At 41.3% G+C, this 123,399-nt stretch overlaps 13 protein-coding genes across 25 annotated transcripts; 9 read left to right on the forward strand and 4 right to left on the reverse strand.

Annotated features, from left to right (window-relative positions):
* Positions 1 to 24,377: 24,377 nt before the first annotated feature.
* Positions 24,378 to 31,899, forward strand: RB195_002555 (uncharacterized protein; the record flags this gene model as incomplete). 2 transcript variants are annotated; one of them, XM_064199868.1, is made up of 14 exons in its annotated part: positions 24,378 to 24,448; positions 26,976 to 27,027; positions 27,098 to 27,226; positions 27,302 to 27,485; positions 27,579 to 27,712; positions 27,815 to 27,958; positions 28,070 to 28,167; positions 28,222 to 28,321; positions 28,938 to 29,071; positions 29,249 to 29,417; positions 29,975 to 30,022; positions 30,085 to 30,179; positions 30,242 to 30,332; positions 31,714 to 31,899. In XM_064199868.1, 14 exons carry the CDS (start codon positions 24,378 to 24,380, stop codon positions 31,897 to 31,899), a joined length of 1,635 nt encoding a protein of 544 aa, XP_064055748.1. The 2 variants fall into 2 exon arrangements, with proteins under 2 accessions (XP_064055748.1, XP_064055749.1); XM_064199867.1 differs by lacking the exons at positions 24,378 to 24,448; positions 26,976 to 27,027 and having other exon boundaries at positions 27,173 to 27,226.
* An 8,375-nt stretch (positions 31,900 to 40,274) lies between these two features.
* On the forward strand, positions 40,275 to 42,788 carry RB195_002556 (uncharacterized protein; the record flags this gene model as incomplete). 2 transcript variants are annotated; one of them, XM_064199869.1, is made up of 6 exons in its annotated part: positions 40,275 to 40,367; positions 40,433 to 40,483; positions 40,585 to 40,700; positions 40,761 to 40,833; positions 40,935 to 41,061; positions 41,213 to 41,322. In XM_064199869.1, 6 exons carry the CDS (start codon positions 40,275 to 40,277, stop codon positions 41,320 to 41,322), a joined length of 570 nt encoding a protein of 189 aa, XP_064055751.1. The 2 variants fall into 2 exon arrangements, with proteins under 2 accessions (XP_064055751.1, XP_064055750.1); XM_064199870.1 differs by lacking the exons at positions 40,433 to 40,483; positions 41,213 to 41,322 and adding an exon at positions 42,445 to 42,788.
* Positions 42,789 to 42,923: 135 nt separating this feature from the next.
* On the forward strand, positions 42,924 to 43,613 carry RB195_002557 (uncharacterized protein; the record flags this gene model as incomplete). The annotated part of the gene is made up of 1 exon (XM_064199871.1): positions 42,924 to 43,613. The coding sequence occupies one exon, from the start codon at positions 42,924 to 42,926 to the stop codon at positions 43,611 to 43,613; it is 690 nt and encodes a 229-aa protein (XP_064055752.1).
* Positions 43,614 to 43,733: 120 nt separating this feature from the next.
* On the forward strand, positions 43,734 to 46,366 carry RB195_002558 (uncharacterized protein; the record flags this gene model as incomplete). Of its 3 annotated transcripts, XM_064199874.1 has the most annotated exons (8): positions 43,737 to 43,943; positions 44,015 to 44,078; positions 44,144 to 44,293; positions 45,594 to 45,682; positions 45,765 to 45,878; positions 45,941 to 46,042; positions 46,106 to 46,220; positions 46,278 to 46,366. In XM_064199874.1, the coding sequence occupies 8 exons, from the start codon at positions 43,737 to 43,739 to the stop codon at positions 46,364 to 46,366; spliced, it is 930 nt and encodes a 309-aa protein (XP_064055754.1). The 3 variants fall into 3 exon arrangements, with proteins under 3 accessions (XP_064055753.1, XP_064055754.1, XP_064055755.1); XM_064199873.1 differs by lacking the exons at positions 43,737 to 43,943; positions 44,015 to 44,078 and having other exon boundaries at positions 44,245 to 44,293; XM_064199872.1 differs by lacking the exons at positions 44,144 to 44,293; positions 45,594 to 45,682; positions 45,765 to 45,878; ... (1 more) ...; positions 46,106 to 46,220; positions 46,278 to 46,366 and having other exon boundaries at positions 43,734 to 43,841; positions 43,979 to 44,113.
* Positions 46,367 to 49,396: 3,030 nt separating this feature from the next.
* On the reverse strand, positions 49,397 to 58,688 carry RB195_002559 (uncharacterized protein; the record flags this gene model as incomplete). Of its 3 annotated transcripts, XM_064199877.1 has the most annotated exons (16): positions 49,397 to 49,474; positions 49,530 to 49,611; positions 49,678 to 49,874; positions 49,928 to 49,996; positions 50,909 to 51,061; positions 51,136 to 51,268; positions 51,340 to 51,448; positions 51,578 to 51,757; positions 54,036 to 54,159; positions 54,357 to 54,446; positions 54,743 to 54,835; positions 54,998 to 55,101; positions 55,459 to 55,552; positions 56,039 to 56,152; positions 58,485 to 58,598; positions 58,674 to 58,688. In XM_064199877.1, the coding sequence occupies 16 exons, from the start codon at positions 58,686 to 58,688 to the stop codon at positions 49,397 to 49,399; spliced, it is 1,749 nt and encodes a 582-aa protein (XP_064055756.1). The 3 variants fall into 3 exon arrangements, with proteins under 3 accessions (XP_064055756.1, XP_064055757.1, XP_064055758.1); XM_064199876.1 differs by lacking the exons at positions 49,397 to 49,474; positions 49,530 to 49,611; positions 49,678 to 49,874; positions 49,928 to 49,996 and adding an exon at positions 50,819 to 50,833 and having other exon boundaries at positions 55,459 to 55,618; XM_064199875.1 differs by lacking the exons at positions 50,909 to 51,061; positions 51,136 to 51,268; positions 51,340 to 51,448; ... (7 more) ...; positions 58,485 to 58,598; positions 58,674 to 58,688 and adding an exon at positions 50,691 to 50,723.
* A 413-nt stretch (positions 58,689 to 59,101) lies between these two features.
* On the forward strand, positions 59,102 to 64,052 carry RB195_002560 (uncharacterized protein; the record flags this gene model as incomplete). The annotated part of the gene is made up of 6 exons (XM_064199878.1): positions 59,102 to 59,242; positions 61,531 to 61,622; positions 63,541 to 63,553; positions 63,629 to 63,697; positions 63,759 to 63,830; positions 63,960 to 64,052. 6 exons carry the CDS (start codon positions 59,102 to 59,104, stop codon positions 64,050 to 64,052), a joined length of 480 nt encoding a protein of 159 aa, XP_064055759.1.
* A 666-nt stretch (positions 64,053 to 64,718) lies between these two features.
* RB195_002561 (uncharacterized protein) lies at positions 64,719 to 65,583 on the reverse strand (the record flags this gene model as incomplete). Of its 2 annotated transcripts, XM_064199880.1 has the most annotated exons (6): positions 64,719 to 64,722; positions 64,811 to 64,886; positions 64,952 to 65,051; positions 65,190 to 65,267; positions 65,314 to 65,400; positions 65,509 to 65,583. In XM_064199880.1, 6 exons carry the CDS (start codon positions 65,581 to 65,583, stop codon positions 64,719 to 64,721), a joined length of 420 nt encoding a protein of 139 aa, XP_064055760.1. The 2 variants fall into 2 exon arrangements, with proteins under 2 accessions (XP_064055760.1, XP_064055761.1); XM_064199879.1 differs by lacking the exon at positions 64,719 to 64,722 and having other exon boundaries at positions 64,856 to 64,886; positions 64,948 to 65,051.
* A 7,761-nt stretch (positions 65,584 to 73,344) lies between these two features.
* RB195_002562 (uncharacterized protein) lies at positions 73,345 to 77,560 on the forward strand (the record flags this gene model as incomplete). The annotated part of the gene is made up of 8 exons (XM_013449909.2): positions 73,345 to 73,378; positions 73,472 to 73,527; positions 73,586 to 73,707; positions 74,695 to 74,848; positions 74,959 to 75,102; positions 75,213 to 75,321; positions 77,245 to 77,342; positions 77,405 to 77,560. The coding sequence occupies 8 exons, from the start codon at positions 73,345 to 73,347 to the stop codon at positions 77,558 to 77,560; spliced, it is 873 nt and encodes a 290-aa protein (XP_013305363.1).
* Positions 77,561 to 79,793: 2,233 nt separating this feature from the next.
* Positions 79,794 to 84,783, reverse strand: RB195_002563 (uncharacterized protein; the record flags this gene model as incomplete). Of its 2 annotated transcripts, XM_064199882.1 has the most annotated exons (13): positions 79,794 to 79,907; positions 79,976 to 80,105; positions 81,055 to 81,149; positions 81,735 to 81,800; positions 81,874 to 81,998; positions 82,059 to 82,206; positions 82,902 to 83,024; positions 83,097 to 83,230; positions 83,355 to 83,442; positions 84,074 to 84,179; positions 84,447 to 84,535; positions 84,600 to 84,652; positions 84,750 to 84,783. In XM_064199882.1, 13 exons carry the CDS (start codon positions 84,781 to 84,783, stop codon positions 79,794 to 79,796), a joined length of 1,305 nt encoding a protein of 434 aa, XP_064055762.1. The 2 variants fall into 2 exon arrangements, with proteins under 2 accessions (XP_064055762.1, XP_064055763.1); XM_064199881.1 differs by lacking the exon at positions 84,750 to 84,783 and having other exon boundaries at positions 84,600 to 84,635.
* A 2,175-nt stretch (positions 84,784 to 86,958) lies between these two features.
* Positions 86,959 to 94,478, forward strand: RB195_002564 (uncharacterized protein; the record flags this gene model as incomplete). 2 transcript variants are annotated; one of them, XM_064199884.1, is made up of 15 exons in its annotated part: positions 86,959 to 87,007; positions 87,991 to 88,189; positions 88,790 to 88,848; positions 89,375 to 89,423; positions 90,712 to 90,827; positions 90,889 to 91,039; positions 91,161 to 91,330; positions 91,395 to 91,513; positions 91,567 to 91,674; positions 91,749 to 91,874; positions 93,097 to 93,215; positions 93,342 to 93,433; positions 93,501 to 93,595; positions 94,214 to 94,315; positions 94,368 to 94,478. In XM_064199884.1, 15 exons carry the CDS (start codon positions 86,959 to 86,961, stop codon positions 94,476 to 94,478), a joined length of 1,665 nt encoding a protein of 554 aa, XP_064055764.1. The 2 variants fall into 2 exon arrangements, with proteins under 2 accessions (XP_064055764.1, XP_064055765.1); XM_064199883.1 differs by lacking the exons at positions 86,959 to 87,007; positions 87,991 to 88,189; positions 88,790 to 88,848; positions 89,375 to 89,423 and having other exon boundaries at positions 90,713 to 90,827.
* A 2,277-nt stretch (positions 94,479 to 96,755) lies between these two features.
* Positions 96,756 to 99,720, forward strand: RB195_002565 (uncharacterized protein; the record flags this gene model as incomplete). Of its 2 annotated transcripts, XM_064199885.1 has the most annotated exons (11): positions 96,756 to 96,837; positions 97,274 to 97,377; positions 97,446 to 97,546; positions 97,729 to 97,892; positions 97,949 to 97,984; positions 98,066 to 98,117; positions 98,172 to 98,262; positions 98,347 to 98,472; positions 99,224 to 99,376; positions 99,436 to 99,510; positions 99,568 to 99,720. In XM_064199885.1, 11 exons carry the CDS (start codon positions 96,756 to 96,758, stop codon positions 99,718 to 99,720), a joined length of 1,137 nt encoding a protein of 378 aa, XP_064055766.1. The 2 variants fall into 2 exon arrangements, with proteins under 2 accessions (XP_064055766.1, XP_013305366.2); XM_013449912.2 differs by having other exon boundaries at positions 97,949 to 98,117.
* A 16-nt stretch (positions 99,721 to 99,736) lies between these two features.
* RB195_002566 (uncharacterized protein) lies at positions 99,737 to 111,457 on the forward strand (the record flags this gene model as incomplete). Of its 2 annotated transcripts, XM_064199887.1 has the most annotated exons (17): positions 99,737 to 99,751; positions 99,811 to 99,942; positions 100,078 to 100,142; positions 101,700 to 101,829; positions 101,884 to 101,958; positions 102,015 to 102,057; positions 102,123 to 102,144; positions 102,216 to 102,277; positions 103,621 to 103,691; positions 104,169 to 104,263; positions 104,972 to 105,077; positions 105,163 to 105,221; positions 106,566 to 106,687; positions 107,419 to 107,591; positions 107,654 to 107,740; positions 107,792 to 107,923; positions 111,449 to 111,457. In XM_064199887.1, 17 exons carry the CDS (start codon positions 99,737 to 99,739, stop codon positions 111,455 to 111,457), a joined length of 1,398 nt encoding a protein of 465 aa, XP_064055767.1. The 2 variants fall into 2 exon arrangements, with proteins under 2 accessions (XP_064055767.1, XP_064055768.1); XM_064199886.1 differs by lacking the exons at positions 99,737 to 99,751; positions 99,811 to 99,942; positions 103,621 to 103,691; positions 104,169 to 104,263; positions 104,972 to 105,077 and having other exon boundaries at positions 100,093 to 100,142; positions 102,015 to 102,144.
* A 173-nt stretch (positions 111,458 to 111,630) lies between these two features.
* On the reverse strand, positions 111,631 to 117,111 carry RB195_002567 (uncharacterized protein; the record flags this gene model as incomplete). Of its 2 annotated transcripts, XM_064199888.1 has the most annotated exons (11): positions 111,631 to 111,747; positions 111,801 to 111,952; positions 112,030 to 112,202; positions 113,301 to 113,448; positions 113,507 to 113,597; positions 113,650 to 113,773; positions 114,347 to 114,441; positions 116,331 to 116,414; positions 116,478 to 116,531; positions 116,588 to 116,626; positions 117,031 to 117,111. In XM_064199888.1, 11 exons carry the CDS (start codon positions 117,109 to 117,111, stop codon positions 111,631 to 111,633), a joined length of 1,158 nt encoding a protein of 385 aa, XP_064055769.1. The 2 variants fall into 2 exon arrangements, with proteins under 2 accessions (XP_064055769.1, XP_064055770.1); XM_064199889.1 differs by lacking the exons at positions 111,631 to 111,747; positions 111,801 to 111,952; positions 112,030 to 112,202 and adding an exon at positions 113,173 to 113,233.
* Positions 117,112 to 123,399: the final 6,288 nt, after the last annotated feature.

Raw genomic sequence — 123,399 nt, forward strand, 5'->3', positions numbered from 1 at the left:
CCGGCAACCTTCACTTCCATGACGTCCCATCCTAGCTTTCGCTCTACGTTCTCGAAAGTTACCGTGAATATTTTAGGTGAAGTCGTGTCACCACAACGCCTCTCTTCACTTCAATGGTGATATTTTTGTGAAATGGCAAAGTTTCGGTCGTGAAGTTACTGTACAAATGTCGAAGTACCTTTATTTACTGAACAGGGATATCTTTGTTGTCCAAGACTTCAATGACCCGAAGGCCTTTTCTAAGTCTATAGACGTGAGATATAGCGGCATCTTGTGCTCTCACGATACCTCAAGGAGTTTCGAAGCAGTGTGTATATTGTCAATCACTCTCAGTCTTTTTTGAAACTTTGCTTCCTTGCATGACGGTCCTTTATCTAACACTTTGAATTTTTTTACTTGACTTTTAAGTTGAAATTTTTAAAAACAGATTTTAAAAACTTCAAGTTATTGGCTGCTGACGTTCTTATAAACAACTATTTCGAAATCTAACGAATAATTTGTAATTTACGAAGTTTCTAATTATCTTCTTCAAAGGATAAAGTAAGTAAAATAAGTTTGGCGTTAATCACTCCGCTTGGGAGTCACCAACGCGTTCACTTCTAATCGGAATTGTTCGATGTTTACGAAGGCGTATCTAACCTATACAATTACTTGCGGGAGTTAACTGATGTACCTAATCAGTGTTCATATTCTCCTGGACAATTTGGTACCAATTTATCTATCCCGAAGGAGCGAAAGGCTTGGTTGGCGGTAGTCTGGTTTCGTACCATCGACTGATCAAGCAGTCACAGCGGAACCTCTCACTGAATGCATTTCACCGCTCTAGAATGAGTTCACTTCTCTATTCACAGCGAGCGGTTGCGATTTGTTCCATTCAAATGTGCAGAAAGGGAATCTATAAAATTATATGTTTAATACTTATAATTGATACGTCGCCTGGCTTCTGGTGTATGAGCAGTGTATTGCGCAACACCAGTATTCATAAAACCTCAGCGATTCCATACTGCAATCAAACGCGTACGATCATTTTTAGTGCTTGATTTGATACATTAGAGACTTTTTGTTTGCCAGAATCACTAACTCGCATAGTGAGCTAAGGTTTTCGGATCGTCTTGCAAACATTTTCTTCTGGACTTTCATGCATTTTGTTCATATTGCTCTTCTATGGTTTCGTCGTGTCACGTTAAAAGAAACACTATAACGTTAAATTTTAGAAATAAAAGCTGTTATCATATGTTGTATATGATACTGTGTACTTATAAATGATGAATATAGAGTTGATTTGGTTTCTGAAAATAAAAATGTTGCAGAACAGTTGTTACTATTCTTTGTGTGAAAATATAGAATGGTCGCGCAGTGATTGTCGAACCTGTATACGACTGCTTGCAACTGCCTTTTTCGCACCACATATTATCTCAGTGGCGATCCTTTGAAGGCAGCATACCACGAATCGAAGGTGGTACGGATTTCAGGTGGAGTATTGGTATGCGGAGTCGTAGATTACGGAGAGAGGGCGGCTCCGCTCATCTCTCCCTGCATCACTGCGAACACCCGCCCCCAGAATGCTATTCTGTACGACGCGCAACGCGCGTCCGTTGCGTTTATGGGATCAAACACCTAATATATGGACAGATATATGTATTTGCCGATTAACAACATTCGCCTACTCCTATTCATACATAGGGAAGGCGAAAACAACGTAAAAACGAAAGTGTAAGGACGAAAAAAAAGGGAAAAGAAGCAAGAAGAAAGCATTAGCGCCGATTAATAACAATAAACATCGTGAAAATACAATAATCAATCAAAAAGTATTGTTGCTTACTTTCAAGTGCGGCTAGAATAGAGAATATCAGAATGAAAGTGGATGGAAGCTGAAGGACGACCGTACCTGAAAAGGAACAGATGGAGGAAGGGCGAAAAGAACGAAGAAAGGAAAGGCGAAAGGAGGGTAAAGAAGCAAGAAGAAAGGATTCGCACTAATTGACAACAACAAACAAGATAAAGGAAGAAAAGAAGCGAAAAAGAACAAACAAAAAAACGCAAAAAAAACGCAGGCACGACAACGCAGGAACAGAAAAATTACAAGGGAAAGCAAAAAAACCAGAAAAACAACAAAAGAGACAAAAGAGAAGTGAAGAGGCTATAGGTTGCCCATCGGGGCGTCCGAATGGATTCTCGACGAATCGCAGGTGGAAGGGGGGGGGGGGACGGGCGGGGCGCAACTGTGGCGCGTTGCGCGTTGGCGTCGTACAGAATAGCATTCTGGAGGCGGGTGTTTGCAGTGATGCAGGGAGAGATGATCCGTGGTATGCTGCCTTTAAACACCTTCGCGCTTCGCAAGCTTGAGAGTTTTCTGCGTGAGAATATAGAGTGGGAGAGTAGAGGAGAGTGTGGTTTGCGGTACTGCACGCTCCATCGGAAGGATGATGCTAAAAGCATTACGTTAAGAAGAGGGGATTCTGAGTTCCAAAGTGGAAGAGGAGAGACGGTCCTGATTTCACCAAAGAATGTAAGATTAAATGAGCTATTCAATATCACGAGAATGTTCAGATTTCACGTGATATTGAACGATCTACAACAGTGCCCTGGGTCTGCTAGTCAGATCTCTTCAGGAAGACTTTCACAGAAAGGTTTTGTGTTTCTTGTGTCTTTTGCCAAAGGAGAGGTTTCTCGATAACTCTTACATGCGATTGGAACAAGCGAAAGAATTACTGACATTCGCTCGGACAAGTTGAACAGCAAGTTGAGTACGGAGGATGCAGATGATGGGTCCACACTATCAACTAACATCAAATGCCAACGTTAACATAATAGGCAAAATTTTTCTTCGACAGTATTAGCTTATCTGTCGTCGTAGAACTGACCATCGTAGAACTTGGAATCTCCTTGGGGAATAAAAAATGGTCTTCACTTGCAAATGAAATTAGCCACACTCATTAGCTCGATTGCTTTCGACGAACCAACTCTGCCAAAACTTCAACTCATCTTTTTCTCACTTGACTAATGTACCACAATCGATCAAATGTGCTTGATGGCATTATATTCGAAAATTTACGTGATCTTCAGCAACTTTGATCCATACATCTACAATTCCACATTTCATCGCAAGTAACGTTTTTTTTTTCAATGTGGCTCTCACTCCCAACTCATAGATATGTTTTACTGTTATTATGAATTGGTGATCAGGGTTAAGTTGCTGTTTTGATGCTTTAGATTGAAGGGGTTCGTTTTTATTGTGCAGGGTACGTGTAAGAGCATGATTGTCCTATGGTCTTGGATATTGATGATTATCAGCAGATTTCCAACGTTAGCCCTGACCACCTTTTACTTAAGTAAAGAAATAAGGTGACATCGCTCTGATAACATTTAGCATCAATCGAGTGGATCGAATGCCGGAGGAGTTCGACGAAGCACGTGGATCGGTGTTCAGCAGGATCTACAAGAGACGGTGTTCATGAGAAAGGGACGGGTCTCACAGGGGCTCAACGGAACGAGAATGCTCGAATGCACCGGACACATTTGTCTGGATCGGGAAACGAACATAAGGAACGACCCGAACCCCGAGATGGGTTTGGGAAAGCAAGCGACCACAGGAACTTATAAGAGCATCGAGCGTGTGTTTAACGATACTAAGAACATCCGACTCACCCTTTAACGCCAAAGTACGTCTTGCTTTGACGTATTCTTCAAAAACTTGCTGACTTTGCGCGAACGAAGAAATTGGGGTGAGCGACATTGAAAGTGCAATCGAAAGAGTGATTCTAGGCGCGAGTATCCAGCATTACGCAATCGAATAGGAACTCGAAGTTCCTACGTCAGCGATCAAAAAGTAGAGACACTAGCGCGTATGTCAAGGAAAGTGAAATAAGCTGGACCAGAAAAATGATGTATTTCAACAACAGTCACTTCACAGAAATGTGAGCCACAGTACTCCCTCATTATCAAACATTGCTGGAACACCTCGGAACCCGATGGTAGACCTTTTCACAAAGTCATTCTAGGAAGATAATGCTCTTCAAGACTCTCGCAAAAAGAGAAGCTATAGTACAATCCTCGCGATCGGAAGAAATGGTGGTACTCCTGATGTCTATACAAGCAAATCGACGATAAACGGGGCACAAGATACATTTGGTGATGATGCGAATGATCTCAGGTATCTCTGTTCACATCACTGCGGTGCAGCCAATGGCTATCTCTATTGCAAATCCTCTTAATAAAGTTTTCTGATTCTGATTAAAAATCGAACGCATTGCTGAATCAAAGTGATTGATCAGCACCAAGCACATTATCCTTTGTTCTTTGCGACTGTCAAATAAAACTCACAAACTATAAATGTAATAGTTTAGAGCATAGGAATTTGTCACTGAATCAGAACTTGGTAAAATCTTTATTCATGGTAACGTTTTGGCGATTTCTCAACCCGGAAGAGTGAAATCGAATGGAGTAAATCCAAAAACGTGTTTCATCTGACATCTGACCGCAGGGGATTTTTGCAATCACGGTGAGGTGACTGTCGCAATTGAACAACCGCCTTAAAGGCATCACCCCACAAATCTGAGGTGGTGTAGATTTCAGTGGAATATTCTTATAGTATTCTTATAAGGGATAGTAGATAATGAAGAGGAGGGTGATTTCATCCATTTCTCCCTAACTGCCTTAAAAAACGGCCCGGAAGATGCGGCGCCGTACAAGGCTGGCGCGCTCCAGTCGAACTCCCTGTAGAAAATAGTGCGCCAGAACGCCTGAAGCCGTATCTTCCGGGCCGTTTTTTACGGCAACTAGGAAGAAATGGACGGAATCACCCTCCTCTCCATAATCTACTATGGCGTATGCGATTACTCCACCTGAAATCCGTACCAGTTCAGATTCGCGGGATGCCTTTAAACGCTTTATAGGATTCCCACATAAATATGATGCATTTCTCCTTCCGGTTCATTTTTGGACTTATACTTATATTGCGATCGTGTAGTTCCTACCCAATCTTAGCGTAAGGCTCATACTTAACCGCAATACAATCGCATACTCTTATCCTTCTATTCTTTACTTCATTCAAGTTGTTTTTCTTACTTGCACCACATCCGAAGTGCTCGTACGAAGAACACACTGCGATTACTATATTAAATTGTTTTGCGTTCAATGTACTGTGCAAAATGTAAACTCATAGGTGGCTTCTTGAGGACACTCGTAATGAACAATGCAAGATTAGTTCATTAGAAATAGTTCGGAGCGTCTTTGTTTTTCAACCATTTTCATTCCTTTGTTGCAAGAGACCGCAGAATATAATCTACAAGGAAGCCCATTCCTTTGGTCGATTCAAGAGGGCATTGTTGAACAATTCTTCAGTAACTATGTTGATTTCTTTTGAACGTGATAAATTCTTCAAAGAAGCTTTTTTGACCAATATAAGTAGAATGAAAATTAGAAGTAATCTCGGCAGCATCGGTTTAAAATAGTCGTTTTGCAAAATCCGGTCCTGCTCTTGCTTTGACTCTACCATCTCACCATTAATGTCAATTTCTACGAATTTTCTGTTTTAACCATTAAGACACCTGTCCTGTAGATCTCTTCCGCATTTCAACTCCATTTAGCGAGGGTCGAGTCTAGTGGTGGTGTTCTGACACTTCACTGACACATCATATCCAACTTCAGACAACAATTTCGAAGCGGTAGTCGTTTGTATTATCTTGTGGTACTCTAACACAATCGTCAAATACGACTATCGCGTAGTTCTAGTTTCACCATAAACTCGTTTATAATTTATTTATCGAAGTGTTCGAGAGCTGCCACGAAAGGATATCCTGGGCGATTTTGCTTAGCGACGCCCACACTGCATTCCCTACGTCATTCGCCGTTTTGTTTTCTGCGCAGTTCAGTATAAAACATATTGCGTTAGTTGGCCCCTATAGCTACTTTTCCGCCTAAAATCGGACAATTTGTGCTGCTCAGAACTCCATTCGTACAAATTCTCAGCAATCTTTTCCGAATTTTATAAACCTTTATCGCCGGAAATAAGTCTTAAAACAGTAGCAAGAAAAAAAATGCTCTAAGAAGTATTCAAACTTTCTCGCGGGACATCTGAAAGCATAAGGTCTGGAAGAGGTTCTCAAGCAAAATCCCGGACAGTGGGATCCTCTTTCCCGTTCACCTCAAGTTATAGAGTTATAGTTATGTCATAAGAAACATTGGTTCTGTGGTGAGCTTACGAAAAATCTGAGAAATAGGCCATAGAAATTGTTTAGTTTGTCAGGTCATGTGGTAATGAGTGCTAGAGAAAAACACGGAGAAAATAGATGATCTTCTGGAAATGATGAGAAAATACTACTTTTTGTGGAAGTACTGTATCAGGGTCTCAACTTACTTACAGGCTTACTCTAGAGCATGTCTTAACATCCATGGTATCTTCCTTCCAAGTTTTGCCCTCTTATGACAACCTCTGCCTCCGGCAACCCTGACGTAAAGTTAACAAATGCCCATGTGAGAGGACGGCAAGAGTTACTTATAGTCCATAGATAATAGCAATGAATGTCGTGCGCTAATCCGAAGCAGCAAAACTTCACCTGACATCATCTCATCGTTCTGCAGTAACTGAACCATGATGCCAAAAAGCATGTTTATTAACGCGTCAGTCATTCGATACCGCTGTCAAACGCAAACAACACGCACATTCTGCCATGGGAGTTTTATTGTTTCTATTCGTTTTCCACAACTTCTACGTGGAATGTATATTTTTATATCTTTATTACGTTGAGGAAACAGCGCGTTTTGTAAATGATACTTCAGAATATTTTAGAAAAGCTGCGCACATACAAGCTATAGCATGGATGAGAGAGATAGTAGCCCCTCTCTGCTTATTCCTCTGAAAAATTCTTTAAAAAATGTTACGAACTTTATCAACATGCACTTAATTGCACTCCTAAATGTATCGATTCAATTTTTTTCTTCGAATGCTCCGTGTTTGCAGGTTCTTTTTTGTGCTAACTTCTTATTGACTTACTTGCGGAGTCTCTGAGAAAAATATCAGTTCATCATGGCTGAATTATTTTCAAGCCACTGCAGCGATATTTACCTATTTTATCTGGATTTTTTACTTTTAACAAATTTATTCTTCTTTCCTTGCTTACTCGTTTCTTCGACAATTACTGAAAACATTTCCTTGTCCATATACAGCTCGCAAAAATCGATCGGTTTGTGACAGCTACATGATTGATCATGCGGACCAAATTGTTGAGAAAGTTCCCAGTCATCATGAGTTTCTGCGTCGCTTAACAATTCGTCTATTCGCTCTATCTGACACCGACAGTCTCTCATTACTTCTCGAATCAGACTCCTTATCTGCAAGCAGCATTAACGCATCATTGAAGATAGAACCGTTTTGTGTAGTTTCTCAGTCAGATTTATCGAGTAGTCTTCTAAAACTATCCTCCAAATCGTCTAACTTAGATTCGTCCATCTTTGGCTGCGAAAACTCAATTAACTGCGTGTAATCAGAATGAATGAGAGTAAAAAAAGTCTTATAACAACATGATTACCAACAAATAATATGAAGCGCAGAAATTTATACACAGGAAAAAAAAGTGGTAACCGTGGGACAACGCAGCTCAACGTTGAGCCGCGACTGCACGGTGTTCTGAAACGTGCCTCACCCATGTGCCATACACGCAAAAAAGTACACTATCGTCAATGAGTTAAAAATTTCCCCGTCACGAATAACACTCTTCTACCACAATTGAAAAAAAGCCGCAGCTTTTATGGGATGACCTTGCACGAAGACGAATGCTTTTCCCTATTTGCACGATGAATGGAGCAGTATCTAAGTTCTCCCTGTCTTCCTTATTTCCCTGAATCAAATCAAATTTGTAGGGATATTACATGTCATCAAGGAACTATGCAGGCGAGAAGTGCTCGTGGAGGCTGCTCGTGGATATAGTTCAGCAGAAGTGGTTTTCGCGTATTGCGAAAGTTCCTTGGAACTTTAACTTGATGAGAGCCCAATTTGTGTTCAGTTCCATCCTTTTTTTATTCGGTAAGATTTGAAAGTGCAACTTCTGCGAACGTTTTGGGATAGTTGTTTAGTGTTTGCGCTCTGCAGCTACGTGTATGAACTGGTCCCAACTTCATTCAATGGCCTTCTTTAAATTTGGGTTCCGAAGGGTTTAGTCGTCTTGTGCAAGGACCCACGCATGAATTGTTGTCAGTTCTCTCACTGTATTCTTCACCATCAGCCTCTTCATCTTCATGGACTTGCGGAACCACGAACCACCACCCGTAGAGATTTCCCTGAATTCTCAAGCTAGACTTCAAGCAGTTACCACTCTCTTAGAAAGAATCTTTGATGAAAGACTGATTTTGGGGTTTTACCATGATTACTATTACAAAAAAAACTTGAATATGCGCAATCACACAAAAGATGGGACAGAAAATGAATTCCTACGAACTGAGATCTTAGGAGGTCCTATGAGCAAAAAAACGATGAAACTAATGGAAAAGAATCTCAGGAAGAATATTTAATCCTATACATGCACTATTACTCCAAAAATGGTGAGAAACTATAGAGAGCGTAGGAAAAGAGGCCCAGGAAGTCTCCCGCATGCTGCAGACAGCGCTCTCTGATGTGGAAAATTAACGCAACAACAAAAAATGGCCATTTTCACATGGCATTTGCTCTGCACAAACTCCAATTCACCTTTGGATTTCAAATCAACTTCTTCGTCTCCTCATCTCGTTCGTTCAGTTCCACTCCTTTGAAAGCATTGATTTGGCCTTTTTCGTAATCACCAATCTCTCAGTTTGCTCATTCACTAAAAGGACAAAAAAGACTTTTTAAAAAATAGTTATAAAGGAAACAAAAAGCTGGAGCCATTTTTCAGGAAAAAAAAACTACGCTGAATTTGTCGTATTGAATTAAGCAGTTTAAATTATCAGAATTCAAGATCAACTGAACAAGTTACGGCTACTGCGGAATCATGGAACTAAATAATGTTGTGGAGTGCAAACAAACCCGTGTTATCCTCAAGCATTACACGGTTTCACGGATGCACTGCGACGAGAGTAGACTGCGAACACGCTAATCCTTTATCCAGAGAAGGTTAATCACCTCGTACTCTTAATTTATGGACGACATATATATGTCGCATGCATCTAGGAATATTTTTATTCATCCACACTACTACGAAAAAAAGATAACACACATTAAAAAGGGAGAAAAGTTAAAAGCAGCATGTCACAAATCTAGGGTAGTACGGATTTTAGGTGGAGTATCCGTATACAGAGTCGTAGATTATGGAGACGGGGTAGTTCCGCTCATCTCTCCCTGAGTGACTGAAAGCAGCCGACCCCTGAATGCTGTTTTGTACGATGCCCTCTATTGCAGCGCGCCACCCTTGCACGCCAAGCGTCCCTTACTGCCTATCGGGGATTTTCGAAGAATCGCAGGGCGGAGGCGGCACAAGGGGTAGAGCGTTGCAATAGATGGCGAACAAAACAGCATTCTGGAGGCGGCCGTTTGCAGTGATGTAGGGAGGGATGAGCGGAACTACTCCCGTCTCCATAGATGGAGACGGGAGTATTAAAGGCAGCATAATACGAATCTGAGCTGGTGCGGATCTCATGTGGAGTATCCGTATACGACCCCGTATACGGATACTCCACATGAGATCCGCACCAGCTCAGATTCATATTATGCTGCCTTTAATAATGCCACTGCGTGTAAAACCGCACGTGGTTGGTCGTATGAAAGAGAAAATAACTATATAAATAAACAAAAACTAAATGAATAAAAATCAAAAGAAAACTAAAATTAAAGTGAGCGTATCAAGAAATTGAAGAAGTATGGAAACACCAAAAAGAGTTTGAGTCGTAGATTACAGAACCCAGCGGGGTTTTGCTCAACTTCCCCTTGGCGTGGTAAAAAAAACGGTGCAGGTGTTTTTTCTTACGAGTTGATTTGCAACGCAACCCTTGTGCACTTGCCGCGTCTACAAATGATCGGTGAAAGATCATTCATGCCTCCTCAGCAGCCTATCCGAGTAAAAGCAGCGAATGGGCTGTTAAAGGGACCGGAGAGTGCACAAGAGGATGCGTTCTAGCATACCTCGTAGGAACAGACGCCGTTCCCACGCCGTTTTTTATGGCGACTAGTTGAAGTTAAGAGGAACCGCGCTGGGTTCCACAATCTGCATCCCAAATTCTACGGTTCCCTGCGGTTTCCGTACCGCGTCAATTTCGTGAATTTCGCTCCCCTTAAGGATTGTAAGTACTAGGCAAGAATAAATGCAGTCTCTTCAGGAAATCTCCATATCCCAATGTTTTCCACGAATCAGTAAAATAAAAACAAAGACGAATAGAATATTATCAATGTTAAGAACATGTTTTAGATCGTTTCTACTAAAAAATAGAATTGAGGTTTCTAATTTAATATTAGATTGATTTGGTACAAGTTCAATGTCCTAAAATTCCTTATTAGCTGCCATCGTAATATCTTCATATTCACTTTACATTGTTTAATTAATTGAAGACTGAGATGGAAATCTTTCTTCAAAATGATGTTTATACTTTACCACTGCAAAAATAGTCTCATCTACTTTCATATGGCCTTCGCAAAAATTTCACCTGTAATGAATATACGCCGACACACTCTAATAATTATCCGGGTGCATACTAAGCCGAGGACTGGTTTTATTTTCCATCGCGTGGACCGTTTTGTCAAAATTGGTGCTGACAATTAGTTTCAGTCTCGCTTTATAATATTAACATAAACTATTATTGTATTACCATCTCGCTTGCAGCGACTTCAAAATTGTATTCTTTCTGATTTCTTCTTTGAAAGTTTCGAAATACACGTTTTTGGGATCGGTTGAATCAGCGGCATCAATTTTTACGGGAGTGTTCAGCTTCATTCAAAATTAATCACATATACACACAGCTGTGAGGGACCAAAATCGATTATGCATCGCAGAACCATTCGGTCTTTCTGGCCACTAAGCTTCTGTTTTTGACGAAAAGGCAGTAATCAGGTTTGAAATGGAGCGTGGCGCTCATTCCCCAGAGAGGGCCTCACACTTCTCATCGCTTGCGAGTGAATGTCCCCACGTTTTTCCGTTGTTCAACACTTCCACTTCATCGCGTCGACAATCTCTAATTTCATCAGGCTATGCCTCATTTCATTCGATTTTCGATAGCTGTTTCTGCAAACTTAACCTGCACGTAACTTCAATCTCCACTGAATCTCGATTTCCCCAATCGCTGACGAAAAAGACCTTCGCAAATATCGCCCCGCGTACAGTCCTCTATACTTCATTTATTTATTCCACTTCAACTTTCTTTCATTCCCATATTTTTTTAATCTCTTAATTTCCATATGAATGTGAATGCCCGATTATTATTCAGGAACAGCACACCGATAGAAATAGCACACGAAATAAATCCCAGGACCCTAAAATGGGTTCTTTGGACGGCGTTAGTTACTGCACACTGTGTACTAGGTGCTGCTCATTCTTTTCACAGTATTTTTTTATTTATTTCACAGTAGAGTACATAGTAATGTTCTTATTCAGAGAAATATGAGAGTCATCCGTGGTTCCAATTTCAGAAGAAATTTCCACGAAATATGACTCATAAGAGAATATGTTAGAAAAGTTAACTGAGATTAATAATTGATAAATTTTCGACATTCAACATACGATCCTTCTCCAGAAGAAATGTATGCCAAATGTTGAAAATTTATGCACGAATATTATCATATTATCCTTTTTTCACAGCTCTAGCATATAAAATTTACGACCATAAAATGTTCAGCTAAGATGTGCTTCGCAATATACTTCTTCTTCTTCAGAAGTCTTGCATCCTTCATTTCGCTCTTATAAACTACCGACACTCCTCTACTTACGAACAACTTTCACACATACGACCTCTTGCTCTACTTGCCCTGCTCTACCAGATCGAAGAGTAGCAAGTGAAACAAGAAAATGTGTGAAGTTGAGTTAGTGTGCATGCTTAGTTATGGACGTAAATTTGAATACACTGAAACGCCGGATAAAGTTCTGTTGACTAAGAAATTACGAATATTTCGAGTTACGAACGGTCTACGTCGGGTCTAACTCATTGGTGTGTCGAAAAAGGTCTGTGCCTTGATTCAATGCGTTCGGTGAGCATGAATCCAGTCGTCCAGTACTACACCAACTTCGTCAAAGCTACACGCCTTGAGCGTATAGCTCTCCGAGAATGCAGCTGAACTAATAAGTTCAAACGACACACCGGACGCGAAGTGGCGCTGCTGTGTACTGAGCATACGGGAGTACTGTATCCGCATGCCGGAAAACCTTCGAGACTGAGTTCATTGAAGGATCTTGGTGCCATATTCTGGTAAGCTGAGTCGGAAGTGAATGAGAAAAGGACATCTTCTATTACATATTTCCTACTACCGGTTAGGTACGTGAGCTGAAGAGTAAGGAAGGCCATTCCTAGAGAAAATAATGGATTTCGCGTTAAAACAATATGGGAGTGTAAGAGACCGGCAGTGACACTATTCTCATTTTGTAAATGAAAAAGAAAACCAACCAGGCTTAAGGAAGGCTAGAGGGTGCCACTGAAAAGTCTGAAAAAAATTATGTTCAATCCAAAAACCAAAAATATAAGAAATGTGTCTTTATAGTAGCCCCAGGGACGGTCACTACGATCATTTAACACGCAACATTTTAAACACAACAGAACTTTAGTTTGCGACTTTACCTCACTGCTGCAAGTGCTGGAACTTTTTTTTCTAAAATTAAAATTTCCTGTGGTCTTATAACGGATGGAAGGACTTTTATTCTCACCTCATGATTCTCACACTCATAATTCCTTCTTCTGTGCAGTTGTTGCTTTGCTCCGCGAAAGTCATTCGATACTCCTCGCTGCTCATCCTACATTGTGATTTTCGCACTGTAAACAAAATTTAAAGAAAATGTCCACTGGTACTCATCCAACTCAATGTCAACCATAGTAAAGTAAAATACCATAGTAAAGGTGTACTACAGTGGAAATCGAAGGATCCCTCCACGAAGGCACTCGAGGACTTCGATGCTCACCAGCTGGTTACTTTTTATGTGGATGTTCATTGTCCTGAAAAGTTCGCAACGCCGCCGAGTCTTAAATTATTCCGCTCGAGATGGGTTCTCACTTTTCAGCGAATTTTTTTCAAAAAAAAGTTAAAGAGCAGTAAGTCAGGGTTGGACAACGCTGTTGGAGATTAGCAAGACCCAATCATCTGGGTAGGAATATTAGCGAATTGTCGAGAATTATAGTTGAATTACATACTCATCAACAATGATAGGTTCAAATATTGGGAATGAATGCGATCACGATCACTGGGAATCCCCATCATCGAAGTCGCAAGGAAGTCACCCTTAATCAGCACCCAGTGAAGATGAAATCGCCGTCATCGGTTTTCTGCGACGTCGGCACCTATGGGATTACGAGTTCTGACACTGTGAGTTCCAACCATACATCAAATCCCATATTCGTTTCACCTACATCTGCCATACTTCATTGCCGATCTTTTGAGAAAAAAAAAACACATTCTGATGCAGACGCAGGAAACTGCGTCACCATGAGTAATTCATGCGATTGGTGGAGAGCGACGCGATTTGTGGCGTGAATGCTGCAGCATCCACTGCCATCCTGCTGTCGTTTTAACAGAAATAAGCTGCTCGTTTCATATTGCTGGTCATTGTTAGTTAATCGCTTAATTGTTCGCTAAACGCTCTTAGCAAAATATTCTTGTGTGGTAAAAAGACGCGCTTAAATACCTTTTTCCATAAATCGCACATTTACATAATATGTATTTCATTACATATTATTCGCGCCTTTTTCCTTTCTTGGCTCCTTGATCTTCTTTCCTTCAATTCATTTCTTTTGTTTCTGCTTATACTCTTCAGTTTCTAAATCCGTTCCTAACATTTTTATGGAAAATGTTCGTGACTTTTCAAAGGTTACAGTACGAACCATGCTTCACACAATTCTAATAGTGGCTTAATTTTCGGAATGGAAAATGATTCCGTGGTTGACAACTATTTATGCGCATCTAAGACTCGATGAAAACAATCCCCATCGGAATATAAATTTCAGCGGCGATAGGATCTATCAAAGACACATCCATACATCTCAAGGAGATCGTGCGAGAGAACTCCACTTTGCAAAAGTTTATGAGATTCTAAGCAGTATAAGTGCAATGCAACAAGTAGACAACTCCTCACGTTATCGATACGCCATTGTTCAAACACAAATTCCCCTGTGAATGAGCCGCGACTTTTTTTATTAACAAAAAACACCGTAGTTTACTCCCGTGCGTAATGCTTCTGACATCACTGAATTCAAATGTCTGCGAAAGTTGGAGATTTCTACAATTCTTTCTGCTCGAAAAGTTCTGAAAGTTCTGAAGTCATGGAATGTTCCCTTGTCTCGCTATCGCCTTCTCTGTCCTTACATGAACACCCAGGCTCTTATCTCTTTTTCTCGCATTATTTTTCCTGAGTTTTTGCCAGTTGTTATTCTTTATCAGTGCTGATATGCACAGTCAGGTCAAAACGACATGAAGATCGGTGCCCTTGCGTACGGCTGCGCTTAAAGCGGGGCGGGGAGCGTAGCGGTTAGCAACGAAATGGGACCTTTGCTAGTACCGCTTCAGTTCGCGATGGTCAAACTTCGATCCCAACAGTCAGCTTCTCTGTGCCGCTTCGAGCGCACCCACCTACGTAACCGCATAGAACTTCATGTCGTTTTGACCTGACCATATTTCCCACTTGCAATTTTTTTTCCGTGTGTTCATCATCATCTTGAGCACCGTTCAAGTAATACACATATTGTTAATCGAAATTTCGATGCTTACAAGAACGAAAGGCAGGTTTTTCCTCCAATGTACAAATAACTGCTTACAATCGGATAAAAACGATTAGAGCCGGGTAAGCGGCTGCACATAAAGTGGCGCAGTGAAATCCCCATTCAGCTCCGCAGTTTGATTGGTGTTGGTGAGGATTCAAGTCAAATCATTTTGATCCCACTGTGTAAGTTCATGTGAACAGAGCCGTTGTAGTTGTTTGTTGTAGCATCTGCAGCATGTTTCAACTACTCTCTTGTTGCATCTGCTTCCGGTCGTAATCGAGTGCCTGTTCCTCGTCATGACAATGGCGCTTGTATTGGTTTTCTATTGCGACATGCAGATATTGCCCTAGCTGTGCCAAACTCATATTCATTGCGATTTTTCCCCCTGCTCGATCAGAGTCGCCTTTTCGCGCTTCTTCTCCTCTATTCATCCCATTTCATAGACGCAAAAAGCGACTTTTTGAGCCGGTAAATTGGATGCTGAGTGCGGAAGCTGCCCTTCACACCTGGCATTATCGAATTCGTAACATTGACATATTTTGCTCTGCTCATATGAATTTGGTATGCATCAGAGCTTTCTCCCTTCGAATTTTTTCCATTCTTCATTTTTCGTAGGCATCGATAGGGTCTTTTTATTTCACATTTGCATTTTTAGTTTGTAATCCACCTTATTCACATTTTCTCCTTCTATTTTTTATCGTCATCTTGTTTTCTTTTCTCTTATTCTCAAGTCACAATGTGTCACTGGCGCTGAAGAGTTGAAGAGTTGAAGAATAAACTCCCCATCCGTTTTCATCCCGAGGAACTGAGCTGACATCCACATTCGCGGCTCATGCATAGAATATTTGTGGATGTGGACTTCATAATCGAAAACTCGACATATTGGATTCAACTCTATTCTACCCTGATTCTGCTAAAACATTATTCAATGCTGGGAATTTGTTTGGGGACTCTTAATGCTTAGTCCTTTTTCTCTAGAATTAGGTTAGAATTAGGTTGTTAACTGTGCAAAGAGGCAACACGTGCCTTAATCTGCATAAATACACATTCTGGAGGGTAAATTCACTAATTGCAGAAAATGTTTCCTCATTACAGCAACTAAACAATCATACCAGTGGCCGTCCGAAGCAGAGGGAATGGGACAAAAAAGGGAACGGTTTTGCTTCTTCTCCTCAGGAAAATACTTCAGAAAATCCTAGGCGATTTCGGAAATTTAGCAATGGAAAAAGCCTATTTCATAGTCAATTCTACGTGTTTTACCATGTGTTTCAATTACTTCAATATATAAACATCTAAATCTATACCAGTTGCATATTAAAAGACATGCATTTGATTCCTCTTTGTCTGCCGATTAATTATGTTCGGTCAATCCTGTTTGGAAATTCATTGTCTCTGTCCCCTGCTTCTACGAAGATTTCTGCCTATTCTTTTATCCATTACGCCCTGCAAAAAGAGTTCTTGCCGCTCTTTTGTGTATACTCAAAACTTCTCGCGACACATTTGATCATTCTGATTCGAATCGTAAACACAATGAATTTATTCCTTATTTTGAGCACGTAAGTAATTACTTTTCTGTCAAAAATCACAGTTCCACATGGTGAGTTTTATCTGCATTTGAGACGCTGTGATACATTTAGAAGTTCTCAAACTCTTTCCTGCTACCTTTCTAAAACTTTTCACGGAAGCCGAAAGATATACGATTAGAAGTTCTACCACACATAGTCGGCGTAAAACGTGTTGTAGCGGGTTGACGCGACGCCTCTTCATTGTTGACATGCACTGGGCTCTTCTACAATGTGCGAGAAACTCCACGTACTTCCTCTCTTCTACTTTTGTGCTTTTTCATTATTTTTCCGTAAAACAGTACATGAATAGGACAGCGTAGTCATAGCTAAGTCCTTTTCATTTGTGTTATCGCTTGTTGCGCTCTTAGGTCACCTCCAGATATCTAGACCACAGAAAAAAAGGAGTCAGAAATAAATCCAGGCAATGTAAGATCTTGTAGGTGTCGTAAGAGCAAAGCAAACGTCAAAAGTAATGAAAAACGAGATTGGTAAGTTTACGTACACCTTTTCATGCACTATTACGCGGAAAAAGTGATGGAAAATTGTAAAAGACAAAAAGTCAGGGGAGTTTTTCGCATACTGTAGAGTGAACTCTACACGCATTCTCAAGATGCATCGCGTCGTCACGTTACTACACGTTTTACGCCGACTGTAGCCGTCCATGGCTGATTACTGTACGAAAGGAAGCGTTATGTTTGGATTTTCACAAAAATGACCTTTGGTTCAATTGTTTTTTCTTCTTCTCTTGGATGAACAGCCAAAATTTCCGCTTTTCCTCTACGGTCCATCACTACCCTGAATCATGGGATTCGATGAAGGCCAGTGAAGGCGTTTCGAACACTTTTTGGTCAGAACAACTAAACAGCTTATCGAATATCTTCTATGCATGAACTTATTCCAATTAACAAAGATGTGGTTGTTAGTGGGGTGGGTAAAGGGACGGTCTGGTGAGGGATGCGTTGGAGGGTTACGGAGAACTTTTGAATTTTTGCGCAGAAATCCTTAAAGTGACTGCGTCGTTTCCTTCACAATTTGCCCACCAATTTTGTTCCTGTTTTTTCCGACAAAAAAAACAGACTCAAAGCATTGTCAAGAAGGTTTCTTCATTATTGGTAGGTGTGTTCAAAGAATAACAGACTCTTGGAAGTATTGGGATGCATGATAAGAGTGGAAATAGAGGTCTACAGGAAGCCTAGCGTTACAATCCTTGCATTCATGGAATGCCAACTTTTTCATTTGGTATATTGTGGTTTGGTTGCAAACAACATCCATATATCAAGCGTTTATTGTCACGAAATCCAGATATTGTTGGAGGAAATGTCTCGCACTAATGCGAACGGGCGGATTGGGATATAGCTCGACATCCCTCACTATTGCATCCCAGAAAAAATCATTCGTTTGAAATATATCTTCCCGATCATTTTTGAACACAACAAAACCAGAGACAAGTTCTCTCCATTTTGCAACCTCACTTCACTGAGGTACTTGAAAAAAAGCAGTCGCTGGCCTGTGACTTACCCTTCAACGCTCTTCAACGAACCAGTGCTTGTCTCTTCGAGTTCTTGCTGATTGTTCCGTATATTCCTTTGCCTTCGTTATGCAAAAATGTTGAAAATGCTGGACGATTGACCACTTGTTGGGAAAACGTGTGTTGCATAATTCCAACAATCTCCCATGAACGTCATAACTGTACTGGGAGACTCTTCAGTATACTTAATAAATATATCTTCTGTTGTTGAATCCGCCTTTGCAAGGAAGTCACAGGCAGAAGACTAGTTTTGTGTTGTCTAAATGAAATATCCTGTTTAGTGCTCTTTTCTACAACTTTTTAAAACATAGCTGTCTCTTCTAGTGGTCTTAGGCTCTTCATCTAGTGACCTATCTGCATGGTTGCGACAAAATTGTACAAATTTCATTTGCCGTGCTGTTTTGATTCACCTTCTATCTGTGGAGATGACGTAGATCCTTTTGTAGGTTCATTTCTTCCTAAATCACCTGAAACGTTTGGTATTCCGCTGTCGTTCTAAAGCAGATGATATCTGCACTCATTTCTTTATTTTTTTTTGTTTTGATCCTCCTTTCTAAAGTCATTTCGCAGTACTAAACACCATCAACACCAAAATCCACTCAAAAAAAAAGCTTTCAGTCTCTTCGGAACCTAAGATCACATGTGTGAAGCGTGACACTTTGAAACATGAACAGCATCTCTCAGTTGATAATTGCTTGCCACTTACTACGTCGTTCTTCTGTACGCTTGGTTAAGAGAAATCCAGAGCGCCAGGGTTTAAAGATCAAAATCTCCATCCTGAATCTCTTGTACCGCTTGTTTACCGGCAGCTATTGTAGGGGAAGACTTGTTCGAAATCCCGTAAGTACGAATCGTTCCAGTAGTTTATCGTAGAACACCCAAATTTTGGGCTTGCGACTCCTTCACAAAAACTGCAAATAAGCTTGTGAGAGCTATATCGCGAAACTGGAATAGCAGAAAGAGCTTTCTTGTGGAACATGCAATGTCATCAGCATCTCTGCTGTACAATTGCCGCATTGGAATGAGCGATTGGCTGTACAAGCTACAGTCAATCGCTCATTCCAATGCATTCTATCTTTGTGTCCTCATTGTTAGTCACGTATCCCTATATGAACAAAAAAGAATGTTGCCCTTCCTATTGATATTACGTATTCCAGTTGTAGCGTTTAGAAAGGCATATAACGATATGATGGCCTTTCAGGCCCTCTTTTCTCCCTTGCCTTGAATAAACGTTTTTCAACGGCGGTGTTGGAGAAAGACCATCAAACAATGCAAAAAAAGAAGCAAATGCAGCCCTGTTGCGAGATGGTGCTGGCTTGAGTATCCTCTGAAGTTTTACACTTAAGAACTTAACGTAATGAGGTAGACGGATGTTGCGCAGCCTCCAAGCGGTTCCGCAGTCTGTACGATCGGTCTGTGGTTCGAAACCGCCCCAGAGCCAACCAAGCCCTTCATCCCTTCGTGGTAGAAAAATTGCTGGTAGACTTGTCAGGGAAGATAAAAACACTAACTTGACACATCGGCTAGCCCAGTTATTGTATAGGTTACACATGCGTTCGTTAACCTCGAATGATTCGCAGTTGAAGCGAACGAAATGGCGCTTTCCAAGCGGAATTAAAGCCAGACACTTTATCTTTTATCCTTTAGTATAATAAGGGCTTATCATAGCACAATTACATCAATAAAAGGCAGCAAAGCCTCGCTTCCATACTTTTTGCATCAGCATGGCGTGAAGCTATTGATTGGAAGAGACACTTTTGAAAACGAGCATTTCATTACGGCGGCGTTAGAATCGTTCATGGCGCTGTCTACTACCCGGTATTGCAATGAGATCGATGTCTTTTGAGATTTTTTTCCTGTCGCAGTATGCTGAAAACCCATACGGCTCCTCCTCTACGGAGCTCTCGTCACGGTGCAGTGAGCTGAGTGAGAAAGCCTCATGTAACGTCCTTCGCTTGCGAACGAACCATCATTGACTTTGTATGTATGACTGCTTGCTCCGTTCTGCATTCCTTCACATCGCGGATGCATCTGCAGTTTACACTCCGTGATTTCTGCTGCAACTTTTAAGCACAGTGTCATAATCTACTCAAGAACTCATTGATAACACCTGTCATATCCCCTCTATTTCTCTATATCGTAAACATAAACAACGTCTGAAATGACTCTTCAGTTCAGTTCGAATGGGGTAGTATACGAGAAGGTTGTTCAAATATGTGCGGAACAAAAAATGCAAAGAACACATGCAGTCAGATGTTATTGTATTGAAAAGTGCGCTTTTTCTCTTGGCCAACGAATCCTTTTGTACGCAGATGTGGTGGCACTGTACTGTCGCATCATAAATAATTGGCGCCGAATGAGTTCAGCCGATTGAGCGCGACGCGTCTGTCGCAACACACACTTCCTCCGCTTGACACCCACTCTTTCTTTTCTTCCTCCACAAGTGGTTGAATGCATTTAGAGAGAGAGAGAGAGAGAGAGAGAGAGAGAGAGAGACAGGATATATGTTAATCAAAAGAAATGCACTACGTTTTCTTCCTTTTGAGAAAATTTTCTTTTGATCAGCTTACTTTCGGTACCGCAATTCAAAAAGGTTTGAAGAAGCCCTTCGAACTGTTCTACTTTTTCTTGCGAATCCTTCTTTTCTCAACCATCCACGTTCTTTGCTTTTCCGTCGTTGCCTGCGGGATCTGTCGTTCTGTCTCTTGTCCGCTTTCCCTCGCTGGTTCGCAACATTGCATATATAATAATGGATTTTTAGACGATATTATCACGCTTTTTTCAAAGGTTATCAACATCAAAGCAAAAGACTTGATATAGAAAGTAATAAATCATTGTAAAGCTTAAATTTAGTCGCCAAATGTGCTGCCGTTTTATAGCGCTTTGAAAAAGTAGACAAAATGGCGGAATTACATGTCGTAAAAATTTAACACTTCCGACTCGTCATTCTCTCTTACAATGGCGAGTGGTTCAGCAATAAACCTTTGCAAAGTCATTGTAGAAAGGTTCACTAACGCATTGACGTCCAAGCGGTGGACCAGAGAGACTAATGTTTTTGCGCGCCGACTGTCCGACTGCATCGATAGACGATGTCCCGAAAAACAAACTATTATACCTATAAAGATATGATTGATAGCTCTTCATAAAGTATTTTTTTATAATGCCGTCCCCCACTATCACCGGGCATTGTCCCACGAAGCAACAAAAATGTCCGACGGAATCGTCGGAGATCGTCGTCAGCATGATAACCATTTATTAACTGCCTTATATTTATATTACAGCCTCATTATAGTGACAGAGAACCACGTGCTGGAGATGTTAAGTTCTTTCAACTTTTGGTTACTGCTTTTTTATTCAAATTTTGTCCATTTTTTAGGTGCCATAAAACGGATGCGCATGTTAAAGCACAATATCCAAGCTTGGCGCTGACAAACTTCTTCTCATATGAAGCATTTTGCTCTTTCGTTCCGGCGCGCTACTTTTACAGGAGGTTTGATTGGAGCGCGCCAGCCTTGTACATGCGCCGCATCTTCTGGGCCATTTTTTTTTTACGGCAGTTAGGAAGAATTGGACGGAATCACCCCCTCTCCATGATCTACTTTGCGTTATACGAATACTCCACCTGAAATCCGTACCACCTCAGATTCGTGGGGTGATGCCTTTAAGTCGTACTTGAACAAGACGTTAGACAACTTATTTACCAACTTAGTAGTACAGCAATCGAAATTGAAAATGATTACAGGCGCTTGTGTTTATGTTTGCGTAAATTCACGCAGAAGCTACGTCGAACAGAGGACGTGTATGCCGTGGTTGCGCTCGGGTAGTGCTGACCAAATATGACTGGCGTCGAATATACAGTTGGCGCAAAACGTGTTGTGATGTGTTGACGCGACGCGTCCTCAGTGATGGCTCTACAGTGCACTCAGCTCGATCTACAGTATGCCAAAACTCCACATAGCTAGCTTCCTTTTGTTTGTTTTTTTTTTGTGATTTTTCATCATTTTTCGAATAGTGCGTTAGAAGGATTACATAGACTTAGCAAGGCCCTTTCTCATTATTTTGGTCGTTTGTTTTGCTCATAGAACGCCTCCAAGATCTTAGATTACGGGGATTGGACTTCCGTCCCACTTTTTTCTGCTTTTTTATGGGTGATTAGAGCTTGCTCCAGTCATAGTCATAGGAATACGATATACGGAAAGCATCCTGGACCTACTTCTTCCATTCTTTTTATTTACATTATTTCTACCACTTTTTTTGTGTAGTATTTTATGAATAGAATTATAAAGCCCCCTTCTCTATATTGTAGGGAAATTGATTTGAAAATTAAAAACTGCAATAAAAGTTTGCAAAATCTAGTTTAAAAAAAACTCCACGGAACATTTTGCTTGAATCTACCCTCCATAAGTTTCAAGGTTTTGTGTTGATGCACTTTTTTCTTTATCTCATGGATGAACTTTGCTGAACATTCACATCATCCTTGAGCGTTTGTATACCGAGTAGTAAAATCATTTTATTCCTTCATCCGTAAATGGAATACTGTGAGTCATGAGCTCACCCTAACTTCCAGTTTAATTGACAGCTTAGAGAATTTGGAATTTCTACTTTCAAAAAAAGGAATGACCTGTGGACCTCGATCCAGTTCTAGCTGACACAGTCTTTAACCTTCTTCAGAGTCCGCCATGTATACCTGGTTCCGGCGAATGTGTTCCATCAAACAAGCGCACACGAAGATCTCGGAATCTTTTGTCTGATACACACTTCCTCTTCCGTCCACCTTGCCCCAGTAGCGTTTGCTCAGACGAACGGGTTCGGTGGAGACTATAAACGAAGAAAACCAAAAGGAAGTGAAGTGTCAAACATTCAAATATTCCAAACTATCGATTATCCAAACAGGTGCTCTAATGCTAGAGTGAGTCGTAATTGTTGAGGTTAAAGGTTCTTACATGAGAAAACGTCTCTAATTCACATCTCTAATTTTTCGAACGACAAAAATTTGAAAGAGGATTGACGATAAATTCAAAAATTCCAAGAGAATACAATAAGAGCGTACGCAAGCTTGGAGATTAGTATAACTTCAGACTACTTTGTGGTGACTGCAGAAAAAGTAGAGAGGCAGTTCGACAATTTTATGTGCATCCGTACCTATAATAGAGAAATGTCCCCTGCAAGCTTCACTAGAACAACAGAGATGAGTAAATTCGAACCGCTCGCTTCTCCGAGCTGCTTCGAACGCTGCAGCTTGCGCAGCTACACCCATCCTCGGGTTGATTTAACCGGACTATATTACATATGCAGTGAGACTATTTTTTTTTCTTGGTTTCTCCACTTCAGATTTCCATATTCCCGAGACTGAAGGTGCTATTTTTATACTGTTGGTCGTTTGTAATTCAAGTGCTCATTCCAATGAAGGGAAATTTGCCACGTGCAACGTCTTATTGTTATCCTGCTTCCCTGTTGGACGGTCTTATTAAGGCTTAAATTAGCCTCGCCTTCAGTCAAATCCAAGGACATAGTGGCGAGTTTGTCTGAGAACGCTGTATTCCATAAAAAGAGCCATTTCTCTTCCTTGCTGGTCTAAAAGATTGATGCGAGTTCCATAATTTTCGTGAGATATAGGACTAAAGTGTTACTTTGATCTCTCTCGCATGACCACCCCTGCGTCGTACTGTCACCAGTGGCAGTATTTATGTATCAGCTTCTTTCTCTTATTTCTAGTAGTTTTCATCACCGTTTTTACATGGTGTCTCATGGATACGGTAACGAACGTAATTACGTGACTACTTTCTCACGCGACTAAATGCGTCATACCTTCCTCTCGTAAGCCGCTGCTGCTAATGGGTCAACTAGCACTGGAGCGCAGCAGTTAGGATTGTGGAGGAATTCTTGCTAGCACCCATTGCGGCAGTTCACGACGGTGCCACCCCGATTCCAACCGCTGTTTCCACCTGCTGCTTCGACCGCAGCCGGTTACGCAACGCACCGTACTTCATGTCGTTTTGAGCCGAATATACATGTCTCCAGTATTCAATAAAGAGCAGTCCAGGCTATACTCTACTAATGAATGGTTCAGCCAATCTTAAAGTGGAGTTGGTTCGCAGAAGTGAACTGGCAAAAAAAAGAAAGTGAATTTGCTGAAACACTCGGCACCGACCGCGAATAACTAAGTGAGCGGTCCATTGTGATGGTTGTGTTGTGCTTACCGAGCCAAGCAGGCGCCGAAAACCGTCGCGACCTCTCTCCGAACACCTAAAGGCGTTGTACTACTACTGTTCCAATGCAGTTGTTTACTAACACATTCACCGACGCACGCACAATCGCCGCATATACGCGCACTATTTATTACATGGGACAAAGTACAACCCGGTAAACTCTCAATTCACCCTACCCAGTTATTTCCAAGCTTGGAGAATGATAAAAGCAGTTCTCAGATGTATTCAGATTTGAGGCACGACGATCTAGTACATCGGATGTCAGAGTCGATATCGACCGCTGATCAATGGTCAAAGATCACCACACACAATTGATCTAGGCAAATGAGATCGCTTGGTGTCCGATGTGGTTACCAGTTAATTCTTCGGATTGAAATTTGAAGAGCTGAGCAGCAAGATCGCTCCTAGAATAAAAACATTTTCCAACTGTGTGGTAGGTTCCCTTCAAATGCGTGAGATGACCCCAATGGCTTGCTTATTTTTAGGATGCGATATTATATGGGGCCAAAGTACAGACTTATCAAAAAAAAAGCTTGACCATGAGTGAAAAACCTAAACTTGGATGGAAGTTTGATGAAGTTTCTGGACTCTTTTTGCAAGATTCACGATTTTCTGGTATTCTCAGCAAAACCGAGAGAAGCTGTTCTGCCGCAATGATTAGCGCAAAATGCCGACCGTAGCTTACTAAATCACGATCAGAACTCTTCCAACGGCAGAACCTGCCACCGAGCTCACCCCTTTTCGGAAGTATAGTACAGGATGGTACGTCCGTAGAATTTCTGTGTCTAGGAGCCAAATAATTTACATAATAAGAAAGCTAGCGTTAGTGTCCCCTGACATTCCACACCAACGTTGGGAACTGAAGCATTACAGTCGGCGTGGAACGTGTTGTACCGTTTTGAGGCAGAGCGTCCTCGTTGAAGGAGTACACTAAGCTTCCTCTACAGTATGGGAAAAACCGCCCAGACCTCTCTTCCTTTTGTTTTCTGTAATTCTTCATTATTTCTTCGCATGGTATGTTTTTCATAGTTTCTCATCACCTTTTTGCATAATAGAGTATGAATACGACTACATAGTCTGGCCAAAGTCCTCTCCCATTAGTTTTGTCGTTTGTGTTGCTTCTAGAAAGCCTCTGAGATCTCTGTAGGGATTAAATTTAGTCCACTTTTTTGGTCCTTTCGCGTGATTAGAATTTGTTGCAATCGCAGTCATAGGAAATCTTAAGATCCTAAAACTGAAATTGTCGGCTATATTTGACGCATAAATAAAGCAACAATGTCCACAGGCAGACCGAATCCTTTGCATATGATGCGAAAAGGAGGGAACAACATGATACCATAAACATTATAAAACATCTGTTCCGACATCGGAACAATCCACAGTTTCACAAGTGTGGCTGGAATCCAATTCCTTCAAACTGAGGTCTTTGACCTGTATAAACTGTTGAACTAGCGGAAATGCTTTCTTTGTCTCACGACTATGAAAGATAAAATCATGCAAAAATCCACATTACATGAAATGAACTCCTACAAACTAAGACCTCAGAGGCGTTCTATGTGCAGAGCAGACAAAATTCATGGGAAAGACTTTACTAAGACTATCTAATCTTACTTATTCACTTTGAACAACGAAAAAAAACCAACGAAAAGTCACCAAGCAGGACAAAAAGGAAGGAGGTTCGAGGAATTTCGCTCCTACCATAGAGAGAGCACGGTGCACACCGAGCCACATCGCGCGTCGCGTCGTCATGTTACCACTAATTTTACGCCTGCCGAATGTGACTTACGGATAAAATGGCCAGTATGCGTGAGAAAACTCATCTGAGCCGGAGCGATGAGAGGCGCTAACAGTTGTGTTGATCTTTTTGCTCGCAGAGCACGTTCGACTTTGTACAGAGCATAAAGCGCAGAAGGTTCGTGTCAAGCAAAGAAAGACCGCGGATGTAATGAACGCGTCACTGGCCTCCAGCCTAACCAACCGCATTTATGTATTTGCGTATCGTTGCTCACCTACTCCTAAAAGAACGCTGTTGGCTTGCGCTGCTTGCACAACTGCCCGTACACGATGTAATCACCCAGAAAAGCAGATTTGCTGCAGAATCCATCTCAGCCAAATACCGCGCAGTAATTCCACAAATCCTCGTTTTTCGCATTCCTCCAACTGCAATGCCTTCTTCAATAATAGCAATACAATAGTAGAATTTATTGATACGTAGAATATCTCTCAGTTAAAACATTTGTCCCGATGAGATGACGCGACGAGATAAAACGGTGTATTGTGCTTATAAGGTGAAACGGTGATAAAGCGATGTAGTTTAGTTATATGGAAGCAGCTCGATTCCGTGGTTTCCATCAATTTGGCTATTAAGAATGTTGAAGAAGGGAGAAATTTGCATTTTCTGATATTTGCAGTGTATATATCGTCGAAGGGTGAAACGCCAAAGTTTGCAGTTAGGAGGCATACTGACTAGATTTTTTTGTTCTGGGCAAATAGTGACCAAGCTGTTTGTTCAATCTCTCAAATAAGCAATTGTCCCACATGGGCGAATTTCGTAACTTTATTGTATAGATGGTATTTTTGGATAGGAAAATTATCCTTCATGAACAGGGCGCGATTTAAATGACGTTTTTCATTCGCACTAGTAATTTTCCCCTACGGAACTGTGCCCTTCATGGGTGCTGCTTTCTCACAATTCTTCTGAGACTTTAGTAATTCGACTCGATATCAGCTAGTTGCCATGCTCGTGTCCCCAACTGTTCGATTTCGACGCGAGTTGTTGCGACGTCGCGCGCGAGACATTTAGAATTTATGTTCGAGTACATCTTCCAAATCACTTTGTTGGTATGCGAACGTAGTGTTTAATCAGATTGTGAGCCGTTGTTTCCTTTTCTTCTCTCCAAAAACACTTTTTTGGCTCCGCGATTGGATTCTTATTTCAGAGGCTGAGGGGATTTTTCGGATACAGGCTGAGGTGCCACCAAGCAAACCTCTTCAATTCACGCGGATATCGTGAAATGCTCCATCGCCGTGGGCACAGGATTCTCAATATAGTCATTTCAATATGTTTGGTTCGAATTTCTTCACTTGCTTCCTTAAATCGCAACTTACCTCAGACGTTGAGCCCAATACATTCTCGATTCCAGGTTGGATTCTTTGTCGTTATTATGAAAGGGCCATCTTCGGACAGTATTCTGTTGGACACTCCTTCTTTTCCCTCAGTTCCTGATGTTCATCTGCGCGTAATAAACGATATGGAGGCGGACTTAGCTAACGACTCTAACACTGATTATGGAAGTGAGCAGGACATATCACTTTGGCCTTTCCATAGTGAGTTCATATTAAGTTTTCTTTAATACTTATTTTCGTTTTGGTTTTTAATTATTTTATTGCCACTAACATCTAGTACCACCTCATTTATAGATGCGAATACGAATTTAACTATATCCGGTCAAGATATAGTAGGATCAGTGAATTTTCTCAACGAAAATTTCGAACTTCTAAACCTCGCAAGATTTGGCCCGATCGAAAATGCGAAATTCGTAATTGTTATCCAGGTTAGTTGTTAATAATACTACGGTTGCTTGTACTTCTCTCGCTTTTCTTCCCTGTCTTTGCGCAAGACTTTAATCTTTTTAATTCTAATTATCGGAACTAAGGTTCACAACCGGCCCACCTATCTTGGGTACCTTATCGATTCACTCCGCAGCGCACAAGGTATAGAGGAGGCTTTGTTGGTGTTTAGTCATGATATAAACGTTGCTCCAGTCAATGAAATGATAAGGAATATCACCTTTGCACGAGTAAGTTCTGTCTTTGTCTTTATGTTTTATGTTTGTATTCCTTTTTTTAAACTTTGTCGTTAGTAGTCATGTTCATCGAACCAAAGCAGAATTGTTCGATGTAATGTTAAGGTCCTCCAAATATATTATCCCTATAACATGCAGTTGTTTCCACATGTTTTTCCTGGGCAGGATCCAAAAGATTGTCCCGAAAGGATAGGAAAGAAAGCGTGAGTCTCACTGCATTTTTCATAAAGGATGCATGTGTTCAATAAACATTTCAGAGCGTCGACAATTCGCTGTCAGAACTTCGAAAATCCAGACAAATATGGAAATTACCGCGTTGCGAAGATCACTCAAATCAAGCATCACTGGTGGTGGAAGGTTTGTCGTATTACTGTGCATTAAATTTACGATATTTTTATATAGAGGATAAATGCGTTGTTAACTTATTTGACTCTGAACTGAGAAGGAATTGCATCTGGTTACATTCAGAATAGAAGTAAGTTAAATTTTTCGCTTATCATGTAATGGTAATTAGACATGCAGTCTCTGCTGGGAGTTTTTTGCGTCACCCCAGTACTAGCATGTTTACGTTTCATCAAGCAAAACCTCTTTTTGGTCGGCTGCATTTTTGGTGGTTTTTTGAGATTTGCTCCAGTTTTGGATCTGGGAGAGGAAGTCCTATTTCTCTTTTTGGTCTTCTTGTTTTCACTCTCCTTCACTGAACTGTGTAACTTGATTGTCGAGAGGATGTTATTGCCTGATGGAATTGTCCGCATCTTCAAAGACATTTACCATTCAGAAACCTTGCTTTCGTCGCTCTTCCATATCCCATTTTAGAGATTCCACTTTCGGCCACGTGGCAATCTCCCTTTTAGATCTGAGAGGTCTTCTCCGTCATTCTTTATTATTGTAGCTGTGTCGTGTCTCAGAATGATTCATTGGGACGTTATAAAAGCGGCCAACTATAGAATGTCTGTATAATAATTGGTTTCAGATGAACTATGTGTTTGATGGCGTCTATGACCGTTACGATTTGTCTGATCCATGGGTTCTCCTACTAGAGGAAGATCACTACTTGGCTCCTGATGCCCTTCATGTACTCGATATAATAATACAGAACCGAAAAGAGTGAGTATCTTCTCTGTCTTTTTTTCCAATATCCTGTAATTCGAACTGGTTTTTCTTTCTTTGAAATGTTCCTGCAACATTCATCCTACAAGATCCTGCAAGATATAGTCTGTAGATCTAGGAAGTTCGTATTCTAATTCTAACACCTGTCTTTTTTTATTTCTATAAGATTTTTAGGTACTGTGATAAGTGTGAGATAATTTCACTGGGGTCCTACCTCAAATCGTTCACAAGTTATGGGACGAACATAGCTAAACTCGGTGCTCATCCATGGTACAGCTCGAAACATAATATGGGTATGGCATTTCGACGCGAAACGTGGATGAAAGTTAAAAACTGTGCTGAGGTATGGCTCTAAACCGAAATCTTGTTGTTTATTCCGTTCGTGAATTTTTATAAGCTATCTGAGCCTGAGACCACGATGCCTCCTGACTGTTCTGTTTGTCCTAGTCATCTTTGCACTATAGGCGATCGCTATAGAGGATTAGAACCAGTGCACTGTTCACAAATGTTACTACTTTGTGTTACTTTGTGTTCAAATGTTACTTTGATGCATTATATTAATTGTGCGCAAAAACTACGAAGATTGGGCTTGTAAGTCATTTCCACAACCCATCCACACAAATTGCTGCATGAAGGTGCTTAACTGCATTCCTCACATTCTATTCTTCTGAACCATTCCAAACAAGTTTTCAATCTCAATATGAACCTTTGCGTTTTTCGAAGAGATAAGCTAATGGTATGAGCTGTTTCGACCTATTTGCTTTTTCTTTTAAAATTGTTTGATCTTTTAAAAGAAATTAAATGTCTGGAATTATTCATTTAACTGTATATCTGTTTTTTTTCCAAATCATATTGCTGACATTATCCTTTTGAATTCCTTCTAACGTTTTCAATTTTTAGCTCTTCTGTAAATACGATGACTACAATTGGGACTGGTCTTTGATGCAGGTATTTTTCATATTTCCTCTTGCTTCTTACTCATCATTATTTCACTTCAAAATTCGTTGAAGGTCGTTGTCAAGTGTCTTCCTGAACGGTTTAGAGTGATTTTCACAAAGAGTCCGCGAGTGATTCATATAGGAGACTGTGGTATGCACACACACAGGTTGGAAGAATTGAAAAGTTCACTGCATTCCAACATTTGTGGTAACGACACATGTGTTTCAGGTGTAATGCTCATAATGCGTACGCTTCAGCTCGTGACATCATGACGAAACACGCAAATCTTCTTTTCCCTTCCCGACTTACTGTTACAGATGTATGTTTTCATTATTCTTTTTTCTCTTAATATATAAGGAAAGAAGAAGAGAATGACTAGCGCATATTCAAACAATTTGATTGTTTCAATTACAAGTTCCCCAAAATTTTATGCGCTAGTTGCTACAAGATTCTTTTTTATGTAGACTTCGAACTGAATATTGAAAAATGATATATCTAATATTCTAAAAAAGTACTTTGAGTCCTTTTCTTTTAAGAGTTGTAATAAGTAAAGATCAATCTAATACAAACTTCTTCCTATTCTTGTTAGAGCTAGAATGAGACCAGTTACAAAAGCTTTTTTAAGTAACATTGCGGAGAATTGGGCCTCCACTTTCTCACAAACTCTGAATGCTCCTTTTTTGACGCTATCTTCATATTTTTCCGCTTCGGAATGAATTATTAAGCAACAATAGTAAGCACCAGATTGCAAACTTAGGCATCGAAAGGTCCTATCGGCGGATTGCTGGATCATCAGCTGGGTTTGTGATGGCGTATGAAGGCGCACAGCGTTGCAAAAACTAATAATATGCGAGGGCGAAACACCCACGTGACACTTCGAGCTTAAGAATATACGATTCAAATCACCATGTTCATAATGATGATTTGATAATGTTGCTAAGAGTGTATCGTTTGTCTTCAATCTGTTTAGCACAATTTTTTGAGCGGAACATGCAATACGTAACATGTTAAAAGTTGGAAGTTCTGCCCAAACTAGAAATACTTAGTAATTCTCCTTGTTTGGGTCACGAGGATTTGATCATTCTCAATCGTTATATTTTTATTTTTATTATATTGATTATCTTTATTATTACTTTACTTATTTTACCATATTTCATTTTTTTCTTTTTGACCATATAGTAATTACTACTGAAAATCGGAAAAAGGTGCTACTATTTCTTTCTTTCGTCAACAAGTAGTTCTCATTCTTCTTTGCTTCATGATTAGCGAATACTCGGATGAACAACTTGCTAGGTAAAAGCTGACAATTTTCTGTAGATATTCAGCAAGCACTAGTGCATCGCATCAAATCCATTTTAGTGTGAATAAACTAAAGAATTTAGTGAGCTTACTTAGCCTTTGTCTGCTTATTTTGTCGTAAAACCTCTCCGCTTTATATTTGCCTGTACTAAACTCTTACATTATCTACATTTCACCAACTTGTTCGCAGCATAATCTGGTGATTTGTGACATTTGCAAGAATTAAAAATCGAAACTGACGTATTCAGCTCTCAATCACAACTACTGCATTTATCAGAAGAACAAAAACGTCGATTTGACTTTACCTCAGTAGAAAAAGGAAAACTTTTTTGAAATATTCCTCTTTTTCACATAATACATTTGCGGAACATCAGGTCAGGTTTTGCGTACCACTGCTACAGGTTTCGAGGCGCTCGCCAAAGCCTTCAAAGGAGAATGGCGGTTGGGGTGATGTCCGTGACCATGCTTTGTGCCGAGCCAACACGCACCCGTTGAACAGCACTGCTCACGCTATCCCTGAGTTGTCTAACTTGTTGAAATCTACAGTTCATATCGGCTCCAACGCAGTTCGGAAGGAAGGGCTGTGATAGTGCAGTTCAGACTTGTCGGTTATTCTTTCAATGTCGATATATACATACATATGCATATGGTACATGTACTTTTGGCCAAGATGTCTCAATGTTGCACATTTTCTCAATGTTTCAGTTACATTCTTCACTCGTTTTGAAGCTCATCTCTTGACAGACACATTTTCTTCGTAATATTTCACGAGCCCATAATAATCCTATTTGCTTAACCTCAGTTTTGAAGAGACGGGTTGCAAAACATTGAAATGCGCGAATGGACTATGTTTCTTTTGTGCTGTTTTGTGTACCTGCTTACGGCTTCAGTTCCTTGCCTGTGTCGACATTATCTCTTAAAGTATTTGTCACATGTATTCCGGTGGTTGAAATTTCTACGTACCTCATCATTCAGTGATATTTTATTACTTTCAGTTCTGCTGTTCCGTTGTGCTCGTTATTGTTATAAACACAGGGTTATGGCTTTACTTTCCTTCAGTTTGTTTGAAGATCTTTCTTATGTAGAGAAAAGCAAGCTTCTTCTCAATTGTATAGCATATGAATTTCTACGGGTGTTGATAAACATTTCGAACATATAATAAACATATAAAATAACAAAATGGTTGACGATGACTGATGGTAAACCCAAGCAGTTTTGCTTTTCTGTGATAGGGATAAGGCGGATTCGGAGGATTTTTCCCGAAATGTCCAGTGTGACTTATGTCTAGTCCATTATTACGGTCATACACTATATATAGTTTCACAGCTTGATGTTGCAGAAGTGTTTTCGTTACAGTATTTCAGTGTTCTTGGAACGTAAGGAAATACATGTTTTCGTACAGTGGGGATGGATAATTTCTGTGGATTATTTGTGTACATGTCGCATTTCTATCTAACTGTAACCCGTTCACATGACAGCACATTATTTGCCGAGAGCAAATGACCTAGAACACGAGAACGTCCATAAGTGTAGCCATTGGCACCAACAGAGAAGAAACATAACACTTCACGTTTTCCCGTTGGCACTTATAGACAAACGGTATGTGACATCAATTTTATCGATTACCGCAACTAAAATAGAAGTCAGAAACGGAACGATGGATGTTGCATGTTCTATTTCAGTCCACCTGTCAAGCACTTCTCACTTATTCTTTTAACATTCTCACTTCGTTTAGTCAATACTTCGAAATTTCAAGAATTTCAACGTGACATGATGTTGGTTTTGTTTTCTTTCTCATAAAGTTACCAACTGAGAGTACAGAATCTTGAGCTTTACAAGATTCTTATTATGCATAGCTTTTTTACTTTACTTTTTCATCTCTGGTTAAGTTCGTCAATACTCATGTAGTAGATAACAAGAGTTGTAGCTATATGCAAAATCCCTCTCGAACATTAAACGGAAAATTTCGATTGATGGTTCGCGGGATCTGATCAGGGCTTGAAGTAAGATGAGCACATGAAACCAATATTGTTGGTTCTAAGCTTTATTGACGTTGCAAATAACTCCACATTATGCACATGTGAACACTATTTCCCCTATTTTCAAAATAACACTAGCAACTGCAAAGGATTCCACATTGGACATATTAGAGTTCCGTCGTTGCGCGATGGTTTTGAATTCGTCACACTATTACAAATTTCAAAACACTGCTTCCATGAAATTCCACTCTGTCTTTTAGTAACTTTTAGATCGACGAGAAACCCATCTTGCAGCAGCACTACCTTTACAGGGGAAATTCTTGCAGCCTGTTTGAAGTGTTTATAAAAGTCAGAAGAAGAGTTATAGATCACCATTCAACGAATTATCGACATCGTCAGGAAAGGCTCAGTATTGTCGGCGAAATGAAATTGATTGATCTCAACGGGCGGCGTGAATCAATGCACCGCCACATTGTCGTAGATCAAAGGCAAAGTGGTGGAGATCGCGCATGCGATGATCGGGTGCACAGTCGGCAGTTCGGTTCGGTTCCTCTACACTACATCTGATCCATTTCTCCATCCAAACCCTGTCATCCATCTCGATTGATATGGAAATATCGCCTGATTGAGTACCCGAAGCAATCATTGCCACTCCATGCGAGGCGACTCGTACAGGACTTGCGCGGGAACTCTGACTCCGCCCCCACTGAAATGATATAAAAGGCTTCGATCAGTTGGCCTCGTTAGTTCTTCCTACGTTGTTGGCATGCTGTTCGTCAGGGGAGGTGTTCTCCATCGTGCGTTTTCTGATATTGTGCCACTGCCTGGGGATGCGTTGACGCTCCTGCTCACCGCTCCCGGGTGACTGGCTGGTCCTGGCTGAGGCTCATGACTAGACTGTTACTCGGCGTTGGTGGCAGAGAGTAACGCTCAGGGTTACTCCCTTGTCTGTTTTTTGGTTGCCCTCAAGGCGTGCCCATTGTGCAGTGCCTTAGATTGATCATTGCACATGATGTACGACCTGGAGGGCTTTGTGAATGTGCCCAAGAATATGTGTGTCGTTTTCTCCCTGCAACCCGATGTAGCTGTTATACTGCTTTTTGGCAAGTATCACAGTGTCATTGGGTCGCTGGTGGGTCGTGGTCGTGTTTTCCGTTTTTGTTGTCCACTACACCTTGGCATAGGCTACCCGTAGCATCTGTATCTCTCGTTGGAAGACATGCAGTCGCTGTGGGTGACCGACGCCGGTGTTTCGAAATAGCATGGATCACAGGTTTTTACTTGTTGACTTTGTTGTTTAGCTGTGAAAGCAAAGCCTAACCTGAATCCGTGGGAATCAGACGTTTTCCTCTGCTTCAGGTAAGATTGACGTTGTCAGCGACACTCTGAAAGATTTAGGGTTTTGCAAGTCTTCCTAACGTAGAATACAGTGTCTCGGTCTCCACATATTGGTTAGAAATCGTTTTCTTTTTTCGTTTAAAGGAATAGGGACTAACCTCACACAACTTTAACTCAGATCTTAAAGGCATCACCCCACGAATCTGAGGTGGTGCAGATTTCAGGTAGAGTATTCATATACGGGAAGGGAGACTACGGAGAGAGGGTGCAAATCCGTCCCTTTCTTCTGGGCCGTAAAAAACGGCCCAGAAGATACGCCTTCAGGCGTTCTGGCGCACTATTTTCTGCAAGCGGTTCGACTGGAGCGCGCCAGCCTTGGGACCTTGCCCCCCCCCCTCCAGCCTTTGCCGCATCTTACGGGATGTTTTTTACGGCAATTAGGAAGAAATGGACGGAATCACCCGGAAATGGAATATATATATATACATATATGTATATATATACATATATATATATATATATATATATATATATATATATATATATATATATATAGTCTTGAATGAGTATTAGTTGGTTTACATGATGTAGATACGAAATTTTCCGAAATGATATAACATTGGGATTGTTTCCAAACGCTTAATTTCTCAGAGAATCAGTTTCTGTGAACGAATTGAATCGTACCAACAGCTTCGGATATAAGTTTTTGTAGCTTTGATCACAGACGCTTCTATAGACTAAAAGTGCAATGGAAAAAAGCCGTAGTAACAATGAAGTAATACGAAATGGCGTGCGCTTCATTAAGAATCAAACTTATTAGAAGGTAGAGCCAAAGATTTTGACCGTTAAAGGTTGTTCAAGTCTCATCTGTAATTTCAATCTCTTGCATTTTATTACCAATCCCTTCAGTTTCCTTCATATACCTCAGTTGAGTTTTATGTTGCTGAATACTCACGAAACACTCCATCATTCTCACGAAATTCTGGGGAACAACTAGAAATACAAATAAATCGCCTAAACCTTCTTAACGCCTGCAGATAGTCCAGAAACGAAAACCCCAAATTCGAATCTCAGTTTGAAAAATCGTAATTCTTCACTTTCATGATGACATGATATTCACTTCAGTAAGCATGGAACTGAACAAGCAACAGGTTTTTTCACTGCCAAAAATGCCAATGTTCATATGCTCAGCAACAGGCCTATTTAGTAGGAGTGACAGCGTACCCGGAGCAGCTGTTGCAGTATTAGACATTCAAGGACGAGGGAATACTCGCATCGAGCGCTGGAAGTCATTGGTCCGCTTTTAGCAACAAGGAAGCAAGCTTTTAGCAAGGAGTGCACGATTTGAAATGACAAATGTTTACATCAGAAACTAAAATTGGGAATCAATTGAATTAAAATTAGAAATTTCATACCAATGGAGTTGCTGATGATACCTTTGCAGAAAATCGTAGCTGTTTACTATTCTATAATTGTGAATTGTATATAGCGTATTGAAAACACGCTCCACGAAGAAACGGTGTTAAAGAAAAACACCGTTTTGACCCGCAGCAGCACATGGAAAGTAGTATATTTGGGAGAGCGATAACACATTCTCGTCATTTTGCTAATGATTACATCAAACAGCTATTGATTACATCAAGCAGAAGATAGCTTGGAAGACAACGTAATTTGAGCTAATTTCGCAATCGGGCGTTCAATGTTCCTTGGATGTTCAGTCGGATGCCGTTTTTTACGGCAATTGGGAAGGAATACACAGAATTACCTTCCTCCCATAATCTACGATCCCGTATAGGCTGAAACCACCTGAAACCGGCCTTGCCAGATTCGTGGGGTGATGGCTTCAAATGGGCCAGCGTGAATGTATTTGATTGCAGCCGATTCGCGTCGCATGAGCCAGATCGGACTCGTTTGACAACGATTGTTTGCAACTTTTTTTAGAGCGTGGACATTAGTCGGATGAAAATGACTTGAGGTTTGGTGCCGTTGGGTATGCGGTTATGCTCGGACCGAAGCGGTGGCGCCAGATCCAATCGAGTTTAAATTCATCGCTAACCACTGTCACTGTCCGCTGTGACTGCTGGGCACCGCTGGTCCCACTTTGATTTTAACTGCTTCTTATTTCAACCGCAACAGCAGCAGTGTTGGGGTGTTGCGATGAGACTATAGTGATGTAGCTTGTGCATTCGTTTCTCAAAATTTTTATCCATTTCGACGCAACGTGCCTCGGGTTTTTCCGAAGGGCGTCCTTCTTCGAATTATTTGTTGAGCAAAAAACTATTGAGAAACTCGTTGTACGACCGCAAGCAAATCGGCTGGTACCCGTTTAGTCCTATTGCCAGCTTCTTTCACATGATGATGATCGAAAATATGATCTTTCTGTGAAACTTCAATGTGATAAGATCGTCAGAGCGCGAAAATTGTTGTTTGAACTTGCAGAAGTTCCAAACTCTTGCGAAATCTCTCCCAAGAAGTCTTCCTGCTTTTTTGCTCCAAGCGTTGCTCTTAAAGCCAGCGCAAAGAGGAATTTTTCGGCTTTGGATCTCTCCACTAGTGGATAGTTGTTAGGCACTGTACGCTCTTCTTTTTACATCCAGCTCTTTGCAACAGAAACATTCTGCTACAAATATATGAACGCCCTGTGATCACTTTGCAAACGCCGTTTTATGAGTAATTGCCCACCGTCGGTTGCGATCCCTTTATCCATTAGTTGTGGAGCGGTTTGAAAAGCAGCTACATAAACACTGCAATGGAGTCACGGTCCCTCTACTCATATTGAGACGTTTTATCGGAAACTGACTTTAATGGAAGCTTTAGCTTTCCAATAAGCCGCATCCATCCTATCCTTATAACGCCGTTTTGGTCCTTCTGACGATCACTGCGAACTAGCGTTGACATTTTTGGGGTAGGTCGAGGTGCTCAAGGAGGATGTGTGCGAAAATGTGGTTTCGAGGGCTACGTCAGAGTTGTGTGAAAGGCTCTCACAAGATTTGGAAGCAGCTGGTCCGAAATTGAATCTGCAATCGCACACGTCTAACACATATATCCTAGTTGAGCCGTATGTCCATCGGTAGTAGCGGAGATGCTACGACGTTGGGTGCAGTTTAGTTTATCGCTTGTCAAATATGTGGAGAGCAGTACATCAACAGTCCACTCCGCATTCGGCTTCTATAGGGAACAAAGAACATCTACAGGGCATGAAAAAGAATGTGCGATTCGGCTGGAGCGTGGAGCTCATAGCGTAGGAGACCATCCATTTGGCACAGTTGTTTCGATGTCGTTCTACAAACTGGAAATCATAAAACGTTAGGTGCGTTATGATTCGAATAACGGCCAAAACGCCAGAAATAAGTAGAAGGGAAGAGTGCATCTCCCACGACCAACGAGCTTGTCTTGTACCACGACTTTTTGCCGGTTTTGACCAACGGGAATGGATGCAAGTGGAGATGTGGGTGGCACCCTACTTATTACTAGCAGTCCAATCCTACCGCACGCTGGTATGCCAGCATCGCTGACAGTCACACGAACACTGAGGTAATGGTAATCATTTCAAATTCTCTGATCCTGTTCTTAGTCTACGGGCCTGTTGAATAGTAATTTGTGTTGTGATGATGTGTTTAGGAGGAAACATCAGAAATGTCTTTGACTTTCCTTGAAGGAGGCGGCTACTTTGAAACGTTAGTCGAAATAAAGTGCCGTTAGCGATCTCGATTTTGTGCACCACCTAATGGTAAAAGAAAGGAATCCTTGTGTCAAGATTCAAGCAAAGTCGCACTTTTGCACTACCTCCAATGTTGAAACGTTTTCCTACTAGTTGGTGTGGTTTTTTAGAAGAGCACCAAGATCGCGGGATTCCTACAAGTAAAGGAATCAGAGATCTCAGTTCACCTAACCAAGCAACCATTTAGTTTGTAATGAGGTGAACGCGTGAGAGTGGGTTTCATGTCTCGTCCTAGCGCAAGGAGTTGCTTCTTCGTATAAACTGAAGATATGAATACTCATAACACCTGTAACTCTCGAATTTGTATTAAAGTGTTTTCGTCGCTGTTACTATCGACACAACATCCCGAGTCCTGAAAAGAAAAGCAAAGCTATGACCACTTTTTTGTTCAGTGACTTATTTTAAGCTTTAGGAGGACTATTAAATATGAATAAAACATAGCACATGCACATGACATGGATCAAAAACATACACTTGTTACTGCTCACAATGGCTCTAATCGCGTGCTAAGGAGGGGTGTCACAGCTCTGCAGCGGTTGTGTGAATAATTCAGAATTACGATATGGCGCCATTTGTTCGCGCACTTACATTCGTGCTTGCACTGTGAATTGTCACGGCTCGTGAAGAATCGCAAGCGAGAAATACGGTTGATTTAGGAGCTTTAGAAGAAATGATCTCACTTACTCACCCTAAACCATTAATTAGCGTCGTACCTTCACAATGTCACCATAATACGAACGCCTGCTTAAGTACAAGCGCAATTCCCTGGTCAAGACTTATTTATTTATTTATTTATTTACTTATTTAATTATTCACATACATGAATGGTGCACCAAAAAAAAAAGAAGAAGGAAACACATTTGTCTATGTCAAAACACTCAAGGAAGAATTGGCAAACTTATTGTCAGTGGGGCCTGGCGCAGTCTTTTTCGTGGCGAATACAGTTATGCTTTGAAAAGTTTGCTCTGACCCCGCACAGGTTATATTAATTAACTGATTTATCACATCGCTTTCGTCAATTAATCTTAATCGAGCTTTGTGGCAGGAAAATTTAGTTTGCCCGTCTGTTTAGCTCTACCAATAAAAGCACAAGAGATAAAGAGCTTGGCGTCCAAATAGTTCTGTTCTGAATATCCCAACGCGTTCGACTTCAATTCAGAATCGTTGGAGGTTACTGAGTGTTTTTAGTTTAAACACTGACTTGCTCGGGTCAACACATGTATCAGATAGAGACCGTATCCTCGTGAACAGCTCAGATAAAAATCCATCAACGCTGGAGAAGTGACATTCTCGGTTGACCTTGTGCGTTTTCGACCTGACCTAGCGAAACCTCATGCCCCCGACTACAACCTTGTTAACATCACTATTAATTCCGAATGTATTGCAATTGTAATAAACTATTAAAACAAATAACTTTTGAAATCATCCCAAGCTTCATGTCGAAGCGTTTTTGCCATGTACCGAAATACAGTCATACACAGGCACATCCTCTATTAACTATCATCTTACAGTTAGAGGTGAAAGAGCGAAATTTGGCAATGGCCAAACGCACCAAAATCGACTTGCGAGCGGGATAAGAGATTCCTTCGTGCCCACCTGGGAAAACAAATGTTTGTTAGGCAACATTTCGCAGTTCCTATCTCTCGGCCAGATAAACAGCATTGGAACGTCACTAGCAGTAACTTTATTACGTTCACTCACATCGTCACATTGAGAATGAATTGAATGGACGAAGAAGTTGTCGAAAATGCAAACGACTGACAGTGTGACATTAATATTCAATGCAGACGGTGACAGATGCTCAAGCTCGCCCGCGATTCGCCGGAACCGCCCAGCGGCGCACCGCCCCCGAGGCTGAGGATTGGAGAATTCGCGTTTTTCCCGGACTACCCTTCCTGCTACTGCTACAGTACGCCTTGCGTAGATGAATTCCGAGTTCGAGTTCTCAGAGGCAAAACCACCTTTATCTGCCATGGGACATGTGGTGGAGTCTATTGGAATCGATAATGACAGCCAGGTTGGCAGTAGTTTTCATTTCAGCGTTTCCTTGAACAACCGAAGTAATCGATGAGGGGTGTTTAGGGTAAATGTCGGGTATGTTCGAATAGAATCACCGACAAGTACATGAGTAGAGTGAGTGGAACACGCTGTGTGCTTGTGGTTTTCCCTACCGCTTACATTGTCGCTTTAGTCGGGTTTTTTGGCAGGCTCTCACCTACCAGATCACATTCTAGATCGACTCAAGAGTATACCATGAGAACTGTATCCGCTGTTGTGTTTGCGATGTACAGCTGCAGGAAAAATGCTACGAAAAAGAAGGCCAACTATACTGTAGTGCTCACTACTTCAAGTAAGAATCGAACAGCACTGCTTTCTCGAATTCACTACTAATATGCATCTCTTTCAACAGGGACTGCAGCCCTTATCGATGCTCCGGTTGCAAACTTGGCGTTTCCCCCACTGATATGGTCTACAAGCTAAAAGTTGGTTTTTTTTTTCGGTACACTGGACCGTTTTTTCTATTGGTGACTCTTTGTAATGCATTGTACATGACTATGTCAAATGTCAACACGAATTCTTCCAGACAGGTATGGTGTTCCATGTGGATTGTCATGCCTGCATTCGATGTGGTCGTCGACTGTCTCCTGGTGAGCAGATTCTGGTGGACGAGGCAGCGCAAAGCGTCGCGTGCATGCAACATTTCTATACAGGTGCGTTTCATCAGTATAGAAGTCACAACTTAAAGTGTTTAGTGGATACTACCGAATAGCATTCTCTGTGCTGCTACCGCTTTGCTGTTCTTTGTGGTATTTTAAACGTACCGTACAACTTAGTTTTGCACTCTATTTCTTGTTCTTGCAGTTAGACTTAGGTCACAACCAATTAACGGAATACTGGCTTACTACGTCTTATTTACTTTTTATTGCGGACAGACATTATTCAACAAAGAATTCGCCAAAGAAGTTACTTAGGTGTAGTTTAACTTCTTCTGATGTTACAATGATTTTCAATTTTTCAACACAGGGAAACGTTCAAGTACACTGTGAATATAGAAATTTCAACACGAACGTTCTAGGAGTGACACCGGTATGAACGACTACGACTAGGCTCTCATCTTAAAACATGCTTTTGTACAGTTTACTATGTCAAATGTAATGTTCTTTTTGAGATTAGGCATGCACTGAATGCAGACAATATTCCTACAATTTCCTAGCATTTCGTGGCTTCTACTTCATCTTTTGAATCTGTTTGTTAGGTACGAGATGCGTCCAGAAAACTGAGTTACTCGGATTCTTGTTTCATTGCCTCTAGCTAGCTTCGTTTTTGGTAACGTTTTTTGTCAGTGCGACTTCGTCAGCGCTCTTTATTCTTGAACTTTTCACAGTGCTATCACAGAACGAAAGTTCCCATACTGAAGGAGTTACAAACCAACGCAACCTTAGATGTCATCCAAAAGCAAAGTCTCGTGTTCTTGTCTGCTGAATGTCCTGCATCATGTGAACCATCCCCACGAATCTACAGCAGGCTGTGCAGTGAGACCTGCTTTAATTTAGTTTATAAGTATTAAATAAATAAATAAATATTAGGTTCTCGGAAAATATTTGCTTGCATTTTCAAACTCAAAGGACTACTGAAAGGTAGTGAAGTTGCACCATGATACTAGGCAGAAGACGAAGTCAAAATATTTTCGGAACACATTACTGCCTAGAAAATACTACAAAACCATACGTTAACAAATCGCTGTTTATTGAAACTCTCATTCAGCGACTTTTTTCGTGTCGTCTCCACAAAATCCGCGAAATGCCTTTCCATACTTTTTCTTTGGTTTCTCTTTTTCCTTCCATCACCTGTTTTTTTTTACACTCACGTTGTTATCCGATTTCTTTTTTGAAAGCCTGTTGGAGAAATTAGGTTAGATTGAAATAGACCACCGGTCAACGGTTTTCTCTACCTTTTCTAAGAAGTAGACTTCCTTTGACACCAAAAGAAGAAACCACACACCTCGATGTTAGTTAATAGCATATTATGTACCGCGTATACGAGTCTGACTGCTACCTGCACGTGGTGGCCCTGCTTTAACTAAACGCAATCAGGCGTTCGAGTGTACGCATTGGGAACGTACGAGCTATATAACCTGCACTGTTATATGGCGAAAGCTTCCCATACATTGCAAAAAGGTGCTGTCGTCCAGCACACCGCCGAAGCCCATAACCTGAAAGGTCAACTGCCTGAAGGGGGCATGGAATCTTTGGCAACAACCATTCGTTTCGTCACGCTGAACTGCCGAACACTATCGAGTGAACTCCAACAAGCCGCTCTATCCAGACTTCTGCGATATCTCTGTGTGCCTTTTGCTGCACTGCAGGAAACACGCATGAGGGATCGGCCCGTCATCAGCATCGAAAATTACACCGTGTACTGCGGCGATGCTGATTAGAAAAGTAGATGGCTGCGCGATAGCTGTGAGGAACGATTACAAGAACCTGGATTACGAGCTATCATAATTCCCCTCCACAAGAAGTTATCCGTCACGGACCCCAGGAATTATCGAGGAGTCTCTTTGTTGCGTGTTATGTACAAGATACTGGAGCGCATTATCCTGGACCGACTCATTAAACATCGCGAAGAAACAACACACGACGAGCAAGCTGGCTTTCGTCCTGGCCGATCTACGATTGACCAGGTGTTCATCGTCAGGGGAGTGATCGAAATCTGGCAACGGTATTCGAAGCCAATGCAACCAGCGTTTCTAGACTTTGAAGCCGTGTTCGACTCTCCTCACCGAGGCCGTCTTCTCAACTCGCTCCGCGCCGATGAAGTACCAGGAAAGTTCGTTCGCTTGCTTGATGACATGAATCAACGAACAACTGCTGCAGTTCGAACACCAGCCGGATGTACAACACCGTTTGAAGTGGTAACTGGAGTAAGACAAGGGGCAGTGGCAGGACCTTTTCTGTTCAATTTCGCAATCGACGACATTATGCGAAGAACAGTCGACCAGTGTCCTGCCGACATTGTCTTAGCACCATCTGGGTGCCCCTTGACTGACCTCGAGTACGCCGACGATGTCCTTATATTCGCGGAAAGCAGTACGAAACTTCAACATGTTGTCAACTTTGTATGGAAGCTGGCTGCAGCCTATGGACTACGCCTACGACCTGATAAATGCGAGCAGATGTTGATCTCTTCGAGACCTCGAACGGGAATCAGGGTGGACGGACAACCGATAGAACTCGTCGATGAGTTCTGTTACCTAGGCTGAACGCTGAAGAACAATGGCAGCTACGAGAGAGATGTTCAGCAAAGATGCGCTAAGGCCACTTCTGCATTTAACTCCTTAACGAAATGCCTGCGAGTCTACCTATCCGCAATTCGCCCCATCATGATGTACGGATCGGAGACTTGGGCAGCACCATCAACGGTTATGGAGAGGCTTGACTGCACGGAACGAAAGCTGCTTAGACGGCTACTTGGCCACTTTTGGCCTAGGGTATGTCACAATGAAGATCTTTACGTAGAAATTGGTGTGGTATACCGGCGGATGACACGTGGAAAACATCAACATCTTGCACCGCCATCGAAAGTGGCTAAAGTATATCGTCTTCGCTTCTTTGGTCATATATTAAGGAGACGGGCAGATCGCCCTGTTTAACGTGTTTTGAGGAGTTTGTCGGGTTCGAGCTGGAAGAAGCCACCTGGCCGAAAACGGAAGTTCTGGACTGGGGTGGTGAAAGAGGACCTGAGGACACTCGGCGTGGATAGGCAGTTCAGGCAAGACGTAAGGTTTCGCAGAATATGGAATAGCGACGAATGGATTGATTCTGTGCAAGCTCTCGCAGAAGGTCGAGAAGGTTGGGCAGAGCTGTGTTCAAGGACGGCACACCTCGGCGAAGATGCGGGTAATCGCGTCAGGCGATGACATCAGCCCGCCGATTAAGTCAAGTAAGTCATGTACCACTTTGTTGCGCCGTCGTGTCCAGTGTTTGGCTTGGATCGAAAAATTCTGCATGGATCCTCTAGTTCCATTCAGTTTTAGCTATGCACGAAAAACAAACTGTCCAATTGGAAATTAATTGCTTTCGCTAAGAAGGTTGAACCCATCTATTTTTGAAAGGTGTACTGGCTTCGAAAATATTCTTGCTCATCCTATAATTGATCTGAACGCCGCATTTCCCGTATTCCCGTATTACTAATGATAGTGACTGATTCACCTTTAATGAAGAGCGGATGTCTTAAACGAAACGCTGATCTCTCACGATATTGAACTGCATGCGTGATTTTTATTTTGAGGTCTGAAGGCGAATTTGGAAATTATCCATACTGAAAGAGAGAGAGAAGATGATATCGCACCCACTTCTCGACCATTTCGCCCGTACTCCCCGTTGTTCACGCATTCTTTTATGCATGGAAAAAGAATGGTCAACATGCTTTATGAATCTGTTGAACGGGTGTAAGGTTTTGGAGAGAAGTGAGGAAGAAACGTACTTTGTTATACCTATTGGTAAATCTAACACACATATAAACCATGAGGAGTCCACCCTTGCTTGTTTAAAGACGAAAGTCTCCGATCTTTCGTTCTATCCGCCACTAGTTAGGGTTCAGGAGTAGTTGGCAAAGAAATCGTGAAATCGTGGTCAACTTAATAGACGAAGCAACTCTTTGCAATCGTGGTTTAGACAGAGCATAGAAAAGATTCGTGGTCCTGCAACTGTAAAAAGTGGTCTATCTAATTCTAGCTCTACTCCACTTTCCGAAGTTGCCTTCAGTCAATCCTTTGTGTGTGAAGAGATGGTTCGTTCCTTAAACTGATCAGTCGACATCTCCTTACCCGTCCGTTTTGTATATCTATAAGGATTGCTTAGTGGTTTCATTGTTTACATTCGTAGAGCACGTCCTTAACTCTATGGAGAGAAATCTCCATCAAAACTTTTGCGATTGTTGTCCTTGAACTCTGTTAATGGTCGACGAACACGAACAATCCTTTCACTAAGATATTCTGCCAAGCTTTACCGTACTCTGACGTTTGTACTTCTTATAAAAAGGCTTGCATGAGGTCAGGAATAGTGACCCGAAGCCAGAATGTCTTAGGCTAGAATAGGTTAGAAACGCATTCTAGGTTGAACGTTCTGCGCTAAACCTTACTTTTTCAATTCGCCGCGTCGTCCAAACTCCAGAAAAGGAAATTTCATCATGTGTTGTTGATTTTAATAGTTGTAGCAGGCGTTGAAATTTTTGATTTCAGAACAACAACGCCCAACAACATTTCCCAGTTGTTCAACTGAGCCAAGCGGGTACGAGACAGAACAGTTCAGCGAGTTTCAGATTAAAAAGGTATTTTTCGAACTGAGGAGTTTTGGAACACTTTAAAATTTTCAATTCATCCTTCATTGCGTGTGCAATTAAAGATTTTTAGGAAGTGGACACTTTTGGTTACGGCTTCGATTCATACTCTTTTTCTGATTTCTGTGACGAAGACAATAAATTTCTTAAGCGTAGAGGTCCTCGGACAACAATAAAACAGAATCAGGTGTGTTCACGTGTTACTGTTCATGTAACTAGAAATAAAAAAAAAACAAATGCCTGTCGTAGCTTGATGTTCTGAATCGAATTTTTTCTTCAACTCCAAAACCTTCGAAACACGCTCGAGCGAAGCTAGCCCTTGAGACTGGACTGAGTATGAGAGTTATTCAGGTGCGTTTTTAACATTATATTGCATCGGATGTGCAAAGAAGTCACACAAGTCACACATTGCAGGTTTGGTTCCAAAACCGCCGTAGTAAGGAAAGACGACTGAAACATCTCTGCAACTACCTACGACATTATGAGCAAAGAGGTCTTCTACCTCCTCCAGTCCAATTTGCTGCAGGAGGTAGGGATTTTCTAGGAGTTTAAGCAGGTTTTGAACCGTAATAGATGCTTATGCCAGAAGGAGGACGTACCCCTGAAGTGACGTCATTCAGTCAGTATCTTAGTGGAATTGAAGGGCAACTAGACGAGGACGATGAAGAAGACTGATGAGTGCAATGGATATAGAACTTATGAAGTGTGATTTCGATTCGATAAATCTTGTTTCTTTTTGTTCTCTTCACCGCATGGTTGTATAGAACCAGCATACGGGAGAAACTTCACCATTCCTGTCCAGTACTGGGGCTAGGGATGCACAGTAGGATCGCTAAGTCTTCGACAGAAGACGAAAAAGACGCGGATCCGCGTCTTTTTAGAATTAGCGATCCTACTGTACTTCGCAAATATAACGCTGAAAACACAAAATTTCTTATAAGTTCGTGAGCTAGATGGATCAGAAACACGCGAGGCTCACCCAACGATGCAACTTTTTGCACCCATAAGGTTGCCGAAAAGGAACCTCGTAAAGTAGATTTCATTACTCATGTGGTGTAAAAAGACGCTTTGTCGGGGATTTCCAAATTTCATGGATTTGAAGAGTTGCTACGTTTGATTTACAGATATCTCAGCAGCTTTTGAAGCCATTCATCATTGGCCATTTATTATTTGAGGTCACTGGATTGGTAGGACGTGCTTCGACTTTGATTTTTGCTGCAGGCTATGTCTCGAACTGTACCTGCAAAGAATCCAACATCCAGGATTTCACCAAACTTTCCTTTTTAAAAGTCACACACTTCTTTAGAACCATTACATATAACACCACCGAACCCGATAACTTCTTTTAGGGTCAGTGAATTTTATCGAAAAATCCGTAAAAAGTTCCTCAAAACACATGTCAAGTTTTCTAGCACGACAAACACGTGTGCGTAAGTTTATGAGAGTATATCTGGGGCAGAAGTATAGGGAATCAAGGAACGAGAACTCGGACACGTACATACTAGCAGTTCTGCTGGCGTGCATGTAGGCTTAGGTCATAGACCTACAGTATCCCGGGGCGCTTTATGCATCCACGTGGAGCCAGTTTTAGCAAAGAAAAGGAGGTGTGTCTCAGAAATGGTGCTTACTTTCCCTCACAACTTTATGGGTGAACCCTTTAGGTAGACATTGATTAAAGGCATCACCCCACGAATCTGAGGTGGTGCAGATTTCAGGTGGAGTATTCGTATACGGGATGGGAGACTACGGAGAGGGAGGTGATTCCGTCCATTTCTTGCTAATTGCCGTAAAAAACGGCCCGGAAGATGCGGCGCCGCACATGACTGGCGCGCTCCAATCGATACTCTTGTACAAAATGGTGCGCCAAAACGAATGGAGCCGTATCTTCCGGGCCATTTTTTACGGCAATTAGGAAGAAATGAACGGAATCACCCCTCTCTCTATAGTCTCCCATCCTGTATACGAATACTCCACCTGAAATCTGTACCACCTCAGATTCGTGGGGTGATGCCTTTAAACTGATTCGGGAATGCGCACAATTCTCAAAGACTTCGTATTTTTAACACTCCAGACATGTTTCCTTTATTTTTCACTTTGTAATTCACCCACCATCTGCTACCTATCTAATTTTGCACCCACATTTATGCCTTCACCAAACTCATTTTTCTGAAAAGTTCTTATTCGCAGCCAACAGGAGATTCCATTTAAGGTTTAGTAAAGGGTCAGAACCTTCTATTTAGAAGAAATTCTTGTCAACGTAAAAGGAGAACACTAGATGACATGAATTTGAGCCTGTCGGATCATAAATAGCTCCTCTCCTCAGGCGAACCTCCGCATACGAGATACTTCGCACAGGACTCAGTTCAAAATTGAATCGCGACTGTACCTACAGTCGTGTCGGAACGATTTTACGAGCAGTCACCTAAAGGCTACTCTCGGTGTGGGGCGATGGGTCCCTCGCTCTGCTCTGCAGAACGACCGCAGTAAGCGATGGTTCCGCTAAGAGCACAACTGTAATTGCATCCTAAATCAAGTAGTTTTGAGCAGTTGCACATTTCACCACCACGCAGGAGGGCTTTTCTTCTGAGTGAAACAATCAAACAAGTTGAAGAAAGGTTAGGCGATTCATTCCTCATGTTTTTTTTTAATTTTTACTTAATTTACTTAATAGGCGAGTTGGTCTTACTGTCTGTCGCGTTTTCCTGCACCTCCAGTACGTCTCCGTCCTTAAACGCGGCTCTGCCCAGCCTTTTCGCTCTGCAGCAAGAGCTCGCACAGGATCCATCCAGCCGTCACCTTTCTATACCCGGCGAGAATTTAGTGTCTCATATGAACTGCTCATCGACAGCGAGTGATCCGAGTTCCTCAGATCCACAATGTCCAGCAGCCCAGCGTAATGCAACGGATATATGTTACCAAGAATTGCACGTTCCCTTCGTTGTTGTTTGTTTGTGACCTATTTAGGTTGTGCTTTGCCGCGTAACGTGGATAACAGCACCTTTTTGCAGTATCTGGGTAACTTTAGACTTGTAAACTGCGAAAGATATGTAACTTTTACACCACAGAGAGATATTCAAACAGGCATCTGGTGTAAGCAGAGCCACCACGAGCTGTTAGCAGTCAGACTTGCATACACGGTTTTGGATTACACGCAAAATGTAGTACACCCCTACTTGATTTCACATCTCGATATTTGAAAATTCTTCTCTAACGGATTTCAATATTATGTGAGGAGTTAGTGTTCTGTTGCTAGAGGAGAATGTATACACTCTACTTCATAGTGGACGATACCCATGTATCGTTGTTAATGTTTCCTGAGCAAAAAAGTGCTTCAGCGACAGAAGGTTCATTCAAAAGAACATTCCTTAAAACAAGGAAGATGGCTATGTTCCTTCCACTAATTATTAAGTGGGTGCTAAAAGTAAAGTAGCATAACTTAAAAATACACACAAAGAAGAAAAACGAAATGATGCTCTTGCACTTGTATAGTTTTTAGAACGAGTTTTAAAAAATTCTAGCAGTCTCATATTTCCATTTATTCGGGTTTTCGATTCGAATTTCATTACATTCTCTGGAACAAAAGTGACAATTGCCTGAAATGCGACCGAAAGGAGGTGAAAGTTGTGTTAAACGATGAAATAAATATATACATAAAATATGCTCTCAAAAGATTTACATCGTAGACGTCTTAGCGATGGACAAAACTTATAGGAAGTTATCGCTTGTCGAGTCACCGTTGAAAAAGCGGAGATCTCTAGCCAGATAGGGACCTCCTTCCATGTCCTAAAAATTTAAAGGCTTTCCAGATTTTCGAGGAACATAATGGAGAGGTTCTCACTTTGAGATCGATTAAAAAAGAGTCAGAAAGAGACATGCGGCCACCACCACCAATATCAATCCTTGCGATTTGTCCTCCGTTACTGAAACACAACAAAGATAACTGAAGTTGACCAAAGATCAATGATTCTAGATGACATCCAACGTACGCGATAAGTTCGGGATAAAACTGTGAATCCCATTGTTTGTAGAACGAGTTTCCAACGTAGAGGCGCTTTCCATCGACGCTTAACTGAAGAAATGCTGGGCCTCCGCGGAAATTCGTACCCCGGATGGTAGTTGCTACTCTAGGAGTTCTAGGAGTGCTTTTTCCCATTTCAGGAAAGCCAAATTCTCTGGGTTGACCCTGCAGATTTGTCAGTGTTCTATGGTTGACTAGGAGGCCATAGCAAAACTTACTATTTGGAACAGTAATGGCGACTTGACAAAAGCTTCTGAAATCCCACCGAGTAAACCGCCGAGCACGACCTTGAATATTCGTGATTGACACAAAAATGCTATGGCGCAACACGAGTACAGTGAACAACAACAAGTAAACATTTCAAGAACACATTCATTCGTCGCCAAACGTATTATGTTGGCCTGACGTGTTAGAGGAGATATCACTGATAAAAGAAGACGTTGACGAAAAAAATCTTGCTATACCTAAAGTAATCTTTGAGATAAAGTGTTTGGAGTTGATCAATCCCAAAGGACGCCCGAACGCGCTCGAAAACAATTAATAGTTGTTGGTTTATGAGTCGTGGAGTCCTGCAGGAATTTATCGACTCTGAAGAGATGAAATATTTGGTTCGCGTAGGCCCAGTTTGGTAGTTGGTTTTCGAAAATGCGATTCCAATTTGTTGACCCAGGAGGGATGAAAGGCTTGGTGAGCACTAGGGCGGATTCGAACCTCTGATCGAGCATGCAGGAAGCGGAGCCTCTAACCGCTACACTACACTCGAACTTTAACGTTCAAACTTTAACTTCAAAGTAATCCTTAGCATGCATAATCCTACAAGGAAAAAATGTGCTATTTTCAAGAAGAATTCAAAAGAAAGGGTTCCGAGAAACTTATGAATGCTATCCCTGTCGACTATAGTTTTTTTCGATCCAAGTTTAACAGTGAGCGTCACTGAGAGCGGCCGAAGGTGGGAACTGTTGAAAGACGAACTGTTCGGACCTTTGCACTGTTCAACGTCAACGCTGACACCATCTATCGCTGCAGTTTGCGACGGTCCCACCTCGATTCCAGCTGGTGCCGCTCCGTTTCGAGTGCGTACGCAAATGCACCGCAACTACACTCCCCATTCATGTCGCTTTGACCTGACTATTGTCGCACCAAAAAGTGAATTTTAGATAGAATAATGTAAGAACTCCTTGACTGAAAAAGAATGCTACCTTGGTTAGAACCGAAATTCGAAACGGGTCCGAGATATCTAACTGCCATATGCATCCGTGAAGCCAACCAGCAACATAGGCAAATCTGTCTTCCATCGAGATGACGAGGTCAGTAAGCAGAGCTGGCATCTCGGGAGAAAGCCAATTTTCCACCTGAAACCTACTATGGTTCGTATGTCTTTGTGGGTCTATGTACCTTGCGTGTGACTCCAGGTGTGTGTACTAACCTGGATTGTCTTTACTTGAAATACTTTGTCCGCACTCCATTTCTCAGTAAGTGAATTCATATAAAGATGAAACACAGATGACCCAACAGCCGAACAAGCGAATGCGTGGTTACATTCTGGGTTGTGCAGAAAACTGAAAAGATTACTCTGGTAGTCTCCGCAGGAAAAAAGGGCAATTTTCTGGATTCACTATGATTTACTGACCGAACCGTGGTAATGAGACAACCGTCAAAAGGTCCGAGGTCAATGCTTTCCTTCAAAATGCCTGGTGAAATTTGCCAGACATGTAACTGACTGCCAAACGACTCCGAAACTAAAAGAAAGTTTGAACACTTGGCGAAGGCACCTAAGAAAAAGTGTGTAAATCAGTCTATCCCCGATTACTCCTTGTAAAAATGTCAAGAAATATTCAATTAAGGCCTCTGAATGGCTCTGAACCTACCGTTCTCTATTTCACTTCGCGTGAATCCATCCCGAAACAGTCTCGGATGGCCCCATTCAGAGGCAATAAGAAGGTTTCGCCTTGTTTGGAAAGAAAAGTCACCGCCAAAACCCGTGAATCCTGTTCGATTGTGACGCTCGCGAATTTCGAAAGAGTTCCTGTCGATTAATAGGAAGTCGCCTTAAATAAGAGTTTCAACATATGATATAATAATTATTCGCAAAACGTAATGCCATTCTATTTCTTGGACGCATTCGATACCTGCAGAACCGAGCAGTTCAAAAACAGTGCCTGAGTAGATTTGTGATGCGGTTTTTCGTTTACTAGGTGAGTACTGGGACGTAGTTTGTGAGTGTCAAAACACAACGCATGGACTACAAACTCCAGAATCGGGGGCTTCAGCAGTACCTGAGATGGCTGCTTATGCGAGGAAGCAACTCTTTACACCCATGGGATTGACATGAAGTCGTGGATTGCTGGTGAAGCTACCAATCCGATGAAGCAAACCAGAGCACCGGTTCCAGCAAGGAAACTAAGTTTAATTTTTTATCTCTATTTCTATGAGTGTAAACAGCTGCCCTGTTGGGTCACCTGATACCTACACCGCGCATTTTTCATACATGCATTAGCATAGTCGGATTAAAACGACAGTTACTTAAAGGCATCACCCCACGAATCTGGGGTGGTGCGGATTTCAGGTGGAGTATTCGTATACGGGATAGTAGGTTATGGAGAGGGGGGTGTCCGTCTATTTCTTCCTAATTGCCGTAAAAGACGGCCCGGAAGATGCAGCACGTGCACAAGGCTGGCGCGCTCCAATCGAACTCCTCGTAGAAAATATCGCTCCGGAACGCCCGAAGTCGTATCTTCCGGGTCTTTTTCACGGCAATTAGGAAGAAATGGACGGAATCACCCCCATCTCCCTAATCTACGATCCCGTACATGAATACTCCAACTGAAATCCGTACCACGAATGGATGCCTTTAAGGGCATCACCTCACGAATCTGGCATGGCATGGATTTTCGTTCGAAAATACCTATATCGGGACGCAGATTATGAATATGGGGTGGTTGCGCTCATCTCTTCTTGTATCACAGTAAACAGGCGGCTTCAGAATGCTTCCTTGGTTCCTTACGACATCCTTTATTGCAACGCGTTTCCCTTGTCCCACACCCCCGCCTGCGACTCGTCAAAAATCCATTCGGATGCCCCGATGGGCAATTCATTACATTCGACGAATCGCAGGCGGGGTGGGGGGGTGAAAGGGTGGCGCGTTGCAATAGAGAACGTCGTAAGAAACAGCGTACCAGAACCGCCTATTTACAGTGATGCAGGAAGAGATGAGCGGAACTACCCCTGCATTCATAATCTACGACCCGATACGGGCATACTCCAAGGAAAATTCGTACCATGCAGGATTCGTGGGGTGATGCTATAAATCGCGGTGTGCCAGGTATTTCAGCAAACTTTCCGCTGTTAACAGTGCAGTATCGCCAACCACTTTCAGTTGACGATTGGCTGAACCACTCATTATTGAGGTATAGCCTGAACTGCATTTTACTGAATATTAGAGACATATGGTCGGCTCGAAATAACATAAGGTATCGTACAGATGCGCAAGCGGCTGCGCTCAAAACGACACCGCTGAGACGACGGTTGGGATCGAGGTGGAACTACCTCGAATCGCAACGATGAGTGGCGCTAGAAAGGGTCCTCCATCGTGCCTAGCCATTACGCCCTGCCGCACCGCTTCGAGCGCAGCCACTTTCGTAACCGCATCTAGCTTCATGTCGTTTTGACCCTACTATAAGCTGTACTTTTCGGTCCTGTTGTGATACCTGCGAATTACGTCCCAAATGCTACCAAGCAGTGGAAAGAACCGAACATCGAAACTCACTACGGACGCTTCCTTATGTTTGTGTTCTCAAATAGCCGACATGTTGAAGTTCATGGAAGGCTCCTCAGCACTTAGGAAAGGAACTTTATTATCTCTTGGGGAAGGAAAGAATAGGTAGCAGCGATGTGGCCAAATACAGATATCTCTGACGTCGGGCGTAAATGCGATAGACCAGGCCTTCCTAAGGCAATCCACAGAGTTAAGAGCTGCGCGGGGCGCGGTTTGGCGGCTCTATTGTTTTGGTGGTTAATGACAATCCAAAACAGTGCGCTCAAGATCACCTGAACCGCACAGCCGCCAAATGCGCCTCCGCGCAGCTCTTAACTCTGCGCGTAGCCTAACCGCCTTAAGTTTGGAACTCGACGATAGCACTGGAGTAGAGATACATTGTCAAGTTGTAACTTCTCTCAGATATCAGTTCGAAGTGACCGTTCAAATTAAGACCTTTATATTTATATTTATATATATATATTTATTAATATAAACCCCTGGGTCGATATTTTACGAAAGGCCCCTAATAGGATAAGTACATCAGTGAAATATGAATGTGTTAAATTCACCTTTTCCATTTCCGTACGTATCACCCATGGTAGCAATGTGAACTGGAGCGCCTTTGAGCGGCAGAACGTGAACAGCGTAGGGACAAGAGATGTCATAGTGCTTCAAAAGTTCCGGACCTATTGTCTGAAATAACTGCGTTCGTTTCGAACTACGGTCCTCCTAGAGATTTAAAAAAGGTGGATCTGTGGGAACCGCAAACAATTTTAAGCAGTGAACAACCTGTATCTCTTTATTGATCGACACATTTTTAGGAAGCAATGATTGTCAATTAAAAACTGAAATGTTGTACTAGCTACATTTGAGAGATCGACCAAGATTACCTTAACGAGCTTCATTTCATTCTCATCGACTTCGACTATGTACACTCGGTTGCTGTTCATACACGGCACCACCATGTGAGTTCGAGCAGTCTGAGCATCTGAGCTTGAGAGAGAGGATGACACGAAAAGTCATGCGAAAATTTGCTCATCGTGTAGTCTGATCAAAGCGACATGACGTGTGCTGCAACTGCACAAGTGATTAGTCCTGGAGTAAGAATCGGATCAGATCGAAATGGAAGAGCGGTTCGCAGTTGCACCGCAAGTCAGGTTGTTTTGATCCGACTGTAGAACAGAATGAAAAGAAGAAGTTCGTCGGCAATTTGAAATGAAATTGATTATTTTGATTTTCATTCAAGCAAAATAATGTTTGTGTTTTCTCCACTTACTTGAGACATGGTCTCCAGGCTTCGAGCGGAACGAGTCCAGTTAATCCTTCCGGGTTCGTCATTAACGTCAGGAAAAGTTAGTACAGACACCACCTACAATTACCAAAGTGGACTTATGTTTCGAACAAAGGTAACTCAAGGACGTTCTACGCTGATCAGAGGTAAAATTAAAAGCAACATTTGAGGCAATTTTCGAGGTTGGGATCGTAGGTGCTATAGGGGGAGCCGGCCTCTCCCACGTGAAGGGGGTCTTACCGATTTGCGGCAGTCTGAGGTGAATGGAATCCCAACATGGGATCTTTCCACGACCAAATAGAAGCTGAGATGTAGTTTATCAATGTAGCCAAAATGCGCAACTCCTACAAATTCAAGAATATAGACATCAGAGGCACTCGAGAAATCAATCCGTGTGACTTTTGCAAAGACAGCTCGGCCTATCACAAAACAGAACAGGTATCGCGCTAGAGCAATAGAATCTTTCCGTAACTTGTTAGTAACATACTTAAAAACAGCACGAATTCACCACCAGATATATATGGGCAAGAGCAAACGAACACGCTCAATTTCCCCTAGTTAGCCAGAAAAAAAAGTAAGCCATCCAGAAAGATGACCCTTTTCGCAACGGATCCTCTTACGGAGCATCTAATAACGTGCCACTTCTGCAAGAGCAACCATACGCGCCGTTTCTGCGAACTAAGAGACAAAAAACTACTAACGCTGTCTCCCTACTTCGCTGACAGATGGGGCGAGCTCTCGCAGGTGTGGCACGTTATCCGTCGTGAGGACAAGTTCGTTTTCTATGCCATCCTTCTGGACAGTTAGAGGAACGTGAGCGTGATCGTGCATTACGCTAGTGAACTGAACTTCTAACCCTACCTATTCGTGGAGAACTTCCAGTATTTTCAATTGTGCCGTGTAGGGTTCGCGGAAATTTCCCTTATTTTGTGATGGTGTGAAAGTAATTTAGTCGGACGAGATTTCGTAGGCGTTGTGTCGATTGTCGACTTTGAGGACTTCCAATGCATCAAATTCCTGGACTTGTGGAAGTTCCTCGCAGACGTCGCATGTAATCAGGTGCGTCGTAAAGCGTTTCGGAGGTGAATCACTAATAGGCCCTTTCATACTGATGAAAAATTCTAATCGTTCTCCGAACACTTTTTTAAACTACGAAAATACTCTCGCATAGGAATAGGAACTAGGGGTTAGTGATTAGAAAATGAAAACACTCTTATTAAAAAGGTCAAAGGTCATTAAAGCGAAATGATTTTTACATCACGCAAAAATATTGAACCATACCTTGCAGTAACTTGCACTGTTCTCGTCTAGATCAACAATGACAAGGCGGTCCGGATGAAAACCAACGGAATGAGGGCAGTTGAGAACAGCTAGTTTTTCACGATCCTGTTTGCTCTGAAAAAGAATGCTTATGTCGTTGGAATAAAAAGTGAAATTGAATAGAATAAGGATTTTGGATGATATTACCGCATGCAAAGAAGAAAGAGCAAAGAGAATAACATGAATAGTTTTTACCGTTGTGTTTTTACTCCCAATCTGTCAGCTAAACTTGAGCTTTGATGCAGTTCCGTAGCGTAGAACGTGAAAAAGGGGATACGCTCAGCAGCTCCGAAGCTTTTTCTGTAGGCATGTAACGTATGAAATTTTAGTACTTTGATTTAAGTGGATACAAATCCTCGGCTTACATTCGAGTGGCATAAGAATTCCCACTTTTACTCCCTTTTTCAGAGAAGGAATGGCTGCATTTGGGTTCTTAAAATGTGTATATCGAAGAGCGAAAGGCAGCGATGAATGCATTTGAATCTATCGCTGCAACTGGTTTTAGTTTCTTGAGTAAAAGTAATAAAATAAATAAGATCGCACATCTACAGCAAACATCTCCTTTCAGAGGTGATCCTCTAGCCATTAACTAATAGAAGATCTAGTCACATTAGCAAAGCAAGAAGCAGCCATAATGTCTGTCTAGCTCAAAACCGTCCAAAGCAAACCAAACCTTTCATTCTTCTGGAGTCAGTAAATTGGAAGCACCAATAAATTGTTGAAAATGCGGTTTTAGCAAGTATATATAATACATTTCTATATTGTGAAAATCCCATACACATTCAGAAACCTATACTTCTGTAGTCGAATGCGATGACTCATCCGAAGGACGTTGTTGATCGCCAAGAGCTTCACACTTTATCTCTCATCTGCGCCAAATATTTCAGAAACCAAGCCCAAACAGTTCAGATAACATGACAACAACATTTTGCGGGGCCACAATTATTAGATCTGATTAGAAACAAGGAAACTAAAGAAGTTCTGACGATCTTGTGTTCCTCCACTGTACTCCTCCAATTACAGCACTACAACACCAACCTCCTGGCTGCCAACAACTTCTGGACTCATTCTATGTTTAATCGGTGAAGTCAGATCATACCGCAAATACTTGGTTTTCAGTATCAATATGACTTCATAGTTTTTGACGCACTAACCTCACACAACTTTAACTCAGATCTTAAAGACATCACCCCACGAATCTGAGGTGGTGCGGATTTCAGCTGGAGTATTCGTATACGGGATCGTAAATTAGGGAGATGGGGGTGATTCCGTCCATTTCTTCCTAATTGCCGTGAAAAAGACCCGGAAGATACGACTTCGAGCGTTCCGGCGCGCTATTTTCCACAACGGCTTCGATTGGAGCGCGCCAGCCGTGTGCACGCGCCGCATCTTCCGGGCCGTTTTTTACGCCAATTAGCAAAAAATGGACGGAATCACCCACCTCTCCATAATCTACGGTCCCGTATACGAATACTCCTGAAATCCGTATCACCTCAGATTCGTGGCCTTTAACCCCAATAATTGGTGACCTAATATTAAGCAGAACGTTTGTCATGGAAAAGGTAGTAAAACAAAAAGAAAAAGAACAAAAAGATAGACTGAAAGAAAATTACCTAAAGAGGAAAATTTTTGTGCTAAGCTACGCCTTACAACAGGAAGAAAGAAGCTCTCGTAGCGTATTTACTTCAAAATTGTTTTCCAGGAAAAAAGAAGAACGATTTTATCGGACGTTATCGTGATAAAAGCAGAAGAAAATAAAAGAAAAAAAGAGAACATTGCAGATTCTATTTCTATTTCTATTTGCAGATTCTATTCTTGCATTGCTCATTTCGGTATATCCGAATTTGTTATTTGTTCCATGATAAATAGGAACAGTAGCTTTTGTGAATCTTTATCTAGAAGATCACGGACAAAATAATCAAAGATGCTGTGCACTCAAGTAATCAATTGTGAACGCGAGATCACAAGAAATCAAAATTTTCAAGGGGTTACAGCAGCATTTTGGGGTTCTCTGCAAGCGTAAACAGCACTGTTATGTTTCAACTGCGTTTAATCTCGAACGTGAACGCCGAAAGGTGCAGCAAAACGCTCTGTGCATCATAGACAGTGACGGTTTCTAGAAGCTACGCTAGCAGGAACAACTAACAAAACACAGCCTACCTATTTTATTCCCTTTTTTTTAATAGTGAGAAATATGAGCAATAGAATTAAGCACAGTAGAGGGCTTTAGTAACTCGGACGGGCCTAGAAATGTTAAGCACACGCTTCTTGAAACTTATTTTCGAGCGAATTATAGGGAAACAGACCGTAAACAGCGCATCCTAACGCCTAGGGTTTTGTTCATTGAAGAACATTCAATGAGAATTGGATATGAGTGGACTGAATCAAATCCATTGAGCACACTCACGCTGTCGTAGTTGTAGATAGTGTGTTCTGGTGCAATCTTGGGATCCTTTTTATCCGTTTTGATGTAATTTGGTTGAGCGTTCAGTGTGAGGTGGCGTATCTCTTCTTCTTGGCTCTGGAATTTTTTTTGAAGCAATAAAGCAAATTTTATTCTATATACGCCGTAATAAGAAGATTGGCATGATCTCACCATACAAACGCCCATACGTGGAGAGGAGTGAATGCGTTTGGATTATCGTTTCTAGCGATGATAAGCGCGGCTGTAAGGGGTTATCCTCTCATTGCCCCATTATGCAATGAGTTCATCGGATATGTAGACAGCAGTGGAGCAAGTCCTTCCTCTAATGTTGTCTTCAGGAAGTTTCTATAAAAATCTTTAGAGGCTTTAGAAGAAGCGCATCACACTGTTGAAGGCTATGACTCGATATCGAGCTTTCTTCCAAGGGGATGGAGAAATTTTGAAACGAAGTTAGCGAGGATTTCTTTTCGATACGCCTTGAATGTTTTTTCTTTCAAAAAATTCGTTAGAAACATTATGGATCACAAACAATTCTGCGCTGCAAACTACCCATAGGGATATCACAGAAAGGCAGAAAATCTTGGAAAACGAAAAAACCAATGCGCACTGCTCGACTTGAAGGCGCAGTGCCTTCGTTGCCCTCTATAGCCACAATTCGACGCAATACATTAAATATTCCAACCATGCAGTCCTTACAGGCTCTATTCGTCTCGTCATCGTTGAGGCCGGATGATGTCGGAGTAAGCGCCCAGTAATCACTCAGAAATGGTCAGAGGATCCGTCTGGGCTAAAGGGGCGAAATGATGCCTCAGATCTCTCCTTTAGCCCAGACATTCTTCAAAATTAGATACTTACACTATAGTACTTATTGATTTCCTGTATTTAAATGCTTCTCAATGGGATGTTAAGTTCTTCTCGCGCTACCTTTCTCTGCATCAGCGAAAAGCAGCGTAATACGAAGTTGAAGATGTTGTAATCTTATTGCGGATAGATCTTGCTAAGTATGTATTCAGGAATATAATCGCAGTCGATTATCTGTAATAATCCAAAAAAGGCATTTGAAACAGTCTCGGTTGCACCAGTGACTCCAAAGATGCGACTTATTACAGGTAACAGAACGTTGGCAATCCGCAACTGATCTTCGAATGCGCAAGGTTGGCAGCCACTGCTGCTTATTTGTGTCTGGTTGAGGAGGAGGTACCGATACGACTAAGGCGGTTTCTTCTGGATTACTAGGCGGAATTGACCGTGATCACGCTCATAGTCGTGAACACACCTCTGTCTTTGTTAGGGTGCTTGCATGTAAATGAAACAAAAAAGGTTGAGCCGAAATCTAAGCAATTTGTGTAGAGATAAGGACTCAAAAGTTGTGGGCGACCAGCGTATCCAGTTGGTAAGCTGTGCTTCTCACCGGTTTTCCTGAAAACATAACTAGATTTTTCCCAGTGTTTTTTTCTTGCAGCATGTGAAAGTCAGAAAGCGATTAAATGCTAAATTCGTAGATTGCTGCAAGCAAAATGTCACCGTTGCTGTAATCAAAATGTCACCGTGAACCGGTCAAAGAGACGCGACTTCTTAGAAAATTTACGTTTTGTTTATTTTCAATCGGAATGCCCAAGACTGTGCCGTGAAGATCATAACATAGGGACTCTTCCAACAACACCTACAGTCCGGTGGGAGCGGTCTGGTTTATGATGTAATATGGCGCATGCGGTTGTTTTCGCAGGCACTCCTCAACTGCTTACAGACTTCTTCCATGCTGGAGCTGAAAACAGTAAAAAAAACAACAAAATCAAACGCATCGTTGACATCTCGAAATTTTAACCTTATATGGAGCATACCATAAAATTGAGGGCGTTTGTATGAGGCTCAGGAAGATCCGCTGAAATCTTCATAACAGTAGGTGGAGGTTGAAGAAGAATGGGAGGAGTAAGGAGTGAAAGTAGGAAGAACAAGAAGAAAAGGCAAAAAGGGGAGAGAAGGGGGTGAGGGGAAGAAGGAGTAGGGATTAAAAAAGAGGAAAGAAAGCTGATATTCAGGGTTTTAGAACTCAGTGCGTCAAGCATTCAGCACAACAAACAAAGTGTACAGATAAACCAGAAATGAAAGTGATTAGTTTCAGAGGCAGTGTCATAAATTGGACCAGAACATGCAGTGAATTGAAGGAAGAGCTTTCAGCGGCGTAAGTTTTGCACGCTTGAGGAGATGTCGATGAGAGAGACTTATTTGAAGGAAAGTCCATGTTTCGACAGCTGTGAGCAAAAGTCGAAAGGAGAACTAATCTAAGATGGGAAAAACAGTAATATTAGACATACGACAAACAATAATATTATATAGTATATTATATACGATATACTACTGTATACTGCGATATACTATTATTTATACTCAAAAACAAATGATTAAATGTGCAGCGAAAGGATTCAAAGTCAATACGGTGTGAACTTCCCAAAAAGAAGTTTCCGAGATAATTTTACAATTTACTCCAAAAAATTGGGGGCGGGTGCAGCGCATGCAGTTAGGGGTCCACTGTGGCCACACGATCGATGGTTCGATACTATCCAAGTGTCAACCAAGCCTTTCGTTTCTCCGAGGTCGATAAATTGGTACCAGACTTGTTTGGGAGGATGAAGGCACTGACATGATTATTGGCTGGCTCTCGCAAGTCATTGTACAGCCCAACACGCAGTCCAAAATCTCAATGACCACGAATTGCAGTAAACCGAGTTTGCGCAGGATTAATATGTGGATTAATATGCCAGTGAATTTATTAATTTTCATCTAATTGGGAAATACCAATCTAATGGAAAAGAAGGGGATAGAAATGGATGAGAAGAAGAGTAGAAGTACACATTCGTAAAGGTGAATGAAAAGAGTGCAAAAGCAGGATGTACATTGAGCACAACTTTAGAATAGAGCACTGCAATGGTCTACAAAAATCACAAATCGTCTCTTCTTCTCCAAAGAGATGGAACATACTCTGATAACACTAAATGTAGGAGGCGAATTCCAAACAAGTAATTTTCAGGATGCAATACGCAACCTTCGACATGAAGAGAAACCTTCGCTTGAAGCAATAATGCAATTAACATGGTACTCCATAAACGACGTGACAAAAGCGTGAGGATAATGAAATGAGGCAAAAATGCTTCGTAATACTGTGTACCTGTGTAAAAAGTACGACTCTTTAAAAAGAGTTTTTGTTTTGCAGACCTCGACTGTTACTCCCAACGCAATATGTGAAATATCAGGGAAGTCGAAAATAGAATCTTGGCAGGAATCCCAAGTGAGAGTAAATGGGAACCTGGCTGCAAAGAAAAATTCACATGTTTACTCAAGTTAGTGAGGGTACTGTAGATAAAGTGTACGTTTGCCTTTTCCTTACTGCATATTTAGATGAATTTACGAGGACATGGATAAAATATGACTATTGTTTACGAAGGCGACATCCAAAGTAACGTTGGCTGTTTTTGAGAAAAGGATGAAGGATCAATCTCTGACCGAAGTGACACTTTTGAATTAAGCGTAGAATAGTCAATTGAAGAAATTTCTGACGAAAGAATGATGTATTTCCATTCTATCAGTCAAGTAAGGAAGTCAGGCTAGATTACAATGCGAAAAGGACAAATCCACACTCGGAGATAAGAGTAAGATTCAGTAAAAGCAGTAGTAAGATTGCAGATTCAGTTGCACGAATTGCTAAATAACGATGCTCATAGCTTGGATGCAGTGCAATTCTGCAGGATTGCACGTACAAACCCACTGTCCTCAATCACTGTCGAAATAAAAAAAGTCGTGCCCTCGAGTGCACCCTGAAAATTCTTCATAATTTCTTGTACTCTATTCAACCCATACATGCACATCTACTGACTGCATTTGCAATTCTTGCACTCATCTATTTGTTAACTATCTATGCCATAAAGGATAAAGGATAAAGTTTCTGGCGTTATTCATTCTGCTTGGGACGCACCCCACGTTCACTTCAATGCAGAATCATTTGAGGTTTACAAACGTGTAACTGGCCCATACAATGACTTGCGGTGGCTAGCCGATGTATTAAGTCAGTGTTTGTATATATGCTCTCAGACAAGTATAGCAACAATTTATAGACCCCGGAGGGATAAAAGACTTGGTGATAGGGATGCGCTTAGGCTTCAACTCAGACTTTGTATAAGGTCTACGAACATGCGCGCAGCCCTACAATAGTTAGTTGTATACCCACTATAGTTACAGCCGTCGCGCTACGCTACATCTTATTGTTCTCAACAGTCGGCACTATTTTTGCTTGTTGGTTGCGAGGTGAAAGTTTTGCAGGGACTTTGAACACAAACTCCAGCAGCATGTGCAGTTAATCTGAGTTTCTGTTCGTTCGAAATGCTTGGGAGAATAGCAAAATTTATGAGAGAAAGAAAGCTTAATAAATATTCCGTCTGCTTTCTCTTCTCAGTGCACTGTTCCTCTGCCACATTCGCGTAAAACGAACTGCAGTACATATTCCTCCTGAAATTCTACAGATAACAGAACGCATTATCCTAACCATTTCTTGATTGGTAGGATGCCGGTGTATGTATCAACCCCGGATGACACGGCTTTAACTGTTTCTCCACGTAGAGCGAATTTCATAGAATGTTCTAGAATGTCGCCTCAGTGATATATAAAGGATCAGTTTCTTCACTCAGACTAAATTTCTAACCAACCCGTCGGCTACGATAAATGTCGTTGTCTCGCGTTCCTTCTTTTTCTTCTCTAAATGTTATTACAATGTTGTTATCCTTCTACTTCACATAGGATTTCATAATAAGGTTTCATTTCCCAGCCTGCTCCACCTAGTGCACTTTTGTGCCTTGCTCTATTTGCGGGAAAGGGACCTTCTGCAAAATGTGCGCAAACACATGTGAAATATCCAAATGTTTAATAATTCCAAATAATTGCTGTAATGAGGAACTGCAGAACATTACGCACGCAGCGCAGAAGGCGATCAGAAAAATTTGTGAGGGTTCTGGAGGGAGCGATATTCCTCTTCCACAATAGACTTTAGAAGGCGTAAGAAGGTGAAGTGACTTATAAATAAGTGAAATTCCCCTTTATTAATGAAGTTAAACAGCATAATTTTTATGTGTTTTTAGACTGTTTGCGAAGAAAACGCTGAAACAACTCCAGGAGCAAGCGAAGCAAACTGGAACGTACTCCATGCGGTCCAATACCCTGGATGTGACTAAGCATTCCATAGGAACCAGGACTTGACTATTCGTGTAGGAGATTGCGCAACGATGGATGCTCAAATTTCATCATCGCCGAAAGAAAGTTAACGCTTGGAAAAGCTTTGAAGTAGGTCTCAAATGTAGCTTCTTGACTACCTATATTGTTAGTTGCTATGTCTGCATCAACTTTTAATCTTTCCATTTTAAAAATAGATGAGTTCCAAAGGACTTGAAACTTGCTTTAACATTGCTTTAGGACAGGGACGCAAAAACAGTAAGTATAATCTCCAAAAGTTACATTTGTCAACATGCTGGAGGAAATGGAAAGGGTATGACTCGCAGGAAGTGAAGCAGCTATGCAAAAACGCTGCACCCGTGGCGACGGCGTAATCAAAGTGCTGCATGTTTTGAGCGGGTGCGCATCAGGAGGTACCCAAAGCGGTTGTCAGATTGATATTTTTGATTCAGATTGATTTTTTGTGTCGATAATTGCGCTCCGATACGGTCGATAGCGACAGCGGACCGATCCGCTACGTATACAGGATGCCACGCCCATTTACAGAGCTGAGCCTAGGCAGCGGATCTGTGGCCTAAGAACTTAATGCGATTGTTGTCCGTTGCACACAGCGTAAATGGTGAAAATGAGCATGGAGTGGCGTATAAGAGTTAAAAGATAGCTTACTCCTTATCGGATTCAAACTTGGGAAACTTAGAATTGGGTTTTTTTTTTTGGTTTTTGAAATTCTATTCTTGTTTGACTTACTTTTAGTGATACGTATTATTCACGCGCCCTTCTAAGGATGTTTTTGTTTTAGTTTATTGTCTGCTTCTAAGTTGTATATTTAATTTTTGTTTTTTATTTGCTTCAGTTTATTTTAGATTGTTTTAAATAAATAGTGAGGCAAGGATTAACACACCTCTATTAATTCTGTTGAATAGTATACGTGCAAATCTTGGCTTTGCACTTTGAAATTCTCTCCTCCCGGGAGACGAACGAGATCCTCAGGTATGTCGTTCATCTCAACAAAACAAAATAAAATAAACAAAATAAAATAAATGAACAAAATATTGGGGTAATAAGTATCGATGACTGAGATGTGTGAGTACCTGGAAAATGACATTCTTCTAATGTGGTACCTTTCGCCAACAAATCTACCCAGCACCTTCTGCCTTTCTTCGTGCGCTGGAATAAATTATTGTAATTTGGTGCAAGAACGCAGTAAGCATACATACAGCATACAAACATACTTCCCCATTCCATGTCCAAAATTGAACCTGCTAAAGCGGCAAAGTGCTTGTTTGGAATGACTCTGGCGGCGGTCTTGTCCGTCCGGAGTCCTTCGTATGCCTGTAAATGTCATTCAGTGCACGAAGCGAAATTTGGAATGAACAGCTCACCTTGTAAGCTAGACGGTTGGCTTTGCGCCATAACGATCAGTGGTATGCAATTACGTTGTAGTCAGTGCAATTACGTTCTGCTGCTTACATCCAGAACACCTGTAGATGAGCACGTTTTCGCGGCTAATCTTCTTGTGGTACTGGAACACGTAACTCCTGGTCGACTCTGAAATGTGATAAACAAATACAGGATGTACACCTTTTTGACTCACGCATTTTTCACCACGAAACATCGGTGCTGTTGAAACAGTTGCTTGTTGCTGTATGGAACCCTGACTAGAAGCTGGATTGATCGCTACCTAAAAAGCCACTTTTTTATACAATTAATTTTACACGATTTTATTTTTCGAACTTTTATTTTCATCAAGTTTGTTCTAATTCACACCTAATTGGAAAAATATCCTTACCTGCGCAGTTGTTTGCTGCTGTTGCTGGTAATATTGCTCTCGTTGTGAGCTGAGAACGTATTCGTTGGAAGACATCTTGGAAATTCTTAACAATACTCACTCGACGTATTTAAACGATCAAACTTCTGAATGTGTCAGTTTGCTTATGGTGTCTTAAAATTGACTTGCGGCTTATACTCACCTTTACGAACTTTATTTGTTGTACCTTTTGAACTGTGAAACCCGCATGGTGAGTATCTCACATTATATAGTGAGTGCGAACTTATCACAAGGTCAACAGAGGTCACAGCTAACATCGCACTTTATCACGTCCATAACTAGTTAGTTGGTTTTGCTTCCGCTTCGTGTTATTTTGCCTTTTCCCTGTCATTTTTAGAAGTATAGCGCCTTTCCCGGTCGTTTTCCCCGAGAAATTTCCGTTTACAAATGAGTTTCTCATTGTGGAGTTCACGTTCTTATAAGTTCGCTATAGTTCTTGTAAGTTCGCTTTATGAGCTCATCGAGGTAGTAGCATCACGCGGGCCTTTGGTGGAAGGAGTGGGCGGAGCCTAAGGATGGACAGTGCGCCTGGACAGGCGTACCAGCCATCGCTGCTGCAGGCAGACACATCGGCTGCACCCAATCAGTCTGGATACCTCCTGAGCGCCCCCCGTTTTGGGCGCGTGGAACACAATATAAGGTCCGTTTCGTTCTCACTTTCGAGTCGACAATCAAGACGACAGTAGCATGTATTTTATCAGAAGTCGTCACAGTGGACTCGTTATACTAATACTAAACAAATGGAACAGTTCAGATTATGTGGGAGTTGTGATCGACTCGGTGAATAATGGGAGGAATTTTTCCCAGCCCCACATTTGCTATATCGCGGTGAGAGATGTCGCATAAGAAAACCAAAAGACAAAAGACACATCAGCGTGCAAACTTTGATATACGACATCCTCAGGCAATACTGCCGCACACGATAGATTACGAAATACTTAGTTTCCTAATCTTACGCGCATACTTCCGCTTATATGACCGGGTTGATATCAAGAGGAACAACCGGAATGTTGGCTGTACTTTACATCACTTCATCACTTCACTCCATACAGGAAACAGTTTTAATACGCAGGGAGGAATTACTTGCGAGAGAAGAGGGGAGACTTGTTTCCGCCAGGATACACCATTATTCGCGTTGAATCGCGCTGAATCTCGGCACAATAAACTGAAGATAACTATCTTATTCACTGAACAGAACAGCAGAATGGATTATGTGATTTTGAGTTGCTGGACCATTCGTATGATCATTATCTCCAGCTCACATCTGTTGTTAGCGCGTCCAAGAGTAGAGGGAATTTAGCGCATTTCACAAACTTCACCTGCGCACGAAGGGGTTCTGACATGTTCTTCAGACGTAAATGAAACATGCTAAGCCACAAATACGCTTATGCGAAATACAAAGGCACATCCTTTTTGTGTAATGCTGATCCTTAATGTGCTCATCTGTTGACCAAATCAGACATCCAATTAGACTGCAAAATCGACAGAATCAGGCGAGAAACTGCTCCCTATCTTGCAATGGAGTGGTGTATGGAGTAATTCTCAATGATACATCCAGTGAGTGCAGCGAAGAGATAAAGCTAACGTTTGCAGACGTATATGTCCAGATTAACTCCCATTGTGAAAGCTGTGGCGTCTCAGTTAGATTGCGGTTGTCGTGATGGCTATCAGTCAGAAGTGTCAAGCTTCCATGCTCACGCAATAGCAACTTTGCATGAAGGAGATCATTTTTCTCTGGAAGACCGGTATCATGATTCATGTTGTAGGTAGTCTTGATATAGTGGTGAAAGAGCTATTGAGATCGAAACTCAACGATGAAATGTAGCCGATGACGACGTTACAAATCAGAGCGATCGTAAAGAAGTTCGCTAAAGGAGTGAACGAGTGCTTCGCTTTGTTCTGCTGTCTTCCCTTGCGCAACTTCCCTCAGCTTTTTTCTTATATATATTTCTGATGTTGTACGAGAATTGTTAGAGGCGGATCGTTTGCGGACTGTTCACACCTACGATCGCCTCTGACTGGGCGATCTCTATAAGCCCCTTTGCCCCGCCCTAGTTGCGCACAATGTTGGAGAAGAAGGGCGTTGCTGTCTTCTCTTTTCTCTTTTGAGAGCCAAATACTGCGCCATTGCATATCTCATTGATCGATTCTGTGCTAGAGGTGTGGTACAACTCTACATCACATATCTCATTGCTTGATTCTGTTTCAGATCTATGGTGCTGCTCAAGTGTATGCTTCAGGGATTGTGTGTCGAATTGTCAGTGTCGAGGCTAGTAAAGCACAAGGGCACCATTTAGTGATTGTTTCGTTTTCGAAGTCACATGCAATTCAGCAGCATAATTTTTTTTGTGTTGAAGCCATTTGCAGTAGCCACAGTAAATCATCGCCAAATAACGAAAAGAGCATATATCCACGTTTTTATGTTTATTCTTGATAACACGCCTAATTTTGATTCCAATCAATCAACCGATTATTGAAGGTGTGTTCTACCAACTGAGCTCTAATAAAACCTCCAAAATCCACTGCTAAAACATTTTCTTTTCGAAAATATCAGTTGTGGCTACATATAGCAGGCTGAGTCAAAGATAATTACCCTCTAAAAATATATGATCCCTAAGTACATTGTTTAAGATAAGATGATAGTTATATATTCGAAGTGCACTTGTGATTGCGAACATTTTGTTACTTATTCCAGCTATAGCTTTGGAATGTCAAAATTGTTCATAATTTGATAGAGATACCACTTTTCAATTCGAAAACTGATCAAATTCGATGAATATGATGCACTTTTGAAATAAAATTTACAAAGGAACTAGTTTTTGTAAGAATTTTTCGTTTCTAGCTTCTGTAGCTGCGCAAGATTTTCTGTTTGGAGCGGCTAAAATCACAACTTCTTTTTTCCTTTCCAGTAATTGGTGTCATGTTTGAAGGTTTCTAACCCGCAATCAAAAGAATGTGTCAATTCTGCCAATACAACAACCCGCAGAGAATGCTCTTTTCTTTGAAGGGTTCCAAAGTACATAACTTTTCAGCTACGAGCAGTTTCGGAGTGATAAAGTTGTTAAGTTATCCATGCAGCCTTACAGAAACACTGTTTCTGGTTTCTACGATAACTAGTGGCGTAGGATTGTGCAACATTAAAAATTCCTCTCTTATCCCCCGCCCACCTCGATGGTAAGCTATCGTTATCCAAGCCTCTTCCATATAAAAGCTCGCCACATATCTCAGGCGATGGGCTCAAGCGATCACGGTCCTGCCGCATCGCTTGTTTCATCCACTCAACAATTACTGAATAAAGAAGAAAATGTAACGCTTTCAAAAGAATCTTCAGCAAAAATTTATGGTGTCCCCCCTCCCAAAAAAAAAACTGAATCAATGCTTGGACTTTACGTAAATTTCATGGTCTGAACTACTAGTTTTCTCCAAAGTCAAAACTTTCTTGTAAGCATTGTTTAGAATATTATCAATAATTTCCTTTGGTATTATGTACAATCAGTAGATCATCAATAAATATATACCTAAACGTATGGAATATAAAATTAGGTTTATAAACGTTTGAAGCATAAATGTACTCCTAATAACCAAGAACAAAGACTGGAGGAATTGGAAACTGAAATCGCAAAATTACTACTTTGTGGACCACCTACGACTTGTTTAAAAAAACCCGGCCACAACTTTAGAAAGGCTGTTGTCTACGATAAATTCGAGCAGTTATAGAGTCGTATATATTATAGCTTCTGTTGTTAGGTTTGTCTATAGATACATCAGAGTAAAATATTTTGCATTAGAAAATTGTAACAAAAGGGGTTTTCGCAACATATCTTAATAATTTCAGTAACGTTTCTAATAATAACTACATGGAGATTGTTAGTAAGCATATTGGTAAAGCCTGTTGAGAATAATTTAAGTTTATGACCTTCTATAGATGCTATATCGATGCTATGTCATAAGGTATATTTTTATTGCTAATAGACTAGTAGATATTTTTATTGTTATAGAAATTTTTGGTGTGACTCCGAAAATATGTAAAATACGGCTGTTGAAGCGATCAAAGCATCCCTACAGGGTACCGCAGTATCTTTCGCCTTATAGTCAAAGCTTAGCTGGGTTGATCTCGACCTCATCGCTGGGTAGTACTCTTTTTGCTTTGCGTAACCTCGCGATCCAATCAAGTAAACATAGTTACCGTTCATCGATAAAATCAATACCTTGGTGTACAGTGAATAGCAAAATCGTGATTAGCATGTGCGAAAACCCATGTGAGCGAAGTATCATTGCGCACACCTGAGCTAGTAGAGCGGTCGATAAAATCGATGTCTTGAATATGAATGTGAGAGGATAATAGGAGTGAATGTACACGAAAACTTACCTTGAACCATGGACTCATCAGTTAAACACAATCAGCGGTTTCGCTGCACTCAACAGTTGTTCCAGAGAATTCAAACATTTTTTTCTTGTTGACATCTGATCAGTAGCAACATTTTATGGTTCTTCGTCGGTAGTCCAGTTTATTTTTGATATGATTTAGGTGGAACGCGCTCGTGAATATATTTCGTCTTAGAAAACGTCCGAGAACAAATTCCGTAGTGACTGAATTATCTGCTTCGTAAGTGTCTTCTATTATCCTTCTGATAGTGCTGAGATGAGGACCAAGTGAGGATAGTACTCTTTCCTTTTCGGAGGTAGTGTTCTACCATGGGTTCCTTGTAAAAATTTTTCACTTGCTAGTACTTGATCTCTGAGTTCAATGTTTCAAACCCTCATGAATTGTAAGACTCTCTGCGCATAGGATGGCTAATGTTGCTGAAACGGACGAGCAACATTGTAGCAAAATACGCATGACTAGTCGTTAACTTCACAGGCAAATCTCGGACATGTTTCTGATGAGTTTATTCTTCTTTAGAAATTGAGGACGTTGCCTCCTATAGCTGCTTTAGTCAACAGTTCGACGGCACCCTGCATTTGGAACAAGACGTCATCCTACGTCCAGTCGCGCTGTTGTACTTTTCTTGTGTGCTAAAAGTGCTAATATTATATTCGCAACAGGTGTTGCAAGAAGTCCTGTTGTAGTGCAGACTACTACGGTACTTCGTTGGTAGGGAGCTGGCTTATCGCGTGAAGGTTAGATACATTTATTGTTTCTATTTCGCCACTTGTATTTTATCTTTGTTCCTCTTTATATTTTGGACTATTTGTTCATGATTAAGTCAATATTTGTTGATACTAACCTGACCTGTGGCGCGGAACTAAAGATGTGGCAGATGATGGTGATGTGAGTGAGAAGTTCTTCATAGTTGCCCGTAGCGATAGCCCTGTGGAATCTGAGAGTGATCCCGCATGACCATAGTAGTTGAAGAATTGCTACTTCAATTTCGTAAACTTCATAAAACAAAAATAATGCGATCTTTCGGGAACAACGTGCCGCTATGGGTGCAAGATTTTGAAGACTAGGACTTCAAATTTGTAGGATTGAAGAAATGTTGGACAGCAAAGATACCACTGCTAGCTTCCAGTCATTATAAAAATAATAATGGTTCATTTCTGGAAAGCTGAATGAAAGCTAAATCGTTACTGGCGCTGAAGCGTGGAAAATGAATAACTTGTCTTAGCCCTGGAGAAGGAGGTGTTCTTAGACCACACCTTGAAGATCCACTTTACGATTGAAAGCGGGACAAGCGCAGGATGAAAAAATGAATTTTGCACTTCAGATATCTTTGGTCTCTCCAATTAAAAACTTTGGTGAAAACGTTGAACCAATATCTTATCGTACATCCAGGTCATCTTCAAGTGCTTTTACGTGTCTGCGCACCACGTTCGGAGCGTTCTGCAAACCGTAAAAAGTCCTCTTAATGGCAAAGCACGAAGTCTTCGCTGCATGCCAACAGGAACAAGGAACATTTTTTGTCACCACCTAAAAGCGAACAGAGGGGATTTGAAAATCCCACACCGTATAACCAAAACGAAGATGCGTATAGTTTTTTTGATGTTCACTGTGACTGATTTCCTGCACCTAATTCCTTTGTTGCACTTTAGTTCGCTGTTTTTAATTTTTGATGAACGTATGCAAAATTGAAGGATTGGTCAAGCTTTTTTGAGGAAAACCATAAATTTTTGCTGAAGATTGAAGCGTTAGTCGTGACTACATCTAACATTTTTGACTCTTCTCTCTCACTAATAATTCAGAAGTTGCAGTCATTATTCCAAAACCGAAGGAAGGTCGAACTTTTACGCAACTGCTGCTGTTCAAACACCAGGTGGATGTTCTTCACCGTTCGTAGTGAAAACTGGAAAATTAAAAATTGAGAACGGGCTGTCCTGGAACCGTTCCCGTTTAATTCTGTCGTCTGTGACACCATGCGAAGAAGAGTGCTCCGTAACGAAGAAGTTCATGCATAATTGGATGTGGTGTACAACACGTGGAAAACATCGACATCTTGCCCCCTCTAAAGTAGTCTCGTAAACCCGTCTTCGCTCCCTTGGTCACATAATAAGAAGACAAAATTGCCCTACAAGTTGTTTTGAGGCCGCTCTCTATTTTAAACTGAAAAAGGTCACATAGACCGAAAAGGAAGTTCTAGGAGGAAGTGGAGAAAGGAGGTCTGAAGAAACAAGTTATACCGTAACATTCTCCCGCCGTTTAGGTCAAGTCAAATCATTAATATCACTGTATTGCGTTATATATTGTGACTTTATTTATCTTTTTATTACTTATTGATTCGTTAGTTATTTATTTATTAGATTGTGCTGTTTCAATTTATTTCTTAATATTTTAGTTTATTTAATAAAAACTTATTGATTACATTCATTTTCTAGCTACTACCTGAGCGAATACATTAGATATAATGAAAGATTTGGGATTTGGAGTAGCCTTTTCAAGAAGATAGTGACCTGTCTAAATTACATTCAATTATTTGTCCCTTAGTTCGCAGGTGCTTTGTATGTCCACCCTCGCAGGTGCGCACGTTACTAGTTGTCTCGTAAGGGGATTCGGTGCGACAGGGGAGCTTCGTTGTCCTTCTAGATAATCACGGGTAATTGAGCGCAATCGATCTCATACTGCTGAACTACACCCTTGACCGAATCTTTTCGTGAACAGATCCGAGAACCCTTAATTTCGTGATATGCTGCCTTAAATGGACTGCAACTGAACTGCGACTTGAATTTTGTAACTAACGGCGACACCTCGTTCATATCTTCTAACTCCTTCATCTATAAGAAATGTTATTTTAAAAGTAAAATTTGGAATTAGTACCTATCACGATTCACCTCGAAAGAGGAGCGACTGTGAAACGATGTAGAAGTGTACGTTGATAATCGCGTCTGCTCATTCTGATGGTTACTGGTATTCACAATTAGAGCAGCTAAGTATGCGTTCGTACGCCTCTTTAGACTTATTTCTTTGCATCACTCAAATTTCTAAGAAGTGAGCATATACAGAGAACAAAAATTAACAAATTAATGCATAATTGGAACCTATCAGCAGAAATTCAAGACGAATGTGGATTTTTTCGAAGCAATTTTGGAGGCTTTATTCGTGAACCGTTTTTACCTGCACATCTAGATCCAGTATTTTAATCTATGGAAAAATCAGGATCTGGAATCGACTTGTTATCGGTTGCTGGCGTCCTAAAATCTAAATGAATAGATAACGCGCTCTAGTCAGAATGTGGTCTGCGGTGCTCTTCTCTTTCTGCTTTTAACTACTTGCTTCTATTCGTGCTTGTCCTTGAATGTAAAGCTGTAATTTTGCTGGGTACAAGTTGTGTGCATTTTCCCTGGAAATTGTAGGATAAAAAGATGCAAGTGGACAGGTCTCAACGATCCGTGTTCGGTGGGTTGTTAACACTGTTCGATCCGTCCAGTTTCCAATTAATTACAAGAAAAGTGTTCCGGTGTTGTTCATATGTTTCATACTTGTTTTCAGTTGGAAATATTTCGTATGAAGTTCCTGAGGATACAATCCGACAAATTTTCTCGAAAGTGAGTGAGACTAATTTTGTCATCTAAGATACGACCCTGACGAGTGGCTTGTATTCAGGTTGGTCATGTCGTCCACATTAAAATGGTTCACGATCGTGAGACGGGGAAACCGAAGGGATATGGATTCATAGAGTTTCTCGATGTTCAAACTGCAGAATTGGCTATTAGGAATTTGAATGGGTTAGTTATGTGATTGTTCGCACCTTTTGCCTGAAAATCATGGAAGACGGTGTTTTTTGACCACTGCTTACTTAGACTTTTTTTTTGCCCGCTCATATATGAATATGAAAAGACGGATATGCGAGAAACTTCTTATTGTATATTTTCTGTCGTCAGACTTCGATTTTCAATAGTTCAGTCATCCCCATAGCCAAGAATGTGTAAAGTGTTAAACATGGAGGCAGTGTCACGCAACGAGAACACTGTCTATATCCATATATAACACTTCAACAACTTCTTTATACTCATGATTTCTGAACGGACAAACATATTTGTCTGAAGTAAATTACAGAACGTCCAGGGATTGTGTTTTTTATTTCATCTGTCCCGAAGTGTTTTTATTCTTTGCTGCACCGCTAGCTGGGCCGTGTTCAGTCTTCTTCCACTCCAACAAATCTCAGAAAATTACGACTTTCTTCGGCGTGTTCTGGAGCTTTTCAGATATCCTCTGCTTCAGATCGTCTAAAATCTCTAGGATTCGTCGAACCACCTCCATCTTCAGGTGATCCCACAACTAACAGTCGCGGAGGTTAAGCCATGGAATTTGACGAGTTAGATCAAAGGTTCCCTGCGGACCATCCACCTCTCGCCTAACTTCTAGTTCAGAATACCACATCCAGAGGCTGGGGGTGAGCAGTTGCTCCGGGGCCTTGGTTGTTGCCTTGGTGGGCAAACTGTGCAATTGCCAAATAAAAATTGAAATCTTCTATTCATTATGCAGTTTATTTTGACATAAATAAGTCTGTTCGTTCAAAACTTATGAACGTATCAAATTTAAGGACTTTATACAATTCCTGTAATACAGAATTGGTCACTCTATTTAATGATTTAGTAGCTTAATGTGTAGCTTGAGATACGTGAGAAAATAATCTTGTCATTTTATGGTAGGATAATGTTATTTATTAGTTCTTACCCTGTAAGATGCACCATCTCCAGAGTTTTGTTAAGGTACGAAGTTAATGGACGACAACTTCGCGTTGATAGTGCTGCTGGAGGAGATCGGAGTGCAGATGAAATACAGCAGTTACAAGCTGCTCTGAGTGCTGCGCAAGTCGAAGAGAGTCCGTATGGACCTGAGCCCGAAGAAGGTCGAGCACCAGAGGTTTGTTTGCTTATGTCTAGCGTTGAAATCTATAGTGGTTAGATTTAAGTGCTTTACACTCCAAATATCTTTATTCTTCTTTTGTTTCTCAGTGCGTTTCCATTGTTTAGGCGATTTCTCGCACCGTGGCATCGCTTCCACCCGAAAAGATGTTTGAGCTGATGAAACAAATGAAAGATGTCGTGCGTTCGAATCCAAGCGAGGCAAAACAAATGCTTGTTCAAAATCCTCAGCTCGCTTATGCCCTTCTCCAAGTATGTCAAGCTTCATTCTTTTACTCATGACCCAGAATACTTCTTCTTTATCGTTGTAGTCATGTTTTCTGTCATATCTTCGAAATAACCAAGTGCATCCTTATTTTAAGGCGCAGGTTGTCATGCGGATTGTAGATCCTCAGGTTGCTATAGCCATGCTTCACCGAGAACCTGCGGCATCCACTGTACCTTTTCATCAGATGACTTTCGCAGGAACACGTTGGTTTTTTCTTCTATTCATTTCACCAGTTGAGTTGGCTTAAAGGCATCACCCCACGAATCTGGGGTAGTACGAGTTTCAGGCGGGTAATGCCTATACGAGATCGTAGATTGTGGGAAAGAGGGTGATTCCGTTCCTCCTGCGATTTGTCCGAATGAGTTTTCGACGAGTCGCAGGCGAGGCGGTGCGCAGTGCTTCTGCATTGCAACAAAAGCCGCCGTAAAAAACAGTTCCGGGCTCGTCCGTTTACACTAATACAGGGAGAGATGAACCGCAATCTACGACCCCATATAGGGGATGATCATACATAGTAGGAGTAGTATAGTACTAGTACAGCGATAGTAGGAGTACTACTCCGATCCCTCCGCTTTTGTGCGCCTAGGACGAAAGGACTCTCTTCACTTTTGGACATATGTTGAATTGACTCCTTTCACTTTTGGGCGGTTGTGAGGGGTTCCTCATCACTTGGGTTCCATCCCATGAGCCAAACTCCTTTCACCTAGGGAGCGTCCAGCTCCTCCCTCTCGCACATATGATAGGCATAACCCGACTGAAACTCGTACCACCTCAGATTCGTGGGGTGATGCCTTTAATAGTCTCAACTCGGTTTCTTTGATACCTTTCTGAAGAATCACCCATGTGTAAAGGAAGTAATCAAACACAGTCAGCATAAAACGTGTTGTAACGCGACGATGTTACGCATTTTCAGTGAAGGCGTGCTCTGAGCTCCCTCAACAGTATGCAGGAAGTTCCCGACACTTCTTCCTTTTTTTATTGTATTTTTTCCACTATTTTTTCGTACAGTATGAATACAAATAAGCTTACGTGGGTCCAGCAAGGTGCTTTTCATCAAGCTTTATCGTGACTTTCCTTTTCCGTAGACTGATGTCTTTAAGGAGATACACTGGGTTCACTACAGACTACTGAATTAGCGAAAAAAAAAAAACTTTATTGGTATTACTGACTACTGCGAAGGATGGAAATTGTGTATAATTACACGGGAGATGGGACTGAAATTGAATCCCTGCAAACTAAGACCTTGGAAGGGCTCTAGGAGCAATACAAACGATAAAGCTAATGGAACACTTTATTTACTTTATTAAGACTTAGTAAGGGTATTCATACGATGTTATACGAAAAAAGTAGTGGGAAACTGCAAAAAAGAAACAAATAGGAAAGATGTTCAGGAGGTTCTCGCCGTACTTTAGAGAGGACTCAGCGCAACCAATACGCATTGCGTCGTCGTGTTACGGCACGTTTTAAGCCCACTGTAATAACTGTGGATGTTTCCATTGTTGTTTTTTTGGGTTGATAACATGGTTGTAACGATTAAAGTTCCAAAGTTACTTCATTTTTGGATATTTATTCTACGGGAAAAGCTGCATTAGCATGAAAATGAGTGTTAATAACAAATGTATGAATAAATGTTAATGTTAATAATAAGCTCCACCTCTGAATTTTCGCTTTGCTTAATGCACATGTCTCTTATACTGCAAAGGTGATTCCGGCGACTTCTTCTGCTTCAATTTCATTGAACTTCATTAGAAAGGGTCATACGAAATTATTTGCCTACAAATATCATGGATTCAAAAAGTCGTCATTTTTAATTTCATTTGAAACGTACTTTGAACAGACGCAGTACAAGCGGTACATTCCAGTCTCTAATAAGGAATTCATCTCTAAGTCGATCTAGAAGTGTATGTAAGAGCTTTTTTACACTTTCACAAAACTTCATCTGTTGGAGCTGTGGTGCTGTACTCACTGCTTGTTGATCCAAAAAGATTCCAAATAGTAATTAAAGACTACATATTGGATAAAGGGAAAAGCCGGACCGAGTTGCAGCCGAACTTTGAATACACATACAATTTTTATACCACACAAAGACACACATTTGCCATGGTCTGACGTTGTTCTTTATTCAGAGAATTTGGCCGGCTCTGCTGCTGTACCGGCATCTCAGAGCAGCTATGTAGCGCCCGCACAACAAATCTATGGTCGCGCCCCAGCTCCACAAGTTCAGGTTTGTTCAACAAAGTTGCCATTATTATTTCTAGTGATTTTTGTATTGCTTCTATGTTAAAGGCACCAGCGCAACCCGAAATCACCCCGGATGAACAACATAACGCCGAGTTACTAGTTCAAGTTATGAGGCTCACTGAAGCAGAGATTGCTATGCTGCCGCCTGGAGACCGAGAAAAAGTTATCGAGCTTCGTAATCAACTTCGACAAAGTGTATAGCCAGACTTGTTGTTCTTTGCAGTTCCTTTGTGATTACATTTAATAAGTGATTTTTGATAGTCTTGACTTCAAGTCAAAGATTGGAGCATGTCCTCTTCCGTTCTATTCCAGCCCGACTAAGCTATTTGTCCTTTTTTCTTTCTCGAGCGATGCCCGTGTAAACTGTCTTCTTAGCACCTCATTATTTTGAAGGCTTGTGCAACTACTGTTATGCTCAGTGCTTTCTGCAAACTGAATAGAGAACAACGAAAAGTAAGATAGGAAAAGCGATACGTGAGCTCGACAATCCGATAGGTCTTGAGCCTGTGGAAGTATGGTTCCTATTTAGTGATAGTCACAAAAACATTGCTTTTATTTACGCCCAATAGCATAGTTGTGTTCACCAAGAACTTTTTGTCGTGTGTTGAAGGAGCAGGGCACATTGTCATGCAAGCTTCAACAAAAAAAAAACACAGCAGTCGTATATACGTACCGGATATATTGTAGAGTCAAAAGGACATGAAACACGGTGCGGTGAGGGTCGACCCTTGCTACCACCGGTCGTTGCTGCAGTTCGCGATGGTCCCATCTCGAACCCAACCGCGCCGCTTAGGGCGCAACCGCTTATGCAACTGCTTCATGTCGTTTCGATTCTACTAAACTAAGTGAGGGCCCTAAAACCTGAGCATTAATCTTCGAGTATTTACGACATGTAGGCTAAAGCAACTAGGATGAAAAGGAACATAGAGCTGGAACTACGTATGTTTAAACTTTACCAAACTCTCCAAACAATCTCACTGAAAGTGAATAGTTAACTCATTGGGGCCCAAAACCTAAGCATTAGTTTTTGAGTATCAATGATATGCAGGATAGAGTTACAAAGAGGAAAAAAGAAGATAGAGCAGCGATATATCCCACTTGTTAAGGGATTTCGTAACCCAACAGCATTCATAAAGGATACACCAATCACACAACCTACACAAGGACCTTCTTTAGGACCACAACCTTGTGCATAAAGGTCAATATGTGGAGCAAAGTTGATATATATACACATATGTAGACTGGAATTTGACGGATGAACCACTTACTGTTTTATAAAATACAACGCCCAAATTACTGTTGTAGTGGTGATGCTAACTTGCTGTTGTTGAGAACGATATTAAGGTTGTGTTCAGCACTCCAGCACAATCATGAGGGAGCTGTACACGCCTTGATCAGCTGGGTGAGGAGCTCCGGCGAGGAAACATTGGCACCTGAAACAACTCTCTCTCTCTCGATCGAAGCCATTGAAGAGGATCTCGTTAAGGAGTGAGCGGTCAAAATGGCTTGTAGTGTGAGATAAACTGAACGGGTCTGCATCAGCACAGTTATGCTCAGAACGAATATTCTAGTAGGGCTTCCCGAAAGCAACTATTCCATAAACTTTCATTTCCCAAGATACGTTACCTTCACAAATCTGCCGCAATAGGTTTTACAGGAAAGCTGCTGCAGGGATTCTGAGATATCTACATCTGAATATCATACCATGCCAAAGCAGCCAGATTATTTTTTGTGTGTAGCATAGCTTCTTCGACTGCACAGACTGCAAGTTATGGTGCCTTATGGATTTGTAGTTACCTCGTCGGAGAGCCTGAAACCTTACTTTTCCTTTAACTAACTTTAACTCCTGATGCCCATTAATTGGCGACGTCTTACATCTGCTGTGCTCAGTGTTTTCCTCTGGAAATTCTGGGAAAAGGAACAAAGACAAGTGCTGCACTCTAATTCTTTCTTTATTTTCGAGTCTGTTGGTTCTCTATGAAAATACCAGACATAATATGTGCTTCACGATTTGAAGTTTTTTTTTTCCCGGTGGAAGCCTGTTTGAAGACAACGCCATTTTAGTCTTTGTCCTTTATATTTTGGGTATGTGATAGTTATGTGTGTTATTTATACAATGTGGGATATGACACTTCGTACTCAATTCAAAATGTGAGATGAGATCTTCAGAACACTTTCACCTATACAGGAATTATACGGTGTTGCATTGCTTATACTGAATGTCTTTGAGATACGCGAAATCTTACAATTATGTACGAAAGCTAATATGATAGTGTAAGACATTTGGAAAACATGGAAATAATTTATTGTGTCAACATGAATCCCGTACAATATTAAATAACACTGCTAGACATTGTTGGACTGGATTTTTATTGGTTGTAAAAATATCGGAAAGTAACGGCCGACAAGGTCATTCGGATCTACAGAGAGGCCACTACTTATAGAATTCGAAGTCATTTTGATCTTTCTTGATCACATTTTTGTACGCCTTCTCGAAGTCCTTTGTAAGCACTACGTAACGATTCTCCCTGACAGCGTGCATGCCAGCCTAGAAGATTTCCCTCGGTATTTGACAGTATTCTGAAGTAATCCAGTAAACAACTAGTAATTACCAACCTCTTGGCAGATTGCATTGATGTCGGCACCAGAAATTTTATCAGGTCGTGCTACATAGTCCTCGAGATCCACGTCGTCCGAGAGATTCATTTTGGATGTGATTGTTGTGAAAACCAGACGTTTCTGACGCCTATAATCTTGTGGACGAAAAACTGCTGAGTATGTTCAAAACCAATAATATCCTTCCCACCAAAACATGCAAAAACTAACAACACTTACGCGCGAGCATTGCACTGTCGCATCAGCACATAGGAAGTGAAACGAAACTACGAAAAAACAGTTGAGCTATTCCCTTCATATGTTCTGACATGGAAAACTATCGCTTAAAGAACATTGATTTGGCAGTTGCTTTATGAACTTGCATGTGGCAGCCAGGACCACATTCTCTATTTTTCCATCATGCCTTCTTGAGAGTTTTTGATACAGACTGAGCCGGTTAGTGAATACTATCACCCCACGAATTTGGGGTGGTACGGATTTAAGGTGGGTTATACCTATACCTTCAAACGCATTGTTTGACCACAGGTACTGAATAAGATATGAATTCGAAGGCAAATCTTGTGGAGAGACGGGAACCAGAACCGTCAGCCTGCTTTTCGCCTGTTTGTTCGCCCAAAATGCGGATGGAAATATAGGATATGATTAACACCAACTTGTCTGCTTATTTTAAAGTTTGGTTCCACATTTTATTTCCGGATCGATGGGAGATGGTCTCCTACTGTTGACGAAATAAGACATGGAGCTAAACTTTAAAGGAGAAAGTAGATTCAAGGTTCAGGTATGCAATCGGCTTCTTGTATTTCAAGGAAATCGGCCTTCAAATTGTTTGCTTACTTGGCCAGATCAGTGTAAGATCAGTGCTATCAGACAAAGGCGGGTGAGAACTTTTAAGAGCTTAGGAGTCATTTGCGCAAACAAAAACGCGATAAGATCTCTCTGTAAAATCGTAAGTTTAATATGGGAAATGTTAGGAAGTACTGTAAAATCCACCTTGTACGTAACAACCACTGGAGCGCAAACAGGAAACAATAGTGACATCTCTAAAAAGGTATAAAAAAGGTGAACACAAGAAAACGGACCTGTCAGGCAGAGGAAACTCTATTTTTCTGTCCAATCGACCAGGTCGGAGAAGAGCAGGGTCCAACGTGTCGTGCCTGTTAGTCGCCATTATTACCTGAAGAAAATAAAACCGAATAACCACCATGTTTGTTACGAAAGATCTGAGAAATCAATGCTCTTCCTTGTGGCGCGGATTCAAGTAAAGAAAGCGAAAGTAAAGGAATGCTAAGCAAAATTTCGTGGTTCATGGCACCAACATGATATATTAACACCCAGGTGTTGAAGCTTACAATTTTTTCGTATATCCAGATTGTTTCAAGTACACACTTTCGGAGGCACAAGAAAAGAAAAAAGAAAAAAGAGAATGGAGAGATAAAATACAAATGCAAATGTGCAGAAGCTATCCAAGACTAGACGTTCTGTGGACGTCACCGGCGACATGCTTCTAATTTGTACCATAGTTAGGGAACCATTTTTTTCGGGAAGAAGGTGCATCAGAAGAGTAAAGTCAGAGAAACAACGAATGTGTAGCGGACTCCCAGTAGAATATAAGCAAAGATGGCAATAGAGCTTAATTTTCCGCTTTGTCGGCTGCAGAAAAGACATTTGGACAGCGCCTACATTCAAAAAAGAAAGACTTCCATGTGGAATTGTTCTATTAGCTGGCTTCAGTGGATAAGAGAACAAAATCAAAACGAACCTTCACATTAGTGCTCTGATCAAATCCGTCCATCTGATTTAAGAGTTCAAGAAGAATACGTTGGACCTAGAATAAAAGGTTTAGTCTTTTGGTTACTCCTTCCTTTCAAAAAAAAAAAAACAATTATAATCTCTTTCACCTCTCTATCGGCTCCTGTTTGGGCATCAAATCTTTTCGTTGCAATCGCATCGATTTCGTCAATAAAAATGATCGAAGGCGAATTCTCCTTTGCGAGACGGAACACGTCGCGCACCATTCTAGGGCCTGCATGTTGTTAGCGCTTGTTCAGTTAGCCACAAAATTACAGCTAAGCTATGAATTTACCTTCTCCAAGGTACTTCTGGACAAACTCCGAGCCAACTACTCGTATAAATGACGCTGCAGTATTGGCTGCGACAGCCTTAGCAAGCATTGTTTTTCCGCACCCAGGAGGACCATACATGAGAACTCCGCGAGGAGGATCAATGCCGATCTGAAACCATTGTTTCACTAATCAAGTGATGTAAATATCCGAAAACTTTTGAAAGAGTAGTTTTTATATTGATTTCCTTGAGCTGTGATCAAGAATTTCAAAAGAGTGTAATGTTTAGTGAGTATTTGAGGGAGAAAGAAAGAAAAACATTTCAAGGTTACTACTATACGTGCTATTAACATTTCCTATTAAGTTCCACAGAACGCGAAGACAGTAGAATGAAGAACTGAATTTAAAACAAGTAACATAAAAAATACGCTATATTTAGAAACTACAACATTATGGAAAGCACCTGGTTTACTTCTTTTATGTACCTATTCGTCGTAATGCAATCCTTTCAAAAACAGAGCTGCATAACAGCGGACATAAGGTTGTAGGAAGGTATAGCAGTTGAACAATAATGATAGTGACGTGTTCTCAACTGATTCTTTTTTTATGTGAACCACGTTTTCGCTATATAGTTGGGTAAAATCGTGCACTGCCACACTTCTGAACTGAACTTCAAAGGCAAACTTTTGTTTCTTCTGTAAGGTTTCCACAGAGATGATAGATTCTGAGAGAGACACACATAGCAGAGAAGTAGCACTGAATGAATATAGGAGACGAAAGTGAGTGAGTATAGGAGAAAAACGAGTCGGAACAGAACAATAACCTTGCCTCTACGCTTCAACATTTCCAAAAAAAAAAACTAGTACCTGCTTGTAAAGCTCTCCATGAGTAAGCGGCAGCTCAACGGCTTCTCGGACTTCCTGTTTTTGCATATCGAGTCCACCGATATCTGCATAGGAAACATCCGGTTTCTCATCAGGACGAAGCATCTGAACAGTGCATGTGAGCTCATGCCAAATCAGCTAAAGAAAAAAGCAAATAGCTCCCTCCTCATCACTCACTTGTATAGAGCTATCAGCTTCCGGTGGTAACACATCCACTAGTGCATTCGAGTACTTGTGTAGAGCCACAGAACAACCAGGTTTTAACAGCTCGCGATCGAGGATTGATAATACACGAACGTAGTAGTTCGAACCTGTTTGCAACAGCATTTAAGTCGACAGTGAACAAAAGTGTACGAACAAAATACATAATGTATGAACACATCAAACGATACATCATCATCAAGTGTTTTGTAAACATACAATAAAACGCCTTACCTGTCGTGCTGCCAACAATGGCATGGTCCTGATCAACTGCTTCCAAGAATTGCCCGATAACGAGTGGAACGGACTGGATCCGTTTGACCTGCAAAGTTGAGCGATAAAGAAAGAAGGCAGAAGACTGATATACAAAATTTGACGTGATATGCTTTGTTAAAGGCATCACCCCACGAATCTGAGGTGGTGCAGATTTCAGGTGGAGTATTCGTATACAGGATGGGAGACTACGGAGAGGGGGTTGATTCCATCCATTTCTTCCTAATTGTCGTGAAAAACGTCCGGAAAATACGGCTTCATTCGTTTTGGCGCACCATTTTGTACAAGAAGTTCGATTGGAGCGCGCCAGTCTTGTGCGGCGCCGCATCTTCCGGGCCGTTTTTTTACGGCAATTAGCAAGAAATGGACGGAATCACCTCCCTCTCCGTAGTCTCCCATCCCGTATGCGAATACTCCACCTGAAATCTGCACCACCTCAGATTCGTGGGGTGATGCCTTTAATCATAGATAAGAAATCTCTGTTTCTGAACTTCACGAAAAAGGTTTACACTGACTTGTTAAACCTAAACGCAACTTAAACTGGCAGATTTGGCTGATACTCTGCTGCTCTGAAGAAACGCAAGAGAAGCTATTTCTCAGATCGTGTTTTCGTAAATAAGCAAAATACAGCTTAACATAAATGGAAAAGGCCAAGAGTGAAGCTTTAACTGGAAATCTACCTCTTCTTGGGCGTGAAGAAGTTCTTTCTCCAGGTTCCTTGTTTCTAATTTCACATAATCCTCCATCACTTGTAGGTGGTCGAGTTCGTTTTCCAATTTTTTAAGTCTGCAAACAGAAGATGAATGCTTTACTAGCAATGTGGGTGAAAATGTAGTTGGAGGCACTCAACCACGCTCTGTTTTCTGGAAGATCTACGTCGGTTTTTTTTCTCTTAATAGCTTTACTCGAGATGTCATAGATCCTTTAGGACTAGTGTTTATTTTTTAGAGTGCCAATTAACTTAGCTATTTACTTGCAGAAATAAGAGCGCGGTAGAAAGGCAAACCCCTTCTCTAACTACGCTTTATCGGTCACAACAGTCTTGAAGCTCACTTTAAATAATCATCATTTTCTGAATCAATAACATCCTTCGGTTGCTGCTCCCCGACGGATACCTGTGCGATGACACTGTCCAAGTCCTCCTTTAAGAGAAAGTATTGATACTCTCGCGACATGCTTTGAAACATATTTAAAAGATTAACTTACGAAAATCCCTATCTCCCTGAGAGCAGCAGTCGCCATGCCTTGGACTGTAGTTGCTTGAAATGAATTGCCAACTTAGTTACACAAAATGCACACATATACAAAGAACAAATCTAGCAGATTACGACTCAAAGTGTTGAGAGGGAAAAGTACATTTAAATGACAAATCGTAAATGAAGCGGTGCATTCCAATCGATTTTACACCATATTCTTCATAAAAAATATCCTATCGTGTCCATGTATTAACGGGGAAACTCAAAAACTCAACGACAAAAACCACCTATTGATAGGGTTTCGGCGGAGGCACGATGACAATTGAACATCTCTTCGAGATACAAACTATTTGCCCCGCCCCTTTTCTTTCCAAACAAAACTGTTATTACGATGTGTTGTTCTTTGAGCAAGCGGACTGTTGGGATGCTTTTTTTTAGATTGGTGAGCCATTAACAATCACAAATCACAAGTACGTTTGATCTTCCAAAATCTGACGAATCAGCAGGAATCATAGTTACAGCTTATGCAATGTAGCTAGGTGCGGGTATCAAAGCTATGATTGCGATATAAAGCTACAAATTGGTCATTCTGTAGAGATGGTTTGGTATCAAAAGTCTGCGGACGTCCAGACAAGCGTATAAAAGTATAAAGCGTATAAAAGCGTATAAACAATGTATTCGACGCCATCCATTTCTGCAATGTGTGACTTTTATAATACTCTGAGGTCCGGTTATCATATACGAAGAGTATTTTTTCACAACATTCATCAATCACAGAGAAGAAAATGTTGAGAAAGCGCCCTTTAACACAATACAACACTGTCAGCAGCACTTCTTAGGCGAAAGGGCGGGGCCTACACCCGAGATCCTGTTCCTGCGACCAACAACAAAAAGATATGAGCACACAACATCGTAATACTAGGTGGATAAAGCTTCAAGAAAGTGAATGTTCGATTCTTTAGTGAAGGAAATATAAAGGAAATTTTGATAAGAGACATTATCAGCCAAAACTTCTCCGCTTTTTCTCTTACGATAGTTCGTGTGTGAGGTCACGGTGATCAGCTGACTAGTGCAGTTGCCGCATTTACAGACACTGCGGTCTCCACCTGTGATTGAGGATTACTCATATTGCTGCAATTATTACGACGTCTTGATGCTTCCGATTTCGTTCTTAGATTTGTTCTTCAACATTTCACATGGAGGGTTGTTGCTTCGTCGTTTGAGCATTGGACGTTGTGACGATTACTCTCCAGGTGGTGGTTTATTGGGCCACACCCGTGTGATGCTTGTATCAGTTCTGGATAGTATATGCAATTTCTTGTATAGGTAACACAATAGTTGCCACTTATATCTTTGCTTTTGTCTCCATACTGATGTATTTTCGCTAGAAAATGTGATATCAGCGGGACCCGGTTGTGTCATATGTCACCTCTTTCGTCATCGCAGATGCACCTGGAGGGGGAAGGGCATCCAGGGCCTTTCACCCTCTCGATGCATCATCGATGGTGAAAGATAGTTGATTTCTTCGCAGCGCTTCGTCTTATTCCCTAGGTCGTTTTCTTCGTATGCCTGCATAGTGTTTGCTGTGGAACATCACGCTCTTATGCACAATTCTTGTCTTGTTCCGTTGTGATTTTTGTTAAATACAGTTGCTGTCGAAAGTATGTCGCATAGCGCTCTAATTGAGCGCTTAGTACCCACTTTCGCGAGTCGATAGGTGGATAACCCATAAGGCTCTCTAGTCTCTTCGGATTTTCGTTTATTTTCTTTCCGTTGTGTGTGAATAGGATCATTGCTAGCTGTGTTTCTCTGTCTGTTTCTGGTTTCCGCCATTATCTTAATCTCTATTTTGTTTCTACACATTATCTTGCAAATGAGCAGAAATATTCTTGGGGGGAATTTAATATACTGCCTCCACTGAAGAAGTAACACGCCAGATCCGGTGGGTACGTTTGAAATTGGGTTTTTGCATATGCGCCAAATCTCAACTGACGAATTGATTCCGTCTAAGTATTGCACAAACAGTTTGGAATGCTTGAAGGCAATGGCGTAAATTTCTGCGATCGAGGGGACCCTTTGGCTGCCCGCAGCGTTCACAGCCGCCCGCACGGCTCTGCTCTTCGATGATTGTTGAGCGTTCACAGCCGTGCGTTCAATAACCAGCAAACCGCAGAGCCGCCAATGCGGCTGTGAACTCTACGAGTGGTCTTGCTGGGATGCGGATTAGGCCCCCAGAGCGGTTGCCAGAATATGTCTCAACTTCGCATGCATCATTTCCCACCCATCTTCCTTCCGCAGCTTGAGCAGTGAGACAAGGACTTCAAAATACGGCGATCACCGTTGCGATTCGCGCAGATGGTGAATATGGCATGGAATGGTGTCTAAAATCTGAGAAAGTAGTCGCTGGAAGATATCATGGTATTTGGTAACGATACTCACTCATCGTATTTACATGAGCGTATAGTAGGGTCAAAACGACATGAAACACGTACGCAATTGAGCACACGGCTTCTTTCGAGGCGCTTCGGTGGAGCGGAGCGGCTAGGAGCGTGGTAAAATCCTTGCTGGCACCACCCATCGCTGCAGTTTGCGACGGTCCCAACTCGCTTCCAATTGCTGCCTCAGTCGCGCCGTTTGGAGCGCGTACGCAAATGCACCGCAACTACACTCGTGTTTCATGTCGTATTGACCCGACTATACTTTCAAACATGAGTCTTTAGTCTGACTCTTAACTTCTTAGGATGCATTCAGTTAGCTTGGTACCTCCTGAGCGCCCCTCCTCCTCTTACTTATCTCTACAACCCAGTTGCAGATGCCTGTGATGCAACTATATCAAGATTCACATCGTTTTGTTCCGACCATTGCGTTCAGTGGTTTGCAAATGATGGAGCGAAAATGAAAAGCTGCTTTCGCAAATTCAGAATCAGAGATTGTAGGAGCATCAGAGGCATCAGTACACTCAAACTTCCACTCTAAGCAATTCTTTACACTTGCGACTTGTTCGATATGAAGCCGCGTATGTAAAGTGTTTTTCATGCTTGTAATGATGTTAATGGATTGCTTAGATAGACAATGTTATCCCAAACTTACATTGTACAAAAATATCGACTGTATCGATCATTTTATTACTTGAGTGCTTTTTCTGACTCCATCGAAACTCGATCAACAATGTATCTCGCACGTGCTGATTGCGAATATGACATTTGTCTTTTGCAGAATTTCATTTTTACTGGTTTATTGACTTTCCTAGTTTATTTCAGTGGAACCTCATCTGTACGATTGTTGCATATATTGATTATGGATACAATAATTATTGTACAGGAAATGGCACATATTAATGGGTTTTCTAAATTGAGAGTTCCTGTCCTTGCTTACTTCCTATCCTTAGTCAGGGTTTTTAGGCGCCGATCAGGGCAATAGTGACTGTCTACGCGAAAATGTAGTCGACTGCATACTATCCGCCATCAAATACTGCGTACTTACGGTAATACCCAAACGGTCTGAATTGCGGACAGAGACCGTCTGGCTCTGTTTGAAATGCGACCCTGAACGACGGTTCAACAGTTCCACTTCAAGAGAAGGCGCTTGGGCGGCTGCACTGTAAGTGAGGCGGTTTTGACATGAGCGTGACTCGGACGGAGGAAATGAGCGTAGGAATTGAGTAGCGTAAACGAAAGAGACAGCATAAGGAATTGGAACAGGAGCTCTGAGCTCCTTCACTTTTACCGGTTTAGCAAAACGACCCTCTTCGCTTGCTTTCTCTATCATTAAGAATTGTCTAGCAGTCTCCACAAAGTTTCATCTTCGCTAGTTTGGAATGCGAAATTCAATATGAAAAATGGAGTATTGCCATTTCAAAGAACAGAATTTCATTACAAGAAAGGAGGGCAATAGACGGATAATATGGGAAGATACTCATGGAAATTAGCTGTAGACGCGTCAAAACGGTGCAGTTGCGCGAGCGACTGCGCTCGAACCCCCGGTTGAGTTACCAGTTGGAATCGTGATGGGGCCAGAGTTGGCTTCACTTGGACTGCAGCGTTGAGTAGTCCTTTCTCGATTCGAACCGCCACGCCGCTTGTAACGCAACAACACTAAACTTCATGTCATTTGACCCGCCCATTCTAAAGTCCAAGAAAACTCCCATCCTCTTTCATTAAGAAATGAAAGAAGTCTGAGACGAAAGAAATCGACCTGAAGGAGGACGCAGAAGAAGTTGAAATCTCCGTATTTCTTCCCTGATTATCGTGATCTAATAGGTAAGTAGTGTATAAAAAAAGAATGCTGAAGTGACGCTCTATGAGAAAATGCACAACATGTTAAGGAACTCCTCCTCAATGAAGATGAAGTGAGGTGAGCATGATCAATTTAACTTACAGACCTGATGTTCGGTGCAGTTTCGTAAGCGACTGCGCCCAGAGCGGGGCGGTGGAGCTACAATCGTCGAGATAGGATCATCATCAGCTTCACTCGGTCTGCACAAATTAATGATGCTAGCATGGGTTCCATCTCGATCCAAATCGCTACGCTTCGCCGCACCGCTTTGAACACTGCCTCTTACGTAACTATATTAGAGTTGAGGTTCTTTTGATCCTGATTATAGGAGAAAACACAGTTGATCACGCTCCACTCCCATTTACATTTATTAGGAGAAAGAAGTCCTCTAATATTTTGTACATTTTCTTATTCAGCGTTACCTCAGGAATCTTTCGATATACAACACTTACTTACTAGAGTATAATAAGCAGAAAAACGCATTTCGACGTTTTCGTCATCTTCTTTCAGGACAATACGGATATGTCTGTACGATGTGGGAGTATCTAGGAGGAGAACAGTGACGGTTGCGCATTGTCATAGGCGAAACAGAATATCCTTCGATATAGAATATGAAATTTTAGAACGATATTTACACTTCACTGTATTGTTAAATTATATGGAGTTATTTAAAGGCATCACTCCACGAATCTGAGATGGTACACTGTATTGTGAATTGTATGGAGTTGTTTAAAGGCATCACTCTACGAATCTGAGAGGGTACGGGTTTCAGGTGTGTTATGCCTACGGGGTCGTAGATTGCGGGAAGAGAGTGATTCCGTTCATCTCTCCCTGTATCAGTGGAAACGGATGACTCCAGAATGCTGTTTCTTATGACGGGTTCTGTTGCAATGCGCAACGTTTGTGTTCCCCCCCGCCTGCGATTCGTCGAAAACCCATTTGGGCGAAATCGCATGCAGGGTGTGGCGCAAAGGTTGCACATTGCAACAGAAGCCGTCGTAAAAAAAACAGCGTTCCGGGGTCGTAAGTTTACACCAGTAGAATCGCTTTAGTTCCTCTGAAGTACGTTAGAGCGCTCTTCTATGTGCAGTCCAGTCCTCTCCGCAGCCATTCATTGGAATTATGAGATTTATGAGGTCTCTCCACTCAGTAGCCTATCCAATAGGCTAGTGATTGAGGAGTCCTCATAAAGGTTGGCACGTTGCAGCTGAAATCATCGTAAAAAAAAAGTGTCCTGTACGCCGTTCTTTACAACGGTAAGAGGAAGATGAACAGAACCACCCCGGATCCCGCAATACACAACCCCACTTCTAGTTTTTTTTTCCGCGGATTCGCTCACCGCGTCAGATTCATGATATGTTACGTTTGAATATGTCTGCAACTGGTGATGTTCTCTTTCACTTCGGAATCATTCGGGTTCACCATATCGCATTTATAAGAGGAAACGTGTATTGAAGCGAAGAAAACAGCTAGTGACATTTATCATTGTTCATAAAATCGGAAACGCTAGACAGTCTTTCTATACATAGAAGAATTGTCGTATCTACGCACTATTTCTGGAGAAGACAGGAGATTTTGAATTTGAATTTGAATTTTCTGTTTGTCGACTAACTGAAGATTTGAGCGATTTGCCAGAATGTTCTTCTCAATAATTTTGTGTCTTTTGCGGGTATTGTTGTTGATATAAGTGAATCAGTTCATCCTAATCAAAATAAACCGTGAAAGCGTTGTTGTCACAGCTCGTTATCTTCTGCACTCATGACGAACTCGGTGTAGATCATTCGCATCTGCTTTTGAGTCAGAAAACGTGCTTATACTCGGCCGTTGTAATCAGTTCATTTCTACAGAATGTCTAGTGTTTCCACAGTAGTTGGAAACGTAGACGAAACTATGAAAAGACCATGCAACCCGGAGGACAGTCTCTGTACCGATGAGTTCGAAATAATCTCTTCCGACACATTCGGTTCTGGTTTTTAGTTACTAATTTGTATCAGGAGGATTCTATATGAGACAAATGTTTACAGAAAATAGCGCTGAGCGTCCCGAGGATACGGTTTCTCAATGGTCCATTCAACATAACATTAATGTTGAATCTCTTGTGCCACTGAACAATTTAGCATCTGTATTGTGTTCGACTCACAGTGACGTACATTCTGTTACTCCAGCTACTCCAAAGTAAGTGAAAATTCACTATATTGAAGTCGGTATTGCAGTCAACCATTAGTTGTGCTTGACTATTGGGGTTTGTAGAGCATATATCATTATTTTCTTCATACACTTATCATCTTCATTATAGCTCTTCGATAAAGAATGTCGCAAATGCTGCTGAAACAATTCCTTCACTTGACCCATTAAATACTCTCACAGAGCAGTCGACTATGGGAATAAAATACAATGAAACACCTGTTCTTGCTGGGACCATAGAACCATTACCGTCTCTTGTATCATCCATGGTGATCGATACCCGTGAGCATCTTTCACATAAGAATTGCTCCACAGGAATATTCGCTTTCTTTACCGCTTATTTTAGCATCTTTGGCGGATTCTGAGGCTACACTTGAAAATGTTTTGCGTTCACAAAGTGAAACTCGAGAAATGCTGGAAAAAGCTATAATTTCATTGGATACGATGAATAAAGAACGTAACGAGGTAATTTTCATCCTTTCATTGTAATCTAGTCTGCCTAGTTCCTCTGTTTGAAGATAACTGCGAAGTTAGCCACTATCAACGATTTGGAACTTGAAATAAAGAAACTCAAAAGCCGCGTCACAGAGCTTGAGAACGAAAACGCTTCGCTGAAGAAACTCGAGGTAGGAAAAAATGTTTGCTTACTGAAATTCGTCTCTGATATCTGCCGCATTTATGAGAGAAGACGATTTTCTAGAGAAAGTATCAACAGCAAAAAGTTGAAGAAAATTGTGAAGACGGCCATGGAGATGATGATGAACATCCTTTGTTGAAGAAGACTATGGAGGATCTGCAGCAACAACTTTACGATAGAGGGCTAGAGGTTAGCTGCTCGGCTTAATTTTGTACTAATGGCAAACTTTAGGCGGGGGGAGGGGTGGAGGGAGGTTATGTAGTAACAACTGGCTGTCTTGGGTGCGTGTAAAGAGGGTCCCGGCGGAATTTCCAGCATACCCTGGTCATGCCTCTTCAAAGCAATTAGTGCGTATCCTAAGGAGATTCACTTTCGCTGGCACCTAAATAGCTGACTCTGCTTGCTACCCCTAATCCCCTAACCCTACGCTGCATCACCGGCTAGGATATAATTCACTATCTACTTAATTGTTTTGGAGAATAAGACACATCCAGTGCAATTTTGCGATGTGAGGTGATCTTGTAATCGTACCAGAAGCAAGACAAATCCTGACGTGAAATATGAGATAAGGATGTATCTAATAACTTCAAATTACGCACATAAAAACTTTCGTTAAAATAGAACATTCCAGCTTTCAAAAATGACGATAATGAGAATTATCGTTATCCTGTAACCCACAAGCTTTTTTTTAGCCTAATTTATTTGTAGGCAGAGCGACCTTCCGTATCTCTTCTTTTAACCTACAGGAAGAAAAAGAGTTCAAACTTGATAAGATTTCTAGACTTTCTTAAGGTAATAAAGACAAGCTCATTCCCTTTCTTCATTAGGACACCATACAAAATCCCATGTACTTCTATCTAACACTATTATTCTTCGACTTATACGGTAATTTCGAGAGCTCACACCACTCTTCTTTGCACATTTCCTTGTAACTGCGCAGTTCTTTGCGTCTCTCTGGCTAGAAGAACATCTAAGACGGTTGTTTGCGTCTTCATGAACGACTGGAGCGTGACCTCGTCGAGGTATGTTCGCGTATCCGCCGACATATCCACTGGGTACGTTATGTCTCGAAGGCATTCGCGGAGAATCCGTCGGGACCTTCTTTACCGTTCCACGGCTGTCTTCTGCGAAAGTTTCTGAGGTTGCCACTGCTGCATCTCTAGGTGTTCTTTGTTCGTGGGTCTCTCCTACGACTTTGCTTTTCATGTAGAAAGAAAACCAAAAAAGTGGGAGAATCTTTTGTTTAGAAAAAAACTCCCTTTCAAAACAACGTCAGCATTGCTAGGAAAGATGATTTCTCACTTCACAAGATCCTTGTAATGGTCATTTCCTCTCTGAGTTCGAAAACATCTAAAACAATTGTAGATCTAAGTCTGATGTAGCTTATCTAATGTGCGCCCGGTTCTTTCAGGTGGATGTGCGCACGAAGGCTCTAGCGGAGGCAACAAGTGAACTTGAGGCGGCTTACCGCAAGATAGCAGACTTGACTGACTCTCGAGACTCAGCTGTTCTCGAGCGCATCAAAATAAGGCAAGTTGGAAAGCCCACTTATATGGAGGATACAACCCAAACCCACCTTTAGAACCGTATTGTATTCCACCCTTTTCGATTTCTGTGTATTTTTAATTCTGAAGACAATTATGTATGTTGTCTCAGTGACAAGTTGGACGAGACGTATGCACTTCTGGTCGCAGAGCGTGAAAGAGTTTCAGTAACCGAAGACCAACTCCGCTCGCTTCAGTCTACAGGTTTTTTTTCTTACCAGAATAGTACTTGGGGATTTATTCCTCTGCAATTACGTCTAAAATATTACAGGAGGCAGCGGTTTCAATTTTTCTATGGTGAACGAACAAGCTGTAGTGAGAGAAATGAGGGCAAAGGCTGATTATGCAAAATTGTTGGAATCAGAGGTAACGCAGATTCGCAATTCTTTGCAAAAGTTTTTCACAGTTTTTCGTCAAATAATCATAGTTTCGATAATTAATAATTCGATAAAAAGTAGCGTCGTGGAAGAATCAGGTGTTAGTTACCAAATCAGCTTTCAAGAAATGGTAACGATAAGTCCGGCAGTGTTGCATCGATTCTTTAATATGAAGATTAAGGATGATGTCGTTGGTCATAAAATGTTAGAAGAGTTTGGCCTGTGCGGATTTTGATTTAAAACAATGGTATACAGTAGCTCTCTACTTATAAGGACATATACTACTGCAGCGTGATCGGGACAGCAATGCAGTGGTGTTGCTGTTGTTACCTACATGACTTACTACCAATATTTTGGAACAGAAGTCTTAAATTATCGAGACGCACGTTCAAGCAAACTTTCTTCTTGTCGCTGCTGCTGCTCAAATCTAGGCCCAGAGGCGAACATTTCCCCTTAATTTAATGTGTTTCTCAGTGAGTCATGTCATTGATCGACGTCGTAGGGTTTTGCTATCTCTTGCAGGTATTCTGCGGTCTGTTCAAATGGGACCTTTTGTCTCTCTGCCAGCATTCACGTGTATTCGATTACTACACCTACTGAATTTCAGCTAGAGAATACGCGAAAGAAACTCGATGATCTGACTAGATCTTGTGAGAGGAAAGATGTTGAGCTGAAAACTCATGAAGAAATCATCAATGTTTTGAAGGAGGTTTGATCATGTTTATTCTCTTGTATCTGTTTTCATTATTCAAGATGTTTAGGAGGATCTGGAAGGTAGAAGAGTTATTGCGGAGAAGGACAGGAAGATCAGTCTCCTTGAAGAAATGGTACGCAACATGGGTTTGGATCGTGCAGAAGTGAACAACTGTTAAAACATTGTGCTCTGTCGATACATGGAGTGCTCAGTTTTTTCTATTCTTCTGTTTCACCATTCTTCATTTTTTGGGTGTGGAATCTATAGCTTTTTTTTTCTCTCTCTTGTCATTCGTATTGCATACGAACTCTACGTTTCCTAGTTGTTACCTTGCGAGCGTTAAAGGCAGCGTATCACAAAACTGACATATAGATTAGATATGAGCGTGGCTCCCCTCAGTTTTACCCATTCGTCGTAAAAATGACATGTGAACTGCTTTAGGTACTAAGAGGTATGTTGGGCCGTACCACTCTTGTACATACTTCGGAATGCGGTGCGTGCACATGGTAGGAGCGTTCCAACTTATTTCTTGGGAACAAACGCTGTTTTTCACCCTGCTTCTAAGGCAATTGAGCGAAGCCGCGGTCATATTCGTAATCTACACTTTGAACTATATTTTTTCCCAGGTTTCCCAACTACGTCAGCTTTGTGATACGCTGCTTTTAAATAACAAATGCAAAATTGGTAGGTTTTAACGCTTTTTGTTAAGAAATATTAAATTTCTTTTCTGGCAATCGAATCCAGTAGATGAAAGCGGTTGATATTATCTTGTTGTACTGCTGCTCCTATTGACCCATTATTCAGTTAAAATGTCCATTTTTTTTTTAAATTTCCAGTGGGTTGACCGTTCTTAGTCATTCTTAGTCCTCGTACCTTGGTGTGAAACACTGAAGATTTGACTCCTTCAAACCGATATGTATAGAATGTATATGTATATTCGTAGTTCTTTGCAACGAATTCTTGTTATATGAGCTCACTGGTGTATTCTTGTTCATTTTCTTTTATTCTCTTACGAACAACCTGTCGCAGTCTCGGTGTCACAAATTTTATTTTGATGTATGATGTAGGACCTAAGATGTACAAAATATCCTGATTCACTGAGTAATGCTATGTGTAACAGTAATGTATCAGCTTATGTCTGGATACTTGTCCTTGTATAAAGTGTAGTATTAGAACTGTACATTTCTTAACTGAGAAACTAGTGAGGTTAATTTTGTTCCTACGCTACTTTTCTCGCCGATTATGGCCGTTCAAGCAAGAGTATAATGAAAGCTACTTGCTCTTCTCACTATCATAGCAGAGAACGATCTGTCGGCAATGCTATACTTTCCTAGCGGTATTCAAGGGCAAAGATTGCAGTGAGCCTATTTAGGAGAGGGTATTAAAATTGTCTAATCTACTAACTCAAAACTAGTGGTGACATGTAACAGTTGCACCCACACATGCATTACGTGCACAACGCGCTTGTGGAGCAGCAGTGCAGTCGCTTGAGACTGCAGCAGCTGTGGGACTTTTGTTCAACCTCTCAGTGGGACTGGACCCAGCAAAGGTCCAATTCGAATAATGTCCGCAACCGCTTACGTGATTACACCATATATTAGATTGCTTTGATCTGGAAATACTTCTATCAACTGTACTGATTGCTCACATCTTTTTTGCGGGAACTAGGGCGGTAAGAGCTTGTTCACAGCGCTAGTCAATGTCAATGTCACTACGGACAAAGGTCCGCAGAGTTCAGCGCATGTTAAAATGAAATAAATTATTTACGAGGACTTACGGATGAGATCCGAGCATACAAGCGACGTCGAATCCGGTAACCTCAGCGCAGAATGTGTTGCATCAGGGTGTAGCGACGCGCCCGAGGTGAACGCATGCACTTCTTTACAGTACGCGAAAAGATTTCTTTCTTTTTGTCTTTTATAGTTATTGATTATTTCTTCGTACTACAGTGTATGAGTAGAATTACCTAGCTTTAGTGAATTTCTTTGACTTTAGTTTTGCCTTTTGCTTGCTACTTAGAGCACTTCTAAGGTCGTAGTTTGCAGGGGAGTGATTTATGTTCTTCTTTTTTTTTTGTAATTATGTGCGTTTGGGATCATTTACAGTAATGATAACAATAATTCCCCTGTCACTCGTTCTTTAATTTCTTTTGATTCCTCGCCATCTCCTGAAAGACTTCAGTTTGTAGAAATTAGATTTCTGCTCCCTACGGCTACAAGAAACATCTTTTTCCAGGAGTTTTTAGTCACATTGTTAGGGTCGTAAAAACTACACAAATTACTATTCTCATTTTGTTCTTTAAGAGCATTTCTCTCCAACAGTCTAAAAATAGTCGTCCAGTTCATGTTCTCGAAGTGTTAAGAAGAATGTTCTTGTTGTTTTTTAATTGTTATCTTCAGCATGATGTGCTTATCGTATTTTGTCTTCCGAGCAGGGCAGTTATCGATAAGGAGCGATGATAGGCGTTTTACACAAAACGGGTAATTTCTCCTCCGTTCTCGAAATTGGTCTCAGAAGAAATCTTTCGATAAGGAAAGGTGTGTGACTTTTTAATACTTAGAATGTAGCAGAAAATTCTTGTGCTTCGCCCTCACCACTTCTTTAACATTTGAGATTTGTTTTTCGCCCTAGCTTTACATCTGAAGTTATTTTTGCATGCTCACTACGAATTTGTCAGTCATCTTGCACATTTCTATAAAAACAAGGAAACGTTTAAACATAATGGAAATGTTGTGTTGCTTAGAATCTCCTCTTACTTCAGATATACAGACAAAAAGACATCGCACGTGTTGATCATACTAGTATTAATTTCCCACAGAAGTTGTTTCCTTCAACCTTGTTAGTTTTTGCCTTTTGGTTTTTTTCTGCTCCCTATGAATGCAAAATTTATGTTATCTCAAGGAAGTACCGCGTTATGACGTCTATTTTAAAACCATTCTTATCTCTACTTTTTCGCTTATGATGGTGTTTAAGATTTTTGCCGATATTTCTGTGCAACTATGGTGCTCAAGACCTCTTCTCAATACACAACCACCGTTGAGAATTCAGCACATTGTATAGACTTGAGATCAGACACGGTAACTAGTTTTCTTACATTGTCTTCAACTTCCGATATTCATTACTTTCTCTTGGTTCATTATTACAGGTTACATTGCCCTCTCCAGAGATGAGAGAAGCAATGGCTAACGCTTTGGTTGGAGATGATGTGTATGGAGAGGACAAGACTATAAATGATTTGGAAACCAGGTTAGGCTATTACTTAAAGTATAATTTTTGGTGTAGTTCTTTGTGCAAGACTTTTAATGTCCAGCGTTCTTTACACCAGTTGTTGGTTCGACGTTATCGAGCTGGCAGTAACGGTTTTAGAACGTACTTATTTAAAATAAATCTAGATTGTTATACTTACTCAAGTCACAAACATTGTTTAGGTGCGCCACTTTATTCGGCAAAGAAGCTGGTCTTTTCGTTGTAAGCGGAACTATGGGTAACCTACTGGCAGTGATGGCCCATTGCCAACGTGGTGATGAAATTATTGTTGGTACCCAGAATCATATTCACCGGTGGGAGCAAGGGAATTATGCTCAACTAGCAGGTTTCCCCTCTTTGTTTGCACTACTATATGCTTTGTATAAATGAGTGTCTTTGCAGGCATTAGTGCAACAACATTACCAGTCAATAGTGATGGTACAATGAACCTTGAAGATATCGAAGAGTCGATTCGCGTCAATGATATTCACATGCCTCACACAAGTCTTATTTGTTTAGAGAATACTCACAATTATGCCGGCGGACGAGTGTTGCCGTTGGAATATTTGAAGTGCTCTTCACTAACTTTTTGGAAATAATTCAATGCATACGTAGCGTATTTAAGAGCTGTGTATGACATAGCTGCACGACATAACGTGAGAGTTCACATTGACGGTGCTCGGATCTTCAACGCTGCAGTCGCTCTGGGTGTGAAGGTTTGGTACAATTTTTCCTTATTTCTCCTGTTGCAGTTCTATCATTTTATTCTCGCAACTTCCCAGTAGAACTCTCGTTTATAGATTGCTGATATTGCTCAGTATGGAGACTCGGTGATGATGTGCTTTTCAAAAGGACTTGGAGCACCTGTTGGGTCTATCCTGGTTGGCAGTAAGGATTTCATCAAATCTGCCAGAAGAAGACGTAAGGTAAATAGAAACGGTCCTCTGTCTTCCGTGTTTTCGAGTTTTAGAATGTCTCAGGAAAGAATAAACGAAAGTGTTTCATATTGTTGCGTAGCTTGATAGCTTTTTTTTTAAACCAATTTCAAATAAACGAGCATACAAAGATTCGAGAACATTCATTATCTCAGGTCACTGATTTTATCTTTTCCTATTAAGTATGTTACCATTTTATCAAATTCGGATGGATAAGAAACTTGGTTAGCTTTGGGAGGTACCGTGATATCTTACTAGGAAGCCAATCAAGTCATTTGAAGAGTTTTTTCTGTTGCGAATGAAAATCTGCTATCATCCGTATTCTCACTTCTTTGGTGTTGTTTTTGAAGTTTCTATTCTCAATGAATATTTATTAGCCAAAAGAAATGCTACGAATGATACTGGATGTATTTTCTGAAGATATGTCGCTTAAATGTATCGTTTGAAGTTCACTTACACTATAGTCCTACTCCACTGCTGTTAGCTTTCGAATTTGCAAGAAACCCATATGTTTAGGTTTTAGTCATTTTTCTCCGGAGGAAATTTAGCTACTTCAAGTTCATCGTTTCTGAGCAGCGTAAATCTTTATGCTGGACATATAGCGGAAATGGTAACTTATTGAAGACAAAAAACAACATTTTGCTTAAAAACATTTTGCTTTGTTGAATAGAACCTTTAAGCCTGCTGTTTTGATTTTACACGTTCCAGTGCTATTAGATGATCATTATCATTTCTATACTAGGCACTAGGTGGTGGCTGGAGACAGGGTGGCATTCTGGCGGCAGCTGCTCACGTTTCTCTCGACAAAGCCGAAGAAACCATTAGGCGCGACCACGCAAATGCAAAGAAACTTGCTTCTGGAATCAATGGAATTACTCCCGATAGTTTGAAAAAGGTGAGTTAACTTCCAGATACAAGCATGGTTTTGTAAAAGATGCGTAGATTATTTCCTAGGCTATTCACGCATTTGACAGCGGTATTACAAACATGGTCATCTTGAAATGTGGTGACGGAATTTCTCCCTCTCAGGTGCGGTGATATTGTACCTGCACTCGCAATTACCTCCCATCACCTCGTTCATTTCAGGTGCAAAAGTTCTTCCATTCCAATGGAGTGCTGATGATGGTTTTTGATACGACTAGGATTCGCATTGTGCTGAATTGGGGTGTGACAGAGGGCGATGTTGATAGGGTGTTGAACATCTACCGGAAATTCATAGATTCTGTTGTTAAGCACTGATTTGCTACTCCTTTTAATGCTATTGATTCAGGTATTTAATTATATTGTGAACTGTGATTTTGCTTCATTTTTTTAACGCATGATATCCAGGTGTTTCCTCTTAATGAAACTCACTCAACTCCTACTTGTTGCACTGAACAGAGCAGTGACGTTGCGATAGATCCTTGTGGAGCGATTTCCTTGATGAGGATTATCTATATCTCACACTCATATTTTTACGAGGTTGATAAATTCCAAAAATGTTTGCAATTCGGCTTCTTCATACAAACTTCTTCCTCAGTGGTTTTTACCATGTCATCTTTGTGCATCAGTGTATCCAATCGTGTTCAATTCAATTGCTGTCGGTTTTGTTATCAGGCAGTTTGTACCATAATGACGTCATCACCTACGGTACGTTTCGTCAACGTTACGAACAGCGGAAGGTTCGTAAATTCCCATTACGTACACTCGACAAGCTCACGTGATAGCGATGACCACCTGATAAATGCTCAGTCATGATAAAGTAATAGCCACCGTTAGTTCATACTCTGAAGCTCAAAGTAGGACTTATTCGAAATTAAAGTAGAAAAGAAGCCAATTTTAACGCTCACAGATTACGATAGCTGGTATGTTGCTACTTCTTGCTAATTTCTTGCGAGTACGGTGACGATTCCTTCCGCAAACCACTCTTCCACAAATTGTGACTAGGAGAAAAGCATGCTATTCTTGAAAGTTTGTGCGTGTTCACAGTGTGCTAAGTTGCATCGATTATTCTTCCTTTCATTTTCGTGACAAAGTTTCCAGAACCTGATATGTTGAAGTTCTATCGTTTTACAGACACCGGCAAGTAGCTTTCAGTATTTTTAGACTGGGGAGACAACTATTTCATCTGAATTTCGTTGTGTTCATATGCAAATTTCGTGGATCTCGGATGTCTTTATCATTATTAGGTGTACTTTATCAGATGCAAACATTGACACCAAAATAATTCTGAAATAATTTTAAACAAAAAGTTTTCATCCATGCGAAAATTCTCTCATATTGTCCGGTCAAAACGGCATGAGTATCGATGCAGTTGCGTAGCTCCGTTTCGAGCGCAGCCACTACACGGAGACGCACCGAGCACCATGTTGTTTTGACCTGACTGCAGCCTTGCGAAGTTTTGTTGTAGTTCCATCACGAATGAAAATGGGTTAATAAAGGATTAAGAAAAGAAGAAAAAAGATGAAAGCGTTGAGAAGAACTGATAGCGAGAACATGAAACACAAGTGTTCGTGCAATCGGAAGGATCTTCTAAAACGGAGAAGCATTACAGAAATAAAGCAGCAACTGAAAGTATTGGGGTTTTTGAGAAGTTGCATGTGGGTATCCAGTGAGATTATACATCCCTTTATCCGCCGCATAACTTAGTTTTTAGGATTTTTGTGTTTCATTCTGTGGTAAAAGTTGCAGGGAGAAATACCAGTGAATAGAAGGTTGTAGATAAACCAAATATAGGTAGCGATAAACTATTGAAAGAGGATTTATCAGTGACGGCATAATCTTTCCATACACCGTTAAACTGAAAAAACAAAAACTATATATTTAAAAAAAGTAAAAGAAAAAACTAAACGATCCGCATCGTCGATGGTGCCGAAAATATAACATCAGCAATTGTCAGATCGACTAGAGCTAGTGGGCTACTGCTCACCTCTACCACGTAACGCGTCGCGCTAACAAAGTACGTTTGATGCCGGCCATATCCAAGCCCTCTTGATAAGGAGAATGTGGCGAAATTGTAGCTAAACTTAAGGTCAAACTTCACTGTTCCATCCCTTGATAATAGTGCTTAAGCTTGAGAAGTATGACCAAATCACTCATCAAGTTTTGAGTCTGTATTGTGCAGCATTTATTACGTCCTTAGTATTGTAAAGTACCCGTAGCCATTGATAGGTAGAAAGATACTGAGGGTGATCGAGGTGGACAAATTCTTTCTACTATTAAACATTATTAAAATTTAGTACTAAACGCGTACGTGTTAATATTGTCTACGAGCGAGGCCTCGAAACTAATCTGGCAACGTTAAGCGGGCAAGGAGGTTGGTCTGATGATGTGCCGCCTTCGCTCGATCTTGAAGGATACGAGGACGAAGTAGGATTCTAGATTGTTCATAGGTTTCGTTTTGAAACTCTGATTATGATTAAGGTTCCGGAGTGGGGAGGTGCAGAACAGGAAGTTTCTTCTGGTGTGGCTGACTGGGGTGATTATGGAGAGCAAGACGTAGTTTTCTTTCAAAGTAATTCTTCAGTTGAGGTTTATATTCTCGAGTATTCAAGGGAGCAGGAGCATGTACATCTCGCTCCTCGGAGTTAAATTGGGGTAGATCTGTTAATGCTGACGAAAATTTTGGATCTCCATTTCTTCGGTATCATATCAACTTGAAGAGGAAGGCAAATGCTGCGTTCAGTTGAGTTCTGCTGTTGGATCCTTTAGTTGTGCTCCCTTATTGTTTTAGTCTAACTCAGTTTTCTTTTTAGATATTCTCCGACTAGAGAACTGGATAAATCCTTGGCAGAAGGAAAGTTTCAGGATACGAAAAGTGAGTTGTGGTCTACAGGTTCCCTATCGAACTTGTTTTACAACTGGTTTTCTAAGCTACGATTTTTAACTGAGTAAGCACTCACTTTGTCATTGGAAAAACTTCCCTCTTTCAACGTTGTTTAGGCAGTAGCGACTTTTTTTGTACTTCGGCAGTTATGGGATATTTTGATTGGCCCCACATCGTCATAGGGGGAAGCCTTGTTGAAAGCTTCTCAGTGTTCCGAAATATATACTTTGAGCCACCGAATCTCTTTTTTCTTTCTTTCACGATTAACCCACATTTTAGTGGAATTCATAGTTCAGATGGTCTTCTTATTTGAGGAGTTCAACGGATCTGAGATTTGGTTCTACGGTTGTTAGCTGATGTGATGGAATAAAAAATAGGATATAGCGCAACAAACGGCATGTTTAGTTTAATTGACTAGACACTTTCAGTGCTATAGTTGTTCAGTGAAGCTAGAGCAAGGGCAAGGTTTTTGCGCGTGACGCATTGCATGCGAACCAAGAACGTAACTGTAGTGTAGTGCTGATTCTGGAAAGAATAGATGGAATTTTCATTTTCTCTTCGGATTCCTTGCACCGAAAATGTCTGTTCAACTAAGCGAATCGCCGTAAGGTGTTTCTCGTGAGAATTTGGAACTTGACGTTCCTTCCACGAAGAAAGAGTAATTTGTATGCTAATTTGTTTGTATGGAGAGTTGATCTCGGAAAGTTTTGCTACCAGGTGAGGGGCAAGGAGGTCGTTTTCGACACTAACGACCACATTCACAGAAAGATAACCTGATACTAAGCTTTCTATTCCTAGCAGCAATGCTGGGCTTGGCATAAACTTTATTGTTCCCATTATCGACTACTTGTTTTTGCTCTGAATTTTTACAAAATTTCATTGGTCTGTTAGATTAAGATTAAGATGAAGAGAATTAATAATCCGTCTGTAAAGTTTGTTTTTCTTTAAAGGTCTTCTTCCTTCTAATGGATTCGTGTAGAAAATGTAGAAATAATTTAAAGGCATCATCCTACGAATCTGCTATGGTATGGATTTCCGGTGACCAGAGACTGTACGGGATCGTAGATTGCAGAAGCGAACGGGATTCCACTCACTTCTTCCTAATCGCCGTAAAAAAAGCGGCAGGGAAGAAGCGCCGCATGCACAAAGGTGGCGCGCTCCTATAGAACGTCGAACGTTCCGGGACACTTTTCTACGACGAATTTACGGCGATTAGGAAGAAATGAGTGGGATCCTACCCGTTTCTGCAATCTACGACCCCGTGTAGTCTTTGGCCATTGGAAATCCGTACCACCCCAGATTCGTGGGGTGATGCCTTTAAAGATGGTTTGTAGGTCACTGGGATGCCAAGGAATTCGTTCCTGCTGCGGGTGTAGATGGCTGTAGAAGCAAGCAACAACATTCGGTATGATTTCGTTTCGTTCATATTTGTATCGAGAGCAAGCATACTTGAGTTCCCATAATTTGGGACGTTTAGCTGCGGCACTAACTGGAGTTTGGACAAAACGACCTGGAGTTCGGTGCATTTACGCCAGCGGCTGTACTCGAAGCGGTGGAGTTTAAGTCAGGATTTAGAGGAGGTCCTAGCTAGCATTACTCATCTTTGCAGTTCGCGATAGTCCCACCTCGATCCCAATCGTTAGCTCCACCGCACCGCTTCGAGCGCAGCCGCAACTGCATAGTTCTTCATGTCATTTTGAGCCTACTATGTGATGCTAGTGTAAAGGGAATAAAGTTGCCTTCTGCTTCAAACTGTTCCAATATAGCTCTCACTTTCAGTTTTCTTGCTATTGTTTTCGAATATTGTCGTCTTGTTCTTGCATGTTTTTTACCACCTTTTGTCAGTTGTGCATGTGCTTTTGTTTTTATACGTCTTGTTTAGAATGAGGAGCCTGGATCACAATCTGGTCGGACAGCATTCTGTCGATTATGCAAGATTCAAGTGAAGTCTACTTTGAGGAGGACACACATCTACTCGTAAGAAAATATCTGGTTTAGTTCATTCATGTTGTATATGAAATTGCTGTTGAGTGAATTAGGTCTCTGGCGGAATCATCATAGCGAAATCCTTTTCCACTCTATAACCTCTTTTGTATTTGGATCTTAGATGCGATTATTCGGTTATTTTTTCCCATAGTTTGAAAGCTCGATTCGAATACTCGGATCTATTTCGAGATGACGTTCCTCGAATAATTGAGTGTTCTAGTGCAGAATCTCTTGTATACAGGGGTCAAGTAGGGTCAAAATGACATGAACCACGGTGCAGTTACATAAGCGGATGCGCTCGAAGCGGCGCAGTGAGAATAACGGTTGTAATCAAGGTGAAACAATCGCCAACTACCACGAGTAATGGTGTCAGCAGCGGTCTCCACCCGGTCTCAACCGCTATGCTCCGCCGCTTGTGCAACTGTGTTCAACAACTGCTTCATGTTGTTTTGATGCGACTATATAATCTGTTTCTAGCAAGCTGACATTTGCACTAGGGATGTTGTTTTTGAATGTATAGGTAATGGTTTTCGTTTTCACTATCTTGAAAGATCGTCGAAACAGTGACCCAAGGTAGTGTCATATTAGGCGGCATAGGCATGAGATTCTTCCAATCACCTCACAAATATATCATTTGTGGTCTCTGTTGCTTATAAAATCTATTTTTTCACTAACTAGTGTCGCCTATCACTCATTTAGGCACCATTTGCAGCAGCCGATGTATAAGTGCCCTCTCTGTGATATCTCGTCAACATATCATCTTTCAAATATCCGTGTACACATAAGGAAGATCCACAACGTCGCGGTTCATTATTGTCTTCTTCTTCTTCAATTTTCCACTTTTCATATCGTTGTACTTTTACTTTTACTGTATACTTTCACACTTTCAGAATGAGCCAGTTTGCTTCAAAGAGAAACTTGAAAATGACATAAATTCCTTACTTTACAGGTGGGTGTTTGAGACTATTTGTTTTCTTAATTATTGCTGGTACCAAGTGAAGTTTTTTTTGGTTGCAGGACGACAAAATTCCACTCTCTTCTTTAAGATTTTAGAGTATAAAAGTTATGTACTTTGGATTGGTTGGGATGTTGTTATTCAAGATCAAGATCTGTTTTTGACGAGATCCATTGTACTCCTGAATCTTCATAATATTACTGATTTGCTTGGTCATGTAGTACTTCCATCAAATCAATCGGCTTTGTGCACATAGGTGCGATAGGGAGAAGCCGGACTCTCCTCAGGTGAATGGGGTTCAGCTCATGGGGTGCAGCTCAAGTAAAGGGAATCCTTTCGATAGCCGTCCAAAAGTGAAAGAGGTAATTTCGCCAACCGTTTAAAAGTGAAGGAGCTCTTTTCCCTAACCGTTCAAAAGTGAGGGGGGTCAGAGCACCGGCTCCGACTATCGCATCTATGTTTGTGCAATTCATGGAACGTTTATGGAGGCAGCATCTGCAGTTGGAGTAGGACATATTGTAACAAGACGACGCGACGCCTTGTCGATGAAGGCGTGCAGAAGTCTCTGTGCAGTATGTGGAAAACTCTTCAGACTTCTTTTCTTTCTGTTCTTTTTACAGCCTTTCAGTTTTCTCTTTTCAATAGTCCATAATTAGGCTTACTAATTTTTTAATTTCTTTGATCAAGTTAGTTTTATTGTTTTTCTTTTTGCTCCTGCGATTCCTTTGAGATATTTGTTTGTAGAGATTCAATTTCTGTTTCTTTTTTTTGTGTAATTATGCATGATCAGTGTTTGTTGCAGTCGGAATTATGCTAGGTTCCCAAAATCCATTCTAAAAGAGGGTATGGTTACACAGAAAGGGGGTGCAAGTCTAGTTTCTAAGTTTTAATTTGAGGTCTTGTAGGAATAACCTGGAATCAGGAGTATCTTTTGAATTAGCCGAAAAAAGGTTTTTTCGGTAACAAATTTCGGAAATCGTGTACAGTTACACAGCAAATCGAAGAGAAGTGAGATCTCTTACAAAATAAGATCTTAGAGGCACCGTAGGAGAAAAACAAACAGATGAAACTAATGGGAAAGAATTTGACTAAAACTACATAATCCTCTACATGTACGGAACAATTAATTAAAAACTATGCAACTAAAAAGAAGAGAGGTCCAGTTCTGGTGAGTTTTCCGCATACTGCAGAAAGGGCTCAGTGTGCACCTTCGAAGAAGACGCGTCCGCGTCGTCATGTTACAACGCGGCTTACGCCTGTTACCGTAAATGTGTAGATGCTGTAGAATTATCTTTGAATACCTTGTCTAAAGAGCACACTAGCACTTGTTCTTTTTAGATGTTTTGGCGACCGCCAGATTTTTCGACGGCAAGATCCGGAGGTTATAACGTGCCTTAATGATATCATAAACAGTGTTTGCAATGGCACATCACTGGATATTCGAACAAGCAAAACCACCGGTGAGAACAGTTCATAGCACAGCTTTCTTCCAAAGTTTTTGCTATTTTTCTGTTGATTCAATCATTTCTTATTCCCTCAATTCATTTGTTATGCTTATTTTCTACGCTACTTACACTATTAGTTTGAAATCACACCAAAATTAAGACTACATTTGAAGCTAAGTGGTTTTCTTGCTTTATTGCATTTTTTCACCAATGGTATGAAATTGTTTCATTGTTGCATCACTTTGTGTTCCAACCATTTCTGTTTTGAAAGTTGATTGCCTCTCACGGGCCATTTTTATTAAGACAGCTATCACTGAAACGATAGCCAACCTAGTCCATGAGAGATAAATGGCCTAGGAACCATTGTACAGGATGTTGGAACACAATTCCGTAATTGCTAGTATCTTTCACTTAGCGTTTACAGCGTCACACATAATATGCAGAAGCAAGAGCAACTTAGATTTGGATATTTTTATTATTAAATATTTGCCAATCCACAATACTTTACGCTGTGAAGGGCCAGTCTTGCGTAAAACTTAGGCGAAATTCTAGTGAGCTCTGTTCCATCTTCTTTTTGTTTTATGACACACTCGTAGGTGTTTTCAAATAAATGAATAAATCCGACGCGATTGAGAAACTACGCCAAAAAAAGAAAGACTGTAGGTTTGTTGAAGGGGACGATATAAACATCCACTACTGCGGATTGGGAAGAACATTATTTCGTTATTATAATTCAAATTTTGCAGCATCTAGCTTTCTTCCTCTCAGTCATGTTTCGGCGAGTCAACTAATAGCTGACGGCGCTGTTTCTAATACTCCCTTCATTGATTCGGCGTTCAGCGTTCGTTCACAACCTCGCAATACCTGCAGGTTGTGTTTTGAGACCAATGTGAAACATCTCGAGCGACATGTGCTTCAGGTTCAGGAGAATCCTCTTTTGATGTCTACTATGTCTCGCAAAAAATTCAGAACTTTTTTTAGTATCATATCAAAAAGCCAATGTATTTGTGTCCGCACTGTACCTTCAGCAGCTTCTACTCTCCAACATCAGTGAAAGACCATATTAAGGTAGATGGATCAAGTTAAGGTGTTAAGGAATATCTCATATTTCTCATTTAGACAAGACACAGCTTGTGCAGCCCTGTTCCTATAGACGTGCGCAATGAGTATACTGAACTCATTCAGTCTGTATACGATCAGTGCTTTCTGGATGATCCCAACACTTTTTTGAACCGCATCTTTCTTAGACAGGTTTGAAATTCCCGATTACTAGAGGACTGTCGTTTTTTTAAAATCATTTTTTGCGGTCGAATATTTATTTATTTGTTCGTTTATTTATTACGCTCAATGCCATCCCAAAAGGATGTGGCGAACATGAATACAAACAAATACAGAAAATACATGGAAATAAAAAAGAATACAGTTACCATGGATTAATCTCGTGTGCGATTCCGGCAAAGATGATTTACTCAAATGCGCACAAAACGCACGAGGTTAGGTTATTAAGATCAGAGAAGTTATCGAAGTGGAGGCATAGATATTAGTGGCATCCGTTCACATCAGCCAGCAAGGTATCCTCCTCATAAAAGTCGTAGGTACAGGACAGGCACTTCGGCAAACGGGTATATTGGCTCACCTCGCTCAATCGGGGTGTAGAGATGGAAACATTAGTACTTGTCTGATACCTGCTAATAATGTAGAAAGCGGATGGTTAGTTTGAAAAATATAGGTGAAAAAATAAACTCAATCTAGCTGCTAGCGACATAATTAGTGAAACAATGACAAATGGCAAACAAAGGAGACAGTAAAATAAAAGAATTAAAAGTATCGAAAGGTTGACATTAAGGCGAATTTGGGAGAAACGCTCTAAATATCGTAAAGGTAAGGGGAAAGGAGCCTACAACGTTTGCTAACCTAGGATTGGTTAGCAAACGTTGTAGGTGTGTGTATGTTTTTTTTTTTTGAGGAAGATGAGTTGTATCCATTGGGAATGGATGAAATCAGGAAAAAAGGTTCACAGGGTCGAGGTTTCGAGGTTGAAAAGTTCAAGTAGATCAACTTCTCTTGGCATGCGTTCCAAAACTAGATGTTTCGAGCCATAACTACATGCATAAGAAGAAGACGAAACCATTTTAGCTGTTCGAATGAAGAACGTATTAGAGAGATGAGGGTACATTCTGTTGAATTCTATACTATATACTTCAAATCCTCCTATTCTGGAACTACTTAGTCTGAAAACCCATTTTTTCCTGGAACAACGTAGCCTTATTTCGAAGTATTCGGAAGGAAAACACTAAATCTGGAACAATTCTGTTACAAAACAAAGGTTTCAGTGGTAGTATTTTTATTCGATTGTTGTTACTAGGTATGTTTTGGTGCACATATCCAATTCTGACGAAAACTAGTCTTGTGATTTTTTTTTTGAATTTCTCAGAGTTAGCTCTGTATTTTTTGGCATAGGAACTCCAGATTCGTGAGCAGTATTCCAAATGAGTTAACGCAACAACGTAGGGATTTTTGGATCATTGCAGCGTACATTGCGTAGGATTGTGAATGGTACCGTAAAAGAGTTCTTTAAGATGTTATTAATCGGTACTTCATCAAAGAACTAAGCACTGCTCCTAGATCTTTAGTTGTTTGGACTATTTCAACAAAAATCCGTTGGTTTCATAATTTACTAGGTCACCGTCATCTCGTTTATGCGGACTGTAGATACAGTAAATTTTAATATCGTCTGCATAGATTCATAGTGTAACGTTATGTACAACTCTATAAAAGTTGGCAGTTCTACTGCATACAAAAGGAGTTGTGAGGAAAAAGTGCCCTACTTTGGTTTACTCTACTTTTGCAGTGAGATTTTTCAGAATATGCATAACCTACTTTAACAGTTATATACTTATTAAGTATGATCTGATCCATGCTTCATCATCCAATTTGCCTATTCTAGAAGGGAGTGTATGTGTTGTGGATATCGAGAGCTACGCAGTTCAGAGAATTTTAATGGAACAAATTTTGAGAATGCTTAGTACATGACACGACAGAAACCGAGATATAGTTGAGAGTAGGACTCGTATTGACTGAATAAAGTGATCCAGTTACAGTTTGCAAGCAAAATAATTATTGAGACGGACGTATTGAGGATTATGAGGATCAAGCAATGGCAATACAGTTGACCTGAGGGCTTCCTCAACAATCCTGAATGCACAACATTGCGATCGAATGAGGAAAAAGGAGGAAGAAGCTGATTATGAGAGACTAAAGGTGTCGAAGAGAGTATGAAATCGAGAGCAGCATCCCCTGCGGTTGATTCCAAGATATATTGAACTAGGCTACAACTTTCAAACAATTTGAGAAATTTCTCGGAAGAGCCACTGGAAGGATTGGAATGTTGCCAGTCAATTTGTAAATTTAAATCACCGGCAATAACATTAAAGCTTCGTATTGAACAAAAATCAGATAGCAGTTCAAGAAGCTGTTCGTCGTCAGATATGGATGCATTAGGAGACCGGTATTTTACAATAAATATTCCGGATAAAGTCGGGAGATAATTGCCTTTATTCGAAATCAGTATATCAACAAATAAGAAATCAGCTTTTAATAGGGGTGTTGTGTTGAATAGTATCAATTAAAAAACAACATTTGATAATCAAACAGCAAACACCCCCCACTTTCCGCCTAGGTAACGCTGTCTCTTGTTCGCATACAACTCCACTCCACTTTTTATTGTTTGAGCCCATGCACAACATAAGTGAATGCCCTTTTATGCAAACTTCACCTAATGCAACGGTAAAAGTTAAGAGTACGCTGCAAAGGTATTGCAATGAAGGTGCACATGATGGCTCTGTCAATTCAAAAGTTCTTAATCCTTCCCTTTTCTTTCCACCACCTGCTAAAGTGCCACCTGGTGCGATAATTCGAAATTACACTGTGTTAAAATAGAAAATGCATTCTTGTGATGACAAGATTAGTAGAAGGAATTATGAGCGATTCTTCAAGGATAAACTGCCTGATGATCTGTCCTGCTTTATGTGGTTTATCCCGATGTATGGTGAGAAAACATCTTGTTTTGAACGTTTCGATTCTCTTTAACTGTTCGCGAAAAATTTCAATTCCTGTTTCAGTTGTTTTTGTTGGTGATTGCGAAGAATCAACCTTTCAAATGTAGACATATTTTTGAAGACAGCATATCATGAATTTGACGGTGTTAGGTCTCTCCAGGAATAGATAGATGTGAAGGTGCAGTTTAGACTATGAGCAAAACCACGCTCATTCCCACCTGCTATATGTTCAAGAAGACGTGAGAAACAGCCTGGGTTGCATTCCTCCTACAATCCAACTTCTTATGTAATGCTAGCAATTCCATCTTCATGCAACGTTTGGAATCCAACTAATGTAATTCAAAAAAACAGCAGAAGCATCTACAAGATGCACAGTCGCAGACGCACGACGAATTACCATCGTTGTAGAATTCGTAATAAGTTGCATTGTTTAGGACAACGGTGTAACTTGAGCGTTTCACATGCCTTTTTCTGACTATTAATGGGAACTGTGCATGACTACGCTTATATCTGTGTTTTTATTCCCTTGATGGTTGGTCATCCTTGTAGCGTTAACATGCCGACTGAATTAGCCTCTATTACGGCTTGAACTCCATGTTTCGTTTTCTCCTTTTTACTAGTAGAATTTAATGTAATAAATCTATTCAAATGCAAAGAAAGTCTTTTAACAACAACATAGACTGTATAGGTACTGTGAAGAGCAAATTTTCCATTTCAGCCTTCCTGAACCTCTGTGGAAGCCGAACTCCAACTATCTGTGGAAGGTTCTCAAAACGTCATTCTCATTTTACTCTCATGAGCCCAGGAAAGAAAGAAGCTTTAACGTCTTGTTAATCTGCATAAAAGTGAAGAAAAATATATGTGAGAAAAAATCAGACTATATCTCCTCAGTGTGTGTACTCAGGTCGTCGCTAACCGTTCCTTACTATATGGATATGATTTGGAGTATTTTTTCAGCATGTTGGTGTACGCTTCATAGTATTCAAGAACGATTCCATCGCGTACCACCACTCCTTCCTAGAAAATAAACAAATGATCAGTAGCTTAAACAGGTGTTCTGTGAGTCCTACTTCAAGAAACATTTCCAGAATGCATATGTGTAGGAAGGTGTACTGTATCGGCGACTGTATGGCGTAAAGACGCTGCTGTCTTAGCTCTTTGAGCACGTCTCCCATCGAAGTGTTTGCATTTTGCCTTATTTTCTGACTAGCGTAGTCAATTCCTACAATAAGACAAAAGTAAGATTTTGGGATGAATGTGTTGGTAGAATTAAAGGATAACGAAGATAATACATCGAACCTACGAATGTAGCTGTTCTTCCGATCCCAGCAGAGCAATGAACTGTGATTGGACGCCCAGCGCTTAGCATCCGTGCGAGTTTCAAGATCGTCACAGCCGCTAAAGGATTGCTCGGTGCTGTGTGATCGGGCCAATCTAAGCTTGCTATGTGATGCACTTTTGCGACTGTTCCTCTGAACAGGTGATTTGAATCAGTCACCATTTGAATGAGAAGTTTGAGCAGCAAGCTACTCCTAGTGCTTCAAATCGATATGTATTGGGGGTACAAATCAGTTTTGAGGGATTTACAGAAGATGGCGTAACTAGCAGTAAATCGCATCGTACCATTTTGTAACTATATTCATGTTAAGGCGTCATCAGTTCTCTCTAAAAATCGGTAAATTTCATTTTACTAAAGTGTAAACAATCTACTTTCTTTATACTCTAACTATGTCAACCTTTGTGCCCACTAAACGCGATTTGCGGTAAGCGCTGCTTTCTTGTTTTAGTTTGAAGAAAATACAGCTGACGGACATTGATGTGTGAAGAATATAGGGAACATGCTCCATAAATAAAATCACGTGAGTGGTAATTCCGGGGTTTTAAAAGTGGCAATTTTTACACCAGCGACAAAAAACGTAAAGAGAGGCCAGCAAAGTTTGGAGAAGTTGATGTGGAGGTGTTATCAGACCAATATCCATGCCAAACTCAATACGAACCCGCTAAAACCTTAGAAGTGATTCAACAAGCAATTTCAAGGCCAAGGGTATGGTGCCAAAACAAGGAAGTTTGAGTTCCGTATGAACTCGTCGAACGCCGTTTTTACGTGCGGACCATGGCCCCGGAGACAAAATCGGAAGGTTTTTTGCATTTAATCAGGACGGGGATGAAAAATGGAGGGATGCGAACGGAATCTGAAAGACGGAGAAAAGTCATAGCTAACGATGGACAAAACCTTGAATAAAATGCATTATACGAATTTTCTGAATAAAGCTTCAAAGTTGCAAAAAAAAACCATCAAAACTTATTTGTACCTCAAATAGCTGAGATTTGTTGGGCAACGTAAGTTAGACACTAGTTTTCAGAGCTTGACTTTGCCAAATTTTTATTTAGCATCAGTAGAACAGATACAATGGAAGATGACATGTTGTCGTAGTCTTGTCGTTAATGCAAATAAAGGGCAAAAGCAAAAGCTACTGTCGTCTTCTCGATTCCGATTTTCTCCCTTCAATCACTGGCTACTAAGCTGCCGATTTTGAACAAATTATTACGTTGGAACTATTTTTACTTACAAAACTTCTATTTCGATCAATTTATGTTGAATTGTTCCGGTTGGATCAGGCTCATAGCATCTTTTAACAGTGACTTTGTAGAGTTTACCGAATGCCACAGGTATATTCGGTTCAGATGCGAAATATGGGTAACACTTTTCATGACCACCTAAATCTATTCATGAGATTCTTGGAACAATGAGGTATTGTCCGGTTTCTGAGCCTACCTTCAACGAAGTGACAGAGCTTTATCACGACATTACTTTTTTCCGTAAAAATCATGTGCCAGAAGTCTTCCACAGATTCGGCGAGAGGTCCCTAAATCGATGTCCGAAGAGATCAGAAATCGGCGTTGTTGCTCTACTCTAACCTGTGTACAAATGTACTTTTGATTATCCGGCATTGTAATCCAGTTAGCATGTATGTAGTCATCATTTTCGGAGCGAGCCTTCAGTCGAACTCTTGTTGCGTCTATGCATAAGATGTCATTGTATCTGAACTAAATAACATCTGGTGAATGGAAAGATTCGTAGCACCTATAGTCGGGTCGACATGAAGTGCGAGCAGTTGCGTAAGCGGCTGCGGTCGAAGCAGTGCTGTGGAGTGCAGCCGTTAGGATCGAGGAACCATCGCGAACGTGGAATGGTGCTAGAAAGAGTCGTTCCTCGATTCTAAACGCTACGTTCCGCCGCACCGCTTCGAGTGCAGCCGCTTGCGCAACTGCACCGCCCTTTACTTCGTTTCGAGCCTACTATGATATCCGTCGGCTATTGTGTCGGCCTGATGCATTACGTACCCGGCGAAGGTACTGGTACCAAATCTACGAAAACTACTTCATTACGAATATGACTATGGACGAAGAGCCCTAGTCGTGGACATTACAGGAAGAAGGACAAAAAAAAAACTTCCAAGAATAAGGAAAGGAAGCAGCGGGCAGTACATCTGCACCATTGCCGTATCGGCTATCGTTCTATCAGTTGCTGAACGCAGGTGCAAGTACTCCGCTGGTCGATGGGACGTTGATCGATCTCGATTTGAATAAAATTGTTTTGTTTTGATTCGCGTACCTGTTTTTCGCGTCGTTCTTCTCATACGCCTCAGCTGTGAAATCGGGTGGTTTGTAATTGCGAAGTTCGCGGAACTCATGCCATAAACTTCTTATCTGTACTGTAGATAACTTAGAAACAACAAAAGGCGTGTGGTTCATAATATTGAAGTAGTAATATCATATAAGTTAGTGACCTCTTTCTGTCCGTTTGGAATTCTTACGTACACTTAGAGATTGCCGCAGACATGTCTGGTTGTAGACAGCCAAGAGGTTTCGCGGAAATTTCTGATGTTTGAGCTATAGAAATCTGCTAGAAGGTGAGGTTTCTTCCGCAGGTATCAAAGCGAGGACGTGAGACATCCTAACGAATATAGAAAACAAATTCCGAACAGAGCGGTGATGGCTTGGCAGTTTCATCGTCAAACTCTTCAAAACTGATCTAACAACTCTTCACACCTATGGGACTGAGTGACTGGAACTGCGTAGAGTGGATTAAAGACATCAACCCACGAATCTGGTGTGGTACGTGAAGAACCCATTCGGACAAAATCGCCGGCGGTGGCGGGGCGTAAAGGTTGCGCCTTGCAACAGGAGCCGTCGTAACAAACAGCGTTGCGGGGTCGTCCGTTTACACTGATACAGGGAAAGATGAACGGAATCACCATCTTTCCCACAATCCACGACCTATATAGGCATTATCCGGCTGAAACCTACCACCCCAAATTGGTGGGGTTATGCCTCTAAAGGTGAAATTATGAAATTACGTGAAATAAACTACGAAATTTTCAAGGAGACAACTCCTTGCACATGCGCCAATAGTTATATCCACTATACCAGGTTTCATTTCGTGAAAGGTGTGTAGGGACTTTCTTCGTCGGGTAAATTGATCAGTTCGTCGTTCTTGATCCATCTATTTTTTTATGTCCTATCTTATTTACTTTTCTGTACACTTTTCTCTATTCTCACGCAGTATTTTGCGTTTTCGCTGTGATAGTTGCAAAGATTTTTATATCGCTTGAAGGTGTTGATCCGGCATTTTTGGCAATTCTCCGGAAATAAGAATCCAGCTGTTTTTTTTTTCTGACTCCAATGCATTCCCAGGGAACAATGAGAAGGTCAGATTACCTTAGCAGTTCCAGCAATTCCACCCTAGTGCTCACCAAGCCTTTCATCCTTTCATCCTTTCGGGGTCTACAAATTGGTACCAGAACTGTCTGGGGGAATAAAAACACTGACTTGATCATCGGCTGGCCCCCTCAAGTCATTGTATAGGCCAACACGCGTTCCAAAACCTCAACTATTACGAATTCCAGTAGAACGCGTTCCAAAGTGGATTGATACTCCAGTGATCTTACTCGACTTTATGTTCATTCGCAAAAACCCCATACAAGAGCAAATCAAGGAAGTTCACCGTAGTTATGTGGAAAACTTGCGTCTAATAAACACTATTTACAGCGCTGTATTTGCGTAGAACCACCTGCATACTGATGAGAACAGCGTCGCATCGAAAGTGATGCGTTATAAGACAGGTCCTTTTGATCCTGGTATACGAAAACAAACGAATAATAGCAGCAGGATCAAGAATAGTAGAAATTATATTATTTGACTGTAATTAATCGACTATAAGTTATTTAATTAAGTAGCTTAAAAGCTATAAATTAACCGTAATTACAATACACAGAATATTTCCTTAGAATGTGCATATAATTGTGTTGCCCACTCTTGCATTACTATGCTCACAAATAACGATATCCGTTCTCCTTATTTAATTTTTAAATTTTTTGTTTTTTTGAAACGGTGACCAAAAAGGAATGGTCTTAATTATGAGGAAAAAGGAGATTGTGTACACAGAATAATAATTTTACGAAAATTACTACTTACTACGAAAATATCGCTAGCACTGATGCGCTGAAAAGGATCGCTCTGCCGTGTGGCACGACCACGATCCGATCATTTCAGCATTATTGCTCAACTATGCTGCGAAGATCTCGCTCTGAACTTACTGATACTGAGAGCAGAGCAGCACACCATTTGTAGCGATTGTCGCTGGGTTCGGTCGCAGTCGGACCTCGTCGAAGATGTCCTCTCTGTAAAAAAAAACAGTCAGAAACATAATTGATTGTCTACTACGTAGTGCTGTTAAAACTAACCCTAATGTGCAAAGAAATGTCGAGAATGTCCTCTCCTTTCCTCAGAAATGTCCCCTGGAACAATAGTAATTCTGTTTGGGCTTAATTTAATCCGCCTTCACAATAATCACCTTTCTTCTTGTTGCTTTCTGCTTCTTTGCGACCTTTCTCTGTAAAAATTATGAGTCAGTGAGCGCTTTTAAAGACATCACCCGACGAATCTGAGGTGGTACGGATTTCAGGTTGGAGTATTCCTATACGGCATAGTAGATTATGGAGAGGGGGTGATTCCGTCCATTCCTTGCTAATTGGCTCAAAAAACGGCCCGGAAGATACGGCATGTGTTCATTCGTTTTGGCGCACCATTTTGTACAAGAGGTTTGATTGGAGCGCGCCAGTCTTGTGCGGCGCCGCATCTTCCGGGCCGTTTTTTTACGGCAATTAGGAAGAAATGGACGGAATCACCCCTCTCCCCTTAATCTTCTATCCCGCATACAAATACTCCACCTGAAATCAGCACCACCTCAGATTCGTGGGGTGATGCCTTCAAATATTCAAGATGTTTTAGACTCACTCTTTTTCTCTCATCACGCGGCGGAGATGCCTTGCTTTCATCCTTTGTTACTGTTTTGTCGACACCCAGCTCATCCGACATCTTGGGTCGTCGTGACCGGCCTTCACCTGATTTTAGAAGAAATGACCATATCAATTCATATGTAAATGGAACGTGTGAGCATCGTTGCTCTGTGTTCTCTCAAGGTCATACGTGTTTAAAGGAAAAAAAAAACGAACATTTGGGAGGTTTTCGAGCAGGAGGAAGCATTTTGCTGAACAAGTCATTTTCATTGCAGCACTGCGACTTCTCAGCCAGCTTGCATCGTTACATAGACGTTATGTAAAAAGCATCATCCCGATATGGCTATACGGGGTCGTAGATTGTGGAGAAGATAGTGATCTAGTTCATCTCTCCCTCTACCGGTGTAAACTTACGACCCCGGAACGCTGTTTTTTACGACTGCTTCTGTTGCAATGTGCAACCTTTGCGCCACGGCCCGCCTGCGATTTCGGGCGAACTGGAGGCGGGGCACAAACGTTGCGCCTTGCAACAAAAGCCGTCATAAGAAATAGCACTCCGGTGTCGTTCGTTCCCACTCATACAGGGAGAAATGGACGGAATCACCCTCTTCCCCAGAATCGACGATCCCGTATAGCCATTACCGGTACCACCCTGATACCTTCGAAGGCAGTATGTCACTACAATAACAACGTTGGAATCTCTCCATGAGTAAATACAGGTATGTAATTTATGAGAGGGATGAAAATTTCCCTCAGGAATTCACAAAGAGGGGTATTAAGGAAATTGTATGCTACCGTCTTCTCATCATAAAAATTATTACGGATCATAGCAATAACTTGAGGCCGAACCGATGCATCAAGTCAGTGTTCTTAATTGTGGTACCAATTTATCGAATGCAGTCATAGCCGAACCCTTACCGAATTCGCAGTACCAGGCTCTCTGCCGCCTACTTAGTTTATATTATTCTAGTACATTTCGAAGGACTCTCCATGTTTTCAATAAACCTCTGTACGGCTGTGTTTCTGTTTTTGTTTTCTTTAATCTAGCCAGACGCGAGGTTGTCACAATCCTTTATTCGTAGCTAATGGTTCTGCGATATTGATAATGGTGCCGTTAAAAAGTCCTATCTGCCGAACAAAGAAAATCTTAAATTTACAGTTTGATCTCATAGCTAGAAGTAGAAGAGAATAATGTACTTTAAGGTTGGATGACTATCCTGCCACTTGCTAGACACCTGTGGCGGGGGGCAACTAGCGCAATCAAATATCAGCCTTAAATAGAACAGGTGTTCCCGAGTATTGGAGAGGCATTCCCCTTTGCTATTCATCCTTGGAGTGGAACCAAAATGCCTCCAGCGCTTTGCGCGCCGTAATACTAATACTAGTACTAGTACTTCAATAATTGTTTTCTTTAGTAGAGCCGTACACGAGGTTGTTATAGTCCTTTATTCGTGGCTAACGTTTCGGCAATATCGCCTTCTTCAGAGCCTGAAAGGGGTGAAATCGAACGTGATTAATCCGATCAAACGCCTTATCCGCCCAACAAAGAAAGTCCTACGTTAACCGTTGGGCCTCATAGCTACCAGTGGAAGAAAACATCGTACCTTAGGATCAGCTGACTATCCTGCCACTGCTAGATACCTGATGTGAGGTGACTAGCGCAATCAAATATCAACCTTAAATAAGGCACGAGTTCCCGCGTAATGGAGAGGCATTCCTCCTTGCGATTCATATTTGGACTCTTGGAGTGGATCCAAAAAGCCTCCAGAGCCTTGCGCGCCGCAATGCTAGGTTCGTGCGCCAAAATCCTGATCTTAACTTCAAAATCTTCTCCGTTATGACGCCACACCCTGTGACCACCCAATGCAGTGGAGTCACATGATTTCCTTTTGCCGTCCAGATGTTCTTTGATTCGAATACATAGTGGTCTAGCCGTTTCTCCTATGTATTCGTCACCACACTGTACACAGGAAATCATATAAACAACACATGAACTCATGCAATCACCCTCGTTGTTATCCGGGCATATTTTACACTCCGGTCTCGTGCGAATACGATCATATAGGTGATTCCGAATGAGTATTTGCTTAAGGTTACTAGGGGGAGCTCCACGATGGCGACAGATTCTTCAAGTTTAGCTTTCCTCAGACACCGCCGAATAGCAGCGCTAACCTCATCGGAAATAAACGGTACACAAAAGGGTACTTTCTCCATACCAGATTTATTTCGGGTTTGTGCTCTTTTTGTGATAGACCGCATAGGTGTGTAGCCGTTACTGACCGCAATTTTCTTAGCAAGCTCGATAGATTCTCGTCTTTCTTCTCTTCCAGTGCAAACGGAGGTGGCCGTGCGAAACATGTTTCGTACTACCGACCTTTTAACTTGTGTGGGATGGGCAGAAAGAAAGTGAACTAAGATATTTTTATTACTGGGTTTGCGGTACCACTTTGTCCTGTGCGTTCTGTTTGAAATATGCACTTGGACGTTGAGGAAGGGTAACCATTCTTCTTTGGGCTTATCCCGAGTGAACTTTATATACTCCGACTACTCATTTAAAATCTAGAAACAGTTGTCCATCTCTGCTTGAGACGAAAAGACAAGGAAACAGTCGTCGATATATCGACAATAAAGCAGAGGTCGTGTTCCCAAATCGGTGCCTCAATCTTAGCCATGAAAGCAATGGCGAGCGTTGACGCCAACCGTTGTCCCATGGCAAGACCTCTGATTTGCGCAGTACTAGTACTGCTAATATAACAATGGATTCTCCAAGATTTGCTCTGCTCAGAAGCTGCATCAGAAATAAACAGTATACAGAAGGGTATTTTCTCCATATCAGATTTGTTTCGAGTTTGTTCTCTTTTACTCCTAGACCGCATTGATCCGTAGCCGTTATTGACCGCAATTCTCCTAGCGAGTTTGATAGGTTCTTGTTTTTCCTCTTCTCCAGTGCAAACGGAGGTGGATGTGCAAACCACGTTTCATACTCTTACCCCTTAGCTAGAGACCTCTTAGCTTGTGTGGACTGTGCAGAAAGATATTGAATTAGGACATTCTTATTGGGTTTGCAGTAGCATTTTGTCATGTGCGTGTGAGATATACGCACACGGGCATTGAGGAAAGGTAACCGCTCTGCTTTGGGCTTATCCTGAGTAAACTTTATTTACACCGAGTGTTCATTTAGTACCTTGGAACAACTGTCCATCTCTGCTTGGGAGGAGCAGACAAGGAAACAGCTGTCGCTATATCGGCGATAAAACAAAGGTCGTGTTTCCCAAATAGGTCCCTCAATTTCAGCCACTAAATGTCGGGGGTAGCGCTAACCGTCTAAGATCTCTTCTTAGACACTATGTCGTTGTATTAGAGAAGAAAATTCCAACCGCAATTATTTTATTTTGAAAAGTGAAAGAAAGTGTGAAATATCACACTAGAACAGCGCTTAGGCATTTGGGAAGTTGGTGAGTTGGTCAAATCTAAAACTATCGGAATATCTACTAGTGACAAAGGTGGCGAATTTTTGGTCGTGCCCTGTCATCTAGACGAAGCCCTCACATTATATCACCTCTAGGATAGGTAGCTCTATCGCTCCTCCACTGTTGAAGAATTTCTAGCGTAGACTCAGTAGGGTATAGATGAGTGGCAGTAAATCATTTACCACGCTCAACTGCAACTCTGCCTAAAACAGAGTTACCATTATGTTCTATCGTGTACCACCTAATAAAAACTCTCAAGTTTACATCCGACAATGAACATGCCTCTGAAGATCTTTCAACGTTCAAGGCAAGACTTATAATAAGCTGCGTTGGAGGGCCCACAGAAAGGATCGCTTGGTTCTCAAGCATTGTGTTGGTGCAGCTACTGAAATACGTGCCAGCCCACCTTACGAACGCCTGTATGTTTTTTGTCGGGCAACTATTTGGCACAAATCAAGGTCTTGCTATGGGAGAACGGTTGCCACCAACGTTTGTAATTGCTTTCATGGCTAAAATTGTGACGCCAATTTGAGGAGCACGACCTTCGCCTTGCCCTGATATATCAACGATCATTTCCTTGTCTGCCTCCTTTCAAGCAGAAGTAGACAATTGTTTCAAGGTAGTAAATGAACAATTGAAGTAAATAAAGTTTACTCAGGATGAGCAGAAAGCATAACGGTTACCTTTCTCATTGCATATCTCAAACACAACACACAGGACAAAATGGTACCGCAAACTTAGTGACAAGAATATCTTGATTCATTATCTTCCTGCTTATCCAACACAAGGGGTCGGTTGTACAAAATATGTTTCGCACAGGTACCTCGTTTGTACTGGAGAAAAGGAAAGGCAATAATCTATCGAGCTTGTTAGGAAAATTGCGGCCAATAACGGCTACAGAACAATGCGGTCTGAGAGTAAAAGAGAACAAACTCGAAACAAATCTGGTACGGAGAAAATACCCTTCTGTATACCGTTTTTTTCCTATGAAGTTAGGGCTGCATTCAGTTTTGTCTAGGAAAAGCAAATCTTGAAGAATCTGTAGCGATTGTGCTGCTCCGTCTAGCAATCTTAAGCAAAAGCTAGTACGCAATCGCTTGTATAATCGTATTTGCATTGCACCTGAGGTCTAAATATGTCCGGAGACTGATTGCATGAGTTCATGTTGTTTATCTGATTTCCTGTATGCAGTGCGGTGCCGAATAGATAGCAGAAAAAGCTAGACCACTACATATCCGAGTCGAAGAACGCCTGGACGGCGAGAGGAAATCATGTGACTCCACTGTATTAGGTGGTCTTGTGGTGCAGAGTAATAACGGAGAATTAGAAGTCAAGATCACGATATTGGCGCGCGAACCCAGTATTACGGCGCGCAAGGCTCTGGAGGCATTTTGCCTCCACTCCAAGGATGAATAGCAAAGGGGAATGCCTCTCCAATACTCGGGAACACCTGCTCTATTTAAGGCTGATATTTGATTGCGCTAGTTGCCCCCCGCCACAGGTGTCTAGCAAGTGGCAGGATAGTCATCCGACCTTAAAGTACACCATTCTCTTCTACTTCTAGCTATGAGATCCAACTGTAAATTTAGGATTTTCTTTGTCCGGCACATAGGGCTCTTTAACGGTACCATTATCAATATCGCAGAACCATTAGCCACAAATAAAGGATTGTGAAAACCTCGCGTCTGGCTAGATTAAGAAAACAAAAACAGAAATACAACCGTGCAGAAGTTTATTGAAATTCGTACATGGAGAGTCCTTCGAAATGTACTAGAATAATATAAAATAAGTAAGCGGCAGAGAGGCTGGTACTGCGAATTCGGTAAGGGTTCGGCTATGACTGCATTCGATAAATTGGTACCACAATTAAGAACACTGACTTGATACATCGGTTCGCCCCCAAGTTATTGCTATGATCCGTAATAATTTGCTTTGATGAGGAGACGGTATCGCACAATTTTCCTAACACCCCTCTTTCTGAATTCCTAAGGGAAATTCCCATCCCTCTCGTAAATTACATATTTGTATCTGGACGGATAAAACACATTCGATTTCACTTTTTCAGCCTTTAAGAAAGTCAATATCGCCGAAACGCACGTTTACACTCACACTCGTGAGCCCTATCCATGTCTGCTCGCGGAGGGATCCCAATATCGTCTGTTTGAGATATGCTGTTTCTGTAACGAGGGTAGGAGTTGGTGGATCCTGGCACGAAAAATTTCTTTGTCCGACCAGAAGTTCTACTTTAGTACGCACCTGTGCAGAACCGATGGAGAAACCAACCAAAGTGTGGCGAAGATTGCCCAGAACCTGATCAAGGGCTGCCCAGAGTTTTCAGAGGAAGAATGAAAAACAGAGTTCCGCCAGTGATGTTTCGAATCCGGGTAATTCTAGTGAACGGTCCAGAATTCATTGGCAACGACTTCATTGACTTGAACGATGTTCTGGAAAACGTTTTTCCAAGTCTTACGCATTACTGTTCACCCTCGAAGGTGGGTTATAATGGCATGATTACTACTGTCTGCCAGAATCAACTTCAGCTTCAAATTTGGTGGTGATGACTATTTTCAAGGTCCAGCCGTCCTCTGAGAAAAGACATAGATTCGATTTGATTAATTTTCCCGGATATGCTCTACGTGAATGAATACGAGAACTACGGAAAAGTAACACTAATTGCACACTTTAGTTGAAATGGATGGTCCAATTTAAAGCGTTGAAAAAGAAAACTAGAAGGCGTCACTTACTTGTTCTATGGTAAACTTTGATGTTGATACTTCATTTCAAGTAAGGAAATGCAACTCTGCTACTGGTAGCTCTGACTTCTATGGGGCTCCGAGTAATCGTGCTTTGGACAAAATCAGTGCAACTTCCTTCGGAGACTTTCCTCCCGCTTCCGC

This window comes from Necator americanus, chromosome IV (genome assembly GCF_031761385.1).
Source record: "Necator americanus strain Aroian chromosome IV, whole genome shotgun sequence".
Taxonomy (NCBI): domain Eukaryota; kingdom Metazoa; phylum Nematoda; class Chromadorea; order Rhabditida; family Ancylostomatidae; genus Necator; species Necator americanus.